Genomic DNA, 144,179 nt, shown 5'->3' on the forward strand with positions numbered 1-144,179 from the left:
GAGTGCTTTGTGGAATCAATGATTTGTCCCATGGTCACACGAAGTTGTGTGCTTTCAGATGCTTGATTTCGAGACCTCAACTTCTAAATCTGAGCTCGAAATCAAATTCGTGGAAAATTACTTCTTTCTTCAGAGGGAGCCGTTTCTCTCAATGTTTTACACTGTCAACAGCTCCCCATTACTCGTTACCATAAGGTTTTATGCTAATCATTATTTTGAGTAAATTCCAATAGTGTCCACTACCTTTAAGCTATTTCTCACTGTATCACTAGTCCTATTAACAGTGTCCAATATGGAATTTAAGAAATAAGTAAACATGGGAAAGTCCATGGTACTATAGAGGGCAAGGACTTACTTCAATTTGTTCAACGGTATCATGGAAGCAAAAGATGAAGAATGTGGAAGGAACGAGCAAAGGAAAGGGAACAGGTGTGAAAGAACTGAAAGTAGTAGAACTCCAACTAGAAGATACTAAGAAACAAGCTAATTAGGCTATAAAACATGAGACAATTAAACCGAAAATGAAGCAGCCCAAGTTACCTAACTTCAATGATGGTAGAGATTACATGTACATGTACATGGATTCATTCCTGCGTCGTTAACCAATTCTCGATATCGAGAATTACGGATTTATTTTAAATACAGTCATGTCATGACACGGCGAAACGTGCGGAAACAAGGGTGGGTTTTCCCGTTATTTTCTCAAACTCCGATGACCGATTGAGCCTAAATTTTCACAGGTTTGTTATTTTATATATAAGTTGTGATACATGAAGTATGGGCATTTGGACAATACTGTTTACTGAAAGTGTCCAATGGCTTTAATTTCGGGACCGGCCCATCACTTTTGGTAATAAACAATTATTGGCATAAACTTCATTGGTAACGAGTAATGGGGAGCTGTTGGTGGTATAAAACATTGTGAGAACCGGCTCGCTTTGAAGTGGTGTAGTTTTTGAGAAAGAAGTAATTTTCCACGAGTTTGATTTCGAGACCTCAGATTTAGAATTTGGGGTCTCGAAATCAAGCATATTATGAAAGCACATAACTTCGTGTGACAAGGGTGTTTTTTTCTTTGATTATTACCTCGCAACTTCGACGACCGATTGAGCTCAAATTTTCACAGCCTTTATAGTGTTGTTGGCCATAAACGAGGTAGTCACCAAGTTCGAAAATCAAAAGCTCCTGGTTCGGATAGCCTTGAATAAACTTCAACGGATTTTTTATCTCGTATTCAATATCGCTACCCGAGGCAAGCAAACGGTTTGTACGGATCGCAAAATAGCTCAAAGCATTAACCCGCGCAATACTTTCACACAACCTGCAGGGACGAAGATGAAATCCTTGCCACTTTAATGGGTCGCTTTATGCATGGAACCTTCATCTCTTATCTAACTTGTCAAGTCAACATCTATCTTGATAGACTAAAGATAGGTATCTTCTTCATGAATTTTCTTGTGCAAGATGCTCTGATTTCATGAATAATGTTTGTATGCGAGGGGGAACGGAATTACGAAAGGAATTTTTGTAGATTTCTCTTGAACTCATTCAGGTTTGGACTCACATGGAGGCCATGTAATCTGCTGCCCTGGACCCAACGCCATACAGCTGCTGAGCATACAAATGTGTTTAAGCATGTAAATTTCATCCTTGATAAAAACAGGATTATGAACCAAATTTCCATTTATGCATATAGTTGCTTGTAACTGGTATTCAGCTACGTGCTGTTTGCTTATCCGGAAAATCACGTGGAAATTTGGTTGGTAATCCTGTTTTTATCACGAAGGCAAACATTTCATGCTTAGCACAATTTTTTGCTGAGCAACTCTAGGAAATTGGCCCCTGGTCTTGGCCTCGTTTTCCCCTGGTTTGCTTGGAATGTTGAGGAAACAGTATTTTATGTTTGTTTTAAAGTGTCCGTGTTGATTTTTTTTGTCAGGAAAACCACTGATCCCCCTTTCAACCAACATGGGGTACAATATATTATACCTTTATCGCGTTGTCACCATCTTGGTCGTGTTCCCCCGTTTCCATAACAGTAATGAATGCTAACATTCATTGCGCAAACATGGCACCACACCATTATTTCGTCCAGCCTTAGTTTGGTTACAATGAGTTGGAATGGTGTAAAATCAAGATGGCCACACCGTGAAAAGGGCATATTAAACACGAACCTCTCTTTTCTTATCTTCAAGTTTATAGTCTCCTCATGTCAGGAATCGCTTGATCGTTTTACCCGAATGCCAAGTCACGTTTGGGGACTAATCGGACGACTGTGTTTCCTGACAATATACGAGTGTACGTTTCAACTTGTACTTGAGAGTGTCAGCTATGTGATTTATTTCATGGATGGCTAACTGTATATATAATATAAGTCAAAGTGCAGTGCAGTAGTTTTACCAACAACTAATACCATGGAGTAGATTCAGCACAAGATGCACTTACAAGATACCTACGGGGAAACGTGTGATCGTGATACTACTTAAAATTGTTGGCCCTGTTTAACGAAATCATTTTTTTTTTTTTCAGAATTATTATAAACCACAGATCCTTGTCATTGATTGTTTGAAGACGTATCACGAGCCGTACTATTTAGCCCTTTGCCAATGTATTCGTGGATTGGGAGAGCCGCGATCCCGAGCGACTGGATGGGGAGACCATTATTATAACGAATGTGTTCTATAGTCGCTTGGGATCGCGGCTCTCAAAGCCACTAGGCCTTGACAAAACGGTATACAATTATAGGAGCCCTTTAATTACTAAATATAGGACGCTTGGGACGCTTCGTATAGTCGTCCTTTTCGCGTACTAATAGATTAATCACCGAGTAACGTATAAAAAAGACTGCAATGCGCGCCAACATGTCTCAGGGTTTTCTAACTGTCCATGTTTTTTTGTTTTTTTTTATTAAAGGCAGTGTACTCTTATGGTAATTTCTCAAAATAATTGTTAGCATAAAAAACTGGGGGCTGTTGGGAGAGGTTGATAGTATAAAACAATGTGAGAAACGTCTCCCTCTGAAGTAATGTATTTTTCGAGAAAGAAGTAATTTTCCACGAATTTGATTTCGAGACCTCAAGTTTAGAATTTGAGGTCTCGAAATCAAGCATCTGAAAGCACACAACTTCGTGTGACAAGGGTGTTGTTTTCTTTCATTATTATCTCGCAACTTTGACGATCGATTGAGCTCAAATTTTTACAGGTTTGTTATTTTATGCATACGTTGAGATACACCAAGTGAGAAGACTGGTCTTTGACAATTATCAATAGTGTCCACTGCCTTTAAAGAAATGATATTCTAATGTGGTATGGATGTTATATGAAGGATCAGTTCGATTTTCTTGTGAATAATATTACTCAATAGGAAACTTTTGAACGCTAGGTGGCAGCAGACTTACATGTCCATTGTTTGTTGGTCATCAATGTCACAAGAGAATACTGAATCCCACACACCATTGTTGCACAAATTTGTTTGCTTTCAGTTGTCTTAAAATGGGTTTGAGGCCTGAAGTATTTTAATATTTGAATAAAGCTAACAAACTTCTTTACTTCAGAGGGAGCCGTTTCTGACGTGTGTTATACTATCAACAGCTCTCCATTAATCGTTATCAAATAATCAGTTACGTTGAAATTTATTACCTCCATAAAGGAACGTATAATATGCGATATTTGTTTACAAGTTGTTTATATGAAACAGTATGTTATGATCCATCAAATGAAACACAAACAGTCCCAGAAAAAAATCACAGATTTACAAATAACTTACAGGGTTTACAGAAGGTAATGGTGAAAGACTTCCCGTGAAATATTATGAGGAAACATTATAACAATAACCAATTCTCGATATCGAGAAATACGGATTGATTTTAAACAGAGTCATGACACGGCGAAACGTGCGAAACTAGGGTGGGTTTTCCCGTTATTTTCTCCCAACTCCGATGACCGATTGAGCCTATTTTTCACAGGTTTGTTATTTTATATATAAGTTGTGATACACGAAGTGTGGGCATTTGGACAATACTGTTTACTGAAAGTGTCCAATGGTTTGAATTGTAATAAGACCCATGACGCACACAGTCGCCGGAACTACATTCTTGTGGCGCTGTAATACACGAAAAGGTAACGTCAAAAAAAAAGTCCTATTTAAACCCGAGCACTGCCGCCAGTCCAGTTCAATGTTAAATAAAATCGTGTTTATAGAGACCCGGATACACGGTGAAAAGCTTGTATCGCAATAAACAAATGAAGCCGAATTGTTTCGGTTAGTGTGTTGTGGACGATTGAAGATGCCTTTTGGATGCAGCAAGGATGTTGCATCTTCTGGAAGCATTATTTTCCTGATTTTATATGCCTTTACAATACTGATGTTACAGTGCGCCGAAGCGGGTGAGTTGGTTTGTTGGGTTGTCAGCGTAATCTCGTTACACATGTCAAATTATTGTCCGTTACTTGTTATCACTGTGATATGTTTTTAGTACCTTAGAGTTATAAGTTTACAGTTCGTTATTCCTTGGGTCAAATCAAAGTCTTTAGGATGCGTATAGGCTATCCATAATCATGCAATCTAATTTGCTTAATTTTTGAAATTGACAACTCATCTCAAGATGATTTTAGTATTAGTTTTTATTAAAACTGAGCCCTTATAAACTAAACTAAATTCTCTAAAACTAACACAAAGTCCGATTTTAACCTTAAAGGCAGTGGACACTATTGTTAATTGTCAAAGACTAGCCTTCACAGCTGGTGTATCTAAACATATGCATAAAATAACAAACATGTGAAAATTTGAGCTCAATCGGTCATCGAAGTTGCGAGATAATAATGACAGAAAAATAACCATTGTCACACAAGGTTGTGTGTGTTTAGATGGTTGATTTCGAGACCTCAAGTTCTAAACTTGAGGTCTCGAAATCAAATTCGTGGAAAATTACTTCTTTCTCGAAAACTATGGCACTTCAGAGGGAGCCGTTTCTCACAATGTTTTATACCATCAACCTCTCCCCATTACTCGTCAATAAGAAAGGTTTTATGCCTATAATTATTTTGAGTAATTACCAATAGCGTCCACTGCCTTTAATAATGTTTGATTAGAATTTTGTATAGATTCGAGAACTAAACTTACAAATTAAAGGTATACGTTTGGTAGTCACTCTTAAAATTTATGACAAAAAACTATTGGTTAGAAGGCCACAGCAGCTTTTGTTAGTTCGACGTGTGTTTCATTTCGAAAAACATTTCATATCGAAGTAATGTTGTTTTGTAAAAAAAAAAAAACCCAGTTTTTATGATCTAATGTTTGATTATTAGAAGTAACGCTTCTCAGATGGTGTATGTCACACAAAAAAACAGAATTTTTATTTGGTATGAATATTCATGTTCTTATTTAACTGGGGCCCAGTTTCATAGAGCTGCTAAGCACAAAAATTTGCTTAGCATGAAATTTCTTCCTTAGTAAAGACAGGTTTACCAACCAAATTTCCATGTTTCATATTGCTTGTTACTGGTATTCAGCTATTGATTGCTTATCCCGAACATCACATGGACATTTGCTTGGTAATCCTATGTTAACCAAGGAAGAAATGTCATGCTAAACAATTTTTTGTGCTTAGCAGCTCTATGAAATTGGGCCCAGAACCCCGCAGTGGCCATGATTGTACATCAACCCATGGTTTCTTTTCCAGGACGAACGTGGGTAATTATCTGCACACGTTCGTCCTAGAGGAAAACAAAACGCCACACACCGGGGTCGACCTAGGGAAGCTAAACGAACGCACCCATCGTGTAGTCGCGCCCAGATTTGTATGGTCTCAGGTGTAGGGTCCAGTAACTTCATTGTACAATCATGTATCACAAGGACTGTGTTCACATCCCATCGAACTCAATTACTCTACCCCCCATTGCACCAAGATTTGTATGGTCTCAGGTTTAGGGTCCAGTAACTTCATTGCATATTCAAAGGTGAGTTTGAATAACAAAGAGATTTGCGCTGGTGTGATGTGTGGTAGGGGAATACAGTATAATGCTTATGAGATGGCAATAGGGGGTAGGGCAATTGAGTTTGATGGGATGTGAACGCAGTCCTTCTGAGAGCTTGTGCTGGATGCACACATCCTGTGTTTTTGCTGTGCAGTTGTATGGTCTTTTGAGACCACAGTTTTTCAAATATACATCTATTGGAAAACTAACCAGAAATTTTGCTGTGTTAGCTGTTGTAAGCTTCATAATTTTATCAGCTGTTGTAGGCTGTTAGCCTACTAGTTTTGCCAGCTTTGGAAAGAAAGACTGGTTGGAGGATTGATCTATAATCGTGAGTAATTTCTTCAAAAACTCTGTGCGATTTAACTCAACTGGTCGTCGAAGTTGCGAGATAATAACGAAATAAAAAACACCCTTGTCACACGAAATTGTGTGCTTTTAGATGGTTGACTTTCGAGACCTCAAATTCTAAATCTGAGGTCTCGAAATCAAACTCGTGGAAAATTACTTCATTCTCGAAAAGTATAGTCACTTCAGAGGGAGCCGTCTCTCACAATGTTTTATACCATCAACCTCTCCCCCTAACTCGTTACCCAGTAAGGTTTTATGCTAATAATTATTTTGAGTAACTACCAATAGTGTCAACTGCCTTCACATCAATTTATTTATTTAAATACATGTACATCTATTGTAAAACCAACCTGAAGTTTTGCTGCGGTAGCATTTGCAAGCTTAATAATTGTATCAGCTGTGATAGGCTTTAGTTTTAGCCTAATACATTTGACAGCTTTGGAAAGGGAGACAGGTTGGAGGATAGACATCTACAATCGTGAGTAATTTCTTTAAATCAATTCATTTATTCAGGAATTCTTTCATTATAAAACTCCCCGAGTTTACACTACAAATCTTGGAAACTTGTACAAATTTAGAAAGTCATTTTGCAATTTGTTATTTTGGAAGTTGGTGGATTTTTTTTTTTTTTTTTTTGGGGGGGGGGGGTGGAAAAATATCTCCCTTGTGAAGTGAAGTATAATTTCAAAGGTATGCGATTATTGTGTATTGAAGTGTATATTGTGTTTTGTAGCCTAAATTATGGCATTGTTTGGCTATTCAATATTTCAGATGGCCCGTATTTGAAGTGTGGAGTTGGCGCTAAAAAGTCGTCCAGGAGGAACCACTGGTTCAGAGTACTAATGACGAGTGTGAGGAGATCCACGCTGGAACTCGTTTTACCAAGTGTGTTGGATTGGCCATTGAACTTTAACTGAACTGCAAGGCAATCACTAAGAGCCAAGTGTTGTGTAAAACATCGGAAACTGGTTTGAGTGAATCCTCGAGAGTGGAAAGTTTCTAAAGTTGGTGGTGGAGTATATATCATTGTAATATACCCTGGTGTCATGTGTTTTCAGTAGGATAACAGGAAAATTGTTCACAATAAAAAACTAAACGATTAAAAAAAAATCATCTATCCAACTTGTTTACAATGACACTAACACTTCATAGTGTGTTGAAATCTTAAAAGTTTGTTTTTCTGTTGCGAGGTATAATCCACTCGTTACAGTGCCAATCCATGTACGACATTGGAGCAACGTCATATGTTTTCAAACCTTTCATTTGGTTGGTATCTTATTGAATATTCAGAAGCTAGTATGGCGTGCAGAATAAATAAAAAGCTCATTTCATTACTATTAAACAAATTTAATTATATTTGTGTCCCAAGAAATATGGCTGTTGGTTAGAATCCGGAGATATCGCAAGGCATGACAGTAAAACACCCCAACACCCTTGAAGCACAAACACTTCAAATTAAACAATCTGTCTTCCCCCATTTCAGACCAGCAAAATTTGGTTTCAGGAAGTAAGAAAACAATCTGTTATATTTTCTCTCTAATGTAGACATATTATTTATTCGGGAAGTGGTTAGGTCTTTTTCCACAATAACTGAGTCACTAATTCTGCAAGGAGAAGGAAATCTCAGTCATTTCGACCAGTTGAAAGTGATAATTTAAATTGCAATTATTTGTATACTATAGTCATACTGACCCCAAACTTGAGACTTAATTTAAATTGGAAGTTTTGTATGTAAAACCAATAGTGTAAATCGAGAAATTCTCTCTGAAGTTTATTCATTTTATTATAGACCACGATTGTTCTGGTAGTGTATTCCCATCAGGAATTATTATTACCCTGGGTTTAAGGAGATATATTTAAAAAAAAAAATATTTAAAAAGACCACCATATCTTACTACGAAATATTGATAAACGTTTAGAGGGAATGGTGGCTCTAAAGATTTTCAGTTCGAAATAAGAATTATTTAGAAATTTGAAAACTTGTCTAAATGTCCGTTTCTTGATTTAGTGCAGAGTTAATTGCTCCATCTGAATGACTTCCTGGCATGTGTGAAAAACAGTGACCATCAAACGCTTGGTTTGGGTATTCGTTGTATGACACAAAACACAAACGTCCACAGATTTACATTAAATTTACATGGTTTAAAGATAATGATGATAGAAAGCTTCCGTAAAAATATTACTTTTACTGAGGTACTGTAGTTTTTGATAAATGAGTAAAACAATTTCACCCAAATTATTGTCGTCTGATTGAGACAATATTTTAGCGTACGGATTTACGCAACTCTCCTGAAAACATTGCTCTGTGGTTTCACTTAAAAAAAAAAAAAAAAGTCTTCATATTGAGTATAGGGGTCAAGTCATGGCCAAAAATGGATCGACAAAATGTATCTAAACCCTTTTTAGGATGGTATTATTTACACTTTTTGGGGGGACAGCTGGAAAATGAAGTGTTTTATTGGTACATGTCAACTTGCATAAAATATAGCGGTAGTTATTTTCTGAAACAATATGTTGCTCAGCAACGAACAACACACGCCGAGTTGGAAACAGCACGTCCTCTTCAAGTTTTCTCATGTTGAACGGCATGTGGGTTTGGCTCTGCGTTTTTATCATTTTGAAATAATTATGCGGCCTTAGTTGACTGGCCAACCCTTTCATTAAAAAAAATAATAATATTAATAATAACTGGTATTTGCAGTAACAGTAAAAGAAAAATATCACGTAATAAATAGCACTGTACTACAATAATACACAAGACAGCGAGTAAACGCATCTGCCGAAGCGTGATGGGCATTATATTTCAACTAAAAGAAAACGTACAGGGACATTTAAATGACAAAACTAATTACACTAACTTATAAAGCACGCATTCTTACTTAATTAATTGAGGCGCCGTACAAAACATCTTCTACAAAGTACCAAAACTCGATAAAAGGCATTGCATGACGAGGTTTAAGAGATTCAGTTTTCTTTAAATTTTGTTCTTGAGAACTTGTCTTTTCTACCACCATGAAAAAGATTTCGAATTTCGGGGATTACTTACGAAGATCTTGCCTTAGGAACTACATGAGAAGGTAGGACACCAGACGAATGTTAAATTAACTTTAAGTGAACAAAATGCTAGACCAGTATTTCCACTAGATGTATCCCAACATCAATGCATAAAATAACAAATCGGTGAAAATGTTCACTCATTTGGTCATCGAAGTTGCTAGAGAATAATGCAAAGAAAAACACACTTGTTGCCCATTCGGATGCCTGTTAAAGACATTGGACACCAATGGTAATTGTCAAAGACCAGTCTTCTCACTTGCTGTATCTCACCATATGCATAAAATAACAAGCCTGTGAAAATTTGAGCTCAGTCGTTTCTCTCAAAGTTGGGAGATAATAATGAGGTCTCGAAATCAAATTCGAATAAAATTACGTCTTTCTAGAAAACTATGTTACTTCAGAAGGAGCCGTTTCTCACAATGTTTAATACTACCAACCTCTCCCATTACTCATACCAAGTGAGGTTTTATGCTAATAATATATTTTGAGTAATTACCAATAGTGTCCACTGCCTTTAAAAGAATTCATCAGTCTTTTGTGCTACCATTATCAACAGCTCTCCAAGTAAGTTCTTACGCAAAAAAATATTTTGAGTAGTTACCAATAGTGTCCATCAGTGCCCTTTAATTCAGTGTTGTGGTGCACTCATTTTCCAATAAATATAAAAAAGTCCTATTATATGAAAGTTGGAATAGTCTGACCCTGAAACTTATCCAACCAATAGTGTCCAGTTCCTTTAAAGCCATTATACACTTTCGGAACAGAAACAACAACAAAAGTTCACAGATTTACAAATAACTTACAGGTTTACAGAACGAAATATTATTCCATGAAATGCTTTACTTTTTTGAGAAAACATAAAGACAATTATCAATTCTCGATATCGAGAATTACGGATATATTTTAAACACATGGAACGGCGAAACGTGCGGAAACAAGGGTGGGTTTTCCCGTTATTTTCTCCCGACTCCGTGACTGATTGAGCCTAAATTTTCACAGGTTTGTTATTTTAAGTTGTGATACACGAAGTGTGGGCATTTGGACAATACTGTTTACCGAAAGTGTCCAATGGCTTCAAATAATAGTATGTTAAGAGAGTGAGTGTGTCTGATGTCGCTGGGCGAGCGGATTGCTCGTAGACAGTACTTCAATTTCATCCGGATTCCTGGCTCTTAAATCTGACTTGGCCTATTAGTATATTAACGCTGTAACCGCATAGCTTCCTTCCTCCAACACAAGGCCTATAGTGAAACGGGAGAGAACATCTGCCCTTTTGAAGCTACTACGGTCAGCACCATTTGTGCTGAAGAGGTTGTCAATTATAAGCCAGGGTTTTTCTTTAATCACAAGATTGGCCAACAGGTTGTTTTGCAAGTGTTCGTGCCACCTGCTCCTAATTCCAAGGAGCCCACAACAATTGTAAATGTTGAAGGTTTCTTTGCAAAGGAAAATAAACCAAAGACGTTCATCTATTTACAAATATGAAGACAAACATGTATATTCTTATAAAACGTGAGAAGTACACTCTTTTGAGCTATTAGTGTAATTGCACTATATGGTACTGGTATTTAAATACTAGTATACTAGTCAATACATACTAAAATAATGTCCATCGCCCGTTACGAAAATGATTTTCGTGACATATAATTTTCGTGACATTGTTTTACTAATTTCTTAAAAAGTACCGCACCTCAGCAAGTAACATTTTCAGTGAAGCTTTCTACTATCATCATTTCACCAAACCGAGTCAGTTTAGTTTAACTAGACAACAGTGTGTTTTGTGTAACAAAAAGGACCCACACCCTCTAAAGTAAAATAGTTCAGTTACAAACATAATGTGTTCACGGTATTATTATACGAACTTTTTATTGAGTATACTTTTGGAAACTACATTTTGTTTTAAATACTCAATTGGTCGTCGAAGTTTCAAAATAATAATGGAAGATGAAAAAACACCTTTGTCACAACAAGTTGTGTGCTTTCAGATGCTTGATTTCGATACCTCAAAATCTAACTCTGAGGTCTCGAAATGGAATTCATGGAAAATTACTTCTTTATCAAAAACTACGTTACTTCAGAGGGAGCTGTTTCTCACAATGTTTTATACTCTCAACGGCTCTCCATTGCTTGTTACCAAATAAGTTTTTATGCTAGAATTACTTTGTCTTATATAGTTTCTAGTGTCTTTAAAGCCATTGGACACTTTCGGTAAACAGTATTGTCCAAGGCCCAAACAGTATTGTCCAAGGCCCAAACAGTATTGTCCAAGGCCCAAACAGTATTGTCCAAGGCCCAAACAGTATTGTCCAAGGCCCAAACAGTATTGTCCAAGGCCCAAACAGTATTGTCCAAGGCCCAAACAGTATTGTCCAAGGCCCAAACAGTATTGTCCAAGGCCCAAACAGTATTGTCCAAGGCCCATATATAAAGTATAAACCTGTGAAAATTTAGGCTCAATTGGTCATCGGAGTCGAGAGAAAATAACGGGAAAACCAACCCTTGTTTTTGCACGATTCGCCGTGTCATGACATCAATTCAATTCAATTCAATTCAATTCACTTTATTATCCACGATGGGAAATTCATTTCGGCCTTTTAAACAACAATTTATACAAAATTTACGTAAGATTATTTTAAATATTTAAAATATTATATAAAACAGAACAAAAAACACTACAGGCCACAAAAATCTATAGAAATATATGTATTTGACATGTGTTTAAAATAAATCCGTAGTTCTCGATATCGAGTATTGATATTGTTTTAATGTTTTCTCAAAAAGTAAAGCATTTCATGGAATAATATTTCAAGAGAAGTCTTTCACCATTACCTTCAGTAAACCCTGTAAGTTATTTGTAAATCTGTGAACTTTAAAAAAAAAATTGTTCCGAAAGTGTCCAAGCTTTAAGTATAGAAACCGGGCTATTCACAGTTGTAATTTTTCTAGCTATAGTCTCTCGCTACGGAGCAGAAAGGTCGATGTAGCGTAGTAGGTTCAAGTGGATTTGTACCGGTAAATCTATGCAGTCTAAGCCGTTTTCAAGCTTTTGATACCTTTCAGAGGATTCTTGTTAGGGTTAAAGGTAATTGGATGTGTGACTTAATGGCCGTTCCGGATCATATTTCACGGAAAAGCAAAAGTCATTATGGATTTTCTTTATTTCGATTTTGAGATGCTTGTTTTGTTTGATATTGTATCATCTAAGATCTAGTCTTTGGTTCAACTAGGGGTATACATTTCCAGCAAGGCTTTATTAGTTAACATTGCTCGGCCAGGTTTTCAGCGAAATGTTTGCTTTGTTTCGTGGTTTTTTTTTTAAACCTATAAACATTACATGTTTTCCGACCGGTGTCAGATGCAATTGTGTCCGCCATGCAATACTGTCTGCTCCGGACACTTTTGCATATGCAATCGTGTCCGGGGCTATGCAAAAACCCGTCCGGTGGACATGTACATGACTGTACATGTGCGCGCGTAAGCGAGCGTGCATGCACTGAACCTACGTCTTATTTTATGCAGCAGTATTCACTTATTTTATGATTGCAGCGAACACCCAACGGCCGAGCATTTCCCATGTCATTATGACATGCACTTGTAAAAAAACGTCGGACCTGTTCCGTAGACCAACTTACTGCAAGGACGGTTTTGCACATGGGGCGGACACAATTGCATATGCAAAATGTATCCGGGCGGACACAATTGCAATATGCAGCAGTGTCCGGGCGGACACAATTGCATTATGCAGCAGTGTCCGGGCGGACACGATTGCATATGCAAAACCGTCCGGCGAACATTATCGCATATGCAATACTATCCTCCGGAAAGTATTGCATAGAGAACATAATTGCATGCGACACCGGCTCAACTTTGACATTACGGAGCTCTAGAAATGTCATCTGACTTGACGAGATCATTAAATAATTCATTTATCTCAGGATAACGAAACCTGACGACAGGCTATGCGCAAGCCATTCTCATATACAGAAACCTCAAGACACGCACATAGCACGCACGGCTTACCGTACTCCTTTTCTAGCGATCCGAACAATCAGCTGTATAAACAAAGAGCATTCAAAATTACATAAAGACAAATTAGACCAAGAAGAACTGGACATTTAGCAACTCGATGCCAATAACAGCACGGCCCAGTTTCGTGGCTCTGCTTACCGTCGAATGCTGCGCTTACGATCACCATTCCCCGCTTACGTGCAAGTGCCGAATTTCTGCGCTAGAAGCCATGTTAGCGTAGAATGCATAGAAATGTGAAGTAAACGCACGCACAAAAGCCAAAATTCGCCGCTAACCTGTGAAATACGCTTGCCGTAAGCACAGAATTCACTGCTTCCGTAAGCGCTGATTCTGTGCTTACGGTAAGCAGAGCCATGAAATTGGGCCCAGATAGATCCATCATAATAAACAGCCTTTTTTATTATTATTACTCAGGGGCCTTCAGTCTATATCCAAGGCCAAAAATTGACAACAGTGGCAACATTTCAAACCAGCTTAAAGGCATTGGCCACTATGGTAATTACTCATCAGAATAAGGTAACGAGCAATGTAGAGCTGTTGATTGTATAATACATTTTGAGAAACGGCTCCCTCTGAAGCAACGTTGTGTTTGAGAAAGATGTAATTTCTCACTCATACAATTATTAAAATACTTAAGGGCTGTATCTTGTAATATAATATGCATCTGAAAGCATACAAATAAGATGAGCAACAAGGGTGATTTTTTCTTTCATTTCTCCCTTGCAAATTCGATGTCCTATTGATTGAGTCCAAATTTTCCCAGATTTGTTATGTTATACGTTTGTTGGGGTACATCAAGTGAGAACACTGGTCTTTGACAATTCCAAAAGAGCTTTCTGCATGCAGAACCCCCACCCCATCTATTACTTCAAAGGGGGAAATCACAAGTGGAAAACAAATATACGGGAGCTAATAGAATTAAACATTGTTGGCATTGTAGAAAGCCTGTAATCCACGCACTTCACTATGGACATAATTAATAACTCGACAGAGTGTCAACCACGCAGCACCGACAGGACATGGTTGACAACTTCCAGAAGTCACAAGCCGTGTTCAAATTAATGATTAATTACGAATTTTCCCTGTCAATTTACGTTTTAAAGAAGTATCGCCCTCCAAAAACTTTAGGGGACAAAATACAAAACAATCGAGGGACACAAATACACGTCACATGGTTGACAATTTGCTTTAAAAAAAAATATAAAAAAACGCACCACGTTCAAAATAATGATGGATTACATGATTTGTTTTTCATTTACGTTTTGAAGAAGTACCGCTCTTCAAAAACTTTGGGGACAAAACACAAACAATCTGTACCTGTTTGATGGACACACAGATTGTACATTCTTGCGTCGCTAGGTTACACGCCAGAAAAAAAACCGAAACAAAAGTTGTTCAATGGAGACTCAATTGAAATGTCACCTGTGTGCATTAATTCTACAAGTGTCTGGCGCAAAGAAGGGGGAAGCTGTTGTTTAAGCAGAAAAATACAGCCCTGGAAATTAATCTTAAGATCAGACTGCTTTTATCGTATGACACGCTTGGTGCGACACTTGAAGGTGCCGCGGGCCAGAAGCCGCGGTCTTAGCGTACATATGTGGAAATTAACTGTTGCGAGCTCAATCTGGGATTTTATTTTTACTCTGTTTGACAGTGCTTTTTAAAATGTTTATTGCCAAAAAGCAATGCACTTGACCAGAAAGCTTTCACTGAGAAGGCATTTATCATTCAGTCTCTATTTGTGTTTTTTAAGTCAAGCAACGCTTGAGGTTAGATACAAGGCCATGACGAACAAACTGTGATGTACAAACCTTTTATCTCGATAAGTCTTTTGGGCATATTGTTAAAAACGTTTAGAGATATCTAAGACGATGTGACCTATGTTTACATTCAAACCGCCCTCTGTTGACAAAACACTATATACGTCATGTTTCGCCGGGCACCGAGTTGCGGAGTCATAGTAAGATTGCGTACACTTTCTTCTAGCTGGCTGCCAAAACACAAAGGTTTTGCCCGGCGGTATGCGCGCGAATCATGTTATGGTTTTCGTGTGACGTCAGAGGTCACATCGTCTTACCCATCTTCCAATAGGAACCTCCATTCAGTGGAGTATTGTTATACTTTGTCGACGAGTATTGTCGTAGTGCAAAAACTGCTTGGTCACGGGAACAAATATCAATCAAAACGGCTGCAAACTGAAATCAAATCCAATCCAATGCACCGATTTTTATTTTAAAACACGCATGTTTGTTTTCCTGTCACCCTTATCTTCTTCATTTTATTTAATTACAAATCTCGTAACCATTATTTATACTACATCAGGATCTTTAAAATTAAACGAGATTGCCAGCTGTGTTGTGATGGTGTATGCTTGATTACTTATAGGTGAAGGCAATCTGCTGAAAATAAGAATTAAATTTGCGTCTCATAAACTGCACAATATGTAACAATCAGTATGTCACCGTCTGACATAGAACGCAAGACGCAAGGGATTGCCTTTGTGTAGAATATAATACTTCAATGAAATCCCTCCATTTATGGCAGAATATTCTAAGTGATAGCTTCATTGTGTCGTCTTTGAACGAAGTACTTTATAAGGTTAATTTGACTAATAATCCGTGTTTCTATACGAAGGTATTATTACATTTAAAGTAATAACGTCAGTGATGGCATTATGGGGATTTATAATTTTGTTAAGAAATTCGAACGTAGGTCGACTATTCTTTTGCAAAATCTGTTCCCGTTTTGACAGCGTTGAAGAATATGCACAGAACAAAGGGCTGTCCGCATAGTGACTGCAACAGAGAGCATACTCGTGTATGCAAGTGTCTCGGGAGTCACCCGTAATTAAGTTTCGCGTCGGGAACAATTATTTTGCAAGTTCAAGTCACGTAATACAAAAAAACCACACGAACTCCCGTGTCTGAAGGGAATTTGAAATAAACCTCGCACAAAGAACTGCTTGAAATCTTTAATTTATCGTCCAACTGAACTGATGACAGTAAAGAGCAAGTTCGAGTGTGCACAATGGTTAACTAAAGGTTGACCATTTTGACTCGAACCCAGGCTGGTCGACCATTGGTTGACTACTGTGGTCGACCATTTGGAACCAGCCTCGAGCCCATGGTTTCTTCACTGGTCCCAACAGCATGTTACATTCTAACATGTGTTAAGCGCAGAGGGGAACTAGTGACACTTTAGAGAAAAGGTGGAAGGTTGACTAGACTTGCTCCGAGTCGTTCGGGTGAGTACGTCATTGCGCATGTGCGTTGCTAGTCTGTGCGTTGCTAGTCTGTTGCTCAAAGTTGTAGTTTTATACTAGACATTGAACATTCACGGGTTTGTTCAGCGAATATTGATGTTCCCATAAAGCACTAATTGGGGCTCAACATTCATCACTGCAATAACCTATCTTTCTGAAGGTTTGTATATACTCAGCGCCTTTAGTATACCTTGTTTGGTAGATACGTGCGCTACATATACATAAATCAGGCTTCGATATTATGTGAGTATAGGTAAAAATACACATTCATACCGGGACATTTAAGAGGGTCCACGGTTCGGGATGGTTGCACAGTTAAAACAGCAAAACGTGTACAAACCCAATGGGTGCTGTTGCAAAAATAAGTATAAACAAAAGGGGGATAAATATAGGATTTGAAGCTTTGCATGGTGGAAGTACGACATGGAAAGGTTTGCGGTAACACCATGTTATGCCTATCTCTATATGAGTTGAGAGGGTTGTGAAAAGAACCGTTGGTTTCAACTTGACGTTTCGATCAGTATGCTCTGATCGGAGAAAGCTGGGATAAGAGGTCCACGATTGCAGCCGCATACAAGCTTGGGTGAGTGTCAAATTTACTGAACTGAATGATTTTGTTCTGCTGTGCATTCTCTCAAACAGGCTGTGAAGAGAAAACCTACTGTTACCACGATGGTGTTTGCGGGTATGGTCCAGGTGACAACGAGACGTCAATATGCCTCTGCACGCCCCAATATTGCGGTCCCCGATGCCAGTTTGTTTCCCCGTGCCTGAACGGCGGATCATGTGCCATTCACGCGGACAGCACTGGGGTGACTCTGAGCTGCGATTGCCCCGTCAACTTCACCGGGCGGTTGTGCGAGCACTATCACGCCTGCTCGTCGGATCCGTGCCCGGGCAATCGCCGATGTGAAATCGATGACCTGAATCATTATAGATGTCTGTGCTTGGATGAAGGGTATCACGGTTCGAAGTGTGACGTTTACAACGTATGCCACGAGTCACCTTGTCTAAACGGTGGTGACTGCATCTTTGCAGGCCACAACAGGTAAAGATAAAATAAATGAAGCAAATTAGAACCTAACGTGCTTTTCAATGGCCACTATTGGTAGTTACTCTTCCCTTTGGGGCAATGGCCACTATTGGTAGTTACTCTTCCCTTTGGGGCAATGGGCACTATTGGTAGTTACTCTTCCCATTGGGGCAATGGGCACTATTGGTAGTTACTCTTCCCTTTGGGGCAATGGGCACTATTGGTAGTTACTCTTCCCTTTGGGGCAATGGGCACTATTGGTAGTTACTCTTCCCTTTGGGGCAATGGGCACTATTGGTAGTTACTCTTCCCTTTGGGGCAATGGGCACTATTGGTAGTTACTCTTCCCTTTGGGGCAATGGGCACTATTGGTAGTTACTCTTCCCTTTGGGGCAATGGGCACTATTGGTAGTTACTCTTTGGGGGCAATGGCCACTATTGGTAGTTACTCTTCCCTTTGGGGGCAATGGCCACTATTGGTAGTTACTCTTCCCTTTGGGGCAATGGCCACTATTGGTAGTTACTCTTCCCTTTGGGGCAATGGGCACTATTGGTAGTTACTCTTCCCTTTGGGGCAATGGGCACTATTGGTAGTTACTCTTTGGGGGCAATGGCCACTATTGGTAGTTACTCTTCCCTTTGGGGGCAATGGCCACTATTGGTAGTCATACTCTTCCCTTTGGGGCAATGGCCACTATTGGTAGTTACTCTTCCCGGCCCTTTGGGGCAATGGCACTATTGGTAGTTACTCTTCCCTTTGGGGCAATGACCACATAGTTACTCTTCCCTCTGAAGCAACGTAGTTTTTCACAGATACAATTATTTAAAAAAATTATTACAAGAATTCAGTTATTGGCATATAAGATTTGTGCACCAATGGCGTTTCTTTTCTTTCAATGTTCTCTTGCAACTTCGATGACCGTTTGAGTCATAATGTTCACTGGCTTGTCTTTTTTATGTTGGGATACACCGAGTGAGAATGCTGGTCTTTGACAATAATTACAAAAGGTGCTCAGTGTCTTTAGGGCCTGTCTTTTCTTCCTATTTAATTGTACAGGTCTGTTTGCGAGTGCAGTCCCAACAGCACTGGTTATTACGGAGTACGTTGTGAGCAGTTTGACTTCTGCCTCACGTCACCATGCAATGCAGGGACGTGCCTTCAAGACCACAACGGTGGCTCGAACGTAACCTGCGTGTGTGACGGGTTACACTATGGTAATTTCTGCCAGTATGAGGACCAATGTGTGAGTTCACCGTGCTACAACGAAGGGCAGTGTTCAACACTGGAGACGGGGGGTTACAGCTGCGACTGTCCGCCAGGATACCACGGGAATAGATGTTTTCTGTCAGGTATAACCGTCGAATGCCCCTTATTTTTGACCGCGCGGGGGCGCTATAAATAGTATTTTGATCACTTCCGGGGGTACACGCGATTCGCCCTGCACAAATTAAAAGGCGTTCTGTCACTTTTGTTGCGCCGTAGTTTCAATTTGCTTTAGAGGTGGATTATAACGGCTCCTTTTGAAGTCTTATTGTCTGTGATGGATTAGATGTCTGTGGTTATAATGTGTTCCAATCTTTAAAAACTGTTTTGCGTATGAATGAATATACCCCCGGAAGTGATTGAGAGCGCCCTCACGCGGTCAAAAATATGGCCCATTGGATAAATGGTTGCATACCTTTAATACTTTAATTAATGGTTCCACCCCCGGTACAAAAACCACTGAACTCTCACACCTGACAGAAATGAACAGTTTTTTTGTTTAAAACTACAGATGTTTACCTTAATGTAACCATGGAGGAAGGATTAGCTTCACGAGTACCTTGTTTGGTAGATACGTGCGCTATTAAGACTAGAACCATGGAGCTCCATTATAAAACTAATAATAAGTTTTGTAGCTTAACCATTTATGTCTAGTATAGCCATCCATCCATTTAATGGTATCTCATTTTTTGCCAAACAGTGTGTTACTTCACATTCTGTCGCAATGACGGTACCTGCTTCGTGAACAAAGATGGCGACCCACTCTGCTGGTGCACAGATGAATACTACGGTGCCGTCTGTGAGAGTCTAAACCCGTGCCTCAAGAGCGACCTCTGCCAGAACGGTGGAAACTGCACCGATGTTTCAGGGGCCTCGTTCGGCTGCGACTGTGCCGTGGGTTGGAACGGGTTCCTCTGCCGGCAAGTTGACCGGTGTGTCTCGAGTCCGTGTCATGAGAACCAGACGTGTGTTTCTACCATGGGGAGCTATACATGTAACTGCAGGACGGTTGGATACTACGGAACCCACTGCACGGAGTATGATGCTTGCACCGATACACCGTGCCTGAATGGAGGGCGATGTGTTTCAGGGAGAGATACTGAGTAAGGGCACTCTTTTTTTTCTTTTTCTTTTTTACAATTCAGCAATTATGCGTTCATTTGTTTCTGTTGGACTAGACTGTGTATAGTGTGGTATTTTATGTGCGTTGATAGTTTTATAACAACACACGGGACCGTCTACAGCTTTACGTCCCATCCGAAGGACGAGGCGTCTTGGGTATGTATCCTGTTTAAGGACACAAGTGTCAAGACTGAGACCCTAAAACACACTCCGCCGAACAGAAACATCACGCCACGGTTGCATGCATAACACACTGTTTTGTGAATGCAAACCAAACTTCTCATTTTCAAATAGTAAACTATGTTCATTTCCCAACTTAGATACACGTGTGACTGCACCCCACACGATTACCCAACTGGCTACTACGGGACGAACTGCGAGTTGTTCGAGCCGTGCTCCGAGCATCTTCACGGGGTGTGTTCGTACCACGGCGACTGTGAGTTCAAAGACTCGGAACCAGGCTACGAGTGCACACAGTGTGACGAGGGTTTCTACGGGACGCGGTGTGAACGCTACGATAGCTGTCACAGCAAGCCGTGTCTGAACGGCGGCCAGTGTATTCCGATCTACCTATTCCAGGACCACTGGTGTAATTGCTCGTTGCAGTATACAGGGAAGAATTGCGAAAAACCAGGTAAATATTATGTAACCCATGCTCAATCGACCCAAGCGCTATAGTTTATACTAGGCCTAACCCCGGCTTTCCTTGAGCATCTATATTCCAAGACCACTAGTGGAATGGTTCGCTGCAAACAGGGGAAACACCCGGTAAATATTTATTTACATGCCATGCTCAATCAATAGCTTATACTAGACCTCACCCAGCTTTCCTGGCATCATAACGAGAAATCTTATGAGCAACTCAGGCAACTGAAAGCACTCAATAGGCAACAGGTTGTTTTCTGGCAACTTTGATGACCAGTTGACCTCAAATTTTCACAGGTGCATGATGATACCCCAAGGATACTTGTCTTCGAAATACACTGCCCTTAACATCATTTGACTGAGTGACTCAAAGCGTGGACAGAGTAAAGTTTTGTTTCTGAAATCCAACCATAAGCTGTGTCTTTTACGTACAGTTTTGTTTTAATTACGTACAGTTTTGTATTGTTTTACATATCATTTTTGTTCTGCATGTGTTTTATAATTGCACTTTCTGTATTATGTTTTGCTTATTTCGTATTAGGCGCTTTGAGGCCTATATGCAGGCGCTATAGATCTTTACCATGGTGCAGCCATCTTAAATTTCCCCCATTGAAATCAATGTAACCAAACCGAGGCTGGAAGAACAAACTGGTTGCTAATTGCAAAATTATTATTGGCATACATTATTGTCATTTAATATGAGAAATACGACCAAGATGGAGGCATCATGACAAAGGTCTCTTATGATTGTATTATTACAGTAACATGCAACAACGGACATCCCAGCGTGACTGTTAGTACAAAAGGGGCGTACGTATGGCCTGATGTTTTGATCAAAGAGACCGGGTCGCTCCCGTGTGAAGTCGGTGATGGCTTTGCTACGAGGCAGTGTGAAGCCGTGATATCGTCCGGCAGCGTGCTCGGTACATACTGGCTGTCCCCCGATACATCAGCATGCCATATGGTAGGAGTTCAATTCATAAAGAAAGTCAGTATAGTTGAAATTGTCATTTAAAATGAAGGTATCACTCCAACAATGATTGCCAAAACAAATGTTGAAGTACAGCAGCTATGGATAGTATAAAGCAATTTTGAGAATTGTTTAACTTTGAAGTAATGTGCGGTATGGGAAAAATATATTATTTATAAAGAAAAACCTTAGAAACTGCAATCGAGTTGTAAAAGGTCCTCGTGCTGCGCCACTCGGATAGCGATATGAAGCTGGCCATCAGGCCACGGACGCCTCGACAAAAGGCTACAGTGTAGTCAAACTCTCATAAAGTAACACAAGGCCACTGTTGTCCATGTGTAATGGTGGCCAACTTGGTACATGCAATTCAAATCTCTCTTGACATAATAATGGTTAAAGACCAGTCTTCTCACTTGCTGTATCTCAACATATGTATAAAATAACTAACCTGTGATAATTTTAATAGCTAAATCGATCATCGAAGGTGCGAGATAATAATGAAAGAAAAAACACCCTCGTCACACGAAGTTGTGTGCTTTCAGATGCTTGATTTCGAGACCTCACAATTCTAAATCTGAGGTCTCAAAATCAAATTCGTGGAAAACTACTTCTTTCTCGAAAACTTAAAGTTACTTCAGAGGGGGCCGTTTCTCACAGTGTTTTATACTATCAACAGCTCCCCAATACTCGTTACCATGTAAGGTTTTATGCTAATAATTATTTTGAGTAATTACCAATAGTGTCCACTGCCTTTAAATTTACGATTTTTAAAGACCGTATTTTGTTTTATACATATACTATAACGATAAGACATGCGTGTCTCATTCGAGTTGTTGTTATTCAATCTCAACACCTGCTGTATAAATAATGACGGTCCTGTCTTTGAAATAGCAAACCAGGTGGTTTCTATAGACCTATTTTTATCTCCATATCAATGAATAAATATATATTGCCGGTATATTTTGTTCCTGTCCTATGCCGAGATAAGCAAACAGAAGTGCTTATTATTTTGCTTCATGTAATATTTTTGATATCTATATCTTGAGAAGAGTAGTATGAACTAAATGTTAAATTGAACTAACAAATTTAATTGAATATGTGTATCCAATGAAACCTACAAATAATCATATTTTCTCAGGTCAACCTAACCACAGAGGTAGCCAAGAACTTCACGTACTATTTACTGCATACTACGAGCAACGCTGAGGATATGTACCAGGAGGAGCTGACGTCATCGACTGACCTGCTGCTCGCTATCATAATCTACGCCTACGTTGACCTTCACGTAAATCCCAACAAATCTAATCCATTATAGCTTTAGGGTATGATGGTAATCTGTTCTCTATAACTGTTTTGTGAATTTCAAATCTGCAGTGATTGTACTGCTTCTCAGACGACAAGGGGAATAAATCTCTAAAAGATCAACATGTCGAAGATTAATAAAAATAAAAAAAATAAAAAAATAAAAAATCTACTTCGCTGTTGTAGAATAAACAAGACAAGTTCTCAAGAGAACATAATCTACCCAGCAAGAATACACAAATGGTGTTACTGCAAACTATATAGTTTATTGATACTTTAAAGGCAGTGGACACTATTGGTAATTACTCGAAATAATTGTTAGCATAACACCTCACTTGGTGACGAGTAATGGGGAGAGGTTGGTAGTATAAAACATTGTGAGAAACAGCTCCCTCTGAAGTGGCGTAGTTTTCGAGAAAGAAGTAACTTTCCACGAATTTGATTTCGAGACCTCAAGATTTAGAATTTGAGGTTTTTTCTTTCATAGTTATCTCGCAACTCCGACGACCAATCGAGTTAAAATTTGCACAGGTTTGTTATTTTATGCATAAAAAATGTTGAGATACACCAAGTGAGAAGACTGATCTTTGACAATTACCAAATAGTGTCCAGTGTCTTTAAATCAAATATGTCTGTCTAAATAGTATTACAGATTACAATAGTATTATCATTCATGTCAGCTGTTTAGCTTGATCAATTTTCTGCTCACAAGAGACCTGGGCCCAATTTCATAGAGCTGCTAAGCACAAACATTTGCTTAGCATGAAATTTCTGCCTCGATAGAAACAGGATTACCAACACAATTTCCACATGATTTTCAGGATTCAGAAAACATCAGCTGAATACCAGTAACAAGCAATATGCAACAACAGGAAATGTTGTTGGTAATCCTGTTTTTATCAAGGAAGAAATTTCATGCTTAGCAAATTTGTGTGCTTAGCAGCTCTATGAAATTGGGACCAGGTTTTAACAATGCAACCACCATCTTCTTCTGTTTGTGTTTGAGTTGCACATGACATAGTTTATCGCAAGATAATTATGCATAGAATAAATCTTTAAAAATTCGGATTCAACTGGTCATCAAAGTTGCAAGAGAATAATGAAAAAAAAAACCACACACACACACACAAATCTGTGTGCTTTATGCCTTAAAACAATAATATGCCTTAAATGACCTCTCTCGCAAAAACTACAATACTTCAGAGGGAGGCGTTTCTCACTGTGTTTTATACTATCAACAGCTCTCCATATGCTCGTTACCAATTAAGTTGTTATGCTAACAATTATTTTGAGTAATTACCAACAGTGTCCGGTGCCTTATTTAGGGTCTTAATCGAAGAGAGATCACTGAAATATGTATACGTATGCAGGGCCTACTTGAGGCCCTGATATATCACGAACAGTGAATATTTTGATTTGATTGCCAGGTGAGATGCAAAACACTTGTTTTGGACTCAAGATAACATCGCCTTGTCAATCTTAAAGGAACACGTTGCCTTGGTTCGGGCGAGTTGGTCCTTGAAAAGCGTTTGGAATCGTTGGTTATAAAATGCATACGATTAGAAAGATATTTTAAAAGTCGAATACACTGATCCACACAAGTATCACTCGAAATTGCGTGGTTTTCCTTTCACCTCGTTGACAAACACGGCCGACCGTGTTACTAGTTCGTAAAGTAAAAGGAAAACCACTCAATTTTGAGGCAAATGTGTGTGGATCATTGTATTCCACTTTTAAAGGCAGTGGACACTATTGGTAATTGTCAAATGCTAGCCTTCACAGTCGTTGTATCTCAACATATGCATAAAATAACAAACCTGTGTAAATTTGAGCTCAATCGGTCATCGAACTTGCGAGATAATAATGAAAGAAAGAAAAAACACCCTTGTCAAACGAAGTTGTGTGCGTTTAGATCGTTGATTTCGAGACCTCAAGTTCTAAATCTGAGGTCTCGAAATCAAATTCGTGGAAAAATACTCTGCCTTTAAAACATCTTTCTACTATATGCATTTCATAACAAACGGTTTTCAAGCGCTTTTTATAGACCAACTCGTCCAATCCAAGGCAACGTGTTCCTTTAAGATGGAGACCAAAATACAAAACATAATTGTTATTCACTGCATATAACGTGATCAGTAACAAGATTCAACGTTCGAAAGATAACCATCTTTGACACGTTCATGTACGTGCTCGTCATGCTTTCTGCATTTCTCTTTGACTCTTATAGTTTGCCAATGACGTCATGGTGTGCATGAGTAATATATTGGAAGTCAACGAAACGATTATTCGAGACAGCTCTGTTGAGTCAGAGACCAACACAAAGTGAGTACTGTTGCACTATACCGATTCACACTTCACTTTTTGTACGACACACAACACAATTTCCACAGATTTACATTGCACTAACACGGTTTAAAGATAGTGATATTAGAAAACTTCTTTTAAGATATTGCTTGCTGACGTGCTGTGTTTTTGAGAAGTAATCAAAACATTGCACGACAACAACTTTCGTCTCGGGAGACGAAAATTAGTTTTGCAGAAATCGTTTTTACGCGGGTCTCCTGAAAACATTTCTCTGTGATTCTCACCTTAAAAAACTGATTGACTGATTGAGTTAAAATTGTATTTCATACATCTTCATTCACTGAGTAGGGATTCATGCCATGGCCAAAAACTTGATCTACACAATGTACATAACCATTTAAAAGGGGTATTTTTATGGTCGTATTTGAATTAACCGAACCCTAGTTGACACAAGTGTTGTTTTTTAAGCTGAAAAAGTCAATGCAAACTCATGTGAGCATTGCTCTAAAGCTTGTTTCAACCCCAATTAATTGTTTTGTGAACTACAAAGTACCACTGATTTCTCCAGTGGTCTAATGCTGCATTTAGATTAAAGAGGCCTTATATTGTATCTGACTCATTCACTTTAAAGGCACTGGACATTGGTAAGTTGTCAAAGACCAGTATTCTCACTTTATGTGTCCCTACATTTATGCATAGAATAACAAATCACCCTTGTGGCCAAAATGTGTGTGCTTCCAGATGCCTAAAAAAGGCTTCACGCCCGAAGTCTTTTTAATATTTGCGTGAGAAACTACCTCGTTCTGAAAGACTACGTTACTTCAGAAAGAGCCGTTTCTCACAATTTTGTTTATACTATCAACAGCTCTCCACTGCTTGTTAACATGTAGAGTTTTTATGCTCTTAATGGGAGATTTTCAGGACGCTTGGTGCCAGCAGACCTACCAGGTAAATTCCATTGTTCTCGATAATGTGCACACGCTCAGAACTTCGTAAACAATGGAAATTTACCTGGTAAGTCTGCTGCCACCTAGCGCCTTAAAGTCCATTATTTTGAGTAATTACCAAATGTCTCCAGTGCCTTTAATAATACTATGTTACTTCTCTATGATCTGGAACCCAGACTCCTGTCCGTGATAGACTCATTTGCAGAGAACACAGTCCTGAGTACGAATGACTCGAAAGCTGAACTCATAACGGACAATATTGAGATTACGATCAATGACGTACCCATGGGTCAGGCCTTGACAACGGGCTCTGATTTCCAGTCGTCACTGCCCAACTCTAGCGGGGTAAGTCATTCAACTCAGATTACCTTTAGTTCTATACTTCTATGAAAATAGCACCAACCAGTCTTCTCACTTGGTGTATCTCAACATATGCATAAAATAACAAACCTCTGAGAAAATTGAGCTCAATAGATCGTCGAAGATGTGATATAATAATGAAAGAAAAAACACCCTTGTCACACGAAGTTGTGTTCTTACTCGAAAACTACGTCACTTCAGAGGGAGCCGTTTCTCACAATGTTTTATACCATCAACCTCTCCCCATTATAAATCGTTACCAAGTAAGGTTTTATGCTAGTTACTATGTTGAGTAATTACCAAATTTAGTGTCCACTGCCTTTAAAGTATAATATCAATTCTTTCTAGGTTTATATGAAGGTTCCAGCTGAAGCTTTCCTAGAGTCCCGAACCACAGGAGACGAAATCGACTCTGTTCGAGTGAATTATGTGATCTTGTCAAATACAAAGCTCTTCATACCCACTGATGGTGAGTCGTCTGAAGTGAGTTATGGCTATGCCGTATCGGCTAACATCATCGGTAAGACAGTGACAGGTCTGAAGGAGCCAGTTACCATCAGCCTACCGATGGACAACGTAAGTATTACATGTCTTTATCAACTTATAAAGTATTATGAGTTGAATTGATATCAACAATCTAAAAGTAATCTTAAAGGCAGTGGACATAATCATTATTATCATGAAACCCCAATTGGTAACGAGGAATGGGGAGAGGTTGATAGTATAAAACATTGTCAGAACGGCTCGCTCTGAAGTGACGTAGTTTTAGAGTAGGAAGTAATTCTCCACGAATTTGATTTCGAGACATCAAGTTTAGAATTTGAGGTCTCGAAATCAAGCGTCTGAAAGCACACAACTTTTTGTGACAAGGGTGTTTTTTCGTTCATAGTTATCTCGCAACTCCGATGACCAATTGAGCTCAAATTTCCACAGGTTTGTTATTTTGTGCATATGTTGAGATACACCAAGTGAGAAGACTGGCATTTGACAACTACCAATAGTGTCCACTGTCTTTAACAAAAAACTGATATCAGAGACCAATCCAGCTCTTTTCAGAGCCAACACTCACTCAAAAGAGATGTACACATGGTTATACTCGCAAGTTTACTATTTGTTTATAGGTTCTTCCGAAAACTAAGAAAGAAACCTGCCCCTAAGGATGTACATTTATGTCACGGCACCATTTGAAAAAAAAAATGGGATTAAAATGTAATATACCCGTTTCAAAGCTACTACTGTTCTTTAAGCCTATTCTATGTAAAAGTGGAAACAATGTTCTTTTACACTTTTTACGTTTTTGCAGGATGCATTTGGAAGACATCCAAAATGTGCGTTTTGGAATGAGGAAGGTATGTAGTCTCATTTTTTTAGTATTTTACTATTATTTCATTGTGCTGATTTATGTATCCTGTATAAAGATCTTTAGATAAATAAATAAATAAATAGGTAAATAATAAATAACGTCACTATCTCATACTCGTAACGTAATGTAACGTAACGTAAAACGATAACCCGACAGCGGGCGATGCGGTTCGGTGGTTAGGAAATAATCCGTCTTGAAACCAAGATAGGTCAAATCTGAACCGGGAGTTTTTAAAGTGTACACGGTATGTAAGTTGTGCCAAGAGGTCATGAGACGAGAGTTTGCTAAGCTACTTTTATTAAAATTGGTTTTTGAGGGAGTCAGATGACCACCCTTGTATAAATTTATCTCACTTTGTTTTGTGAAAGTGTTTTTGAGAACATGTTTATACGGTTTTACCCCCTTCACTTCAGATCGGAGATGGGACACGACAGGAATGCAGCTCATCTCGACAGAAAACAACTCCGTCGTTTGTCAGTCTCGTCACCTGACGTACTTTGCAATCATCATGGTAGGGATGAGTCTCTTCCAACTCATAACAATTTCATTTACACAGTATTTTAAAAGACACCAAGAGAATACTATACTTCAAATTAATGAAATAAATACAAAGTGTCGTGCGAGGTTGACCCTCCCCCCCCCCCTGCCTCGGCCTGGTGAAAACAAAAAACTAAACGCAACTGCTACTGCTGATTTCGGTTGTTACAAACAAAAGGAAAATGTGTTTACATTCTGAAAATTGATTGTGGTTGTTCACCATAATTATCCCCGACTCACACAAGGATTAAGCCAAAATGTTCTCAAGCTTGTTATTGTGCTATGTGTTTGGTTGGTCACACAAAAAATTACACTGTCGTGCCTCTTATCTACCAACCCTTATAATACTTTCAAGGAAAATACATGTTGAGTTACCTTTTACGTCGAGGCCCCTTTTCTAGATTTGTTTTTATTATCAACTTATACGGGCACTTTAACCGAAACGTTTTAACACCTATTATTAATAATTACTATCTAAAAGGACCCTGGACTGTCGGTCAAAATGTCGCCATTTCACAGGAGAAATATGACCATCATCAGCAAGGTTGGAGTTAGCATTACTCTTATAGGACTTCTACTGACGTTCATCACTTATGTCCTCTTCAAGTAAGTTGAGTTCAATGGATACATTTCGTTAACAAGTGTTTAAGGGAACCTACAGTGTAATATCAACAATTTTGATATCGTATCTTACAGACAGATTTTTAGTTTGACAGATGTTCTAAACCGGTTTATTTTACAGGTGCATGACTGTTTTTCTTGTTGTCTATTGCGGGGAACTGTTTTGAAAGTTTTAATGTTTCAATATTTTAGTGTATGCGAGCATTTGAATTAGGCCTACCCTTTTGGGGATCTAAAAAAAGATTAATTGAATGGAATCGGATGTTAAAGTGTTCCCGCTCCATTTCTACTTCAATCTGTGTTTAACAGGCAACTGAGAGTCACGCGCTCGGGCAAGATACTGATCCACCTCTGCGCATCCCTATTCTGCCTCAACTTGGTATTCTTCATTGACAGCATACCCTCCATGACGTCATCGTATATAGTCTGCATGGGCTGCGCCATCTTGCTGCACTACTTTGTGCTGACGTCATTTGCGTGGATGGGGATGGAGGCGGTGAATATGTACAGGGCACTGGTTCAGGTATTCGTCCGAGGGAGCACCGGGTGCTTCATGACAAAATGCATCCTGCTGTCATGGGGTAAGGTCAACTTCTTGGCCCGTCGTTATAAAATAACAGTGTACTTCGGAAATGTGAATCATCCACTTATTTCATGGTGTCAGCGGTGGGGTTTCTACATTTTGAACTAAATCCATGTAGGTAAAACGACCGCAGTGTTTTAGCCAAACAATCAGAACGAAGGAACGCATTAGCTCAGAAGGATAAAAAAACACTTTCAGTAAAACCCTATCTAGACCATCACTGAAGTCTTGGCTCTGGTCTGGTACCATGTATACACAAAATCAGGACTTTACTATAATATATGTACTCAATACGAAATTTGCTATAATATTTGTAAGTACATCTAGTAAGTTTAAATATAAAAAGGTGTAAAAGGGAAGAGTTTAATTTAAAGGCAGTGGACCACTATTGGTAATTACTCAAAATAATGATTAGCATAAACCTTGCTTGAGTACGAGTAGCCTATATGGGGAGAGGTTGATAGTATAAAACATTGTGAGAAACAATTTCCTCTGAAGAGACATAGTTTTCGAGAAAGAAGTAATTGTACACGAGTTTGATTTCGAGACCTCAAGTTTAGAATTTGAGGTCTCGAAATCAAGCATCTAAAAGCCCAGAACTTCGTGTGACAAGGGTTGTTTTCTTTCATAGTGTTATATCGCAACTCCGACGGCCAATATTGAGCTCAAATGTTTACATGTTTGTTATTTTATGCATATATTGATATACACCAAGTGAGAATACTTGTCTTTGACAATATGCCTGTGTTTTGATTCCAATTACTTTTGTCCTCTTTGTATTCTACAGGCGCACCGATATGTATAGTGACTATAACAGCAGCTGCGGACATCACACATTACGGACGAGAGAGAGACTTGTAAGCGTTAAAAAACAAAATCATGACAAAATAAATATATGTGCGCAAATAAAAAATTTAAATGAATAACAACTGTAAAAATTACGTTCTTTAAAATGTATATTGGTTAAAAATTAGACCAACTAATTGAAATCAGGGGAGAAATACAATTATACTTGTATATTCATATTGGCAGTCAACTTATTTGTTATCTCTTTATTTGTCAATTGATCTATTGTGCAAGCATGTTATTGCTTTTTCCGTTTTCATTTTTTCAAATCAATAAACAGAGGCCCGATCACTACCAATATAAATAAATAATTTTATTATGTTTGCAACCTGCAGCTGTTTGGTGCTGAAGACCAATCCGTACGTGTACTACATCACGTATCTTGGGCCTTGTTGCTTGATCTTGGCGGCCAACATTGTGGTATTCGCTATGGTGATCCACGCAGTCAGTTCATGCAAAAGCAAGAGACTACGATCCGGCAGTGCTACGACTATGCCAAAAGGGGTGCGAAAGACACAGGTAAGTCTCATTGAGTTTTAGTACTCGGTGATTGGTTTAAGTGTTTTAGACAATTAAAATCTTCTAAATGGATCAGACCACGAAATCCGGGCCCAATTTCATGGCTCTCCTTACCGCCGAATTCTGTGCTTACGATCACGATTCCCCGCTTACGTGCAAGCGCTAGCCTTGTAAGCGTAGAATGCCTATGTAACGTGGAGTACGCACGCGCAGAAGCCAAAATTCGCCGCTAACCGTTTAAAGGGAAGGTATGCGTTTAGCTACTCTTTAAAATACTGGCAATACAATATTACTTGGTACAGCAGCCTTCTATAGTAGAAAAGCATTTGAGAATCAACTCACTTTGAAGTGATGAGGTTATGGAAACAGATATCAGTTTTTACAGACCACACATTTTAATCTGAGAAGCGTTACTATCAGATACGTTTCTCAGATTACATATTCCAACAACGAGATTATTCATCCTGCATTATTCATGGACAACATGAAATGAAATGTTGGCTTAAATTTATTGAAAAAGAAAGCTGTATATAAGCAGAGTGTCTCCTTTGTTTGTGTTTTTGTTGTTGAATGAAATAACACTGACTTTGTTTAAGCAATATTCTACCTCTGTGTTTGTGTTTGAGCACAGATTGGTTGCGCTCTGTCTGTGACTTTCCTTCTCGGTTTGACCTGGGTGTTTGGTTTGTTCGCTGTGGGAGAAGCTACCCTAGCATTCCAGTATATCTTCACCATACTCAACACCATGCAAGGTAACCTAATGCACTTATACAGTTGTCTCCTAATATATATATTTTTTCCCCACGCAATTAGCTTAAAACATGAGCATATTTGTGATTTAATAATTACCCGGCATTTCAGTATATCTTCACCATACTTAAGATCATGCAAGGTAACCTATGCACGTAATACAGTTTTATTCAAGCGTCTGTTGGGTACTTTTTGTACGACACCAAACGCAATGTCCACAGATTTACAATTACACTTACAAGGTTTGAAGATCTATGGTAGAAAGATTCCATCAAAACATTACTAGCTGGGGTACTTTAGTTTTTGAGAATGGGTAAACAGACTCACGAAAACAATAATCCTTTTAACACAGTGACACGAAAACTATTTTAGTGTACAACGGAGTTACGCGACTCGCATGAACACATTACTCTGTAATTTGTCAGTGTTTTTTCTCTCAAAACCTTCGACTACAGGTATATTATTTTACATACATCTTCGTTGACAGTGAGTACAGGTTCATGCCATGGCCAAAAAATTGATCTACAGAAGAAAAAAAAGTTCACAGATTTACAAATAACTTACAGGGTTTACAGATATTGGTGAAAGACTTCTCTTGAAATATTAGTCCATGAAATGCTTTACTTTTTGAAAAAAACATGAAAACAATTATCAACTCTCGATAGCGAGAATGACGGATTTATTTTAAACACATGTCATGACACGGCGAAACGTGCGGAAACCAAGGGTGGGTTTACGTTATTTTCTCCCGACTCCGATGACCGATTGAACCTAAATTTTCACAGGTTTGTTATTTTATAGTGTGGGCCTTTGGACAATACTATTTACCGAAAGTGTCCAATGGCTTTAAAACATACAAATAAGGAGTTTATATCAAAGATCAATAACTAGTTTGTAATATCATTCATTTTCACATCTCTCATGAACTGCAGGTTTCTTCATTTTCTTGTTCCGGTGCGCGCTCTACCCGGAAGCCCTGCGCTGCTGGCGCTCCCTGATCGTACACCACACACTCAACCCACGCCGTACACCAGGCAACACCGCTATGAAGAACAACACCAACTCACACAGCCAAAAGGGTACCAGTAAGTGTGCCCTATCATCCCACCCTCAGCCAATGGTACCTATCATGAATGTTGCGTATGTTCCAGACGATGTAGGTCGAAAGGGAACGCAACTCCCGACCAGTAAATCCAATAAGTATGCGATGAATTCTTATGAGAAAGAGATTACTTTATGGGGGAAAGCGATGAACGTGAGGAATGTGACCCTTAACAATATCAAGCCGAGAAATTGTAATGAAGGCTTGTAAAATAAACATTTGTAACAATACAACTTATTTGATATAGATGTACAAATAAACTAAAAACAGTCACCTATATTTAATCATATGACATTGAAGAAGTACACAATAAATTTACCTTGGCGGTAATTCAATGCTTAAAATTGGGAGGGGGGGGGGTGTAACATAACTTGTGACTATGGTTTACTTTTTTATTGGTGGAGCACTGGTATTGTAACCAGTACTCTACTTGAACGGCTGCTTTCAAAAATATTCGGTACCTTAAAGAAACCGAGGACAAGACAGACAGGGGGGGGGGGGAGGGTCCCCACAGGGAAATTCTTAAGACTGGATATGCTCCAAAAGGAAATAAGTGTGTACAGAGCATATGGGATGTCAAGTACAGTGATTTAAAGGCAGTGGGCACTATTGGTAATTACTTAAAATAATTATCAGCATAAAACCTCACTTGCTAACGATTAATGGGGAGAGGTTGATAGTATAAATCATTGTGGGAAACGGCTCCCTCTGAAGTGACGTAGTTTTCGAGAAAGAAGTAATTTTCCACGAATTTGATTTCGAGACCTCATCAAGTTTAGAATTTGAGGTCTCGAAATCAAGCATCAGAAAGCACACAACTTCGTGTGACAAGGGCGTTTTTTTCGTCATAGTTATCTCGCAACTCCGACGACCAATCAAGCTCAAATTTTCACAGGTTTGTTATTTTCTGCATATGTTGAGATACACAAAGTGAGAAGACTGGTCTTTGACAATTACCATTAGTGCCCAGTGTCTTTAATTAAAGGATATCTTCAGGGGAATGTAGAATCAAGCATGACCTCTAATGCAGACATGAAATAATGTAAAGCGGATTTTAGGTTCCTTAAAACGTGTAAATACATTGTAACAATAATGTCTTTAATTTGTAAACAAAAAATTTGCAATGCTGTAAATATAATTGATTGGCTTGAAGCAATATGCACCCGTTTCCAATGTCAGCCTTTTGCTTAATTAAAGCAAACTGTTATAAATGTGCGGTGATTTGTCGCATGTAGATGCATGCTTTATTTGTCAGTATTTCTTTGGTGCAAATAATATGTAAACAAAAAAACAATAAAAAAAAAAACCCATAATGGCATTTTTCATGTCAGTATATGTGCCTTGGTACTCAAAGCACTCTCGTATATTAATTAATATATTTAGTTACGTAGTGATATATGGTTTCAAGATGAAGTTAAAGTTTATTTATTTGACCACAGTATCAATATCAGTCAATGATATATTACTATAATCAATAGCAGGCATGTGAGTAACTATCCATGAAAAAAGGAGGAAAAGAGAAAACCGGGCAAGAAAAAAGAGGCAGAGTTAATAATCCTATACCTTTGTACACAAAAAGTGAAGTAAAAACGTGGAAAACCAAAACCCCAGAGGAGGAAATCAGCTGAAAAGAGGAAGTCTCACATGCCTGAAATAGAATAGTAGAAAGTAGATATTCATGCTAAATTTACAATGATACTACTGGAGAGCCCATTGAAAAGCAGAGCTTTTGAGCATGGGCCCCGGCAGGCCTGCTCACGGAACACAGACTACTGTGTAGTCTTTGGCAATTTTAATCTTATAGTTTACGGACTACAAAGAAAAGGAAACACGCAAAAGGAAGTCAAAAACAAAACAACAAAATAACTTCGGTCTTTATTTCTAAAGTGTAATGGCTATTTAACCGGTTTCTTAAAACACTGCACAATAAATTTGAACTGACTGCAATGCAAACAAAACATTTCTAAAACAAATCGTCGGACAAGAACGGCACACATCGTTTCGCTTAAAGCGAAGAAAAAAAGGGAGGTGTTACAAAAAAAAAAAAAAAAAAAATGAAAGAACCTGCTAAAATGAACACACGGCGACGAAAGGTTATTGCACTAAATTTCAGTAAAATCTTGCACTTCAAATTTTGTATAAACCTTTCAAGTAATACGCTGTTTTTTAGATCTTTTTTTAAAAGAAATTCAACTTGAGATGTTTATTCAGATTTGTTTAAAATAAAAAAAATAGCAAACTATAGCTTAATTATGTACAAAGACAAAAATACAAAAGCACCGTAAGAAATATGGAATGTATGGAATCATAAATAACCGAATATCAGTATTTACATGAATAAGTATTTCAAATTTGACAACAAAGCAATTGATAGAAATCAATAGACCCTTTCATTGCATGTCTGCCCAACTCACAACTCTTCATGATCACTAATTGGTCTCAGTGAGGGCACTGTTTGAGCTTGTGACGTCATATGGAAGGGGTCCATTTGGTGAAACCAGTCTTGTTACAACCAAAAATTCATTTTAATTTTAAATTAAGACCTGTTATTTTTTTCATTATACAATGAATGTTTTAAAGGGTTAACATTTCCATTCCACATTTCCACAAGCCGACTAAAAGGGCAAATAAGCAGACTTGTGATGGAAACATCAGCGAACTAGTTGCAAAAATAAATAACTTTAACTTTAACATTAAAACAAAAATAATCAAAAACTCCTCGAGTTTAATAAACTGCCGCCGAGTCGAGTAACGGAAAAAAAAACTGCGTGTAATCTGGGCAAACTTTAGTCTGCATGTCTCGCATGTGACACAAATTGGGTAGAAAACAAAACAAAGCCAGAAAAGATGCGTAGGCCTGAACAACTAAAAATGTAGCCATATTTTTTAAGTGCTGTATCAGTGTGATCAGCACACAACACAGCTGTTAAGCGCGATAACCTGAACAGCACTGCAATATCTTGTTTGAAGAAAAAATAAACTGTTTAACCTCAACTTCCATGCTTTGGCCCGAAACGCCCTGCCGGGCACTCGCGCCTCTCAGGCCCACCAGGTCCCTCGGTCAGTCTGCCTGCTTCGGCGCGAAAAAAAAGAGCCTTCTGGTGCTGCCAGTTCAGCGGGGCTGGAGCTCTGCCGAGCCCCACGAGAGTCCCTCTAATTACGTTTTTAGCCCGAGGACCCTTTGGTACTTTCGGTGTATCTTTGAGAAACACATTGTGTTTTTTTAACTTTGATAGTTACATGCTTTGTCAGTGATTTGCTCAGCAAACTATGTAATTTGCTTCTCAACACCTTCTTTTTTTTTTGCTTGCTGACGTGATGAATTTGGACCCAGATGGCCGTTTGAGCTTTTGGCGGTTTGAGCTATGGCATTGACATCGATAGTCCAAGATCTTTCATTCTGCCTCCTTGCTTTGCACTTATTGGAGCTGAGGTTTTCTTACCTATGCTGGGTAATCTGAAGAAAAAAGAAGAATTACCATTGGTTACTTTTATCTTGACTGATTTGGGGGTTTTGAACAAAGAATTATTTTATTTTATCTGTATTTTATCTGGCATAGCATTTTATAGCTTTTTATTATTTTTATATAGCTTAAGCTCAGACTTGTTACTATCCACAAAATGCTAAAGCACTAGCAAGATGTTTATGCACAAAATACACCAGACACTCTGGCTTATTTTGTTTCCGAGAGGCAAGTCAAAATACCGTAGTTTAAACTCTTACAAATAAACAGTGTCATAAGTGATACATCCCAACACAATCTGTGACAGTATTGATAATAAATATAGCTTAAATTAATAGCTAGAAAAATCAAATTTGACAGGTTACCGACGAGGAACGGATTTCTTTTTATTCGGCAAGTAATACAATGCCGACCAAGAACAATAAGTGTATTATCTGTACATAATTGTTTTCATTGTAATGTGTAATAAACAAGTGCTATTACAAAACAGTGTGGTCAATAGTCAGTTAGTTTGTGTTTTGTTTTCCTTTTCTTTGGTAACATGGACGTGACACCAACCCAAAGTCCAACCTACCGTCCGCTCTTTCCTCCGACCACCATGTCTTCCAGTAAATCCCCCCGTTCGATGAACTCCCTCGTCGCCCCGTCCTCGGGACTCCGCGGCGGTATCCCCGACGGGAAGATCTCTTTCGGGACGCCCAGATACCCTCTCTGCAGTGGGAGGCCCATCGGGTTCATATCCCGTTGCACCTCGCCGTAATCTAACCTCGTGGTGAACTTCTCGTGTCGATCGAGAGGATTGTCGATGATGTTCTCGTGCATGGAGAGGAAGAGTGGGATGTAGGCCATGTAGTCGAAGAAGGAGATCTAGAAATAAAGATTGAAATTTGCATCGGGGTTAAATAATACTAATTTTGGTTTCACTCCGAGGTGTGTTAGCACTGTATACTCGGTACTTTCGTGAGTTCTATGGAAACAATCACATACATATTACTCGGGTAGGATTCGAACCCATGACCTTTGCTATTTGTCTAACCAAATAGATACAATGGATCTAGAGATACAGAAATAGCTACAACTACATAAATCAATCAAATTAAACGGTGGTAAACATTAAAGGGTCTATGAAACTTTTGTAGGACGAAAAACACAATGTCCACAGACTTACACTAAACTTACACAGTTTGAAGATAATGATAGTAGAAAGCTTCCCTGAAAATATTACGTGATGAGGTGCTGTAGTTTTTGGGAAATGAGTAAAACAATGTCATGGAAATAATTTTCGTCTCATGAGAGGAAAATTATTTTAATTATTTACAAACGTATTTTCATGACATTGTTTTCCTCATTTCTCAAAAACTACAGCGCCTCAGTAAGTAAGATTTGAAAGGAAGCTTTCCACTATCATTATCTTCAAACCCTGTAAGTTTAATGTAAATCTATGGACATTTTGAAAAAGTACCCAAATCCTTTAAGTTTTCGCCATGTTCAAAAACGGCTGTCTCCAAGGCCTTCAGGATAAAATTTACTTTTAGGGCAAAGACCGACTGTCAATGAATTGCTTGTGGCTTCAGCCTTCATAAACTAGTTTCTCTAACTAAAATAATGTAACAAGTAACCCTTATTTATATCTCTGGTGTCTCAGCCTCCTTGAAAGACAAGAAACTATACCCAAAGTTATTTTTGACTGCAATACCCATCCTCACCTCTCCATATTCGTCTGGATTCATCTTTGACATGATATACCGTTCCTGGTCTGGACTCAGTCCCCCGGCTATGAGTTCAATCTGTAGAGATTCTGACGTAATATGATTGACACTCCGTTCAGAATTCACATTGCAGTAGAAAATATTCTGCAAGAAAATAGTATGAATAAAGTTACTTGGTTTTGACTTAAAGAACAGTCGTTTCCATGTCGTGCATTTGAATCCCATGAACATTTACAAAATATCCTGGGATAAAACAAGTGAAAATACTGGTCTTTACCAATAATCAAAGGTGTCCAGTGTCTTTAAAATACATGTTACATGGTGGGGCATGCAAATCAAGATAATGATAGTATAACCCTGTCTAGTCGCAGCTTTGAAAATATATCTGATCCTGATAGTCACATTCACCAAATGATAGATTTAAAGGCAGTGGACACTATTGGTAATTACTCAAAATAATTATCAGCATAAAACCTTACTTGGTAACCAGTAATGGGGAGAGGTTGATAGTATAAAACATGGTGAGAAAAACTCCCTCTGAAGTGACGTAGTGTTCGAGAAAGAAGTATTTTTCCACGAATGTGATTCCGAGACCTCAAGTTTAGAATTTGAGGTCTCGAAATCAAGCATCTGAAAGCATGCAACTTCTTGCGACAAGGGTATGATTTTCTTATATAGTTATCTCGCAACGTGGACGACCAATTGAGCTTGAATTTTCACCGGTGTGTTATTTTATGCATATGTTGAGATACATCAAGTGAGAAGACTGGTCTTTGACAATAACCAATAGTGTCCAGTACCTTTGAGCTCCTAGAAATTAGACCTCCTGACTCACAGTGGTCATATTAGTTTGATTGTTCCTACCTTATACAGTGCCATCTTGCGTGCAATATCAAGCAAATTGGTCTTGTCAAGAATATACTTGCCAAAGGAGCTGCAAAAGAAAGCAAAATTAAAAACTTGATAAACAATGTTGAGCAAAAACATTTAATGCAAACACATTTGAACAATCAAGTTAGTTTTGTTTGTGTTAAATATTAATAGAACATTAATAAGAGCCAGTTACTGTCGCAGTTGTAGTGAAGTCTACTTACTCCATGTTACACATTCGTTCACATACTCCTGATATGACAGCAAACATTTTGAATGTTATGTCCGTGTGTTCGTCTATATTCAGAACCTATATAAAATAGAATAACGCATTAAGAACAAAACTCAAGTCAAAATTACATTTTCAAAAAGACATATTATGGGCATTCATCAGATTCAGATTTTAGGCAATGAATAATCTTTGGTCCATTTTAGTATGTTTGTTTATTTTCTAATCGATTAAATGCAAAGCATACTTTTGTGTTTCGGAACTGTTCTTTTGTTTTAATCCTATATAAACATAGATGATAACATACAATAAAACTATAACATGTGAACATTTCATTTCAAGAGGCGGTCGCATTTTTGAGATATTGCCAAAATCCGAAGAGATTGCCATGCAGGAAAAAATAAATCAATCCCTACCAGGGATACACAATCTGAGAAATATTACTGCAGCACAATTTCTCAGATTCATTTATGTGGGCATAACATGATTGTATTTTGTATATTACCTCATCACTTCGAAAAGCTGATGTAGGGTTCCAAACAAAAGTTTTTATCTTGATTATCAAGCCTTTACCTTCCCAAGAGTAACTATAAATATAAATATGAATAGTAAACATGCGGGTACAACCATGGGTAAAATCTCTTTTGAAGGAGTGGTGGCTCTGAAAAGAGCCGGTTTGGTCTCGACGTTGCGAACAGTATAGACGATGTGACCCATGTTTACATTCAAACCGCCCTCTGGTGGGAAAAACACTGTATACGTCGTGTTTCGCCGGGCAAAAAGACACGTAGTCATGGTAAGATTGCATACACTTTCTAGCTGGCTGCCAAAACACAAAGGTTTTGCCCGTCGGTATGCGCGTAAATCATGTTATGGTTTGCGTGTGAGGTCAGAGGTCACATCGTCTATACTCTGCTTGTCTTCAGGAGAAGAGTATTCTGTTCGAAACGTCGAGACCAAACAGCTCTTTTCAGAGCCACCACTACTTCAAAAGAGATTTTACTCATGGTTGTACCGGCAAGTTTACTATTCATATTTATATAGTTGCTCTTATTCTCCACACCATGCAAAGCTTCAATCACCGTTTACCTTCCTATTAAAAACATTGGACACAATGGACACTATTGGCACTTGCCAAAGACCAGTCTTCTCACTTGGTGTATCTCAACATATGCATAAAATAACAAACCTGTGAAAATTTGAGCTCAATCGGTCGTCGGAGTTGCGAGATAATAATGGGAACAAAACACCCTTGTCACACGAAGTTGTGTGCTTTCAGATGTTTGACTTTGAGACCTCAAATTCTAAATCTGAGGTCTTGAAATCGAATCCGTGGAAAATTACTTCTTTCTCGAAAACTATGTTACTTCAGAGGAGGGAGCCGTTTCTCATGCTTTATATTATCAACAGCTCCCCACTATCCATTACCAAGTAAGTTTTTATGCTAATAATTATTTTGAGTAATTACTTATAGTGTCCACAGCCTTTAAAGCCATCGGACACTTACGGTACAGAAACAAAATTAAAAGTTCACAGATTTACAAATAACTTACAGGGTTTACAGAAGGTAATGGTGAAAGATTTCTCTTGAAATATTATTCCATGAAATGCTTTACTTTTTGACAAAACATTAAAACAATATCAATTCTCAATATCGGGAATTGATGATTTATTTTAACATGTCATGACACCTAGCGAAACGTGCGGAAACAGGGTGGGTTTTCCTGTTATTTTCTCTTGACTCCAATGAACGATTGAGCCTAAATTTTCACAGGTTTGTTATGTTATATAAAATTATAAGTTGTGATACACGAAGTGTGGGCCTTGGACATTACTGTTTACCGAAAGTGCCCAATGGCTTTAATTGGCATAATTATTTTGATTCTATTTACAATGATGTATAATGTGTTGTCATTACGCTTACTCTTAGGACATATTCTAGCTGCTTAGGCTTAATGGATGAAAGACTCGGCACGCCCTCTATTGCTGACCGCATCTCCTATCAAATACAAATACCCAAAATAGAATTGAATTAGTTCATGAAACGAATTTAATCACTTAATGAAATGGAAAACAACTGTTTACAGTGGATCTAGGCATGATGTTATTGAAAAGTAGGCCTATTAATAAACATAACTGACTACAACTATTGAAAATAAAATTAATTTGATATTTATCAACCTCAGAAATTAGTACGTCGAAAAGACTGTATTGCATTTGAATATTCTATAGCTATGCCTATCATAATCGTTTGTATTTTGTAATTATCTAACTAAAACAAACCACAAATCAGTCGGAAGTTGATTTTACAATAACATATACATTAAAAGGGTTAACGAATATTATCAAAGATAAGAGGCATGTTCCTTAAAAGACAAAAGCATCAATAAACATTGTTACAACAATAAAACAATAATGGCAGTTCTGAAAAAAGGGCAAAAATAATCAAAACAATTATAAAGCACAGATAAATCAAGATGGGTTGGAATTTACTCCGACCCAAAAATAAAAGAGCAAGCACATCTTAAAACATACAATAAAGATAATTAGCATCAAACCAACACGTTTGTTACATTCTTAAACAATAAAAGGCAGTTCTGAAAAGGGCAAAGAATAATCAAGACATTTGCAATGCACAGATAAATCGAGATGGGGAGGAAACGACTTTTCCGGCCCCAAATAGAAGAGCAAGAAAAATGTTATCTCAAAACATATAATAACAATACACAACCATCAAATAAATACAATTGGTGTTTTCATAAGACAATAGAAAGGTAGACAGAAAAATCATCAAGTTATAAATGCACAAATATCAAACCCCATAAGTCAAGAACATACAAAAGTTATTTCAAAACATATCATTTTAACAATAATGCACATATGGTGAGCAAAATATATGCAGCACAAAACAAGTAAAAGGATTTGTTTGTCTCAATTATGGACGTTATTATTTTTTCATGGGGCAATGGATACAAGAAATAAACATACAGGGAGTCAAAATGAAGGCAGTCAGTTCAGATATGGTTCGCAGCGATCCCCTAAAAATGGTAATGTCACAAGGGGGCAAGTTCGAGTAGTTGTCAACCACTAATACATTCAACGATTACCTATATGGCATATATTTGCAGGCATGTGAGTAAGAGGAAAGAGAAAACCGGGCAAGAAAAAAAGAGGAAAAGATTATATTCCTATACTTTTGTACACAGAAAGTAAAGTAAAAAAGAGGAAAATCAAAACCCAAAAAGAGGAAATCAGCTGAAAAGAGGAAGTCTCACATGCCTGGATTTGTGATACCCTCGCTCGAACTTGACCTTATAGACGACCAACTTCAGTGCATGCTACCGAGCCATGTCAGTAGCACATGGGTCAATCTTCCAACAATGTCTTTGGAACTGGTTGCCCCGAGTGACATGACCCTAAGATCTTGGGTTGATACCCCAAGATCTTGGGTTGATACCCTAAGATCTTGGGTTGATACCCTAAGATCTTGGGTTGATACCCTAAGATCTTGGGTTGATACCCCTGATGTACTTACCTCAGCAGTCAAAGTACAATCATAATCCACATCCTCCACTACGAATGCTCTCCCGAGTGGATCCAACTTATACCCTTCCACTAGTCGGTAGTGGTTCAGGAAATCAATCGATTCCCACGAATCTGCAGAAGGAAAAAAACATTCCAAACAGAATTACAATCTGTGCTAAGTTTCATAAAGCCTGTAAGCAGAATATTGTTGCTAAGCAATTTTCTTTGCTGAAGCGAAAAATTTGTGGAGCACCAGTTGCATGAGAGACTACAAATAAAGAGTAAATTTGTGGGTATCTCTGTGGGGAGCATCAGGTGTAACAATGCAAATTAAATGGAATTACATCACATTGGACCAATTATAACACAGACATGAAAAGCTTAATTATGTCACAGCACGTTCATCCAATGGTATTAGTGTATGCAATGACATTGTACCCAATACGTATCGATCACCATCCATAGAGTTATATAAGAACTAGAGGGCGCACTGGTGATGCTTCTTGCACACACGCGGCGGGACTGCAAGGAGACATGCGCGTGCCTATCTGTATGCATGTTGAATATGAAACACACGCTGGAGTTTGTGTCTATTGAACGCTGCGCGATGCTGTTTTTTTTAGAAAATGGCCGCCTGCGCGCATGCCAGGTTGCGTATGAAGGCCAGTGCGCCCTCTAGTTCTTATATATAATAATAATATATACAACTCTATGTCACCATCTTTCTTTGATGGTATCCTTAGTACAATTATCCAATGAAATCATAGTGTCTGTAAGACCAGTGCCTGCATGACAGGGGACCAGTCTACTGCACAGAAAGAGACATACTGGACACCATCTTACTTTGGTGGTATCCCCTCCTAGCTTCTTCACGATCTCCTGGCCTTGGATAACTGAGCTCAGACGCCGTGTCTAAGACTCTCTTCAGATGCTCGGTGAGTACGCCTCGGTCCTTGCGGAAAGCATGTTGCACCTTGCGGACTCCTTGAACTGCCATAAAAACAATTGTGTTTCAAACAATTATCAAGGTTTCAAGGTTTATTTTGTTTCCACAGTATCATGGTTCTTAAGAAGATATTGAAGCCAAAAAGAGGGCACAAATTCATTAAGCTGCCTAAGCACGAAAATGAGCTAAGCACAAAAATTTGTGCTTACCAGGAAACGACTATCAGCAAAAATACTGCTTAAGAAACATCGCCCTGGTCACGTGAAATATCAGTTAATAAATTTTGCACTGCCACAAGCTGTCGTGAGACCGTTTTTGTAGCAGGCAAAGCCCTATACCAATTAACTTATTATAACCAACTATAATTCACAAACAAAACCAGTGCTATCATTATGACTGTCAACCTCTAGCCTAATTCTTTTGGCAATCTGAACATATTATTGACTGATAAACTATTCATTGTCTTAAAGGCAGTGGACACGATTGGTAATTGTCAAAGACTAGCCTTCACAGTTGGTGTATCTCAACATATACTTAAAATAACAAACCTGTGAAATCGAACATCGAACTTGCGAGATAATAATGAAAGAAAAAAAACCCTTGTCACATGAAGTTGTGTGCGTTTAGATGGTTGATTTCGAGACCTCAAGTTCTAAATCTGAGGTCTCAAAATCAAATTCATGGAAAATCACTTCTTTCTCGGAAACTATGGTACTTCAGAAGGAGCCGTTTCTCACGATGTTTTATACCATCAACCTCTCCCCATTACTTGTCACCAAGTAAGGTTATATGCCGATAATTATTTTGAGTAATTACCAATAGTGTCCACTGCCTTTAATGAAAAACAATGGATAGCGCTAGTCTTTCTTTATATCGTATGGAAGTCAAATAGTTGCATAATTAATGGTCTGAATATCAGCATCAGCTCACATTTGATTTTGCCTCCCTGTGTCGGACTAAGAGGCGGTTCCGGCGTCGTAGCGAACCCTGTCCACTTGCCCGCCGAGGTATCGGCAAAGGTGACCGTCTTGGGTTGGGTCACCATGTTACCGTCCGAGTCAATCTCAATGGACTCGGCATCCGAGTCGCTGTCTCGTGCCACGGTGCCGTCTTTCTTAAGTCGTATCTTCTTCTTCATATTCCACACGTCGAAGAGACTGGTCTTCGGGACTCGTATCTTGCGGCCGTCTGGGGCAGTCAGCTCAATGAAATCACCTGTTTTGGTGCAATTACAAAAGGTGCAGGTGTTCAGCATTGTTTTTCTGTATTTTTCCACTTTAATCTCAATGAATCCACATTGAGTGATGATTCTAAGGCCCTTGTCGAAACGACGGCTTCGGCTTTGGATTTGGCTCAGGCTAGCTTGGCCCCGCCGGTTGTTTTGACAATTGCGCCTGCTTTGCGTATACGCGCCAAGGGTTTCAGACGAGAGAACGGAGCCTCAAGCCGAATCCAAAGCCGTGGTTTCGAAAAGGGTCTAAATCTTATATAAGCAGGGTGCATGGAGGAGGCAGCACTGCCGTCTGGAGCGTCTCGAGGCCCCCTGGCATGCTCATAATATAAAGCCAGCTGGGCTCAAAGTCACAAAGAGCTTAAGGTTGATCTTAACTGTGTATCAACTTCTTATTTGCTAAGCAAAATGTGCCGATACAAATCACTATGGCAACGTCTTCAGATAAATCTTTCTGAAATCGAGCCCAAGGGGTCGATTTCACAAAGCAACTTTTAAGATGAGTTTTCAGTATTACCAGAGTGATTTGTACATGTAATGTGGAATCACACTTTGTTTAGCAATATCGTACTTTGCTTATTAACATTTAGGCTATAATTAAGATCAATCTCAAATGCTAAGAAAAGTGTGATGTCAAAATAAAAATCAGTTTGGTTATACAGAAAACTCATCTAAAGATGAATCTTAGTGCTAAGTGAATTTGTGTAATGAGTCTTAAAGGCAGTGGACACTATTGGTAATTACTCAAAATAATGATTAGCATAAAACCTTACTTGGTAACAAGTGATGGGGAGAGGTTGATAGCATAAAACATCGTGAGAAACGGCTCCCTTTGAGGTAATGTAGTTTTCGAGAAACAAGTAATTTTCCACGAATTTGATTTTGAGAACTTTGATTTAGAATTTGAGGTCTCGAAATCAAGCATTTGAAAGCACACAACTTTGTGTGTCAAGGGTGTTTTTTCTTCCATTATTATCTCGCAACTTCGACGACCAATTGAGGTCAAATTTTCACAGGTTTGTTATTTTATGCATATATTGAGATACACCAAGTGGGAAGACTGGTCGTTGACAATTACCAATAGTGTCTAGTGTCTTTAAGCTAAAGGGGGTATCAATGGCGAAATGAGTATGCACCAATGGTAAGGTGAACATGGGTCTAAGGGTCTATACATGGGTCTACAGACGATGTGACCTATGTTTACATTCAAACCGCCCTCTGTTGACAAAACACTAAATACGTCATGTTTCCCCGGGCACTGAGTTGCGTAGTCATAGTAAGATTGCGTACACTTTCTAGCTGGCTGCCAAAACACAAAGGTTTTGCCCGGCGGTATGCGCGCCAACCATGTTATGGTTTCCGTGTGACGTCAGAGGTCACATCGTCTATAGGAAGAAAACAAGTATTCAATTTAATTAAACGACCATGCCCCGTCAAAAATGGCTAGTGAAACTTACAATGTGACCTTCATGCTAACAATTTCTGCAAATAGTTTGCTACAATGCTTACCATCTTCTTGACCTGCCTTTCCTTTCTTCCCTTTCTTCTTTTTCCCGTCTTTGGTCTTCTGATTTTTCCAGTCACTGACAGATACAAAAAACAATACAATAATAATAACAACCAATTCTCATATTGACTCCTTGCACGCGCATCACACGCGTCCACCAATGCCACGCTCACCATGTTGGTGGGCAGTTAGGTTTACGTGTATTAACGCCGCGTCGCCTAAAATGCACACTTTACTGCATACACGCAGTATAGAGTTATGTATAAAAACGCAGTGAAATTACCCACCAGTATGGCACATTCAAGATTTTTCTGATGATGACGTCGGGTGAAATGGGTCAATAGCGCATTTCACAATAACCCTCTCAATGCGCTTTACATAAGTGCCTTAGGGCCAATAACATCTCTTTACTATTCCTCAGCTCCCTTGGGAGTATACAACCTGGGCAACCATTTATATATCGCTCCAAAGGCTTTTTCATTCACAATATCAACCTCTACCCTCGCAGGTACCCATTTATACCCCTGGGTAAAGAGAAGCAATTATAGTGAAGTATCTTGCTCAAGGACACAAGTGTCATGACCAGGATTCGAACCCACACTCTGGTAACTTAGCACCAGAACTTGAATTCGATGCTCTTAACCACTCGGCCATGACACTCTAATGTTTACATATAGTTTGCGAAATGTAAATGCTCTTACATGCAACTATCAATTTGATACAACTAATCAAAAACGAAACCAGTGTTAAAATTGTAAATATTTTTATTTTATAAATTTATATAAATGTTGTTTTTTACCCATATACGGATATATATTTAATGTTGGGAACAAGAAATTATTGCAACCTATAACTCATGTACATGTATATAACTTATTTTGAAGATAAAGTAAATGATTGGTGTAGTTATATGAAATAACAATGTTTAGTTTCACCCTGAGAGCTCTGTGAGTATAAAGTTGACACCATTGTTAATCCTACAGAGATTAGTCTGCAATATTGTCTCAAAAGTCTAACAAAAATTCAGGACTTTAACCCCTTAACGCCGGTACTATCAGGCCTCAATGCCCGGCTTACACGCATGACTGCATAGCAGCCTTTGTTTCCCCACAGCTGTACCGGCCACAGACTGCATTCCAGGGCTTACCACATACTCAAGTCCACAGCATTTCGGAAAAGATTACCGGCCATAGCCACCTTCCGCCTTCAAGGGGTTAACCGGACCGTAAAGCCTGGTTCATACTTCCTGCGAATGCGAATGCGATACGAATGTTGAGGTCACAAGTTCGAAACAAAAAATTCACAGCAGTTCAACTCTGCTCAACTCACTTGTGAATATCGCTGCAAAAGGAGGGTTGTGACGTCAAATTCACTTTGCATTCGCAGGAAGTAAGAACCGGGCTTAAGGCGTTTGTGCTTTGCGTTCGCATTAACTCCCGAATGATATCTGCTTCCCAGCTCAGACGAGTCTGGCCAATGTACCAGAGCTTCTTATAAAGGTCTAATAATTATGCAAAGGGACATTGGACGCCAGGTGTACCCCCCCCCCCTCAATACAAATTTAAAGGAGAAACTCACATTATGTATACACTTCTTACTATAGCCATGATAACAATAGCATATCAATTTACACGTCAAAATAGATAATCATAATACAGGCATGCAACTGCCCATTGGAAAAAAAAAAGAGGAATATCTTCGAAGGCACACTGCAAGTGCGGAGCGAGGCCGCCGAAACGCGGCGGGACACGAGACCCACAATGGTACTTAGAAAATGTTGAGGTTTATTATGCTCTAAGGTGCATTGTTAGCATATACTTGGCTTATTTTACATGATTTTAGTTGTACACTGTTGTTGCCAGGCATATATAAGGCTTTAAAAAATAATAAAAAATAAAGAAGGTGGGTTTTTTTTTCCAATTTTTTTTATTTTTTATTTTTTTAGCACTCATCATTTTTTTTAAACGCGTAATTCTGCGGAAACGCGGAAGAGTTGCATGCCCAATAATAGCGGAATTATAGGAACTTACTCCAACCATTCGGATCCTTCTTCGTCGACCAGGCCGCGTTTACCACCCTTGGAGTACTTCACCATTGACTTGACTACTTGTGAAGTAAGGTCGTAGAAATCCTGCTTTCCTCTGGCATAAGAATCGTCGGAAGACCCGGAATGACCTCTGCCTTTCTTCTTTCTGTGAGATGCAATGATGTAGATTTAAAAAAAAATCTTTGGTCTTTAAAAGCACTGGACATGTTTGGTGATGGTAAAAAACCAGTATTCTCACTTGGTCTTTCCAAAAAAAAATGCATAAACCTATGAAAATGTATGCTCAATTGTTCACGGAAATTTTGTCCTTTAAGACGCATAATAAAAGGCTTCAGCTGAAGTCTTTTGTTATTTGAGTGAGGAATTATCTCTTTCACAATGTGTTATACATCAACATTGCTCATTACCTTTTTTCCATGACCTTATTGACAGCTTTCATCAACTTCTTCTCCTTCATCTTCTCTTCCTTCTTCTTCTTCTTCCTCTCTTCCTTCCTGGCTTGTTTCTCCTCCGCTGTCAACCCTTCTTCGTCACTTACACTTGACAAGTCACTGCTGTGTACACTGCTGACGTCACTGGGTGTGCTCATGCGGTCCATTTCCCGCTCTATCTCACGTTTGATTCTAGTGGAAAGGGTTTTAAATGAAATAATTTTAGCGGATTTTATTTTCAGACGTAATTTGTGTCGTCTAGAAACAAATTATGTTAAGATAACGAAGATTATAATGTTGAGGTTTATTATGCTCTAAGGTGCGTTGTTAGCATGTACTAGGCTTATTTTACATTATTGTAGTTGTACATTGTTGTTGTCGGGCATATATAAGGCTTTAAAAAAAAAACCTTTATTTTTTACGCGGAATTCTGCGGAAACGCGGAAGAGTTGCATGCCTGCTTTAAATAACAAAACCGGTTTATTGTACCTTTGACGTTCTTTCTCCTTTCGTTTCTCTCTGTGCTGCTCTTGTACATTCTTCACTTTCTCCTTCTGCTTCATTTCCTTCTTCTGTGCTTTTTTCTTGGCCTTTTTAGCTTCCTTGGCAAGTCGTCTTTCTTCGCCGACGAGGGCGCTATCCACATCAGAGATGTCGTCGCTGTTGACACTGGAGACGCTGCTGCATGCGCTGATGTCACGACTGGTTGGTGTGCGTTGTCGCCTACCAAGGAAAAATAAAACACGTTTCTTATTAGTAAGCCGGCATAACTCAATACCTGATCATCAAACTCTTGAAGTTGTATTTGACAATTTTCATCATTGACCAAACACGGTGAGAGGTTAGCTAATGGGATGAGATTGTATGAAGTAATTGGAGTCTCCATTAATTAAAGGGAATGGGTATTTTTTGTATGACACAAAACAAAATGAATGTCCACAGATTTACATTAAAGACAGTGGACACTATTGGTAACTGTCAAACACTAGCCTTCACAGTTGGTGTATCTCAACATATGCAAAAAATTACAAACCTGTGAAAATTTGAGCTCAATCGGTCATCGAAGTTGCGAGATAATAATGAAAGAAAAAAAACCTTGTCACACGAAGTTGTGTGCGTTTAGACGGTTGATTTCCAGAACTCAAGTTCTAAATCTGGGGTCTCGAAATCAAATTCATGGCAAAGTACTTCTTTCTCGAAAACTATGGCACTTCAGAGGGAGCCGTTTCTCACAATGTTTTATACCACCAACCTCTCCCCATTACTCGTCACCAAGAAAGGTTTTATGCCAATAATTACTTTGAGTAATTACCGATAGTGTCCACTGCATTTAAACTTAAACGGTTTGGCAGCAGAAAGCTTCCCTTCAAATGTTACTTGCTGAGGTGCTGTAGTTTTTGAGAAATAAGTAAAACAAGGTCACATAAGACGAAAGTTATTTTACCATGTACAAGGTATTTTTGTGACATTGTTTTACTAATTTCTCAACAACTACAGCACTTCAGCAAGTAATATTTTAAGGGAAGCTTTCTACTATCATTTATCATCAATCTGTGTTCAAAGTTTAATGTTTATTTGTGTTACAAAAAAATCCTTTAAGACAAGGTGTAAAAAGTTCAAGGGTGAAAATTATTGCCGACATAAGTTTGAAATCTTCATTTTGGGAGGTATGTTGAAATAATGGCATTGGTCACCCCTAGAGTTATAGATTTCAATCAGCATGTCAACAGTTGACCCGGCACTTAACGGCAATGAACACTATTGGTAATTACTCAAAGTATAAAAACTTACTTGGTAACGAATAATTGAGAGCTGTTGATAGTATACAACATTGTTTGGGGAGAAATGGCTCCCTATGAAGTAGCGTAGTTTTCGAGCAAGAATTTTGAAACCTATAAGGCCCACATTAAATAAAAAAATTGTTTGTCCTTTTTTTTTGCAGATGGGGGGAGGGAGGTTTTTTTATTTATTTTTAAAGTTTTGTTGACATGCCAAATATGAAATCAAGAATAGAGAAAGCATCACAATCACTATAAAACAGAGGGTTTGTGTGTTTTTGATGTTTTCAATAGTTTTGTCAAACAAATTTAACTCCTAGATGACATTTTCTGTAAACTGTTTAAAACAACTAAGCACAGTGTAGCCCAAGTAAATGTTTGAAGAATTGTTCTTGCTTTGCCAACATGAATAAAAACGGTCTTTAAACATCTTTTCAAACCTGTACATTTTGAAAAAAATATCAGCTGAAAAATCTGGGCAGTAAAAGTATAAAGAGATATCCAGACATGGGAAGGAAAGGAGAAAAAAAAGAAAAAAAAAAAGAAAAAAAATGGGGTCGGGGGGTTTTGGCCAGTCGGCCGGGCGGGGACGATCAACAATTTTGTTTTCATGTGGCCTAAAGAATTCGATTTTGAAGTCCCGAAATCAATCATCTGAAAGCACACAACTTCGTGTGACAAGGGTGTTTTTCTTCCATTATTATCTCGCGACTTTGACGACCAATTGAGTTCAAATTTTCACAGATTTTTTTTATTTTAGGCATATGTTGAGATGAGAAGACTGGTCTTTGACAACAACCAAATGTGTCCAGTGTCTTCAAGAGAAGGTGCAAAGTTCAAGGGTGAAAGTTATTGCTGACGAAAGTTTGAAATCTATGTTTTTGAAGGTATGTTGAAATGATGGCATTTCCACATGGAGTTATAGATTTCAATGAGCTTATGTGAACAGTTAATCGGCACTTATAACAGAGACCAAAAAAAAAATGATTAATAATAACTAAGAAAATAACACCAAAGTGTTTACATTCTAGACATATGTACATAACCATGAAGTATCTCAACCCTGAAAGTTCCACAGAGTCGATCCCAGCTTTTTATTCAAAATGGGAAAAACAAATTAAATTACCCCCAAAAAACATCCTTGAGCTGAGCCTCTGTAACGCTAAGATAAAACTGGATACGTTTTTTTACTATTATTTAAAATAAAAAAAGAGTTAATGGCCTGATGTTTTCGACCCTCGAAGGCTAAGCCACAACACAACAAAAATGAACAGGTAACTAAGTGAAACATAAGCAGTGAAGTGGAAATACATTAATGGGGTTAGAAAGCATATAGAAAAAGCAAGGGGTAAACAATGAATATTGGGACAAAAGGGGGGGGTAACAAATCACCTCCTCTTCTCTTTTCTTCGCCGTTCTCGTCTTTCTTCCCGTCTTTGTTCCTTCACCTCTGCCCTGATCTTATCCCTCTTAACCTCCCTCGCCTCTTTCCTCGTCTCCTCCTTAAGTTGCTGTTTAGCTGCCCTCTTCTCCAGCATCTTCTTCGCCTTCTTCTCGGCTTTGATGCGGATTCTCTCATCCTCGTCTAAGTTGCTGTCAATGTCGGAGATATCGCTGGAGTTGACACTGCTTGGCGTGCTGGCGTCACTCACTACAGAGCTGTCACTTAAGGACACCGATGAATCGTCATAACTGAAAAAGAAACATTTAGACTATTAAACAAAAAAGACACTCAATTGTTGTAGCCACTGTTTGAAGCATTCTTTATTATTGGTAATGTAATAATATATTCATTTTAGTTGATAGTTAAGCGTTGTTGTTGTTTGCAAGTGAGGAGTTGTTTTGTTGCTATTTGTACGTCCTCTGTTTGTCCGTTAAAACCTTGACTCTGTCTGTCCACAGTCTGATTACCACGCCTGGACTTATCAAACATACATACAACAAGGTATTTATATACCGCCATTCCATCTAGATCACGGCGGTTGTGATGAAGCAAAGTAAAAATAAAATAAAAATAAAACATCACTGTGTATAAAGATGCGTTTTGAGTCCTTTCTTGAAAGTGTGAATTGAAGCAGCAGAACGTAGAGAAGCAGACAAAGTGTTCCAAAGTTGGGGGGCAACAAATGAAAATGACCGGTCAGCAGCTGATTTGAGAGTGCGAGGGTGAATTGTGTGTACCGCTAGTCTAGTTGTGTCAGTTGAAGAGCGCAATCCAGTGCGTTCAGGAGCATAGAGTGACAAGAATGAAGTGAGGTATGATGGGCAGAGACCATTTAGGCATTTGTAAACAATGACCAGTATTTTAAATTTTATTCTGTTGTTGATGTTAAGCCAGTGAAGCTGATGTATGAAAGGTGTGGCATGATCACTCTTGTTGGCACAAAAAATAAGTTTAGCCGCCCAATTTTGCAGTTTTTGAAGTTTGGAGATGTCAGATGCTTTGGAGCCAAGTAGAATTGCAAAACGGCCTTCATCGGCTGTTCATTTCCTTTGACCGTTTAATCTTTATATTACATTGTATATAATGCATTCAAATGGTGCTGTGTTCATGACAGTATGAAAATAAATCAGAATAGATGTATGAAATAATACCCATATAGAACATCGTCATTTGATTGGTGTCACTTGGGTCAAATCTCATACTTTATTTTGCCATGTATAGGGATCAAGTTGAATATCATTTTTTAGTATTAAACAAATATTTTCCGTTATTACTAACCTGTCGTAAGAACTTCCGTCTGAGTAGGAACCTGAAAATAGAATATTAGGGGTGTAAGTTGTGCAACTGAATTTCAGCAGTTGGAGTGAAATTATAACTGTAAGAAAAATATAAGTAGTTTCTTTATATCACGACATTATCACGGCGGCACTCATGAAAAAAAATTTCAAAGTGCACTTGCTGGATGTTTTAAGTTAGATGTTAGTTGAAGTCTCATCACTTTTATTGGTGCAAGATGATGATTGCATATTGGGTGAGTGTTTGTGTGTTAAAGTGTTTGTGCAAATTATCACGTTCGTGTGGTGGTAGGCCTAGGTCTGATATGTGACTTTTTTGCAAGAACAGCTGAACGTGCATAACGGGTGGGCTGAATGCGCGGTACGAGAATCCCGGAACGAACAAACGGACGGACAATAACTTAAAGGAACCATTGGACTCGTGTTGTGAAAAGGTGAGAATGGTTGAATCATTCTTTTCAATGTGATAGTGTCGCCATCACGATGGGCAGGCGAGGCAAAACACACGGTGCAGCATGCCAGTGCGACATTGCCTACCACTGCGACCCGTCTTGCCAATGAACTGGCTTCTGGATTGCCGGTTAAACCATAAGGAGTTGGTACCGACCGACGAGACAGACTGCTGGGAATCACGCCGTGCACCCCGTCTACGTCCGCCGCGTTCCCGGTCCCTGTCTCCACGCTGTTGTTTCCCGCGAGTGCGACGTCGCCGATGCCGGGCAAATGAATCTGAATCACTGTCGTAGAAGGTACCTTCACTGCCGGAACCACCCTGCGATTGACGGCGCCCTTTACGTCCATGCCTCCCTCCTCCTCCATGGCGTTTCCTTCCGCCCTTCCTCCTCCTGCCACCTCTCCGGTCATCGTCGCTGTCATAACTCATGTCGTCGTCACTGTAGTCATCATCGGACGAATGGCGTCGTCGATGTCGTCTTCGCCTACGTCCTTTCCCATGACCCGCTGAGCCACCATCCCCCTGGGCGGATATAACAAGAAGTGCAGTTAAGAAGTAGGGTTTGCTGAAAGGGGTTGACGGTGTGGCAGGAGATTCTGTCTCCCCGGATATTCTGTCCCCCTATAATGGCAAACTGGGTACAAACTTCTTCTGAAAGCGCCCTCTTTTGAATTCTCCTCCTTCAGCCGGGTTAATTTCCCAAGGAAGACAGAATCTCCAATGGACAGACTTCCCTGGAACACCAGCAAATTGGTAATATTGAGCACAGCTGTTATGAGTGTAAACAATTGAAGCAATAGTCCATGAAACTAAAATCTACTGACTGAATAGTCGTCTGAGTTCCTGTTGGATTCCAGCAAGTCTACAGCCTACTGGCTCTCTGGCAAACTATTAAGCTTCAAGTGACAACTTGATTTTCATAAGGCAAAGGTTTGATCTCATGAGGCAAAGGTAAAAAACTTACATCCGAATATGAATAACTGTCTGAATAACTGCCCGATCTTCTTTGCCTCCTCCTCCTCCTCCTCCGACCACCTTTACCGTCATCTTCACTCTCATAATCATCACTCCTTGACCCGTCACTATCACCACTATGGCGTCTTCGGTGACGACGCCGTCGACGGTGACCGTCACCACTCCTCCCCGACCCACTTCCACTCTCGTCACTGTAGCGTCTGCGATGCCTACGACCTCTTCGGTGACCGTCTTCATCCGACCCACTGTAGTCGTCACCACTGTGACGTCGTCGGTGACGGCGCCCTCTGCGGTGGTGCCTCCTATCGCCGTCTTCACCAGAGTAGGACAGACTGCCGTCCGTATAACTACCGCCGCCGCTCCCGTCACGATGATGACGTCGGTGGCGCCTGCGTCTTCCTCCCCCTTTGAAAGATTTCAAATTGGTGGGAAAAATCACGTAGTTCCCCGAGCTACTTTACCTTTCACTATTTTTTGATAATTTTCGACTTCAACCGATTATTGGATCGCATCTCAGACAATGGTATTTTTTGTGTATGGCAGGTAAAAGGGTATTGTGGACCGTCTTTTGTTTTCTTAGTACAACAAATTTTGGGGAGAGGTGGTGCACTACATCAAATATCAACCCAACCTCCAACTGCTGTATATAATTACAGACAACTTATAGCAAGTTCGATCAGGGAACAATTGTCGACTAGTGGTTAGTCCGTGACGTACAAAGCGCATGCGCGCTGAAATAAAAGTGCGAACAACTCTAGTATGTATGCGACTGTATGTGAAAAAGATGACCGTGAACCATAGCTCAATGTCGTGAACACATAAAAAGTCCGTACTCACTTCTTTTCAATTATTTGAAGTCCTCTCTGCCTGCAGCACACTGTGATATGACAAATTGCTATTGGTAACCAACGAAGCGACCAACCTCGAGTGGATGGTCGCGAATAGTCGACTAGACTGGTCCAACTATAGTTGACTAGCGCGGGTTCGATCAGAGTTAGTTGAACTATGGTTAACTATGGTCGCTGATCGAACTTGCTCTTAGCGAACGTCAGCATTATTTGAATCAATACATTGATTTAAAATCAAGGTGTTGTCATCAGTAATACCGATTTACGTAACTGCTTCTACAACACTTACGATGATGATTATGTTAACGTATTAAGCCCAGTTCATACTCCCTGCGAACTTTGACATCACAACCTTGTTTTCGCAGAGACTGTTTGGCAGAAGTTATGAGCACAATTCAACTGTTGCGAACTTGTATGAACCGGGCTTAACGATGGTGATGGCAATGTTATTCTGAATTATTTTTTTAATATGAGTATGGTGAGATGAATGGAATAATTTGTTATGTTAATGGAATGATGTTCTGATGTATTAACTAATGGATTTTATCTGAAGGATCAGTTTGGTTTTATTAAAAAAAAAAACCCTTGAAGGGTTTTTACACTTTTGATTTTGGGAATACTTTTTCATAGAACGTATCACAAGTCATCGGAGTGACTGTTTGACGCTTGGTTTTTGACAAAAATTTGTTAAAACTCGTCAAGAATTAGAACTGCAATATGGTATCTATTTGTTCTGTTTTGTCTTTCATCGGTGCTAACTGTAAACCTACAATGTTTGCATAGACGAATAACTCATTAGGTAGAAGAATACCCTACGCTTGAGTTTGGATTTTTTTTAAATAAAGATGTTTATCAATTTTGCATATGAATATATATCAACTTGTTTTACTCATTTTGTTTTGTTAAAACAAACTAAGTGTGTCCGAACTGCTCCTTCAAGTTTCATGAAATGATGAGATACTATTGTATTATCTTATAACTTACAAATTCATCTAACATGTTAGTACAGGGGTGGATTCCGCAAAGAGTTAAGACCAGTTTTATCTCAAGTTAGGATGGGTTACTCATCCTAACTTAGAACTAGTCCTAACGCTTTGTGAAATCGACCCCAGGGTTGCGATTTGGTAAAGTTAATACTGTACCTTTAAAGACACTGGACACTATTGGTAAATGTCAAAGACCAATCTTCTCACTTGGTGTATTTCAACATATTATGCATAAAATAACAAATCTGTAAAATTTGAGCTAGATTGGTAATCGGACTTGCGAGATAACTATGAAAGAAAAATACACCCTTGTCACACGAAGTTGTGTGCTTTTAGATGCTTAACTTCGAGACCTCAAATTCTAAACTTGAGGTCTCGAAATCGTGGAAAATTACTTTTTTCTCAAACTACGTCACTTCAGAGGGAGCTGTTTCTCACAATGTTTTATACTACCAACCTCTCCCCATTACTTAATACGAAGTGAGGTTTTATGATAACAATTATCTTGAGTAATTACCAATAGTGTCCACTGCCTTTAACAAGCTTTCTTTTCCAATAAATATTTTTTAATGGGGGGGGGGAATAGTTCAGACAGCATAAACAAAATTGTCTTACTTGAATCCTCACTGTCCGAATAGTCAGATGAGCCAGAGGAATGTCCACGGCGATGCCGTCGGTGGCGCCCTCCTTTCCTCCGACGTCCCTTCCCTCCTTCTGCACCACTTTCGTCAGAGTAGGATGAGCTGTTGAGATGAAAGATTGGTGAAGATAGTATTGATATTTAACATAAACCTTTCGAGGCTTCCGCCAAACGAGCTTGATTTAAGGAGACTACCACCACTTAAATCAATGGATACTATTGGTAATTGCTCAAAATAATTGTGAGCATAAAAACTTACTGGTAACAAGCAATGGAGAGCTGTTGATGGTATAATACGTTATGAGAAACGACTCCCGCTGAAGTAACCTACATGAAGTTTTCGAGAAAGAAGTCATTTTCCACTAAAATATTTAAATTTAATTTTGAGACTTCAGAATTAGATTATGAGGTCCCGAAATTAAGCGTCTTAGAGCACAACAGGTGTTTTTCCTCCATTATTTTAGCAATTTAAGCAATTGTTTATTTTTTTTTTAAACACAGGTAGAGTGAATACAGAACCATCAAAATTATTCCAGTATGTAACACCACGCTGAACATGGCTGTTTTTAGACATTGGGGTTCAGTTGCGAGAAATTAGGCCCCGAACTGGACCCAATTTCATAGAGCTGCGAAGCAAAACAATTTGCTTAGCATGAAATTTTTGTCTTGATAAGCAAGCAAACAGCTGAATACCAGTAACAAGCAATATGCAACAAATGGAAATTTGGTTAGCCACCCTGTTTTGATCAAGTAAGAAATTTCATGTTAAGCAAATGTTCATGCTTAGCAGCTCTATGAAATTGGGCACTGAACTGAAAATTCAAATACCTGTATCGTCTACGATGCCTTCTTCCTTTTCTTCTAGACCTTGAGTCATCACTTCCAGACGAGTAGCTTCCCCTCCTGCCACCCCTCCTTCTCCTCCTACGACCCCCACCATCCCTGCTATCGTAACTATCATAACTGCCGTCGCTGTCGCCATCATGGTGTCGTCCCCGGTGACGTCCCTTACGATGTCTACGGCGTCGTGACCGGCTGTCATTGCTGTCCAACTCGGTACCAGAGTCACTGCCACTGCCACGGCGACGACGACGTCTGTGTCGCCTACGCCGGTTCCCGTTCTCGTCTATGGTATGGAGAAACAGAATAATCTCTAATATGAAACTAAGCAATTTGTGAAATTGATTTCAAAATAAATATAGTGATTGTTTTTGGTATGGGCACTTGTTATTTGAAAAGTGTTTTGTGCTAGTACAATTACAAATATGGTAAATGGGCTGGACTTTTTCCACTTTTGTTATCTCAACATGGGAAGTGGTGAGGGAAAAGTTCGACCGAAATAATGTGTAATTTTTTTTACCTGGATCGGGATAAGTAAAACAACGCTCTAATTGGAGCCAAACGAGAAGAGAAGAAGATGAAGAAACTTAACTTTATTCAATTATCCCAGGGAAAACCCGTGCAGTCAAGAAGGGACTGAAAACCCAATCCCCAGTGGGAATCGGACTGGGATCCTAAAGGTGAGGCACGTCTAACCACTACACCAACCTGACCGTGTTGTTCAGGCTTTGTTTTATTTTTGTCGAGATAAAGGATTCAACTCGATTAAATTCAAGAATACAACGACAGTCACATGTATTACGGAGTAAAGCAAAACATATCATTAAAGACAGTGGACACTATTGGTAAATGTCATACACCAGTCTTCTCACTTGGTGTATCTCAACATATGCATGAAATAACAAACCTGTGAAAATTTGAGATCAATCGGTTGTAGAAGTTGCAAAACACCCTTGTCACACGAAGTTGTGTGCGTTTAGATGGTTGATTTCGAGACCTCAGAACTTGAGGTCACGAAATCAAATTCGTGGAAAATTACTTCTTTCTCGAAAACTACGTCACTTCAGAGGGAGCTGTTTCTCACAATGTTTTATACTATCAACCTCTCCCCATTACTCGTAATCAAGAAAGGTTTTGTGATGATAACTATTTTGAGTAATTACCAATAGTGTCCACTGCCTTTAAGTAACAGTCAAATAAATAAATAAATAAATAAATAAAGAGAGTACAGGGCCGTTTTGGTAAGCATGAGCTTGTAAAAAACAGTCAGACAGACAAGAAAACAAGACAACCAGACAGAAAGACAAACAGACAAAAAGGACAGATGAACATAAGACATGACACAACGAGTTCATAATAAATGCGACAAGATGGCAGAACTTAGTTTAAGCTGAAAATGAATAAGAATAAATTACTGAAGAGGTAGGTGTGGTATATTGACCTTCATATGAACTTCCCGAGGAGTCCCTTCGTCTTCGCCGTCTGCGCACTGTACGCTCTTGTCTGGTTCCGCCCTCGCTGACGTAAGACTCTATGGACTCCACTGAGGAATAGCGGCGGCGACCATGCCTCCGTCTGCGCCTGCGATCTGCCTCGTCCCCTTCAAGGATGCTGTGGCCCATGCCACTTTCAAAGCTATCACTGTCACTGTAGGCACCATGGTGGCGCCCTTTGTTCCTATACAGGGGATGGAAGATAATACCACTTGATCAATTTACTCCATCGGTATTGGCTTGTTTACATTACATTTTTTATTTTGTGGCCACTAGCCACACCAACTCTCCACAACACACTGGACTCATTTAAAACCGCTCTCAAAACACACTTATTTAAATCCATGCTGTTCAGTTTCTGCTATTTCATCCCTCCTTTAATTATAACCGTTTTTAAAATTTTTATTGTACAAAAACACTTCTTGTTTCAGCGCATAGAAACGGGCCCTGGTATTAAAGGAACACGTTGCCTTGGATCGGACGAGTTGGTCTATAAAAAGCGTTTGAAACCGTTTGTTATGAAATGCATATGGTTAGAAAGATATTTTAAAAGTAGAATATAATGATCCACACAAGTATCACTCAAAATTGCACGGTTTTCTTTTTACGTCGCGAACTATCACGGTCGGCCATTTATGGGAGTCAAAATTTTGACTCCCATAAATGGCCGACCGTGTTAGTCGACGAGGTAAAAAGAAAACCATGCAATTTCGAGGCATACTTGTGTGGATCATTGTATTGTATTCTACTTTTACAACATCTTTCTAACCATATGCTTTTTATAACAAACAGTTACAAAACGCTTTTCAAAGACCAACTCGACCGATCCAAGGTAACGTGTTCCTTTAATCGCAATATTAATTATACAAAAATAAAATAGGGAGAGCAGGTCCTCTCCCCTCTAATAACTTATTTATAAATAATGGACGGAGCATTCGCCAAAATACAATCAACGATAACAAATGTCAATCAATGACATGACAGCTAAAATATATCAAATAAACTTCTCCTGTTTAGGTTTAATACATAGTAACCCAAAGCAAGCATACAAAAAGTTACAACATTACACAGTGCACAGTAAAGTCCACAAAAAGGTCAAACATGTTGCTTCCATGTTCCATGCTACACACACGGACGCACTGCACACGATAAATAATCCTTTCAAAGTAGAATTTTACAACCCTAAAAATCACAGTTATTCAGGTATAAATAAGAGTCAAAACACAAAATAATACTCACAGTTAGCTTAATAAACTTAGCCCTCCCAGATAAATGGGTTTTTGGAGCATGGCCAGAGCCATGCTCCCTATAAAAATAGAGAGAATTACATTACAGACTCAAAATAGTATGTGCTCTTTCAAGACGGAGCTATATTATGTCATGTACGCACACGTGTTAAAAAGAAAACATGATTGTCACGTGACAATCCTAAAAGTAAACTTAAAACAAGTCCAACACTGAGGGCGCACTTGGTGTGCAACAAAGGAACCCGATGTACTTGCACAATTTTCCGAATGCAAACCAATTACTAAACAGAGAAAAATAAAAAGATTGTGTTCCAGCCACAACAGATCACCACAGAAATAAGGGACCGGGGGGACAGAATGACACCAAGAAGTTGTACACAAAATATATTGTGTTTTATACAAATCCTATAAAGGGTCTATGTAACTTTTGTAGGACAAAAAACACAATGTCCACAGATTTACACTAAACTTACACAGTTTAAATATAATGATAATAGAAAGCTTCCCTGAAAATATTACGTGCTGAGGTGCTTTAGTTTTGGGGAAATGAGTAAAACAATGTCATGAAAATAATTTTCGTCTCATGACTAACGTATTTTCATGACATTGTTTTACTCATTTTTCAAAAACTACAGCACCTCAGTAAGTAATATTTGAAGGGAAGCTTTCCACTATCATTATCTTCAAACCCTGTAAGTTTAATGTAAATGTGGACATTTTGAAAAAGTACCCGAATCCTAAAACATTGGTCAAATAATGATGTTTTTCAAATCACTGGTTTATCATTACGAAGGTTGGATCATGAAATATAGTTGCAATGTGAAGTGAAAAAACAACACCTGTGTCGCTTTCACAAAGAGTGAACTATTCCTAACATAGGACTAGTCCTTTGGAGATACTTAAGACGAATGGCTGGTCCTAAACTAAGTTAGTAACTCGCCCTAGCTCGAGATAAGACTTCTCTTAACTCTTTAGGAAATCCACCCTGTAGGCCTACTCCTCCTAAATACTTTGCAATCTCATTTTCATCACCCCGGCAAACTTCGTGACAGTAGCTGTAACCGTAGCTATTAGAACTTTATCACGCAGTCACCACCTTGGTCATGTTCTTTGTTTCCAATACCAGACTATTATTTCGTCCAGCCTCAGTTTGGTACAAAACACCATGGAGGTAGAAATAGACAATGAGTTGGATCTTGGAATGGAGTAAAATCAAGATGACCACACCGCGCGTGATAAAGCAGATTAACACATAAAGCATAAGACTACCTAGCCGTGGACGCCAAATCAGAAAACAACCTTCATCTTATTATGAAGAGTAAAGACTATCTTGACATACTAATGGTTGACTTACCTTCTTGACCGGCCACCTATGCCACTCTCCATGCTCTCCTCATAAGCACTGTCGCCATATTTCTTCTTTGATACTGGGGGAATATTGGAACACAGAAACCAAATCCAAGTATTCAATCAGGATAATATTGTAGGATGTAGTTTTGCCAAGCTGTTCATTGAAACCATGGCTATCCTCATCAAAATGCACTTGGGAAACAACTTTTATTCAGAATACGACGAGCTCGGTCGTGTAGGAAAGACTTGAAGCTTTCCATGATAAAGCAGAAGACATTACACGTTATAACGTGACTCCTCCAATGTTCCCACGTGTTTTAGAGACTTAGGTCTTGTACTAGACTTGTGGACAAGTCGTTAAATGTCTGTCGCGGTGATAGCGTTCCGATGTTCCGATATCCGCGGTAACCTCGCGAGACTGCTGGCCCCCACCAGACTACTGCTATCACGACTACGGTCCAATGAGTAGATGTCGGCAAGCAGCAGTTGGTGAGAGAGCAGTGATCTCGCGAGAGCAACGCCACAACTTCGACTGTCACCGCGGCAGACCATTAACGACTTGTCCACAAGTCTAGTCTTGTACAAAGACATCAAATAGCGATCGAGATCTTAAACGAATTCCTGGTATTAAGTCGAATCACATGGGATCCTTTTGGAAATGTAATCGGTTTCAATTCAATGGGAAGGTATACCCTCACAGAACATTGACAAATGATTACATAATATATATACAAGAACATAGGATGCTTAACATAGCTATGACTTATAAATTATAAGAAGAACAAGCTCGCGATAACGTTGAAGTAAATGAAGGGGCTTGACGCCCACCAACAATTGGTGCCCTGTAATGGGGGCATGCTTTACCCTCATTGTTTCTGCACTTTGCGCTTCAGGAATCTCAGGAATCCTTTGCATGATTTGTGTTGGGGGGTGGGGGGAGGAGGAGGCGGACCTCAAGAAGGAGATATAGTGTGGGGAACATTTATAACAACCTAAGAAGACCACACTATATACCTGGGCCCAATTTCGTAAAGCATGTATTAAAGTACAACAACTTGCTAAGCAGCGAAATGTTTTTTTAGAATAAACAGGTAACCAGCCAACTTTACATTTTTGCGACCGGTGACCGGTCCCACTGGTGTTTTTGCTAAGCAAATAAATTATCTGTAACCAGTACTTTCTACTTAACAGATTTATGAAATAAAGCCCTGTACTCCATTCAGAATACGTGCAATATTTATTTATTTATGTATGTATTAATTTATTTTTGTATTGTTTTATTTATTTATTTATTTATTTATTTATTTATTTATTTATTTATTTATTTATTTATTTATTTCGGAACACAGCAGAGAAGATGGATTGATGTAAACATTTGCATTGGCAGAGAGCATTTTCCTGCTCCGGACCGCAAGCCTTTATGAGGTATGACGGAGGCAATAGGAGTGTACTGTTTGGTCTGGGTATTATACAGACAAGTTAACCCAAACCTTGTGTTGTGCCAATGTGTTCCCCATATCTCAAAAAGGCTTATGGAACACTCCTCAAAATCACATCAAGAATGCTCAGACTATTCTTATTTTCAAGAAACTTCTCATCAAATTAAACCTTTTTCAACAAGTGTTTTGTAATTCATTTCATGTAACTGTCTTGAGCGCATTTGAACAATATTTGTTGATTTAATCGCTATACACAAATCTTCTGATTGATTGATTGATTGATTGATTGATTGATTGAATGAGATGGGGGGGTGGGCACTTTATAAAGAAACCATCTCTTCCAATAGACATACCTTTAACTAGTTGTCCCTTCTCATCCATGACATACTTCTGTTTGGAGCTGACCCAATCATCCAGCTCTTCATCGTCAGCTAGACCCAGAATCTTCTTCGCAAGTTTGTTGTCTTTCTTCATTTCTTCATATTCGTCTTCGGTCACGAAGAGGTACCTACTCACTATCTTCCCATCGGCACCTTTCACGTACATCTTTATTTTCCGTCTCGTTTGAGCTAAATTGTGTTGCAATGGTAGATAGTTCCAATTATTATTTAGAAAACCAAATGCCACATCAACAATTAATATTAATTCCAAGGGGAATAAGAGATTGAGCTTCATTTTTTTCTCCGGAGTTGAAAAAAAGATACAACCAAACAGAACAAACAAACAAACGAGCACATACAATATTCAAAGGTCTGATACAAGGGAGTGCTATAACAAAAACATGGCACGCACACGTAAACAAAGTTCTGCTTGAATATATTATCCTTAATAAGATAACTGATTATAACACTAAAACCACATCATCGTCAGGGAATAAGTATTGATGACAGTGGGAATATTTTGTTTTGTCAGTAAGATTTAAGCAGTAAATAATAAATAAAATTAGGGCCTAAATAAAAAAGAATCAGCAATCTTTGCTTGAATAATGTTGGATAACTAGGATAACAGAACATTATTAAGGCCAGTAAAAAAAATTGTATTGATGGAAGTTGGCACATATCTTGTTGTTGTTAATTATTGTCAGCCGATAGTAAGAAATCAATAATAAATAGTTTTAAAGAATAGAAGTGCCCTGGCATCTTTGTTTTAAAGCCATTGGACACTTTCTGAACAGAACAAAAATTAAAAGTTCACAGATTTACAAATACAGGGTTTTACAAAAACAATTATCAATTCTCGATATCGGGAATAACGGCTTTATTTTAAACACTTGTCATGACATAGCGAAACATGCGGGAAAAAGGTTGGGTTTAGCCGTTATTTTCTCCCGACTCCGATGACCGATTGAGCCTAAATTTTCACAGGTTTGTTATTTTATATATAATGGGTGATACACGAAGTGTGGGCCTTTTGACAATACTGTTTACAAATGTTGTGCGATTGCTTTCATTTAATAATTAATAGTAAAAGCAAATTGTGGTAAATAAAAATAGTACCGATGAAAGTTGGCACACTTTGGTTGTGTTTTTAAAAGATAGTTGTTAAATTCTGTTTTGTACCTTTTGCTTTCATAGCCAACTGTTCTTCTTCGTATCTCTTTCTCACCTCCTCAGCAACCTTACGATGTTCCTGAAAGTTACAATCAAATAAAAACAGGAAATGAGAGAACGAAAAAAGAGGGAACAAATCTCTTTCATCACAGTTGTGAGAAGCTAGCAAAACTGCTACCCTTCCTTAACTTTACACCCTATGAACAACACTCTCGGGTCAGAAGAACTCCAGGTCCCGCGGGTGCCTGGGTCATTGTGACTTGGAGTCACAGACAAAATGACTCAGAAATTGGTGTAACTAACGCAGAATCAGCATAAGTTCCCATTAAGTACCTGGGTCAGGGTGACCCAGAAAATGGTCAGGTGCCTGGAAATCCGGGTCAATACAAATGTGTCTATTAGACTTGCTTGAACACATCACGATGAACTTCACTGATGTTTTCTGTGATTTGGTTCACGAGTTGAATTTAACAACACCTTGATTAACCCGGCAAGATGAAACTATACAAATAAAGCCGTCCCTGTTTTTTTTTATCAAAAAACAGATAAAGCCTCCTCTATTCTTGTCAAACTGTCGTTGAGAGCTTACCGCTTCCATAATGTCCAGGGTCTGCTTGATGTACGAATAGCTGTGCCTAAAACCACCTCCAACGCGAAGATACTTGTGCTAAAATAACATACAAACAACAAATATAAACGTAACTCAACATGAACTTATTCCAAAGATATATGTTTCCCTTTTTGTCACTGTTACAACGCGAAGATACTTGGGCTAAAATAACATAAAAACAATTAACATAAACGTAACGAGCAACATGTATTCCAAAGATATATGTTTCCCTTTTTTCAGTGTTATTGTTTATTACGACAAGATATGAATAATATTCAACTTTTAAAAACGCAACCGTAACTATATAACGGTAAAGCTGTCGGGAATTAGCCCTTGAAAGCGCCCACGACAGTCAAAAATACGAGCAACTTCAATCAAACGTAATAAATACAAACGACAAGATATGAATTATATTAAACTTTTAAAAACGCAACCGTAATCATACAACGATAAAGCTGTCCGGAATTAGCCCTTGAAAGCGCACCAATGACAGTCAAAAATACGATCAACTTCAATAAAACGTAATAAATACAAACGACAAGATATGAATAATATTCAAATTTATAAAAACGCATCCGAACGCCACAAGTAGGTTTATTACGAGTTCCCCAAACCCAATTTACAAGACAAGGTCATTTGTGAATGGCTTGCAGATTATTATTATGACCACTTTACCACGGGCCTTCAGACGAGATAAGTCGTTTTTCTTTTATTTATTATTCAAATGAAATAAAGTCGATAAATCGGCACGGATGCGTGATCACATTGAAAGCCCCAAAGTGCTGAGTCCATAATCTAATCCGGTTACGACGTAACTGGACGGCGATCTCTTTAAAGGCAGTGGACACTATTGGTAAAAAGTAATAGGGAGAGGTTGATAGTATAACACATTGTGAGAAACGGCTCCCTCTGAAGTAATGTAGTTTTCGAGAAAGAAGTAATTTTCCACGAATTTGATTTCGAGACCTCATAATTTAGAATTTGAGGTCTCGAAAGCACGCAACTTCGTGTGACAAGGGTGTTTTTTTTTTCATTATTGTCTCGCAACTTCGACGACCGATTGAGCTCAAATTTTCACAGATTTGTTATTTTATGCATATGTTGAGATACACCAACTATGAAGATTAGACTTTGACAATTACCGATAGTGTCCAGTGTCTTTAAGGCACTGGACACGTTTGGTAACTACTTATACAAACTTACTTGGAAACCAGCAAGTGAAAACTGTTGATATAATAACTTGCGAGAAACGGCTCTCCGAAGTTACGTTATATAGTTTTCGAGAAAGAAGTAATTTTCCACGAATCTGATTTCGCGACCTCAGATTTAAATTTAAAAAAATAATCTGAGACATACTTCAATCCTGTGATCTTTCTCGATCATCTAAAAGCACACGAATTTGAGCACACGAATTATTTTGCAACTTCGATTACCAAGTTAGTCTAAAATTTTAACGGTTTGTTATTTCATGCACATGTTGGGAATAATGAAAAAAAAACTTGATGCACAACTACGTGTGTTTTTAGAAACATAGTATAATACTTCCACTGAAGTGTTTTATTATTAATTGAGTGAGAAACTACCTCTTTCACAAAAACGAAGAAAACTACCTCTTCGCAGAGGGAGCCGTTTCTCACAATGTTTTATACCATCAACAACTCTCCATTGCTCGTTACCAAGTAAGTTTCTATGATAACAATTACGTTGAGTAATTTCAATAGTGTCCGGTGCCTTTAAGCCAATGGTTATAGTGTATTGTCCATTCTTGTGCCCCATTGGTATTGAATTGAGTCTTTTTAAACACCTTTCAGTTAAAGGCAGTGGACACTATTGGTAATCACTCAAAATAATATTAAGCATAAAACCTTTCTTGGTGACAAGTAATGGGGAGAGGTTGATGGTAAAAAAACATTGTGAGAAACGGCTCCCTCTGAAGTGCCGTAGTTTTCGAGAAAGAAGTGATTTTCCACGAATTTGATTTCGAGACCTCAGATTTAGAACTTATGGTCTCGAAATCAACCATCTAAACGCACACAACTTCGTGTGACAAGGGTGTTTCTTCTTTCCTTGTTATCTCGCAACTTCGATGACCGATTCAGCTCAAATTTTCACATGTTTGTTATTTTATGCATCTGTTGAGATACACCAACTGTGAAGGCTAGTCTTTGACAATTACCAATAGTGTCCACTGCCTTTAAGCCAATGGTTATAGTGTTATGTCCGTTCTTGTGCCCCATTGGTATTGTATTGAGTCTTTTTCAACACATTTCAGTTAACGGTTAGGCATTGCGTATAGGGTGAATCTGAGGATTACGTTAACGATGTTTGATTCGATTATCGGTTGTCGTATTGTACCAAGTAATGGGATCATTTTTAGAATACCAAGGACAACCTATAGTAAGGGAAAACGAAGAGTCTCCACTTGAAATGTCTAAAGACCGGATTGCCCCACAAGGAAACGTGTATGTAAAGTCTACGGGAAACATGCTGGACAAAGTTGAGAACAAAATACTGCTATTAGGGATGCATTTATTCGAGGGAGTGAGCATTTTGCATAACTTACCCTTTCACAAACTGCGTGGTTAGTTTGAAGTTGACAGTGGAAACATTCTTCTGGACCAAGTGGCTGTTGGATTCAAAGAAAAATACAATTATTAATATCATTCATTACTGTCAAATATAATGATCAGACTAAAACTGAACTTATTTGGAATTGTTGTATAGCACTTATGCTTACAAAGCGATGATACTTTGTTTCCATGTGTTTTCCTAATAGCATGTTTATTTTTAATTTTTGTATGGACACTGTATTGGTAATTGTCAAATGCCAGTCTTCTCACTTGGTGTATCTCAACATATGCATAAAATAACAAAACTGTGAAAATTTGAGCTCAATTGGTCGTCAAAGTTGCGAGATAGTAATGAAAGAAAAAACACCCTTGTCACACGAAGTTGTGTGCTTTCAGATGCTTGATTTCGAGACCTCCGATTCTAAATCTGAGGTCTCGAAATCAAATTCGCGGAAAATTACTTCTTTCTCGAAAACTACGTCACTTCAGAGGGAGCTTTTTCTCACAATGTTTTTATACTGTCAACCTCTCTCCATTACTCATTACCAAGTAAGGATTTATGCCAATAATTATTTTGAGCAATTACCAATAGTGTCCACTGCCTTTAACCAAATAAAAAACCACAAGGGAAACTGACTTCATCGTGTATTTTTTCAATGGTTTTGGGTTGAAACAGTTTTTGTTTAATGCAAACAATACAAAAGTGTAAATAAACACCATAAATTGTTATTTTGTTTCAAAGGCAGTGTGAAGACAGTGGAGGTTGATTGTATCAAATATTGTGAGAAACGGCTCCCTCTCAAGTGAAGTTTTCGAAAAAGAAGTAACTTTACATGAATTTGATTCCGAGACCTCAGATTTAGAATTTGAAGCTCAAAATCAAGCATCTCAAAAAGCACACAACTTCGTGTGACAAGGGTGTTTTTCCTTTCATAGTTATCTCGCAACTTCGACAACCGATTGAGCTCAAATTTTCACAGGTTTGTTATTTTATGCATATGTTGAAATACCTTATCCGTGAGGGCTATAATCTTTGACAATTATCAATAGTGTCCAGTGTCTTTAAGATCACATACAGCTGGTGACTTTATTGATATTGGAAACTATTGTTTTAACTATTTGTTGTATATCTGGGTATAAAAATAGGTATTGTCATCTCACACACCTGCATGTGTGTGTAGTGTTGATAATTTGTTGAACGTTTCTCTTACGTTTATCAGTTTATCCTTTTTAGTAATGTTAGAGTTGAGTGACCACAGCCAATCGCCTGCTGGCATCTTAGGAATTTTGTTTAAGGTGTGGCAAGACCATTATTTCTGTACGCAGGTACCTGGGTGCCGGTATTTCTAAGTCATTTCTGTTTCTGGTTCTGTTTGGTTAAGTTCGCCGTGTCCGTAGTCAACTCCAGCTAGTTTGTCATTGCCGATTTCGTAAGTATTATATTTCTTCATTAATGTCACTTATTTCAAATGTATTTCAAATGGTTATTGAAAAATTACCTCCTTTTTATTTCAATGATTTGGGCCATTTGGAGGTATTTTCTGGTCCGAAAGCTGTTCTGTATTTCGCTAGGGTCTAACAAAGATCCGATATTATTTTTTGGTACGCAAAGGTTTTATGGGTCCATCGGCAAAGCTGTTTTATTTTTTAAAGTCCCTTTTTTGGACCCAAAATATTTGTTTCTTAAATTACTTTGATTTTCCTGTGTGTATTTCCCCATCCCCCAGTTTTCGTTTTATACTGCAATATGCCGCCGTAAAGCCCCTAAAAACCTCCGAACATCACCGTTACGTCTCATCACGGTGTTGAAGTGATTTTCCCCGGTAACAATTTGCAAGTGTTAATTTAGTATGGTGTATATTTGTTATAATCGTACATCGTAGATTTGTTCAAGCCTTTAATAATTGCTTTCTTTAATCTTTCTGGAGACATTCATCTACTCATTTTCTTAATACCCTTCTTGTATTTTTGATTTGATTATTGGGTAATTATGTATTCACATATTATTTATCTATTTCATTATTCCAATTTTAGTTGAGTTATAAAATCAACTATACCGGGTCGATTCACACAATTTGTCTACCGACTGTTTTGTTTTTCATTGTTTGCATGAACACGTTGACAGGTATAAATAGATAAAATCATATCGAAAAAGTTGCAGTCTATATGTGATTGTATGTTTTTTATGAAGGTTTTTTTTTTGTGTGAAATGGGGGGGGGGGGGGGTGGATAATGGAGGCAAGAGGATATGTGTTTTGCCATCACTCAGTATCCAAGCATTATAATTTTTAAAATTACCCAATTTGGATTTGTGCCAATAACAGTTTAATCAACCGTTACATGTTACTACACAAAGAAAATCAAATCAAGAATAAACTGACATGGTGTTTGGAACTGTTCCAAATTTAACTCCATTCCAACTCAGATCAGCTATATTTCATTTTAACATAATGTCCGTTAAAATTGACCACGCCCTTTGACTCTTAAATTTAACTTTAGAGTCAAAGGGCGTGAAGAAGAAACAATAGAATGAAGAAGAAACAATAGAACGATGAAGGACAATAAGAAGTAGCAAGAGAGACAGGGGGAGAGTCAAAGAAAACAAAAGAAAGAAAGAAAAGTGGACCTTTTGTTATAATTCCCTGGAAGGTTCGTTCCCAGAAAGCAGCTTAACCTTGATTTGGTAATCGTTTAACGCACGGACAAAATTGAACAGCCACTAATGTAACGGTGAATGACATTTTGAACAAAGGAAACATGCGTGGGGTAAGTTGTGATCTAAGTGCCGGCACCGTGTCTTTAAAGGCACTGGGGTGGATTTCACAAAGGTAGTCCTAACTTAGGACTAGTCCTAAGCAATGCTAAGAGATAGGACTGGTCCTAAGTTAGGACCAGTAACTCATCCTAACTTAGGACTGGTCCTATCTCTAAGCATTGCCTAGGACTAGTCCTAAGTTAGGACTATACCTTTGTGAAATCCACCCCTGGACACGTTTAGTATAAATTGTGAAAGACAATGTATTCCCACTTGGTGTATCCCAACATATGCACAAAATAACAAACCTGTTAAAATTTGAACTCAATTGGTAATCGAAATTGCAAGAGAACAATGAAAGACATTACACCCTTGTTGTATTACTTAGTGAGCTTTCAGATGCGTATTAAAAGGCTTCAGCTGAGGTATTTCACTATTTGAGTGAGAAATTACTGCTTTTTTAAAAATCAAATCTTCAGAGGGAGCTGTTTCTCTCAATGTGTTATATAATCAACAGCTCTCCGTTGCTCGTTTTCAAGTATAAGTTGTTATATGCTTTAAATTTGTTTAAAGTTATTTGAGCAATTGCGTCCAGTGCCTTTAACGTTACAGAATTATTGGTAAGAAACAAAAATCATGAAGATCAGAGATTTACATAAAACTTACATGGGTCTATAATGAAGATGATAGTTCAAAACATCACTTGAAATATTTCTGTCTGAAATGTCATATTTGATGAGAAACAAATAATCTAACTTCGCGTTTGGAGTTTATCGCTCAGTGATTTTGGCATCGATGCAATGCAAAATTTGTAATCTGTTTTCTACTATTCTCTCGTGACCCAGATGGCCGATCGGTCACAAACTTCTACAGGTTTGTCTTATGTATATGGTGGATTACATAAAGTGCTTACACTGCCAGCAAATGTTTTGTTAGCAAAAACCAATTCTATAGTGTTCCTTTAAGTACTGAATTAACAGTCTTCAATTGCCTTACCTTGAAGACCCGTCGATCCCAAGACTTGGGCCTGTCCTTTGGGGCTCTTCTTTCAAAAGGTGGGGCAGACACAAATGTGATGTAGCGAACTATTCTATCTTTTCTTGCACTCTATAAAGAAACATAAACAACATAAAGTATCATTTAAAACTGATTAGAGACAGTGGACACTATTGGTAATTGTCAAAGACTAGCCTTCACAGTTGATGTATCTCAACTTATGCATGAAATAACAAACCTGTGAAAATTTGAGCTCAATCGGTCATCAAAGTTGCGAGATAATAATGAAAGAAAAAACACCCTTGTCACACAAAGTTGTGTGCTTTCAGATGCTTGATTTCGAGACCTCAAATTCTCATCTGAGGTCTCGAAATCAAATACGCGGAAAACTACTTCTTTCTCGAAAACTACGTCACTTCAGAGGGAGCCGTTTCTCACAATGTTTTATACTATCAACCTCTCCCCATCACTCGTTACCAAGTAAGATTTTATGCTAATAATTATTTTGAGTAATTACCAATAGTGTCCACTGCCTTTAAACAGTAATTTTCTTCTGAAATTCTGCAATTAAATTCAAATCATGAACCGAAATACAGAAATACACAAGTGTCAAATCTCACGATAATGTTTCTATATATGAGAAAGGTTTCTAATGGGAATTATTACACATTCCCTGTGACTATATTCTTTTCCGCACAGAGCTAACTAAACGTCCCTGAGCGCTGTAGCTTCAGGTATCGGAACAATTCTCTTCAAGGCTTCAGGCATATAGAAAGACAATTGTTTTTACGTTGTGAACATGCCGAATACTGTAGTTTTTAAACTGTATCTAACATGAACCGAAATACAGAAATACACAAGTGTCAAATCTCACGATAATGTTTCTATATATGAGAAAGGTTTCTAATGGGAATTATTACACATTCCCTGTGACTATATTCTTTTCCGCACAGAGCTAACTAAACGTCCCTGAGCTAACTAAACGTCCTATAGAAAGACAATCGTTTTTACGTTGTGAACATGCCGAATACTGTAGTTTTTAAACTGTATCTAACATATTAATTTCGATTTTTACTGAGTATACAGTGCTAACACACATCGTTGTATGGGTAAAAACCAAAATATTAATATTCAAATTAATATTCTTTATTCCCGATGCAAATTTAACATCTATTATGTTTCTAACCTACTGAAAACAGCTGTGAGATACATTACAGTCTGCAAGCTTTCATTTGAGCCATTGCTCGAAAAAGTCCGCCAATTATTAGTAGCAGTGAAATAAAGTGCTCAAAATTAGTTTTTGTCGGGATCCCGACAATAAATCACGTGACCAACTCTTATGTGTTTATAAGATACGTTTTAAAATTTTGTCATGGTTCCTGACCATTACATAAAAAAGTTCAACTTTTTTTTGTCAGAGCGGGTGATACTCTTTGAAATACCATTCACTCAAAAAAATCATTTTTTAATGTTTGGGGCCAAAAATCTGACAATCTTTAAAGGACATTGTGTTTTTTTGTCCTACAAAAAGTACATACACCCTTTAAGACTACACGCTCTGTAAACATATTTCTTTTATACAGTATTAAGAATAGATACTGTTTCAATGCCCCCCCCCCCCTTTTATCAAAAGGGTCATCACGGTCAAGAATTGATATTGAATATCTACAGTGAGTTTTTTGTCGAGTAAATGTGTCTATATACGCCAGAACAAACAACCGGGTGACACTCCATGCTGTTTTGTAACTACGTGACTTTTCCGAATGTATGCTTCGAGGGAACAGGTTCATGAACTTGTTCAAAGTATGATTGTAGGCCAGTTTTGTTGTTGTATCCAGGGTCATGGCTGCAGGGTATAGTAGTCACTGTTTGAATTGTTATCCACACACTAACACTAGCACACAAAGACAACTTGACCTACATACATAAACGCAATTCAATTTAAAAGATAAGCATATTTATGCTTTGTAAACCAATGGGATGAGTCTGGCTAGTTTTGACTGTTGTTCAGTTTTTGAACGATATATCTGTTACAAAGGTCTGCAAATATTAAATGTCGTTAATGTCGCTGCAGCCAGCAATTTTTTTCTGTAATACAACAGAATTCCAGACTTTATTTTCTTAAGGATTTCCCTTTTTGAATCGATTTAGAAGAAAACAAATTCCCAATTGAAACGCACCATACGATAGTGGCACTTTTGATGTTCAGTAAAACAAAATTGCTTGCAGGCACCGGATGTTTTTGTTGTTGATGAAAAACAATATCAAGAGATTCAACAATTAATCTTCTGGTCTTTGCTTTAGACTTCATGTTTATTTGTTAATGAGTCATACCGTTTAAAGTGACACGTTGCCTTGGATCGGACGAGTTGGTCTATAACAAGTATCACTCAAAATTGCACGGTTTTCCTTTTACGTCACGAACTAATACGATCGGCCATTTATGGGAGTCAAAAATTTGACTCCCATAAATGGCCGACCGTGTTAGTCGACGAGGTAAAAAGAAAAACACGCAATTGCGAGAGCATATTTGTGTGGATCATTGTATTCTTCTTTTACCACATCTTTCTACCCATATGCATTTTATAACAAACGGTTACAGAACGATTTTCAAAGACCAACTCGACCGATCCAAGGCAACGTGTTCCTTTAAGGCACACTGTCAAGGGAGCAGCATAAGAATAAACCACTGCAGAGGCATAACAAGTTTACACTGTTTGAATGCAGGCTCGTTTAATATTAGTTCACCCAGAGTTCTTGGGCTCTTGGTCCCAAGTAAAACATTGCTCAGCAAAGATGTAATCCAAATTGTTTTAACTAGCTTCAGGGTCAGGTCCCCTGATCCAACGAGTTCGAGTCAATTCGAGTGCACACATTTTAAGTTCTAGTTTTATGATTTTTGTTTTGGCTTACCATAATCGACGGGTGAATGGCTGGGAACCTCTGCACATCATTGAACGATGTCCGGCATATTCCTTGCGCTATCATCTGAACAATTGTAGCTCGACTTGCTGCACCTTGTCGCAGTAGCACTGGAATAAAAAGAACCGAAAACAATGGTCAGAAATATTTCATTATTACCACATTTCAGAAAAGGAGACAAGGCGTTAGGCCTAGAGGTGAACAGTCTTTATCTGTACAGCAGGGAGCCCTGCAGCCGATTTCACGAAACGCTAGGATTAATTCTCGAGTTAGGATGAGCAAAAACTCGCCCACACATAAAGACACTGGACACTACAAATTGGTAATTGTCAAAGACCAGTCTTCTCACTTGCTGTTTCTCAATATATATATAATAACAAACCTGTGAAAATTTGAGCTCAATTGGTTGTCGAAGGTGCGAGATAATAATGAAAGAAAAAACATCCTTGTCTTGTGTGCTTTCAGATGCTTGTTTTCGAGACCTCAAATTCTAAACTTGAAGTCTCGAAATAAAATTCGTGGAAAATAACTTGTTTCTCGATAACTACGTTACTTCAGCGGGAGCCGTTTCTCACAATGTTTTATACCATCAATCTCTCCCCATTACTTGTTACCAAGTAAGGTTTTATGCTAATAATTATTTTGAGTCATTGCATATAGTGTACACTGCCTTTAAGATGGCTTCAATGGCGTCCTAACGTCTATGGATAAAAACCTAATTCGTCCTAAGACCCAAGATTAATCCAAGTTTGGAAGAGTTTTGTGAAATCGACAAAGCAGGTTCTCGCCGTTGCCTAAAATCGGCGAGATTGTTTACAAAACTTCCAACATGAAAAACAAAATTTAAACTGAACTCCAACGGTAAACAAAAACCCCGCAAAATCATGAGCAACACTTGCCGAGTAAAATGCCTATTTTTTTTTTCCCAATAAAAATTTAAAACGTGTTGATTTTTAATTTGTGGTGATTATTACCTTCTATTTCGGGTAGTTCTGGAGCATCGTAAAGTCCCACGATGTGGTCCGTCATCGAGCACGGTGCCTTGGGCGAGTCCGTCTTATTCCTGGCATGATGACGACCCCGGTGCGGCTGTTTGTGAAGATGGAGGTGTACTTGGTTCCTTCGTTTGATGTGATGAGGTGGAAGTAGAGGGTGAGTCGAGACACGGGCATTCCCGGCAATCGGGAGGGATGATGTGGTATGGGCCGTCTTGGCTCGCTGCTGGGGGCTTTGACCTAAAGGAGGGAACAAGGCACCCGTGTTGTGTTCCATGTCTGGGTGGTGGTGGTTAGCGTCCATGCGGGTTCGTTAAACCATTTCTCCCTCCATGGTTCAGTTCAGTTTTATCAGTTCAGTTTTAATTTCATGGTTAAACCGCCTGACGCCATTAGCAAACGGCTCTTGAAGGTTCGCCCACTAAATCATAATGGGCCACGGATACAGCAACCAAACTTGAGTTTGATGGCAACCTTGATGGAGAAAATAATGCTGTGACCCCTCACCAATAATCGTCAATTCTTAATTTTCCAACAGATCTTCCATAACAGTGTCTATTTCCTTACATGCCGATTTCTCAAATCGTCACTTCACTGCCTTCATATTGTCGAGTACTCTGCAACGATTTTTGTCAGTTGCGATGAAAAAATCCGAGAGAAAAAAAAAACAGGAGCTAGGTTTCCAAGCCTTGTACCCCAGTACTCACTAACAGATTAGTGCATTCATTCCACGTTACTTCTTATATATATCCAAGGCAAATCCATTGATAAATCGGTGAAATATTTCTGCAATTCGAGTCAATCTTCATCGTTGCTGCTGGCTAGTCAAGTATTTAGATCCATTCATGCACAGTTTGCCGGTAAATTTAACCCCAAAATGAACTTGCTTCCTTGGGGGATGCGCAGCTGAAGTCCCCACCATAAGACGTTGTGTGTGTGTGTGTGCAAACACCTTGCCCGTATAAATAAGTTGATATACATTTCAGTCAATTGATACATTCAGTTATTTACCGTTTCATTAATCCGTCTGTTTACCAAATAACCAACCAGCGTTAAGACCTGTATACGATGGCCATCAACATTCGATCCGTTGGTGCATTGTGTGTGACTTATGGGTTTTGTTGTGATGATACCAGCTCTTAGTCGTTGCGTGGATTATGTTTGGGGTTCGATCGGTGTTGTCTGGCTGGCCATGTGACTTCAAAAGGCAAAATGCACGGCCTCCTGGGGGGGTTACTGTCGGTGGTTGAATCAAGAAGCTTTGTCTGCAAAGAAAAACAAACAGATACTAAGTTTTAAAGTATTGTTAAGAGACAAGAGAACGTTCACTATAATTTTATAAAAGTATCATCCGGAAAAAGTATTGCGTGTGAGTTAATTTATTGACAATCGTAAATAGCAGATTTGAGAGATGCATTATTTATTGGTTGTATAGCCGCAGTAAGGATACTGTTTAAATTTTCATTAACATCGATTTACTCTCTTAAGTACTGGCCAAGATTTGTTTAACTTCCTCTTGCCAATAGTAGTTTATAATCATTCACAGGACAAAACCTGTCACAAAAAGTTGTATCCGTCAAGCATTATAAATTTCCTCTAACATAATAATATTCACAAATCCAAGCAAACAAGCAACATCGATTAACTATCTATAAAGTACTTGCAAAGATTTGTTTAACTTCCTCTTGCCAACAGTAGTTTATAATCATTCACAGGACAAAACCTGTCACAAAAAGTTGTATCCGTCAGGCATTATAAATTTCCTTCTCACATAATAATATTCACAAATCCAAGCAAACAAACAACATCGATTAAAGGCAGTGGGCACTATTGGTAATTACTGAAAATAATTATTAGTATAAAACCTTACTTGGTAACGAGTAATGGGGAGAGGTTGATAGTATAAAACATTGTGAGAAAGGGCTCTCTCTGAAGTAACGTATTTTTCGAGAAAGATGTAATTTTCCATGAGTTTAATTTCGCGACCTCAGATTTAGAATTTGAGGTCACAAAATCAAGCATCTGAGAGCACACAGCTTCATGTGACAATGATGTTTTTTCTTTCACTGTTATCTCGCAACCTCGACGACCAATTGAGCTCAAGTTTTCACAGGTTTGTTATTGTATGCACATGTTGAGATACACTAAGTGAGAAGACTGGTCTTTGATAATTACCAAAAGTGTCGAGTGTCTTTAACGTAGGTTTACGTTTAATAACACTTAGTATGCACACCTGCCGATCTAAGTGGAATTAGGCTAAACAAACGTATAAAAAATATAAATTTTACAACTGTTTATTGCAACGGTTAGTTTACTCAAAACCTAGACAATTTACAAAAACGAAGAAACAATGTTTGTGTTGAAATTTTGTTCTGTAAATTTTAACCCAATCAAAATCTGTACGGGAATATTTTCACGATGAACGGATCTAAGTTCGTACATTATTAGTTATGCTTAAATAAATCTCTTTCAATATTTAGCCAACATTGGCCATAGTGTTGTTTGTTTCTTAGATTTGTGAATATTATTACTGTTCGAGGAAATGGCTACAAAAATGGAGCAATTATTTAAGTATCACCAACAAAGTGCAATCCCACACATTGCAAATTTCATACTCTTTAAAGACAGTGGACACTTTTGGTAATATTGTCAAAGACCAGTCTTCTCACATAGTGTATCTCAACATATGCATAAAATAACAAACCTGTGAAAATTTGAGCTCAATCGGTCGTCGAAGTTGCGAGATAATAATACAAGAAAAAAACACCCGTGTCACACGAAGTTGTGTGCTTTCAGATGCTTGATTTCGAGACCTCAAATTCTAAATCTGAGGTCTTGAAATCAATTCGCGGAAAACTACTTCTTTTTTGAAAACTATGTCGCTTCAGAGGGAGCTGTTTCAACACAATGTTGTATACTATCAACCTCAGCTCCCCAATATTACTAGTCACCAAGTAAGGTTTTATGCAAATAATTATTTTTTAGTATATAACCAATAGTGTCCCCTGCCTTTAATTTATGACGTAACTTACAGTGATTTTCCTTTTTTTTGTGAGAAATTGTTTTTTCGAAGTTTTAAATGATGTAAATAACATTGTTTCTTCTTATTTTCAGGGTGTATCTTGATTATGTTTTTTTTAAATATGTGTTTCAGTATGCCATTGAATGCTTTATGCTTAAACAATTCTCTTTCAATGTTTAGCTACATGCATTGGGCCAAAGTGTTGTTGTTTACTTGGACTTGTGGAAATTATTACTCATTGTGAGATGAACTTTATAATGTGCGACGGATACAACTATTTTGACAGGTTTTGTTCAGTATGCCATTGAATGATTATAAATAAATTGAATTGCATTTAACTGAAAAGTATGTCTTTAAACATGCTATTGTCAGATTTTTGGCCGATTTGACCAACAAAATTTGATTTAAAATTCAATAGGTATTTTGATGGGGGTCCAGAACGTTACAAGCTTTCATTTGAGCCAATTATTAGTAGCAGTGAAATAAAGTGCTTAAAATTAGTTTTTGATATCACGTGACCAATTCTTATGTGTTTTATAAGAAACGTTTTAAATTGTTGTCATGGTTCCTGACCATTTAAAGTAAAAGTAACACAAAAAAAAATCGTTAGAGCGGGTGATACTCTTTGAAATACCATTCACTCAAAAAAATCTATTTTTTAATGTTTGGGGCAAAAAATCTGACATAGCATCTTTAAAGTATTCCAACAAATTGATAAATTAATAAAGGTTTCAGGTTTATCTTGGGTGGAGATTGTATCAGTTCCCACGTAACATGATGATAAACAACATAGCACCTGAACACTTCAAGCACAAGATTAATTGCCACAACATGGCTGAACGGAGATGCGATATGATTATTTTGTTAAGTCTCTGATTGGCACGCCATTTCCACAAGCACATTAACCTCCGATTTCACCCTTTGCCTTTTTATCAATAATTCCCAACAAAGGAGACAACAAAAGAGACAAATCGAACTCATACCGATCCAAAAGTCTACCACCAGCGAGTGTTGTATGCACACGCATGCAGGAGCCCACGGCGTCCCGTTGTTAAGGGGGTTGCTAACGATAAAACGTGCCGGGTCACACGCGATGGCTTGGGGCCGGGTGGAAGTGTTTTGTGCAGGCTTTTGAAGGTAGAAGTTCATAATCGAAGTGAACCCTGATAACCTAACGTTTGGACCCAAACGTCGTTTACAGAAGGCAGAAGTTCACTTTTCTTTGTGTGTGGTAAAAATAAAAGAAATGAATGAATGAATGAACAAAGACACTGGACACCGGTTTTTGGGTGTGTGTAATTGTCAGAGACCAGTATTCTCACTAGGTGTATCCCAACATATGCATTAAATAACAAACCTGTGAGAATGATGGAAGCAAAATACAAACTTGTCGCACAAGTTATGTGCTTTCAGATGAGCTTTCTTTAATTCAATTAAAAATATTTCAGTGAGAAATGACCTCTTTCTCAAAAAATCTATACGTTATTTGAGAGGGAGCCGTTTTCTAGCAATGTTGTATATTATCAACAGCTCTCCATTGCTCGTTACCAACTAAGTTGTTCTGCTAATAATTATTTTGAGTAATAACCAAGAGTGTCCACTGCCTTTAAAGACCTGGACACTATTGGTAATTGTGGAAGAATAGTCTTCACAGTTGGTGTATCTCAACATCATGCATAAAATAACAAACCTGAGGAAATTTGAGCTCAATCGGTCGTCGAAGTTGTAAGATATTAATGGAAGAAAAAACACCCTTGTCGCACCATGGTCACATGAAGTTATGTGCTTTCAGATGCTTGATTTCGATACCTCAAATTCTAAATCTGAGGTCTCGAAATCAAATTCATGGAAAATTACTTCTTTCTCAAAAACTACTCCACTTCAGAGGGAGCCGTTTCTCACAATGTTTTATACTATCAACCTCTCCCTAAATTACAAAGTAAGGTTTTATGCTAATAATTATTTTGGGTAATTACCAATAGTGTCCACTGCCTTTAACGCTATAACTGGACTGAAAGAGGGGGTGCATCATCAAACGAAACTATATTATAACTATATATATGTGGACCCAAAGTCCTTTATAATTTAGCTTGAAAGAGGGCGGGCTGTACGCCACTGGGAACTTTATAGGGATGTGTTTACCGTTGGCTGTTGTTATACTCGATATGGTGCTGTACTTTTTTTGAGGTTTTTATGAAATAAATAAAGATTGACACAGTTATAATTGTCAATCCGTACAATTAAAAAAAAGGTATACATTTACACTGTCCCCTTTCAGACATCTATACATGTACTGGGTGCGTTCGTTTAGCTTCCATGGGTCGAGAGTGCAAAGAACAATTCACGGGCGGGATGACGGGAAGGAGGCACGGGTTAGATTTGGGACGGGGATAGGAGATAGGGGCACAAAGTGGTATGTCTGTTGGACGGGGGAACAGCAAAAATAGAAATCACGGTGAAAATTAACAGGGCTGGGGTAGGGATTGAACAAAATTAAAAGGGACTATCATGATATAGGACATGGGAAAGGAAAATGGGGACCCGCTGGAAACTGGAAAACATGGATGGGATCGACAATGCCGAAACGGCAAAAAGATGGACAAGTGTACGATTTCACAAAGCACTAAGATTCGTCTTAGCTTAGGATGGGTTGTTTGCCACAGTGATTTGTATTGTGACCCTGCCCAGCCACTTTAGCCCTCCCTGTACACAACGCTACACTTGCAGCATCCCGCTAGTCCAATGGAATACGCTTGACGTAAGCACAGAATTCCCTGCTTCCGCAAGCGCTGGTTCTTTGCTTACGGTAAGCAGAGCCATGAAATTGGGCCCGTTGTTCAGTCGTGTAAGCTGAGCGTAATACAAGTAAAACCATGGTAACACTGATGGTCGGGTCCTTGAAGCTGTGGCCTGAATACAATACAACTAACGACGAAATTTGTGCATAATTGGTTTGCGGTAACACCATTGTGTGTGTGTGTACTTGCCATGTAGAGTTTGTCCCTTTGCTAGACTTCTTCAAGAACTGTGTCATGCTTTCAAACTGTTTACCTTGGCGAAAGGTATAGAACACCGGCTTGGCATTATAGGATCGTTGTTAACTGCACTACGGAGAGAGTTCTTAAATTCATGAGGTCTCAACATTTCAAATAGCTTGCTAGACTCGGTAAACCATAGCGCAAGGCACACTGCTCTATGGGTAGACTGAGACTTGTCTTATGCTTGTCCAGTGTAAGACACCGCGTCCATCATGTATACTGATCGAGACGCAGGTTGGAGCTGGTTCATACTTCTCGGAGCACATCTTGCTTTCTTCCTGTGGGAAGGTTTGTGCAAAGGCCTTGGTGTTATGATTCCCACCCTGACGGAACAGTTTGATACCGAAACGTGGAAGGTAGGGTTGTCAGTTGGACTGATGCTGGCTGCAAGGGGACTGTCAGGTAGGCCTATTGATCCATAATCACACATTGATTGGCATAAAGGAACATTACGATTTGATATAGTAAAGGTATAAATAACGGTAACCATAATAATGATAATCTCTAGTCTAATGGTGAGTGGGGGTGGTTCTGAAAAGAACCGTTGGTTTCAACTCGACGTTTCAATCAGTATGTTCCGATCGTCTTCATCGTCTTTCACAGAACCACCCCAAATATCGTGGCATGATGTTACCGCAAACCTTTACTATATCGTTTTTCCACCATGGATTTTTTCCCCCGAGTTAGGACCGCAAGAGAAACCCACTCCTATACACAAACAGTAAAATAATGTTTAAATAAAACGTGTTTATGTTTTGTACATCTCTATTGTGCACTAGTACGGAATTGTTATTGTAATGGTTGCAGGTTTGTTGCTCGGTCCGCTCGCGCGGCGGTGGAACCACCGGCAAATTGCTACAGTGTCTGGTCTTGCGGCTTCCTTTGGTGTACTACTAGCCTGTATGACAAACAACGTTGTGCAGTTTGGAGTTTGTTTAGTGTTGCTCACAGGTAAGCCAGCAAGAATATTATTCGCTCCAGACTTGTTCTACGAGACGACCCAGACTTTAGAACACGATAACTTGGTAACGAGCCTTGTAGAGCTGTTAATAGTATAACAAATTGTGAGAAACAGCTCCCTCTGAAGTAACGTAGTTTTTGAGAAAGAGGTAATTTATAGAATGTCAGGCCTGAAGCCTTTTATCGTGCATTATGAAAGCACACAAAGTTGTGCAACAAGGGTGTTTTTTCTTTCATTTTTCCCTTGCAACTTCGACAACAAATTGAGTTCAAATTTTTACATGTTTGCTGAGATACACAAAGGGAGAAGACTGGTCTTTGACAAACTATCCAATACTACAGTGTCCAGTGTCTTAATAACAAAACAAACCGGCTAAACTGTTGGATACGTCGAGACGTTGAGATATTTGTTTTTACTAATTGTGACAGGTACTGCAACTGGTCTGCTTTTAAACACGGCAGTGGTTCTACTTGGGGTATATTTTGACCGTCTTTACGCCATGGCAAACGGCATCGCCTGTGCTGGCGCGTCGGTCGGTATCCTGGTCTCAGCTCCGGCCACCCAGTTCATTCTCGACGTCTACGGCTGGAGAGGTTGTCTACTCTTACTGGGCGGAGTTTGTCTTCATTTGGGTGTAGTCGGCGCCCTGTTTCGGCCCGGTTCATCATCAACTGCACCCACAGATCCCTGTCAGTACACACAGGTGGAGTCTGATGAAGAACGTTCCACTCAAAGTGCCCTCACATCCGGAGAATCCAAAGAAAGTTGTACTACAGTCTCCAGCCATCTTGTATCCAAAATCATCGCAGCCACGGATGCGGATTTATTTTGCAACTTCTCTTTTGTAGTATTGATCATCTGCTTCTGCAATATATGTGTTGTCATCATCGTCTGGGTGGTGTTTACCGTCCCGCACGTACTCGTGAAAGGCCTGACCCCATACCAGGCCTCCCTGGTCGCCGGTGCCGGGGCTGTTGGCATTTTAACGGGCCAGCTTGGTCACGGTCTCTTGGTGGACAAGGAAATCCTCGGAGCGAGACCCATGCTGTATATTTCTCATGTCTTGATGGCTGCGGCGTTCCTGCTGGATCCTCTCCTCCACGGACTGTGGCCTCTTGTTGCGGGGAACTTCGCTTTTGGTGTAGGGTTTGGTATAACGTTCCCGCTGAGTTTCACGATGCTTCGGGCTTTAGTGGGCCCGGCCAGGATGAGTAATGCAGTGGGATGGGCGGAAGCTGCAGGCGGTATCATGAGAATAGCTGCCACTTTTTTAACAGGTAGGTCAATTATTAAACATATTAGACTATGATGAACATGAGTGTGTAACCCAAAACAGAAATGCTGTATATTTTAAGAACATTAAATTTGTCATGAAATGTAATTTATATAGTGTGGCTTTTTATTTAGCGCACATGTCCTTCACTCAGTGACGATCGTGATGTCGATTTCACCAAACTCTTCCTAACTTAGGATTAATTTTAAAACTAAGGACGAGTTAAATTCCGTATCCAAATACGAAGGAAGCATTGAACACATCCTAACTTAGGAGGGGTTACTCGTCCTAACTCGAGTTAGGATTAATCCTAGCGTTTCGTGAAATCGCTGTGACATCATACAGTATTTCCTGGCAATGTATGTAGGAGTAGCGTTTGAATTACGGTGCTGTGGCGCAATATGCAGCCAATCAAACCATGAGCACCGGGCGGACTTTCCTTTTCGATTTGGGCTGGGTTCTTTTACGTGTACAACACACGGGACCAACGGCTTTGCGTCCTATCCGAAAGGACACTGAACTGTTTGTGGTTTACCGACCCGTTCTTGCGTACTCTCAGAAATTGTTTCGTTCAGTGAACCTTACGTCAGACACTAGTGGTCATAAGAGCAACTTTAAATATAAATATTAATAGTAAACTTGCGGGTACAACCATGGGTAAAAACTCTTTTGAGGGAGTGGTGGCTCTGAAAAAAGCCGGTTTGGTCTCGACGTTTCGAACAGTATACTCTGCTCGTCTTCATATAAAAAAAAAACTGTTCGAAACGTCGAGACCAAACCGGCTCTTTTCAGAGCCACCACTCCCTCAGAAGAGTTCTTTACTCATGGTTGTACCTGCAAGTTTACTTTTAATATTTATATTCATAGTTGCTCTTATTTTCCACACCATGCAAAGATTCAAACACCATTTTCTAGTGGTCATGGTCGCCAAAACGCAACCCTGAAAACGTTGTTCCATTGTCGATGCACAAAGACATACTACCTGGAGTTCACAGATATATTTCATACTACTCGACCCAGAACAAAACAGAACAATGAACCCCAAAAGGTCACTCGGGAAATATAAAGACTGGGTGCGGCACAAGGAATTTTGTGAAGAAAGTCTACTGGGTCAAATACCAGATAGGCCTACCATGGTAAATACGTTGAAAATGCTTAAATAATGTTCGTCTCTAAGACGAACATAAATTTCGTGGTATTGTTTTACTCATTTCTAAAAAAAAAAACCTACAGCACCTCAGCAAATAAAATTTTAACGGAAGCTTTCTACCACCATTTTCTTCTAACCGTGATAAATGTAAATCGTTGGACGCTATGTTTTGTGTTTTACAAAAAATACCCAAACCATATAGTGATAGGAAAGAACTTTGTCTATACACAGGTATCCAAAAATAGAACGTGTGTTCCTGGATAGGTCCCCCCCCCCTTTAAAACAACAATTGTTTCTGGTCATCATAATACCCGAACCTGTTATATTCACTAAAAATATTTTAAGTAGGATTTGAAACTTTGCATGGTGGAAATACGACATAGAAAGGTTTGCGGTAACAATGACACTATCTCTAATGAGTTGGGGTGGTTCTGAAAAGAACCTTTGGTTTCAACTCGACGTTTCGATCAGTATGCTCTGATCGTCTTCTGGAGAAAGCTAATAACAATATTATGTTTTCTTATATAGGATGGCTCTATGATACAACGGGAAGTTACGACACGTCGTATTTAGTGATTGGCTCGTTACCCGTAGTTGTCATTGCTGCTTTACTATTAGAAGACGCCAACAACATGATTTGTGCTCGAAAACGGATGGACGGCCCCGAATGAAACTATACTGCTGAGAATTGAGTTACCGACTTTGTAGACAAAGGATGCTGGCAGAGTTTTGTCCTGCCCCTTCTAACCAAACCACTTTCGGAATACAGACAAATTCACCCAAACCTAACTACATAAAGTGTTCTACCACCCGTGAAGAACGTTTACCTTCGTTATGACACCGAAAACAAGCAGTGTAACTTTCATCGGTATACATCCCAATTAGAAAGAAATATATGTCAAATCATAGACAAAATGACCCATTGTTGTCCTTTCTCTAGGTCCAATCTACAACTTTCAATGCTTATGACGATTATCAACAAAATGTTGCTGAAGTTAGTACAAAACAAAAGCAAAAGCATGGCGTCTAATTTTGCCCTTTATAGGCCAATTTAAATTGTATTTCCCAGATAGACACAGTGTAGGCCTACTACATTTATGTTTCACAATTTCGGCCATTTGAAATCATTCCAATCGAAGTCAGGGTTTTTCGACCGCGGGGAGACCGGGCGGCGGCAGGCCAGCGCTTTCGCTTTGTATGTTGCCGACATTCATAACGGGAACATTGCCGTGCTTTTGTGACTTGTTTTCTCTCTTTTTGAAGCCATTTTAACGTAATTTTTTCTCTTTGTAAAATTTCAGTTGCACCGATTTCGTTCATATACATAACGACAGATATGCTCCTCGTTTCAATTCACTGGGGGCAGTACATTATTTTGGTTGAGACTTTTCAGAAAAGGCCGAAAGTGGCCGAAATCCAGAAGCCCTTTTGACTAATTAAATATTCACAAAGAGTTCACGCACGAAAAACGATGAATAATTTGCAGATAAAAGGAAAGGAATTCGAATGGGTGGCAATCATATGCCCTTTTGTAAGCCATTGTGCTGTCTCCGTGTTACTGCTCAAGCTTCATTGTATTTTGAATACAAAGAGACCCAAACTGCACTTTTCCGACTATATGGCTACACCTTTAAGCGAACCATTTTCTCTAAATTGGAGGAGCAAAATAATCGTTTCTGTTTGCCCACCACTAAAGATATAAATCTCCAGCCTCATTTCAAACGGTGGCAAACGTCATTGTGTTTGACACCCCTCCAGCAGTACGAATTCAAAGACGTCCAACTACATTACATTTCAATATGGGTATTTGTGTAACGTGTGTCTCAGAAAAAGCAATACACTTTTGAAATGGCTACCGAATAAAAAAGTATATGGTTCTGGAGAAAAAGGTTTGGGTGTATGGATAGCTAATGGTCTCAACTTTCACATGACACAAACAAGTCCGAAAGTAATTGATGATCGGGTGAACACCGCTCACTTTTGTGAAGGGTTGAAAATAAGGTTACGCAGGAATTAGCCTTCCCTTTGTGAGAAAAGTCCTTTGTAGCTTACACAATTCAATCCAAGATTTCGGCTACTTCAGGTCAATGGGTAACCTGAAGAATAAGTAGCCAACATCTGTGACATTCCTGTTTTCAACAAGCCGTATTTGAGACACCCGGTATTGACCCATTTCACCTGACGTCATCATCAGACTAATCTTGGATGCGCCATTTTGGTGGTCAAGGTCAACGTGTGTTATTCAGTGAAGTGCGCATTTTTAGGTGACGCGGCGTTTACACGTAAGCCTATTGCCCAACAACATGGTGAGCGTGGCATCAGTCGCCGCGTGTTAAAAAGTGACAATACTATACTATTGGGCAAAGATTTCAATCATTCCGTCTGAAGCTCCCTGATTATACAGTTTCTATCATCATCACCAACCACTGATCCACGGGGAAAATGTTGCGTCATAACTACTGACCAATGTAACAAGAACTCAGTCAAGAAATAATACCAGCTTATTCAACTTGTAAAAAATGCACTGTAATAGTTTAATGCAGTAACGAACCAAAAAATATATTATATATAGCATGCCGTAGCAAAATCAAGTTATTGCTGTACACGTCTACATGTAAAACTATGTGCAAAAATGACCAACTATTTACAATTGTACTCTCATTCTAGCTCATTATAGACAATGTAACCTTAGCCCTGGCGGCCTTACACTTTCGTTTCGTACTACAAAGAAAAGGTCCTATATAGGGCTAATGTAACCTGTGACATCACATGTTTACAAAAGAGCCACAGAGCCTGGACTTCCTGCAGGCACAAATTGTACACAGCTCAATGGAAGAAAACATAAAATCTTGTATTTTGTGGAGATTGCACTGTCTAACTCCTATCAACTTTTGATATGATAAGAGGGGGCACATCTCAAAACTTGTCCAGCTTTTACTTTCATAATTCTCGGATTTATGTGGAAATTATGACACAAAATGTAAATTTTCCCATAGGACCTGTGCTTTTGTTAAACACGTGATGTCACAGCTCACATGGTCTATTGACAAAATATTACACCACTGAGGTCATCGTTATCTCAAGAAGGCACTTACTTTTATTCGTTTGTTTATTTGGTTATTTTTGTTTATTTATATCATGCCAATCCAACAGCGCCATTACCGCCAATAACGAGATTGGGACATCATATGTATGTGTGGAAATTTCAATGGGGAATACCCCGCACCATCAGCTAGCGACCTACGACTCAATCCACATGCAAGGCTTTGTGTCTAAGGAGGGATCTGAACCGAGGTCCGCTGAGGTGAAAGACAGGGAAAGAACCCAACTACAATCGCAACAGAGCTCTCTATACAGGTATATAGTAACGACCATAAAGCAAAAATTATTAAACCCCAAAATCCTAATTCTTGGTGAACAAACACGAAAAGGGAGACACATAGTTACTCTTAAACAAAGGGTAACACCACTTCTCTGGAAATACAGCATAGTATTTCCCCCAAGTTAAAGTTCTCACATATCAAGGTAGCTCACAAAGTAGCGCAGCAGAACAAGACTGATTATTTTGGCAGCTAGTTCTAGCCTTGAAATGTCCCCCCCCCCCCTTAAAACACCAAACAAACAAACAAACGATTAAATACCCAAAGAGAAAGGAACAAAAAGACAGCCAAAAGCAAATACTGAGCACCTGCAAGACCCTATACAAAAAAAGTACTTGGTAAATAAATACCAAGATATCCACAACAATTTGGCCAGCTTCAGAGTGTCCAGTGTCTCCACAGTATTGTTGACATCATTCTTGTCATTTACTTAACATTATCATTTGTACACGGTTTTAAAGGCAGTGGACACTATTGGTAACTCAAAATAATTATTTTCATAAAACCTTACCAAGTGACGAGTAACGGGGAGAGGTTGACAGTATAAACGCTGTGAGAAATAACTCCCTCTAAAGTGACATAGTTGTCGAGTAAGGTAATTTTCCACGAGATTTAGAATTTGAGGTCTCGAAATCAACCATCTAAAAGAACACAACTTTGTGTGACAAGGGTGTTTTTTTCTTTCGTTATTATCTCGCAACTTCGACAACCAATTGAGTTCAAATTTTCACAGGTTTGTTATTTTATGCATATGTTGAGATACACCAAGTGAGAAGACTGGTCTTTGACAATTACCAATAGTGTCCAGTGTCTTTAACATTCACTGTAAGATATTTCATTCTTTTGCATAGGTAGTCAAGTCAAATTTAGCGGACTGTACAGTATAAAAATACAGTTTAACATTATCAAAGTCTGAACATTATGCAATAATGTTCTGCCTGAAACTCGGTAACATTTAGAATATTGAATTACATTTCCCAAGTTGCGTGTAAACATTCTATTACTACGGAGGCCCTAATATAGGGACATGCGGTAAAAACAAATTCCAAGTATCCAAGAAACAATCAAAGTTCTTTATTTCGTGCGCTCGAAATAACGTTGTTCACTAAATTATGTGGCGCACTCGAATAAATTATTTGCGCTTGAAATCATTTGTTATACCACCGTAACGGGTTGTCAATTTTATTGGTCAAGAACCAAATCATTTGTTGTGCTCCATAAAAGATGATTGTATTAAAAGTAAATGTTTGAAATGTTCAAATAGAAATGTACACCTTAGTCATGGTCAGAGGCGCCAGAATTGTGCCTGTATTCGAGCCTCACACTGTACTGAGACAACGGAGTCCATTCTCCGTTGTCCGTTGCCCCATGCCACTGCCTTTGTGCCCCTTGAAATGTTCAAATAGAAATGTACACCTTAGTCATGGTCAGAGGCGCCAGAATTGTGCCTGTATTCGAGCCTCACACTGTATTGAGACAACGGAGTCCATTCTCCGTTGCCCCATGCCACTGCCTTTGTGCCTCTTGAAATGTTCAAATAGAAATGTACACCTTAGTCATGGTCAGAGGCGCCAGAAGTGTGTATTCGAGAGCCTGACGCTGCATGGAGGCAACGGAGGCAATTAGCTCAGTTGCCCCCGTTGCCTTTGTGCCCCTTGTAATATTCCAAATCAGAGGCGCCAAAAAGATAACTCCATGGTGCCCTTGACCTTTTGAAAACAAAGTATTGGGCATGTATAGCGGTTCAAGGTAGCATTTTTACCAGCCATACCAACGCTGTCCTTAAGTTCAAACATAAATAAAGGTATATACAAGTGTGACCAATACGAAACAGTGGGATCTAAGTCAGTAAAGATTTAAGTTGCACAGACTTTTATATTCCAGACATAAATAAAAACTTGAATTCTGATGAATGCTACATGTATATACATGTAATGTTGACTTAAAAACATGCCAAACTAAAACGAAAGTTCCCAAAAAGAAGGGACCACACATGGAATTTCAAGGCCAGGTAAATCGAGAAAAATGTTCTCCCCTGCCCTGGTATTGGCATCTCTCCTCACACCAATGGTTATAAGGTGGCTGTCTGGTTCTGGTTTTCACTAAGTTGCTCCATAGCAAAGCCTCATTGGTTGAACATTTCTCAAGTGTGGCTTGCATTTCTCCTCACCAATGGTGAGTAGTTGGCTGTCTGGTTCTTGTTTTCACTTAGTTTCTCCACACCAAAGCCTCATTGGTTGAACATTTCTCAAGTGTGGCTTGCATTTCTCCTCACCAATGGTTAGTAGTTGGCTGTCTGGTTCTTGTTTTCACTAAGTTTCTCCACAGCAAAGCCTCATTGGTTGAACATTTCTCAAGTGTGGCTTGCATTTCTCCTCACCAATGGTTAGTAGTTGGCTGTCTGGTTCTTGTTTTCACTTAGTTTCTCCACACCAAAGCCTCATTGGTTGAACATTTCTCAAGTGTGGCTTGCATTTCTCCTCACCAATGGTTAGTAGTTGGCTGTCTGGTTCTTGTTTTCACTTAGTTTCTCCACACCAAAGCCTCATTGGTTGAACATTTCTCAAGTGTGGCTTGCATTTCTCCTCACCAATGGTTAGTAGTTGGCTGTCTGGTTCTTGTTTTCACTTAGTTTCTCCACACCAAAGCCTCACTGGTTGAACATTTCTCAAGTTTGGCTTGCATATCTCCTCACCAATGGTTAGTAGTTGGCTGTATGGTTCTTGTTTTCACTTAGTTTCTCCAAAGCAAAGCCTCACTGGTTGAACATTTCTCAAGTTTGGCTTGCATTTCTCCTCACCAATGGTTAGTAGTTGGCTGTCTGGTTCTTGTTTTCACTTAGTTTCTCCAAAGCAAAGCCTCACTGGTTGAACATTTCTCAAGTGTGGCTTGCATTTCTCCTCACCAATGGTTAGTAGTTGGCTGTCTGGTTCTTGTTTTCACTTAGTTTCTCCAAAGCAAAGCCTCACTGGTTGAACATTTCTCAAGTTTGGCTTGCATTTCTCCTCACCAATTGTTTTAGTTTAAGTAGTTGGCTGTCTGGTTCTTGCTCTCTACATTTAGTCTTTCAAAAGCAAAGGGGCAAGGATGGACCATTTCTCAGATATTGATTGCATTTGTCTCCTCCACCATGGCGCCAATATTTCACTCTAGGGTTCCCGTTCTCTTCACTTAGTCTCTCCAGAGCCCAACCTTACTGATGCAACAATTCCCAAGTATGGCTTGCATTGTCTCTCTCCCATTGTATTTTGCTCTAATAAGATTCTTGTTCTCTTCACTTAGTCTCTCCACAGCAAATCCTAGTTGATTGAACATTTCTGATTTCGGAAGCTGGCTGTCTGTGTTCTTCTTCTTCTGTTTTCTTGGTCTTTCCAAAGCAAAACCTCTTTGTTGAAACATTCTTCAAGGTATGCCTTGCGTTTTATTTCTCAAGTATGGCGTGCGTTTTCCCTCTCCCATGGTGTCAATATTTCGCTCTAACAAGGTGCTTCCTCGTTCTCTTCGCTTCGTCTCCCAGAGCAAATTCTTTCTGGTTTTTGGTAGTTGGCTATCTGGTTCCCATTCTCTTGGTCTCTTTAAAGTAAAATCCACGATGTGGCTTGCATTATATTTTCTGAAGTATAGCTTGCACTTGCCATGGTGTCAGTATTTGGCTTTTAGGCTTTTGTTCTCTTCTCGCAGTCTCTCCAGTTCAGCCAGCAAACCCTCATTGACGGAATACTTCTCAAGAGTGGCTTGCATCTCAATCTGTGAAAAAAATATCCACAAAATAATTAATGAAATACGTCCAAACTGGAAAGAAAATGAAGGTATCAAAATGTCCTTCTAATTAGAAAACTTAGCAGAGTGGCTTTTGTATTATGTGAAGTTAATTGTTTTCCATACTCCCTTAATTACAATTGTTACAATTAAAAAGACTGCACACAAAAAGTTCATGGCCTAATGTTCCGATCACCAGCAGAGACTTCTTGGAAACTTTGAAAAAGACCCTACTAGCGTCAAAACGTTAGGCTATTGACTATTTTTTCGCATTTATACCACAGGTCCTTATGGATTGAAAGCAGTTAGAAACTAATTCTATCTTATCAATAAAAAAACTACTATTAAAATATTCAGATACACTAAAGTAATCGATCTAGGACAAAACAATATCATTGAATGCACATATATATAAAAGTAAAATAACCATTGATTTAGATAAAGATTAAAAAAAAGTTACGATTAAAATATTCAGATGACACTAAGACACTAAAGTAATCGATCTAGGACAATTTTCTTTTTTAATTGAATGCACAATACATAAAAGTAAAGACCCCATTGATTTAGATAAATAAAAAAAAACATAGACATAAGATGAACTCCAATAATAGAAAACAATAGGAAGATGGAGACACTTTTTAGAAATGTAAACAAGCCAAAGCCCCCCCCCATAAAAAAAAAAAAATAAAAAAAAAATAAAAAATAAAAAATAAAAACAAAAAATAAAAAAATAAAAAAACTGTAGTACATTATTCAATCAAATCAAAATCAAATCAAATCAGTACACTATCATTTCAACACACACAGCTGAGTGAAAGACGGCTGACCTAAAACAAGAAACAACAATATTTGCATGTAAAGAATGTCAACAAATTGCTAGGCATTTGACAATAAATCATGTTTGTCGACATGTACAAGATGAATACGAACAGATTATTGGACATTCAGCAATTATATTTGCATATACATGTATGTGAAGGATGTCAACAAATTGCCAAGCATTCAACAAGAAATCATGTTTGCATACAAAAATTATCAACAAATTATTGGACACTCAAAAAGAAAGCATATTCATTAATCATTGCACATGTAGAGAAAGTCAGCAAACTGCTGGACATTCGACAAGAAATAAAGTTTGCATTCAAGAATATTAAAAACATTTTGGACAGTCAACAAACAAACAAATTCAGTGTAAAGGAAGTCAACAAACTGCTGAGCATTGGAGAAGAAATAAAGTTTGCATTCAAGAATATTCAAAACAATTGGGACAGTCAAGAAACAAAAAATTGCATATGGGAAGAATGTCAACAAACTGCAGAGCATTTGAAAAGAAATAAAGTTTGCATTCAAGAGGAATATCAACAAATTATTGTATGTTCAATATGAAATCATGTATAAAAGAATAGGAAACAAGTTGCTAAGAAATCATCAATAAATCAAGTTTGCATACATAAAGAATTTCAACAGATTGTTGTATGAAAGAAATCACATTTGTATATTAAAAATAAAGAATGTCAGCAAATTTTTGAGCAATCATCAAGAAATCATATTTGTTTACAGACAAGAAGAAAGATGAATTATCAACAAATAAGTGGACATTCAAAAATAAGCTATATGTGCATATATGTAAAGAGTGTCAACAAATTGCTAAGCAATAATCAAGAATAAAGAATATCAACAAATTATTGGACACTCAACAATCAGATTTGCATAGCTAACTTGCACACCATCAAGAAATCAAGTTTGATACATAATGAATATTATAAATTAAAATTATTTTAAATTCAACAAGAAATCATACATCAGACTCGTAATGAATTGAATTTCAAAGAGAATGTTTCAGGCAAGAAACTTTCCGAATCATGATTTATTTACCTGTTGTATTTGAAACTGCCGGACCATTTCTCGCTGCAAATGTAGAATTTCTCGGTGGAAGGATTCCCTGTAAACAAAGGGGGAAAAAAACATATTTAGAAAAGTTGTTACAGGGAAAATATTTTCAGGTGCCCAGCATTTACAAACATTCATTATAATAGAAAAATTGAAAATTCTATGAGACAATACATAGATATTAATAACAAAGAATTTGCAAAATTAAAGGCACTGTACACGTTTGGTAATTGTCAAGGACCAGTGTTCCCACTTGGTTTAACCCATCATAAGCATAAAATAACAAACCTGTGAAAATTTGGGCTCAATTGGTCATCGAAGTTGCGAGAAAATGATGAAAGAAAAAACACCCTTGTTGGACGAATTTGTGCGCCTTCAGATAGGAATAAAGACTTCTAGCTAGAAGTCTTTTAATATTTTAGTGAGAAATTATCTCTTTCTCAAATACTTCAGAGGGTTCGTTTCCCACAATGTTTTATACTATCAACAGCTCTCCAATGCTCGTTGCCAAGTCAGTTTTTAAGTAAATATTTGATTTTAGTAATTACCAAGCGTGTACTTTCCCTGTAATACACAGTGAAGGGTGATAATAATTCAAATCAATACCTAGCAGTCAAAACCAAAAAGGACAATCAAAAAGAAAAAATCTGTGCCAATCAACAGAAAAAAGGAGAATTTAAGATTGCATTTTGACGACAATCATACTTAGAATTAGGATCAAACAAGAATCCAATATATGGAATCAAGGATATAAATTTCAGTTTTACCATGTACCAAATGTACTACATGGGTGGTACATGTAAATTGACAAATATGAAGAAAAACATCCTCTCCAAGAGATGCTCTTAATAGTGGACACTATTGGTAATTACTCGAAATAATTATCAGCATAAAACCTTACTTGGTAACAACAATGGAGAGCTGTTGATGGTATAAAACATGTGAGAAACGGCTCCCTCTGAAGTAACATAGTTTTCGAGAAAGAAGTAATTTTCCAAGAATTTTATTTCGAGACTTCAGATTTAGAATTTGAGGTCTCGAAATCAAGCATCTGAACGCACACAACTCCGTATGACAAGGGTGTTTTTTCTTTCATTATTATCTCACAACTTCGACAAATTGAGCTCAAATTTTCACAGCGTTGTTATTTTATGCTTATGTTGAGATACACCAACTGTGAAGGCTAGTCTTTGACAATTACCAATAGTGTCCACTGCCTTTAAAGGAGTAGATCTCATAATTCAAACAGAGTCCCACATAATACTTGTAGGGAAATACTGAATGCTGAAGCACTTTGAGCATCACTGAGTGATGGATATGAACTCTATATGTAAGAAGCTATTATTAATATTTTGTTATAGACTTTATGCATTGATGACATCCAGCCACCCTTAGAGGTAAAATGATGATGAAACAATAAAAACGCGGCGCACAGGTTTGGCCAATGAATGGCTTTTTGTTTTACCTCAAGTGAGGTGCCCTCTGTTTTGACATCATGTGCACATTAGGTCTATTAATTATTTGTTTAATTAATTGTTTCTTACTTGAAATCCTCAAGCGATTCATCAATCATGTTCTTAATGAACTGAACCTGGAAGGGTTGTAAATCAGCACCCGCTACAGCACCGTTATTTGCATCTCTGTAGTCAACCTGAATAATAATAATAACAATACAAATAATATTTAACTTTTACATAGCGCATTACATCAACAAATAATCTCAATGCACTTTAAATAATTATTACAAATACCGGTAATCAATAAAAAAATGATAGATTAAAATACATTTAAAGCACAGTAAATACAATGTTACAACAATCATATACAATGATAAAATACACAAAAAGATGCATCAAGACTCAGTCAAAATTAGAGAATTCGCGAAGCACAAAACAAAACAATATTGCCTAAAAACTTGACTAAAATTATGTGTTCTAAGAGAGGACTTAAAGGACAAAAAGAGGGTGCAACCTGAAGGTTCCTCGGACTCCCTGATGCACTGACGAGACCCCTTGATATCGCATCCCCACTCTTGGCTCTAGAAGCGCTTTCTGAAGACCCTCCAAGGAGACCCCTGCCTGGAGAAGTTGTTCTTCGACTCTGTGGAGTGCCTATAAAAATATATAAACAATATTTTATTTTGGCAAAAAATTCACAAGTACATAATATAGTAAGGCTTGTGGTAACACCATGTAATGATATTCTCTAATTAAGTTGGGGTGGTTCTGAAAAGAAGTGTATTATTTAATTTGACGTTTCGATAAGTATGCTCTCATCATCTTCTGGAGAAAAAAAGAAAAGAAAAAGAGCATACTGATCAAAACATCCAGTTAAAAAACAATCAGAACCTGGGTGGAGAGAAGCTTATGGTTAAAGGGAAGGTACACTATTGGTAATTGTCAAAGACCAGTGTTCTCACTTGGTGTATCTCAACATATGCACAAAATAACAAACCTGTGAAAATTTTAGCTCAATTGGTCATCGGAATTGGTAGAAAATGATGAAAGAAAAAACACCCTTGTTGGACGAATTTGTGTGCTTTCAGATAGGAATAAAAGACTTCTAGCTAGAAGTCTTTTATTATTTTAGTGAGAAATTACCTCTACTTCAAAATCTATGCTTCTTCAGAGGGAGCCGTTTCTCAGAATGTTTTATACTATCAACAGCTCTCCAATGCTCGTTACCAAGTCAGTTTTTAAGTTAAATTCGTTTTGATTAATTACCAAACGTGTACCTTCCCTTTAAGTGCATGCTGAAGGACACAATAGTCCTGATCGGGATTTGACCCCCCACATCCCGATGCCTTAACCACCAGAACTTGAAGCTCCTAACCACTCGGCCTCGACACCCTACACACTTGACACAGCGGAATAGTGGCTTACCGAATGGCTTAGCATCGCTCTCAGTCACTCCAGTCGTCCTGGCTGTCCTTGGAGATGTGAGAGCCACAGTCGCTGGCTGAGCTGTAACCGCCAACCTCACTGGCTCCTTGGGGCTCAAGGAAAGCTCTGGTCCACTTACAGGCGACACCAACCCCGGTAATAAAGCGGCCTGGCTCGTAAGGGACTTACTACGTCCCCGCTCGGGACTGCTCTTCCTGTCAAGATTTAGTACTGGTTTGGTAATAGCTGGCTGACTGCTGGACGAGTTTGATCTGACGCTCTATTAAAGACAATCATGAAAGAATCAAGTGGAAGTTAATACAATATGTATAAAGTAAGAGCACCTGCAGCAGATTTCATGAAACGCTAGGATTAATCTTATCTCGAGTAAGAACGAGTAACTCATACTACCTTAGGATCAATCTTAAGATCGGCATGCTACAGTGCAGGGTTTGGGACTCGTCTTAAGTCCTAAGATTAATCCCAAGTTAGGAAGACTTTGGTGAAATTGACGGCTAGACCCTGAAACTCTACTCGCATTGACGAGTCAGGCCAATACCTGGTTATTGCATTCATATCACAGGTCCTTATGGATGGAAATCAGTTTTAAACAACTAATTCTATTTTCTCAATTATTGCGATGACATCATGGCCCAATTTCATAGAGCTGCTTAAGCATAACATTCTGCCTAAGCAAAATAGTCCATGCTTAGTAAAATCCGAATATAGGCCAAGACTCCACTCAACTGTAATGCTAAGTAAACAATAGCTCAATACCAGTCACAAGCAATGTATATGGCATGAAATTTTGGCCGGTAACATGTGCAAAATAAGAATTTAAAAAATTTAGATTTTCGCCAAGGGCAAACAAATCGGATATCCTACATAAAGACCCTGGATACTATTGGTTATTGTCAAAGACCAGTCTTCTCACTTGGTGTATCTCAACATACGCATAAAATAACAAACCTGTGAAAATTTAAGCTCAATCGGTCGTCGAAGTTGCGAGATAATTATGAAAGTTGTGTGCGTTTAGATGGTTGATTTTGAGACCTCAAATTCTAATTATGAGGTCTCGAAATCAAATTCGTCAAAAATTACTTCTTTCTCGACAACTATGTCACTTCAGAGGGAGCCGTTTCTCACAATGTTTTATACCATCAACCTCTCTACATTACTCATCACCAAGTAAAGTTTTATGCTAATAATTATTTTGAGTAATTACCAATAGTGTCCACGGCCTTTAAACAGAAAAAATATAATGCCCGGTATTTTGTGATTGTTAATTTAGAGAGCTCGAGGTACACTACAATTTCCGATGTTTTAGGTTTTTAACTTTTCAACGTTGGCTGAATCAGTAATTCTAATCTAATCTAATCTAATAATGTAATTTTGTTGCTTACCTTGATTGCATTTGAGGATGACGTGACAGAAGTGCCATTGTAGAGGTCTACATCAAGAGGGAAACTCTTGGTGGCTGATTCGGGTAGTACACCTGGGGAAGACTGCGGCTCTAAATCTACTGAGCCTATCGGAGTTCTCCGAGAGGAAATATTGGAGGTGTTCTCCGACAGCGGTGAGAAAAAATCTGCAAGAGATTTCCAAGGTTTACAAGCTTCAAATAATTCAGAAGGCTTGAAACAAATGTACCATGATAGCCAATGTTGGCTGCATGTCAAGGTTGCTTAACAATAAAGTCATTATCACACACAGTGCTGGTGGAATACACAAAAGAACTTGGCCTCATTGGATGCTGAAGTGCTCCGCTAGGCTACAGTAAATTTGTTCAGTATACTCCACTCTAGCCTGTGTGATGACTAACATTAGTAGCCCAGTTTTTTTCTACACCATCCACCCTGGTAATAGTTAAAAAGCAGGACAGTTCTTTTCAGGACAGTTCTTTTCAGGACAGTTCTTTTCAGAACTGAGAAGTCTCCCGAACCTCTGATTATCTACTCCGCGGCAGTAGAATAAAGCAAGACAATTCTCTAAGAACAAACTCTACCTGGCAAGAAGATACACACATGGTGTTACCGCAAACCAAATATACATCGATACCTCACCATGCAATGCCTCAAATCCTATATTACATTATTATCATTACAATCTGCCAACTGTCAAGTCACACAGCGGTGAAACATCTACGACAGGTTCAATGGCTCACATAATCAGCATTCTATATATATACCACTACATGTATGTGTAGAATTTAAAAGGCTATTCATAAATACCTTGAATTCGTCTCGACTTCGTCTCGGTAAAATTATCATGAACCAGGCCTCGTTGGGTTTAAACCACTAGTTGAAAACCTGTTCACCACACATTGATTCCCTTATTAACCTTCTGGAGCTAGTAAATCCACAAAAATATGAGAAAGCCTTACCTGGTAGACTGTCTTTCTTTTGGGTTGCAGGGGTGCCGTCTGCTTTACCCATTGTGTTTGGTCGGCCAACGTGGTTGACATTATCTGTAATCCTAGCACCTGCAATAAAGCACATTGAAATTATCATGAGTGTTGGTGTGGGTCACCAAACTCAAACTCAATTTGTCCTTAGTAGAAGTGGAATGCATGCACTCTTTTAAAGTCACCTGGAAGTGGTATTTTTTCAAAATAAAGCTTTTGTCACTAATATATGTGTTTTGATGAGTGGAATGTGAATAAACAGTTTAAAAAATAAGTTCTTATGTTATTTACAAATTTAAGAGTAGACCCCGACCCGAGAGGGCGCTGTTCGTGACGTCAATCGAGGCAGACTTTGCCTGTAATGCGTAGAGTAAACACAATTGCAAAGTACATGTACGGACCAAGTCGTGAGTTTTTACGTTTCAAAAAATTTTTTTGTTTTGTTTTCCGGCAATGCCGACCAGGGGTATTGCTGCTGAATGCAGACAAACACTTTTTGAAATGTACCAACTCACGACTTGGACGTACATGTACTTTGCACGTGTGTTTACTATACACATTGCAGGCAAAGTCTGCCTCGATTGACGTCACAAAAGGGGTAGGCGGAGTCAGCCCCCCAAACAACTTTATATATTTTTTAAACATATAAATCAGTACAAACAATTACTAAAAAAAATGTTTTATTGTTTGTAAGCATATACTCTTATGTTTGAAAGAAAACAATTCTATTTCCAGGTGACTTTAAATGCCAACGATGTATACTTATATTATATTTATTGGTTTATTTCATACAAAAACATTCAAAAGGAATAAACAGTAAGACAATCAATGGGTTGAATTGCACTAAATCATGAACAGTAAGACAAATTTCTTAAAAAGTAGTCAAAAGGTTAAAGGGAAGGTACACTGTTGGTAATTGTCAAAGACCATTGTTCTCACTGGGTGTATCTCAACATGTGCATTAAATAACAAACCTATGAAAATTTGATGTCAATTGGTCATAGGAGTTGGGAGAAAATGATGAATGAAAAAAACACCCTTGTTGGACGAATTTGTATGCATTCAGATAGGAATAAAAGACTTCTAGCTAGAAGTCTTTTATTATTTTAGTGAGAAATTACCTCTATTTAAAAATCTATGTTACTTCAGACTTCAGAGGGAGCCGTTTCTCACAATGTTTTATACTATCAACAGCTCTCCAATGCTCGTTACCAAGTCAGTTTTTCAGTTAATATTTGTTTTGAGTATTTACCAAACGTGTACCTATGTATCTCAACATATGCATAAAATAACAAACCTGTGAAAATTTGAGCTCAATCGGTTGTCGAAGTTGCGAGATAATAATGAAAGAAAAAACACACTTGTCACAAAAAGTTGTGTGCTTTCAGATGCCTGATTTCGAGACCTCAAATTCTAAACTTGAGGTCTCGAAACCAAATTCATGGAAATTTACATCTTTCGCGAAAACTATGTCACTTCAGAGAGAGCTGTTTCTCACAATGTTTTATACTATCAACCTCTCCCCATTACTCGTAATCAAGAAAGGTTTTTATGATGATAATTATTTTTAGTAATTACCAATAGTGTCCACTGCCTTTAAAAGAGATGAGTTTCTGTTCGCTACGTCCGGAAAGGGTAGCGCATTCCAAAGCTTAGTATTATTATTATGAGAGTGCTGTAGTCATTGACATGATTGTTGATTGTTGTTGGTGTACCACAGTCTGTTTTAAAAGGCACTGGACACTATTGGTAATTACTCAAAATAATTGTTAGCATGACAAATTACTTGGTAACAAGTAATATGGAGAGCTGTTGATAGTATAAAACATTGGGAGAAACAGATCCCTCTGAAGTAACGTAGCTTTTGAGAATATAATTTTCCCGAATTTTGAGGTCCCGAAATCAAGCATCTGAACGCACACAACTTCGTGCGACAAGGAGTTTATTTCTTCAATTATTATCGCACAACTTCGACGACCAATTGAGTTCAAATTTTCACAGGTTTGTGTATAGTTGAGAAGACTGGTCTTTGACAATTACCAAATGTGTCCAGTGACCTTAAGTGGGTTTCAGTTTACTTGTTTTTATTTATAACTAATGTTTTGATAAACTATTGTGTAATTGTAATTATAAACTATTAAATAAGCATACATAGTTTTATCTCCTTTTAAAAAAAAACGATACCTGTAAATACCATTGTAGTAACGTCCGTCGATATATCGAAAATACTCAAAAACTCGATATTTTTTTGACATCGAAATCGCCGATGTCACTTATATAATCATATCGTAATATCGGATTTTCGATATATATCGAAAATTTTGATGTTTTGAAAATTTCGATGTTCCTAAATGATATCGAAAATACCAAAAGAGTGTCCGATTATTTAAAAGAAATCTGTGTTTGAGTATTAGAAAAGCCGTCGTCGTTATGTAGTTTCATCATTTTGAGTTGCCCTATTAAATAAAATACGTTTTACAACCAAGTATGTCTGCATGTTCTTTGTGTTTTCGCCATCAGCCGCCGGCCCGCCGCAGAAGTTCACGACCCCGCGGCGAGCGCACGGTAAAACCTCAAAAGAAACCTGTCGGCTGTTTAAAATGCAACTTCCCATTGTGCATGTGATCAAAATCAATGCGTCTTCATCACAGCATTATTGACTTTGCAAAAATACCCCGCAAAAACTTCCCCGAATCAACAAGACAAAACAAAACAAGGAAGAAAACAATCTTACATTATACAGTAAAATAATCTTTCTATCAATCCAAGGTATCGTAATGGCGTCATTTTGGTCAAATAAAGCCTACACGGACGTTGTGTTGTTTTCGGTAAACAAGCTAACATTTCCGAAGAACTATATGCTTCGCAGACCACGCTGTCGGCAGCTAGTGCATGCGTACCAGCGAAGACTATGCTGTTGTACGGTTTAAGTGTGCACACCAGCATGTATGGTTATTGCAATTCGGGGGGAAGACCCGTTTGCCCAAGCATGCGCAGACACATGTAGTCTTTGGTCAAGGCGGTATCGCGTGATGCACTGCGTTATTTCGACAATAGAGGGCGTTCTAGCATTCAATGTTTCTTGCCTTTGTTATAGAATGCAAAGTAAAAAGACTACAAGCCTTTATTAAAGACTATGTGACTGCATGCTGCGTGCGTTGTATATTGTGATCGCCGAGTGCTGACTGAGTGGTAGGTCTGTGTTTTGCGGGACTTTCTAGTGATTTTTTTTCGATGATTATCTCAACCATTTTCAACCGTAAAGGTAGTCCACGCGCCCGTCGGACAACTTGATTGACACTTCTACGTCAATGCATCGGCAACTGACACCTTAATGTCGGCAAGTCACGCAACTCACAAAGGCTCTGTGTCATTTTGAGACCAATTGGCCAAGCCAGCGGTAGCGGCGATCATACTTTGTTGTAAAACCAGAAATAATCGGGGCGGGACTACGCAATCTGAAATTGTTTGGACTGCAAACAAGTTCGGGGGATCAGACAAAAACAGGTTGAAATGTAACCCTATTAAACTGTCAGTCTATGGTATATATTTCTACCTCCATGAGTATACCAAGTGCTGTTTTTAGGCTTCCATCTTGCGCGCGGAAAATACTCGATATATCGAGTATACTCGATATTAAATTTTCGATATATCGGTTATGGGAAAAAACCGACATCGACGGACGCTACATTGTAGAATATTAATAATAATAATAATGGTGGCTTCTTATATAGCGCTCAGGTCCGTCACGCAGCGACGCTCATGGCGCTTCAACATTATTATCCCTGGTCACTGGGCCTTAAATCATTCCTTAAACCATCTCAGCACCCGTGGGAGTATACAGCCTGTGCCACCAAATATGTAGCGCAATCAAGGCTAATCAATCACAAGAACCAACTCTGCCCTCACAGGTACTCATTTACCCCTGGGTGGAGAGAAGCAATTATAGTGAAGTGTCTTGCTCAGGGACACAAGTGTCACAACCGGGATTCGAACCCAAACTCCGCTGTACAGAATCACCAGAGCTTGAATTCGGCGCTCTTATCCGCTCGGCCATGACACCCCAAAATAAACACACAAAAAATAAACAAAATAAAAAACAATACTGAGATTCCATACCTTCTCTAATCGGTGAGATGATATCCTGATTCTCGATGTTATCTCTTGGTGTTCCGAGCCTGTTGGAATCATTACCGGCTTCCTCTAGCGATTTACCGGCACCACTAGACGGATTCGTGGAAGACTTGCTTATCTTCTGAATGGAAGGGGCAACCTGAGCCACTCCGGGGCTAACTTGGGGGAGTTTACGCCCTGCTGACACCGACTGTACCGGCTTAGCACCTTTGCTACCTACACCGTTACTCTGTTGATGGTAGAAGAGAAAAATTTAAAAAACTTGTTATCTTCATCTGAAATAAAAAGTTGCATCCCCTCAAGGTGATCCCCTGGCTGCATATGTCAAGGGTGAGAGTCATTACTAACGAAAAAGTCTGAAACTTGGATAAATATTCAAAGGTATGTTGAAATGATGCCGTTTCTACTGTTTGGTAACCCCTGGGGTTATAGATTCCAAGGAGCTTTTGAAAACAGTATCCAAAGCACTAGAGAAGTAGACAAATGAGCAGGATTTCTTTATTTGTAAAAAGAAATATTGCCTGATTTTCTTCACCAGTCCGAAATAAAAAGTCTGAATTCAACCATAAGTGTGAACAATCTCATCCCTGATATATGCAACACCTTGTTTGCGACAATAGTCTGCTTCAAACTACAGTACCTCTGCCCTCACAGGTACCCATTTACCCCTGGATGTAGAGAAGCAATTCTAGTTACAATTTTTCCTCCAGGATGTTGCTGTTTTGATCATGCGACACCAATCCTGAAGAGTATTTGGGTCAAGATCTCAATCTTAAGATCCTTCTATAAGAGATGTTAAATTTGAATCGGGGATAAAGAATATTAATTTTGTTTTTTTACCCATTCACCGATGTGTGTTAGCACTGTATACTCAGTACTTTCCCGAGTCCTGTGAACAAGCATCACAGGCATGTTACTCGGGTGGGATTTGAACCAAAGACCATTGCAATTCTAGAGCAGTGTCATACCAACTAGACCACCAAGATTGCCCGGTGGCTAGAGGCTACTTATGTTCTGCTACCTCAATGCCTCAGCCCCTTTATTTCTCACTGACCATCAAAGAACCTGTCCGAAAATCTGTGTTCCTGTTTCCAAACTTCATTTTATTTTGCATTCAAAGAATTAAACACAGTTGGGGGGGGGGATCGTGCCTTTTCTATCAGAGCACCAAAGGATATGGAATCATCTCCCTAAGAACATCAGGCAATCTACTTCATAAGCCAATTTCAAAACCTTTGCTTAAAGGCAGTGGACACTATTGGTAATTACTCAAAATAATTATTAGCATAAAACCTTACTTGGTAACGAGTTATGGGGAGAGGTTGATCGTATAAAACATTGTGAGAAACGGCTCCCTCTGGAGTAACGTAGTTTTCGAGAAAAAAAGTATTTTTACACAAAATTGATTTCAAGACCGCACATTTTGAATTTGAGCTCTCGAAATCAATCATCTCAAAGCACACAACTTCGTGTGACAAGGGTGTTTTTTTATTTCATTGATATCTCACAACTTCGGTGACCGTTTTAGCTCAAGTTTTCACAAGATTCTTATTTTATGCATAATGTTGAGATACACCAAATGAGAAGATTGGTCTTTGACAATTACCAATAGTGTCCAGTGTCTTTAATCTCACCATTTTTTCCAAAGCCTACCATACTGTGCTATGAGCATTGACTGTTGGATTGGCGCCTTATAAATATAACGATTTATTGCTTGATTGATTTTGAGAGAGACAACTCCAATCTTACCCTTGCAGTCGGCGCATGCTGGAATCGCACAGACTGCACAGATGACTTGTGAGCACTGAAGACATTCAATGGGGTAGAGCCCATCCTCAAGTCAAAGATATACACCTTGCCTCGCGTTGAGCCTACAGCCAGCGTGGCACCATCATGCATGCAAGCAATGGACGTCAGAGGTGACTCAACTGTCATACTTCGGATGATTCTTCAGGTCAGATGAAAAAACAGAAAAAAACACATATTTGCGAACTGTACATGGTAAGCTTAAAAAACCTGGAAAGTATTGCTTAATAATTTCCTGTTCAGCAAGAATGAGCAGATACCATTCAAAAGTGGTACATGTTAAATGGTACTTTGGCTGTTACTTTATTCTGCTAAGCATATTTCTGTTGTGCTTATGCAGGTCTATGAAAATGGGCGTAGGACTTGTAATCCCACGGTTTTGGGTTTGAATCCTACTTCGCCAACCACTGATTTCACAATGGCTAGATTAAGTCAGTAGTCACTGAATCAACTAGTTACTGAATCCTAATTTCTTGATTTGTGCAATTCATCATCATAGACATTCAACCATAGAACCTGGTTAAACCCATGTTTGTATGAGAGAGATTGGCTGTTGCCAGCTTGGCGTTTATATTCCCCTGTGGGAGTTTGCCGACTTCCCTGGACAGGAAGATCATTCAAGGGTTTGGGTACTTTTTGTAGGACACAAAACACAATCAATGTCCACAGATTTACAATAAATTTACACAGTTTGAAGATAATGGTGGTAGAAAGCTTCCCTCAAAATACTACTTGACGAGGTGATGAAATACAAACACTGGTAAACACTTTGTACATGCTCAAATAATTTTTGTGACATTGTTCTACTAATCTCTCGAAAACTACAGCACGTAATTTTGGTTTTGGCCTTGGTGCCCCTCCAAAAGTGTCCCACAGACTTTAAGATTTTCCAATGCAACAAAAATGGCCTTGCCCGCTCAAATATGAAACTCCACACCTAAAGCCTGTTTCATACTTCATGCGAAGCGAATTTGACGTGAATTTGACATCACAACCCTCCTTTCGCAGTGATATTCGCACGTGAGTTGAGCAGAGTTCAACTGGTGCGAATTATTCGTTGCGAATTTGTGACGTCAACATTCGCTTCGCATTCGCATTCGCAGGAAGTATGAACCGGGCTTAATGATACTAACCCCTTGCCAAGTACGTCGTAGCAGACGATTCTCTTATCCAGACCGGTACTCATCAGCAGCATGTCATTGACTGGTGAGAACGCCAGCCCTGTAGCCGGTGCCCTGTGTGCATCTCGGAATGTCGTAATGGGCTTACGGGAGTTGGTGTCCCACATGGTCAGGCCACCATCATCAGACACGGAGGCCAGCATGGATTTCTTGAGGAGCGAGTACTCCAGAGAACGGACACTCTGTGAAGGAAAATGAGTTAACGGGAGAGGTTGATAGTATAAAACATTATGAGAAACGGCTCCCTCTGAAGTGGCTTAGTTTTTCGAGAAAGAAGTATTGTTCAACGAATTTGATTTTGAGGTCCCAAAATCAAGCATCTGAAAGCACACAACTTCGTATGACGAGGGTGTTTTTTCTTACATTATTATCTCCCAACTCTCGACGACCAATTGAGGACAAATTTTTCACAGGCTTGTTATTTTACGCATATGTTGAGATACACCAAGTGAGAAGACTAGTCTTTGACAATTACCAGTGTCCAGTGTCTTGAACTCTTTCAGTGCCAGTTATTTTTTTTTACAATTTAAACCTGAAAATAATGCCCAGAATATTAATGATTTTTTGAAAGGCCTATATCTTCTGTGTACACGTGCAGCCATTACGTATGTCATGCACTTTGTGCATAGTGCAATTATTATAAACGCAATAGTATGTTATGAGCTACGGATATAACCAGGAAAATGAGCCAGTCCGGAGGACCTCGTATTTACGAGAGTCTGCTGTACTGTGGAAGTGTCGTGGCCGAGCGGTTCAGAGCACCGATTTCAAACTCTGGTGTTTCTGATCAGCAGAGTGTGGGTTCGAATCCCCAGCCGTGACACTTGTGTCCTTAAGCAAGACACTTAACCATTGCTTCGTCCTTCGGATGGGACGTAAAGCCGTTGGTCCCATGTGCTGTGTAACGCATCTTAACGAATCCAGTGCACTTTTCGAAAAGAGAAGGGGTTCGCCCGGTGTTCCTGGCTGTGGCTGCTGTATGCGCCGTAGCACCTTGTAAACTATTATAAGGTGCTAAATAATTGGGTCTCAAAATTCATCACTGCAATAACCTATCTTTCTGAAAGTTTGTATTATACTCAGCGCCTTGAGTACCTTGTTTAGTAGATACGTGCGCTATATAAGACTTTGATATATTATTATTATTATTATTAAGTTCCAAGTAGAGGCTTCTTTACCTGGGTTTTGGGGGCGATGAGAGGGCTGCTAGCCTGACCAGAGACAACATTATGAAGTAAGATTTCTCCACTGGCTGAGCCCGACGCAATATAGGTGTCATTCCAGTTGAATATCGCGCAGGTCACTGAATCTTGGTGACCCTTAAATTACAAGACAACAAATTAATCATTTCCTGATTGATTGAAAAATTGGTGATTAAAAGTTAGTTAAAGTAAGTAGAAACTATAAATAAATAGTAAACTTGCGGGTACAACCATGTGTAAATAACTTAGGGTGAGTGTTGGCTCTGAAAAGAAGGGGTTGGGTCTTCGTTTCGAACAGTATACTCTGCTCGTCTTCAAGATCCATCACTAACCCTAAGAAATTTACACATGGTTGTACCTGCAAGTTTACTATTTGTTTATAGTTTCTTCTTATTTCTCCACACCATGCAAAGCTTCAAACAATACTTAGTTAGTCAACGTGTTAATCAATCTCAACGTGTCTACCTTCATCAACATATTCATGAGGAGTGTAAATAAATTACTGGAAACAGCATAACAACAGCTAACAGCCGTGTCAAACGTATCTTGAGAACAGTCACAGGGGTCACATGTACATGTACATAGAACAAATTTTGGCAGAGTGTAGTGAATCGATGTTCTAATATACAAATATAACATGGTTTGAGGGCTACGCCTCGGGAACTAGTTTGTCAACTTCCAATACCTTGGGGAGCTAATCTCGACTAGTCACCCAAAATAAACCATACTTGTTTTACTATACTTCATACATATTTCAGTTAATTGGAGGAAATTAAAAGGAGAAATTACGACTGTGAAATAAAATGAACCATGATTAGTTTGTTCATGCGATGGATGTCGCTGAGCGATGTTCATGCATTCGTACAATAGTACTACGATCGTAAAGCGATGTTCATGCATTCGTACAATAGTACTACGATCGTAAAGCGCATGGACAAGTAGAATAGCGCCCGAGGATGAGGTCGCACAATGGTAGTGCGCATGGACAAGTAGAATAGCGCCCGGGGATGAGGTCGCGCAATGGTAGTGCGCATGACAAGTAGAATAGCGCCCGGGGATGAGGTCGCGCAATGGTAGTGCGCATGACAAGTAGAATAGCGCCCGGGGATGAGGTCGCGCGATGGTAGTGCGCATGACAAGTAGAATAGCGCCCGGGGATGAGGACGCGCAATGGTAGTGCCCATGGACAAGTAGAATAGCGCCCGGGGATGAGGTCGCGCAATGGTAGTGCGCATGGACAAGTAGAATAGCGCCCGGGGATGAGGTCACGCAATGGTAGTGCGCATGACAAGTAGAATAGCGCCCGGGGATGAGGTCGCGCAATGGTAGTGCGCATGACAAGTAGAATAGCGCCCGAGGATGAGGTCGCGCAATGGTAGTGCGCATGACAAGTAGAATAGCGCCCAGGGAGCTTTTACTTGTCATGCGCTGTTACCACTTGCGTGAATACTCTTGTGCGCGCTTGGTTCTTAGAAAAATTAACACCTGGCACGTGGTGATGACTGGACCAATAAGAACTCGACTCTCGGTCATGAAGTCACAAAATGGTTACTTTCCACTGAATAAGTAATTTGCCTGAATTGGTCACATTTGCTAGAATGAGTAACTCCCCTAACTTTTAAGTTTATACATTACAAACAAAAAATGTGGTCTACCAACTTGAAGGTTTATTGGTCATTATTTCCTTTTGGACTGCTGACTATGTCACATCCTTCTTATATTCCTAGTTAACTTTGCTCGACACATTGTTTAGTTTAAGTACTTGCCAGTTAATTATGAAAAAAAGGAGATGTTTTGAGTTATAAATTAAAATCCTGAAGGTCTGTGATAACGGAAATAAATGTTGCATGTTGTATGGTGTTTGAGTGAAATTTGGGAGGCAATGTCCCTGTGTGTTATACAGTGTACTGTAGTGGGCATTTTAGGCACCTCGGTGTAAATCCTTTTTTTTATAAATTCCATTTCTCACCGTGTACGTTTTCTTCAGCTTCCTAGACTTGAGATCCCAAATGCTGACGATGCGGTTCTTGCCACCAGACAAAAGGTAGCGGGATGTGGAGTTGAAGGAGACACTAGTCTGTTTTTCCTGCGATTGAATGATTTTTATTAGAAAGCGTGTTATTTTGTTGTGCTATCCAAATATGGTGAACAGCAACATAAAATCATGGAAGTGTCGTGGCAGAGTGGTTAAGAACACCAAATTCAAACTCTGGTGTTGCTGATTAAAAGAGTGTGGGTTCAAATCCCCAGCCGTGACACTTGTGTCCTTAAGCAAGACACTTAACCATTGCTTCGTCCTTCAGATGGGACGTAAAGCCATTGGTCCCATATGTTGTGTAACGCATGTAAAAGAACCCAGTGCACTTATCGAAAAACCTCGTGCGAGACCTCAAACAAAATCAAATTACTTCTTTCTCAAAACTACAGTACTTCAGAGGGAGCTGTTTCTCACAATGTTTTATACCATCAACCTCTCCCCATTACTCGTTACCAAGAAAGGTGTTATGCTAATAATTATTTTGAGTAATTACCAATAGTGTGCACTGTCTTTAATAATGCGTATGGACAAGAGAAAAGGCTGACGGACTAGTGAACTGACAAGCATACTGGTCCTACTGGCTAGTCACAAAAAAAGTAATTGGCAAACTCTAAAAGGACCACTGAATAAGTACAACGTTTCTTTTTGTGGAAAAAGGAGTGACAATCTCTCAGATTTCAGATGCCAAAAATAACTAGTTCTACTTGCTTGTTTGTTTTATATCAATTTGTACAACAACAAAATTACAGGAATATTGGTTACAAGAAAATAAATAAAGTTATAAACTGCTGTAAAATGCTGTAAGAAAACATGTATTATTATAAACGATAAACTAATAATTATAAACGATAAAAAAATTAAAATTATTAAACTTACCCCCTCTGCTAACTCAATAATATTTGACGCTGCGCTTCTGACAAACGTAAGAACCACTTTATCACCAGAACTGCCGGCACTTGCTAAAATCTGATGTGAATTTACTGGTCAAGGAAACAAGGTGATGTATCTCACTATTTGCTGCATTTGAATAATATGCAAACAACCAATAGATTCTTGTATTTAAAGTCAAGTACATGAATGTATCCTTGTCCGCACTAAACACAATGTCCAAGGATAATAATAATAACAACCACCATTAAAGCGCATAGGCCTAAGCATCGGCATCAAGGCGCAGATAACAAACATTAACAATCTTATAAAGCTACAAAAATCTAAAAATACCTCAGTTGATATTCCAGGTGAAATTTGGTTGAGCTTTTCAAACTTGATTTGCTAACCATGGCAAACTCTTGGGAAATATATTAATTTCCCTAGAAACAGCTACCCAGCATTTAAACTTTCATCCTGGTTGCCAAAGGCAAATACATTGAATTTACGGGTTGTTCTAAAAAAACCTCACCCTCGCCGTCTGCCCCAAGATCAAATCGTGTCCTGATTCCGAGGGGGTCGTGTGTGTCAAGTTTTTTTAAGAAGAATCCTGAATTAAAAAATGCATTAAAATCTAAGATAGGATTAAGAAAAGGTGGAACATCAAACAGTATCAATACATTATACAACAAAAGTACACACTATAAGTTCAGCGGATAAAGAAAAGGATGTGAAAATAATTATGGTTACCCCTTCAAAAATCAACAATATGCTTCTGTACTCCATCTAGTAATAGGCCCTAAGGATAAATGACAGGTCGCAGCTCCAACCCAAATGTGATCACCAGGCCTTGAACTTCAATCTTGAAGGGGCACGGCAATTTTCTTCTGGTAAGGGGTTCCCTATGAGGAAAATGCAAAATTGACTTGAAACTTTGCAAAGGGCACCACAGCAAAAGCACAGGGCACCACAGCAATGGGAGACTTTTGATTGAGACGAAATAACACAGGCCTGTATGCTTCGTTTTTGAAAGGGCAAGGGCACCAAGGCATTTTCTCCTTGTTTTAAAAGAGCACCCTATGCGGAAATTGGAAGTTTCTACTGTAGCATTTCAAGGGCACCAAGGCAATGACCAGGGGGCATGGAGGCAATCGCCTTCATTAGCTCCGTGAAGTATCAGGCCTGCGTTGGGTTATTTTGAGGCCTGGGCTGGGTTACTATAGCAAAGGATATTGTTATGACTCCAGCATAGTGAGGAGATGCCGCTGGTGTGTGGAGAGAACTGATGACTGGGTGTCGAGCTGCTTGCCACATCCCAAAGTTTGATGTCTTCTCCTCCGGAGGCAAGCTTCAACCCATCCTCCATGGTGACTCCCCTAGCTCTATAGATGCATGTACCTCACATTAGCGGAGTTCTGTTGGAGAGTCAGCCTTGCTAAGAATAAAAACCAACCAATGGGAGAGATATTTATGCCAATTACTTGGCGGTGCCATGATGATGATGTTAACTGAACTGAAGCGCATGATCGATCATGAGTGCTGATTCGAAAACATGTCTGCCACCACTTTTTCATTCTTAATGAAATACGGTACATAAGTATCTAACTTGAATAAATATCGGAAATTTTTCCACAATCATTTTGTTATTGGCTCAAGGTGCATGCATGCTTAAAGCCATTATACACTTTCGGTAAACAGTATTTCCAAGTCCCACACTTCGTGTATCACAACTTAAAATAACAAACCGTTGAAAATTTAGGCTCAATCGGTTATCGGTGTGAAATAAGCTTGTGTACTTTTTACACGCACGTGCTACGTAGTTCACGAAAAAATACACGAGCTTAATTTACATAAAACAGCCGTTGATTTGTATTCGCGCCCTCACGGGCCCACAGCTCGGCAGGCCGATGACGTCATGCTGATTCGCATATTCCAAGATGGCTGCGTTGTGCATGATTCGATGAAATTAGAGTCGGCAAAAGGTAGCAAAGTTATCGTTAAAAATTTCTTTTTAAAATTCTATTTGTTTCACTTTTCAATACACACAAAGCAAGCTAAGAGTTATGTGAACACATTCAGCCGGTCTATACTGCCGGGTGGCTCGTAGATAAGGCGCCAGAATTTTTTTAATTCCTTAGCTGCATGAGGAAATGGGGTGGACGTGTGGCTAAGGATTCAGCTATCCTTGGACCTTGGCCACACAAGTGGGGCTATGGTGCTAGTTGATGAATGACAACAAAACAACAAACATAGGGTCTACAGGGTAAAGGCTACATACAAAAATGTTAACACAATTTTGTAAATATTCCGTATGGCGCCACCACTTTTTCATTCGATTTCGATATGAAAATAGTATCTAATTTACCTAACCCCCGAAAAATGAGATCCCTTGCCTTGTTGTAAAAAGAGTGAAAAGTGGTGACGCCATACACAGTTATCCCACAATTTTACCAGAGACATGGGAGAAATTTTTTCGTCCTGTCGGAAATGAATGCCGTTTGGCATCAGTCGTGCACACAAATTAATGCACATAACAATAACATTAATCACACATGACACACTCAGCTGTAGTGTAGTGTACATACAATCCATGATGATGGTGTAGCACAGAACTGTCTTCAGTTTGCCTGCCATGAGTAATTGGCAATTTTATACCTATTTTGTCACAATTATTACAAAATTACACTTTGAAGATACTCACCAACATTCAGATATGAACAACCATCTGTAGCAGTTGCAAGTCAAGAATGTTAAACTCAAGAAATTCTACATTTATCGCTTGGTTGTTTGTTTTTTTCAGGTTTGAACGATCCCATACCGCCAGTTTCTAGTTCGTCTGAATTGAACACAACAGCGCCCTCTCTTGATCAAATATTTCATTAAGTTCTGAAAAGACATTCGAGGCTGCGGGGGGGGGGGGGGGGCTCACTATTATAGCTCTATGGCCAAAGCCCAAGTTATGAGCCGGTTTCCCTGGGCAAATCTGCCCCTCCGGAGAACCTGTCCCCCATAATGGGAAACTAACATGGGCTGAAGAAGGAGGGGGATTCAAAAGAGGGCGCTATCAGTGTACATAGTTCGTCAATTGTGGGGGGGGGGGGGGGGGGGGGGTCTGAATCTCCGGGGGAAAGGTAGGAGATTCTATCCCCGAGGAAACAAACATGGGCTGAATGAGGATGTTTCAAAGTTTGTACACAGTTCGCCGTGTGGGGGACAGAGTGTCCGGGGGGTGCAGAATCTCTTGCCACAGTTTTTCCCCAACAATTTTATCGGCTAAAGTTCCAGACGGAATCAAAAACTGATGCGATTATCTGATGGACACGCGTATGGTGTGGTGGTCTTAGTGGGAAACTCTCATCACCCGCACGGGGGTTGAACGTCTACTACAAGGGCAAACGGAGTTCACTTGCGGGCGGCACATAGTACAATCCCTGGAGACACACTTTCCTAGACATTACTGGTCTGTGATGACAGAATCTCAAGGGGAATACTTTTCCAGGAGTTACACCACTAATGACCTGTGTATAATATAGCTTCATGGTTATTCAGCTGGCTCCATACATGTTTCATGGCGATAAGTGGTTCTTGTTGTCGAGACTATGGAGGATGGAGATTATTGACGCATGAGGGCGTAAGCTGCTCTGGTCCAGCCCTTAAGTGACAGCATTCCTCCGTGCTAAACATGAAAATAATTGCATAAAGTATTTTATAAGAAGTGAAACGACCTTTAAGGGCAGCTCTGATCCACTGGTATGAAGGTGGTGGTGGGGGTGGGGGGGGGGGGGGGGGGGGGGGGTGGTGCCGTTCTTAACCATCAGTTCACAACTGGATTCCACATTGTTGATTACAAAGTTGAAATACGAGTGCGATGTGAAACAAAACATAATACATTTACATGTTTAATGGCTAGCCGTGAAAGCGAAGTGACAACAATTAAGAATTTTGAACGAAGGCCTACACTATTTAACTAAAAATAATGTGTTGTACAATAATGTAACCGATTTTTACAAGTCAGAGTAGCCCTACCATATGACTTATGAGCCCAGCACACATATCCATCCACGCAATTTCAATGAACACGCAGCATCCTCACATTGCTTTCTCCAGAAGACGACCAGAGCATACTGATCGAAACGTCGAGTTGAAACCAACGGTTCTTTTCAGAACCACCCCAACTCATTTACAGATAGTCATGACATGGTGTTACCGCAAACCTGTCCATGCCGTATTTCCACCATGCAAAGTTTCAAATCCTACCTAAGTTTGATGATGTGCAACATTAACGACAACCAAACCCAAAACAAAACAAAATCCAGCTATATTGGTCAATCTATGAAGGGTGTGGTGTAAGGCAACGACGATAACTCCCTCCCATTTCTTTTACAAGTTATTACATTTTTATATCAAACAGCAGCCCGAATTTTCCATTCTCAAAAAAGTATTTTGTGTTTCGGACGAAGGCCACAATCGTGCCAATAAACAAGTGGCGTGATGCCCTAAAGTGGTGTTTGGGGGTAATCATGGAGCACTACCTCCATAGAGTAAGGGGCGATGGGGGCGGATCATCCCGTCAGACTAGGAACTACTCGAATCTTCTTCAGTAACCCTCATCCGCTAACCATGCAGAGAAAAGATCCATAGGATCGTATTAGCGCGTAAAGGATGATCGGAGCCTAAACTGTCCGCTTAGTACCCTCAAAGGAAAGTAAGATTCCACCCTGCGGGCCTTTTTGTGAGGAATAAAAAAAGATACACCACGACAATGTGTACCAGCCTAATTCTAAAAGACTTAAACCAAAATTAAAATTTGATCAATGAGTTCGATTTTACAGCCTCCAATGTTTATGCTCGTCCTCCACTCACTCAACTATAGAGGGTGGAGAAATGGTCCAAAATGTGGTGGTACTCGACAACAGACAAGCTGGCGCTGGTCAACCACTTGAAGAATAAAGCTGTCTTTCATCTTGACTTGTTCTAGCTTTCCCCCTAAACAAGTAGCAGCTACTCTGGAGCCCATCCTGCACTGGGGGAGAGAGTGAGGTACGAGGCCACTCAAGTGCTGGCTACTCAACGAGGGGTTGAACAATGCCGAGTGGCTATGTAACATTGAGGGCGGAAAAGGAGTTCGTGCGACGAGACGGGGCTCTTTTGTCGACGGGATCGAAGTGTGCCGTGTGGCGGCGCGGACGACCCGCGTGGCCCTGGTCGTTTCAAGGGGTAGAGGAGGCCGGGTATAGATACCCCCTTCCCGCCAGGCCCGCAACAACCAGCTGCCGCCTGCCAACTTCGTACAAAACATGTCCTTAAACAGGATGAAATAACATATGGAAAAGAAAACACATACTTCATTTTTTTTTAACAAAGCGCCACAGTGACTCTCCATAAACGTTTTACTCGAGCCAGTCTATACTGGCGTTTCCTAGGTTGCTTTTTTTCAAGAGGCGTATTGTTGTACAGTGTGAAACATTTAAATTGCCGCAGAATTTCCTTCTGGCATGTTCACTATCTGAAAGCCCTGGAGCTGTAATTTTATTCTTGAGTATATAATTTGTTTATTAAATGCAGTGGACACTATTGGGAATTACTCAAAATAGTAATCAGCATAAAACCTCACTTGGTAACGAGTAATGGGGAGAGGTTGACAGAATAAACATTGTGAGAAACGGCTCCCTCTGAAGTGACATAGTTTCCGAGAAAGAAGTAATTTTCCACGAACTTGATTTCGAGGCCTCAACTTTAGAATTTGAGGTCTTGAAATCAAGCATCTGAAAGCACACAACTACGTGTGACAAGGTTTTTTTTCTTCTCTTTCTAGTTATCTCGCAACTCCGAAGACCAATCGAGCTCAAATTTTCACAGGTTTGTTATTTTATGCATAATTATGTTGAGATACACCAAGTGAGAAGACTGGTCTTTGACAATTACCAATAGTGTCCACAGCCTTCAATTTGCAGATAGCCTTATCAATATTACAACTGCTATATAATTCATATTGGCCCTGCATACAGTAGTAACAAGTAATAGTAAAATACAGAGTATTCCGAAAATCCTTGAATAAGAAACAAACACGAAGAGTAAAAGCTTATAAAGTTAGACAAGATGGTTTAAAAAAAAGTTACAAATGTCAAACACATCACTAAACAATAGGTCCATCGTACACCAAATGATTTTCACGCACTGCAAGTTCGAAACAAAGTTAACTATAGACAAAATATGTTAGAGATTTTAAGGCAGAGTATACCTTTGTTTTTTTTTTGGAACCGTTCAAATATATAAAAAAAAAATGAATCTGTGAAAATTTAAGTTCTAAAGGCGGTAAAGCACTTTTGAGATATTGCGGAAAGGGCGGGAGCAGGTATGTCCACGCAGGGAAAATAATCCGCAAGTGGAATATACAATCGGGGAACGATCTGTCAGTAACGTTTTACAGATTCAAGCTTTGGGAACAAAAGGTAATTTTGTTTTTAAAGGCATGTGGACACTATTGGTAATTACTCAACATGATTATTAGCATAAAACCTTACTTTGTAACGAGTCAGGGGGAGAGGTTGATAGTATAAAACGGCTCCCCCGGAAGTAACGTAGTTTTCGAGAAAGAAGTAATTTTCCACGAATTTGATTTCGACGACCAAATTAATGAGCTCAAGTTTTCATAGCTTTGTTATTTGATGTAAATGTTGAGATACACCAAGTGAGAAGACTGGTATTTGACAATAATATTACCAATAGTGTTCAGTGTTGTTAAACTTTATGTATTCATAAAGGCAAAATGATGAACTTATGTAACATCAAATTTCCTAAAACTGAGGATTTGGTCTAAACATCCATTCCATTCACTTCCAATTGGTTTAAGTGACAGAGTGAAATAACATTCAATTCAATAATGACATTTATTACTCTTTTTGGAAAACAATTCATCATGCGAGTTTATCAGTAGGCCTATACATATAAAGGTTTAAAAAAATCAAAAGCGCAATTAGTGTACACAGTTAAGTATTCATTAATTGTTGAAGCAAATAATAAATAAATAACTAGGAATTAACTATGAACAAGAGAGGAGCGAGATTATGACGCTGTTAGAGCAAGCCGAAAAGAAGAAGGAAAAGGGAATTTTTTTTTTTTTAAAGTGGATAACAACGGATGTTTAAAGACACTGGACACTGTTTGTACTTGTCAAAGACCAGTCTTTTCACTTGGTGTATCTCAACATATGCATAAAATAACAAACCTTGTGAAAATTTGAGCTCAATCGGTCAGCGAAGTTGCGAGATAATAATGAAAGAAAAACCACCCTTGTCGCACGAAGTTGTGTGCTTTCAAATGCTTGATTTCGAGACCTCAAATTCTAAATCTGAGGTCTCGAAATAAAATTCGTGGAAAATTACTTCTTTTTTTCTTGAAAAATACGTCACTTCAGAGAGAACCGTTTCTCACATTATTTGGTGTTATTACCAATGAATAGTGTCCACTGCCTTTAAACCAAACCCTCAGTTATGGAAAATTTGAGTTCACACGAGTTCACTTTTGCGATTTTTTTCCTGAAACTGAGGACTTGTACCAAACATCAATTCCTTTAACTTTCATAGGTTGATAATTACATAGTGAAATAACAAAGCTTCTTTCCAAGTGGAATTGAGGACCAAATCCACAGTTTCATAACAAAATTGAGTTCACATGAGTTCATTTATTAATATTTGCTATTTCATGTATCATTTTCAATGTGTTTTGAAGGGGGTCAGTAGGCGAAAGTATATTGCGCTCGTTCCCAAATTGGCTTGGGGTGTCCGGCCAACGCGGCCATTCCTCCCTCTGGCTCAAGCCAGGATCGGTAGAGTGCTCTGTCGGGTCAGACAGTGAATTGAAGAAACCCCAATCTCATTTTGTGTTGCTGTCCTCATCAGTCACGTACAGCATGCACTGACCTCCCGTGTAATATTTCTTTCAGTTCTTCGTAATCATCCTGGTCATCGGCACTGTCTTGTTTTCCCCATTTTTTTTCTCCTCAATGTTTTTTTTCTTGTTCAATATTCGTCATCCTTCGGGTTTTACTCTTTTCTCTCTATACGCCATTTGTGATTTGTTTTGTTGTTGAGCTTTCAGGGACGCTACATGTCCATTTTAATTAATCAGTCTCTCTATTATGTATGTTGCGGCCTAATTAAAACTTCCAAGGTGTCGTTGGGACTGTGGACATTGCCATTTGGACATCCTTGGTGAATCGTCTGGTACTGCATTAGTTCTTTCACTGCCGTGCCCACCCGTTGTTTCCCATTGTTACCATCATTCGATTACCACTGCTCGAGGTGTGAATGGAAGAGGAGAAAAAGTCCCGCCCAATGCCATCGCATCATTCTGTTGCCACCAAACGCTCGACCAAAAATCACATTTCCCACGGATTTGTCGGCCATAGTTCTTTCACGCGAAATGGGTCATAATCCTATGGAACTGCAACAGCAGGAGTCTGGTACCCTATTTATTATTACACCAAGGCTATATAGGGCGTGTCTCCCTGAAAATAAATTTCTCGATTAAAAATGCTATTAACATGCTCTGTTTCCGGCCACAGGGTACCAGCGCTGCGACTGCAAGCGTGGTGACGTCATACACGGAAAGCGCCATAAGCTCTACCAAACAAAAAAGTTAACTTTGTAAAGCAGCTGGTTCGCGCCAAATTCATGCATTAACCCATCATGTTAACCAGCCCTAAGGTCAGAGTGGAACATCACCAAACAACAAATCAACCGAGGGGCTGTAGCAAGAGTCGAGTCACCAGACGATGACGTCATATACGGAGCAGGAGAGGACAGACTAGAGATCGAGAGAGAGAGAGAGAGACAGACGAACTTGATGTGGCATGAGCGAGTTCATTCACCTGGAGTTGAAGAAGCGCCCTCACGACCGGCCTTCACTCCCTTTTGGCTAACAACCCATCCTTCCCCATCTGTTGGATGCTGGCATCTAAAGGTAGTTATCTCCCGTCACACGGAGACCCGAAGGGCGACTAAATGATTTCGTCCTTGCCAGCATTGGCTCGGTATTGTGGCAGCCGTAGTTAGTGGTCATTTTCTCTCTTCTCATATAAAACGTTGATAAAGCAACGACCTGGCTGAATTGACACATCATACAAACAAGTACTGATGATGAGAGACCAAAAAAAAAATGATAATAATAACATGAAAGGAAGTGTAAAAGCTTTTAATGTTTTTTTTCCCCCGCTCTTTTTGGACTGGTTGAGGGGTGGCGGATGTACGTAATGGCATGGGTTTTAGTGTCGTTCAAAAGGTTGTTGCACCGTGTGGGTTTCTAGAATTCAATTACATATTTCGGTTATTATAAAAAAAGAAATATGACAAAAGCAATTCCAATAAAAGCAGTTCAAATAAACATATATTTTAGAGGATGAAACGCATTGTTTTATGAATCTGTAAAATGTTTAAATGTATGCCGCTGAGCAAACTATTTCTGCAGTTTTCGTGGTGAAAACCTTTCATAAACCCATTTGACATAGTAACAAGAGACAAATTATCAACTTATCATAAACGTGTATTTCGAGGAAAGCACAAACGAGTGACGAACATCATTTAATAACATCACTTTTAATTATAGTTATCAACTGTTTATTATAACACTTATAAATTCGAAACAAAAATTCCCTATCAATTTCTCAGACATGACCACACTATCAAAATATAGACACAATTTATGTCGGGAACTTGCGTTTAAAAAGCTTGCCAAATAAGGAGTCCCTATGCCAACAATGTGTCATTCCCTTTTCCTGTAAATTCACCAATCCTTTTTTATGAACAATTATTTTTAAACAGTTAAAATTTAAAAAGGAGAGGATTTATCTCCTAGTCCCCATGGGCTTAGAAGCTCTTTAAACATTTGTAAAGGATTTATAAGCATACATGACTGGTTATTTTGTGCTGTTTTTCATTTGAGCTACCTGTGTGCTGCATAATGTAAACATTTAGATTCGGTTTGATTTAAAATCGACGGGGGCTTAGACCTTGTTTTTCAGCCTTTTTAAAGATTATAGTCAGTATACATTGTATTAAAAAAAAGACTCAGACAATGCAGGTTTGCCGACATGGGATTATAAAGCCTTGTTCATATATGCAAGTCAATGGCACACACAAAAACCCATTCATTTAAAAAGCAAATGATATTTATCAGATTTTCAAAGTTTACTCCCAGTGTGCTTTTTTTCTCTCTTTCTTTGTCTATAAAAGGAAGAGTGAATTTTTGCTTTGCCTGAAACTACTTATACACTGTAATTATTGAAGTTGATCAACAAAGAATTAAAATTTATCTTCGAATTGTATATAAATATTTGTATGCTTTTATTATTGAACATCAGTTTACGGATTCAACATTTTAAAGCCACAGTGGAGCCATGTTCAAATTCATATTATCTTTGTGTTAAAAGGGTCTGGGTATTTTTTTTGTAAACTAAATTTAAATTAAACTTACAAAGGTTTGAAGATAATGATTTCGTTTGCGTCTTTCCACTTTTGAAGTGCAAAATGAATCCTAAATCAGTTTACAAGTTCACACGAAATAAAATAGATCGTAAAGGCACTGGGCACTATTGGTAATTGTCAAAGACCAGTCTTCTCACTTGGTGTATCTCAACATAATTTATGCATAAAAAACAAAACTGTGAAAATTTTAGCTCAATTGGTCGTCGAAGTTGCAAGACGACAGACACCCTTGTCACACGAAGTTGTGTGCTTTTAGATGGTGATAGTGTTCCATGAAACTTATGCTTGTATAAGTTTATCTCTTTGGTTTAATTGTTTTATAGTTTACATGCATTTTGAATCAGGGTAAATTTAGACCAAATTCAATCTAACATTTCTGATGTCTTTTTTAAGTTTGAAAATAAATCAGCCGTGAATCATCGTGTCATTCTGTCTACGTCTACCGCCACGAATAGCAACGGCCACTCCGGATATAAATAGTTAAAGTTTTCTGGCAGAGTAGTCCTTTTTGTGCGGATTGCTGGTCAATTCAGTTAGGCAGGAAATCATCAGTGCGAGAGAGCGAGTATTCATCGGGGTGTTGACGGGAGATTATCCCATCATTGTCCCCATCAATCGTCTGCTCTTTATCCCGCTTACAGATCACAGACCGTTGAACCCCAAGCTAAAGTGACGTAATCTTGGACCGATCGAAGCGTTTTGTTGTCTATTGTGCACCTTAATTTAGGGCAAACCGTTTGCGTGTGTGGGATGGCTAAGCACTGGAGGGACATTGCTAAAACCAACACCTGTTTATTTTAAAATATCTATAATTGATCGACAAATCACTAAATAATGAAATCACTTAAAAACTCAAATTGATATAATCGAATGCGTGACTTTTAAGTTTACTACCACTAAAGAGACATTGCTAAAACCAACTAACTGTTTATTTTTTAAACATCTATAATAATTAACCGACAACCACTAAACAATGTTAATACTTATTCAAATTGATCATAACTTGTATAATCGACGTTTCATTTTAGCCTTCGAGAAAGACTGAGCTAAGGTCGCAACGTCAGACTATTTTTTTGCATTTATAGGTCCTCGTTTTCTCGTTTAATTTGAAGGCAGTGGACACTATTGGTAACGAGTAAGGGGGAGTTGTTGATGGTATAAAACATTGTGAAAAACGGCTCCCTCTGAAGTAACGTAGTTTTCGAGAAAGAAGTAATTTCACACGAACTTGATTTCGAGACCTCGGATTTAGAATTTGAGGTCTTAAAATCAAGCATCTGAAAGCACACAACTTCGTGTGTCAAGAATGTTATTTCCATTATTATATCGCAACTTCACCGACCAACGGAGTTCAAATATTCACAGGTTTGTCATTTTGTGCATATGCTGAGATACACTAAGTGAGAAGACTGGTCTTTGACAATTACCAATAGTGTCCAGTGTCTTTAAAGATACGACTTCGCAGAACATAAAACAAAATTTGCGATTTATTGACAAAATTTGAAGTTGCGACTTAAGAGATGAATTATTGTAAAGACAGCATTTGAAGAAATTATGCAAAGATTTGAAAGAAACAGTATTCCACAATCAGAGAAGACGTGGATGGGTTTTACAATGGGGTCGCTGAATAGCATGCAAAACTCACCGCGTTTCCGGTTCACAAAAGCTATGTATAATTAAAGAAGAAAAACATAGATTTCGTCATAGGGGGGGGGGGGTCCTTATTTCCTATGAATGAAAATAAATAAAAAGCAACAAATGAAACAATATGTTCGTAAATTAAACTTATTAAAACAAAATGTTCGTGTTTTTTCTCAATACAAATTCTTAGGCCTATATATTTTAGCTGAGCAAAGATTGGTTCGTTTATTTTATTTTTCTCTCTTTTTTTATTAGCAGCTCCCTAATCGTAAGAGGCCTGAATTCAAAGAATTCCAACCACCGATTAAGCTGCAATCTTGTTCTTATTTACATGAAACTAACTTGGGCGACTGATAGTCAAAAGGAGAACTTTTAAATACCAGTACAATCGCGAAAAGGTGAACCGCAAGTACAAGTCACGGATCGCTACTTCATTCAAGTGGCAAGCTAAGACCATTCCAGTAGATTTGTCATCACCTTTTTCCAGGAAAATGGCCAACGAAGAGCTGGGTTTTAAAAAGGTCAATTTTGTTTGTAATAACATTTCACTGCCAAGAATTATAGTACAAAGAAGGCAACCTTGATAGCAGATTGAACTTGGAAGTGAAGTATGCGAGAGAAGTTGAAAAATTCGATTGTGTTGGTTTGAAAGTAGACGGATTGCTATATTTGAATGATGGATTATTGAACTTGAGACGTGACCACCACAATGGTATATGAAAAGTCGAAATACACCACAAAGAAAACACAAAGACGCTCTAATACTTCAAACGAATCGGTCCAACTATGGCAAACAGATTGAACACAATCAAAGTCAGATGATATCTGAATGAAACAAACGACGAAAACTTTGGAGAAGACAAACCAAGAACAAAAACAACAAAAACAAGGTCAAAAAAAAAAAAAAAAAAAAACCCAAATACAACAACAATTCAATACAGGAACACGAAGCACAACAGTAAAAAACAAAAACAACAAACAACAACAACAACAATAACGAACAACAACAACACTAACGAAAACAACAACAACAACAACAACAACGACAGTATTTCCAGAGAAAGAATAATACAACATCAATAAGAAGAACAAAAACAACAACAAACATTATTTTTCAGATAGAAAATGGTGTTGTCGAAAGATATATTCCGTAACAGAGTGAAGTTGACAATCAAATTACACCAATGCTTTAGCAAAGAGCAAACTTTCTTACGTTTTCTATAGCTTACCATACACATCTAAATAACAACAGCACGTGAAAACTCCATCAAACTCCATTGCCAAAAAACAACGAAAATACTGTTATGTCAATAATAATTATGACATCTCTGGCTTGTTTAATTCACGGCAACAAAGCAACAGTGACATCGTGGTCAACTTTAACACTATTAAAAAATACATAATTTTATTGAGTGGACTTTATATAATCAGTGAGTTTTTTTTTTTTTTTTTTAAGCTAAATCATGATGCATTTTCAAATACTGATATTTGTTTATAGTATTAAATACATTAATTATCACTTATGCACTCTGTCTTTACTCGTTATAATAATATAACTTCATTTTAATACAGAAATCTATGTAATCAAATTCTAGTTATTTCATATTCACCTGATATGTGTATGTTTTTTTAAATCAATGTTTGCTCAGTCGATGAAAGCTTGATCCCCGGGGACAAGCGTGTAAACATTCAGATTATTTTAATCACCGATGAAAAACGATTCATTAGGTCTTTCCATACATCTTTGTTCGTGATATTTAGACCATACCTCATTTGTTTGTTGTATATTTATAAAAGAAATTAGCCAATTTCACGGCCCCATATACACAGTATTTTCAGACCAATATTGGTGATGTAAAACCTGAACAACTCTTACATTTATTTACAAGGAAGAGTCAACTGACCAAAGAAAACGACCGGCCATGTTAAATGCAACAATACGCAAATGCGTCATCACCGATTCGATCAGAAATGAAGATAAAACAAAAACAGAGAAGACAGCGAGAATCCCCGGGTTCACTGGCAGTCAGTCACGCCGTGCTAGAAACGAAATCGACCCGTCACTTTACTGTCAAGTACACGCAATATCTCATCAGCGTGTTTGTACATCACTGTACTAAAGACCACTCCAATGACCGTTTCACATGTTTCTATAACAAACTCGATAGTCATTCAGCCGCGCAGGTATTGATTTTTCTTTTACCTCTTCCAATAAGAGTTTTTTTCTTCTTGAAGAAGTAGAAGTATAAGAAGAGGAGACTCCACTCTGAAATTCCAGAGCGGATTTTGAGGGAGGGCCGGGGGTCAGCTTTGCACTTTTTTTTATTATTTAAAAATAGAGTGGGATGAGGTTTTCTTCAAGTAGTGTTCTCGACTGGAGGGTGATCCCTCTAGGACTTCTAAACCCTAACCTTTGAAGGGTTTGAGCAAATAGATTTTAACTGTCAAGTCTATTGGAATACAAATGTTTGGTTTCTTTGAGCAATCTAGTGGAGCTGTCCGTGTGTATTGTGTGCAACACTTTTATGACTGTTAACTTAGATGTAACACTTTATTTAGAGTACGGCTAGTCGTCGTAATACAAATATCATCTCGCCTCTGACAATTTGTTTGGAAATCATGCGTGTCAAGATGTAAAGATATACCTTTAAACCATTTCCCCTCAAATTATTTTCCCTGTTGTTGCCTGTTTGTTTGTATTTATTTATTTGTTTGTTTGTGTACATTTGCTTGTTTGTTTGTTTGTTTGTTTGTATATATTTGTTTGTTTGTTTGTTTGTTTGTTTTTGTATGTTTTTAATGTTAATTTGTTGGGGTGTTTGGTTGTTTATTTGTTTGTTGTTTTAGTTTGTCTATTATTATTATTTGTCTGTTATATTATTATTTGTGGGAGATGTTGGGCTGTTTGTATGTTGTTGTGCTTTTCTTGTTTGTTTGTTTGTTTGTTTGTTTGTTTGATTGTTTGTTTGTTTTTGTTTTTGTTTTTGTTTGTTTGTTTGTTTGTTTGTTTGTTTGTTTGTTTGTTTGTTTGTTTGTTTGCTTGTTTTTTAATGCTGAGGAGAACACACTGACCAGAAAATGACTTATTTAAACATGCATTGTGTGAGAAGTATAAAAGTGAATGAGATTACAGATGACAAACCGTATGAATGTATACATCTCTTTTTGAGAGTAAGGGCCTTGTCACACGAGACAATTTTTACAGGCAAATTGGATGCAACTAACTGCAGTGCATGCTGCAGGTTATACAAAAGGTACCCTCTACTAATAGTATCAAGCTAGTATTCGTTCGGGAAAAGACTGTATTCTCAATAATTTAGACAATTGAGTTTACGTATAAATATGCGCTTTATAAAAATTGTTGACATGAAAATAATGACCCACCGAACCCCCAAAATAGACTGGGCCACCCGGTGAAGGTCTCAGTGAACGTGATGACATTTCTTAATTGTACTTCTCAAAATGGTTTTCCTTGAAAAAGCATTGATTGTAATAACAATGTATCCATCAAATAATCGACCAGTTTCATTTAAATTTAAAATGTGATTGCTGTATTCAGGATTTCAATACCTTCCCTTTAAATATGGGCATTAAAAGCCTAAAAGTCACAACTAATGAGTTGCATAGGATCAAAACAATCAAATGGTTAAAAAAAACACCAAATGTATACAAACCAATAAATTTCCTTTAAAATAGGCCATTGAAAGCTTAAACCCCACCCCAATGAGTTTGTACCCTTTTCATACCACAATACCTTTATGGCAAATCCAACCTTCATGTATGTAGCCAAATTTTATGTTGGTGTCTTTTATCGATTGGTCAAGTTGGATGATCAGTCAGGCTAATTCAAACTGGCATGGCATAGCTCATTAACACCCCAATGGACTTACCCCAGTGTTTGGTTTACTGACGAACTGACAACTCAGATCAATGTATTAAAGGGACCGGACACTATTGGTAATTACTTGTAAGCATAAAAACCTCAATCTTGGTAATGAGCAATGGAGAGCTGTTGATGGTAAAAACATTGTGAGAACCGAGTCTCTCTGAAGTAACGCAGCTTTTGAGAAAGAGGTAATTTCTTACTCCAACATTAAAATAGTCTGCTGAAGCCTTCTTTATTCTGAAAGCACACAAAGTAATGCTCAAAAGTGTGTATTTGCTTTAAGTATACTCTTGCAAATTCGATGACAAATTGAGCTTAATTTTCACAGGTTTGTTTTGTTATGCATATGTTGGGATACACCCAGTAAAAATACTGGTCTTTGACAATTACCAAACGTGTCAAGTGCATTTACAGACACTGGACACTATCGGTAATTGTCAGAGACTATATAGTCTTCTCACTTGGTTTATCTCAGCATATTCATAAAATAACCATCCTGTGAAAGTTTGATCTCAATTGGTCGTTGAAGTTATGAATGAAATATGAGATATGAATGAAAGAAAAAGCAACCTTGTTGCACGAAGTTGTGTGCTTTCAGATGCTTGATTTCGAGACCTCAAAATCTAATTCTGAGGTCTCGAAATCAAATTCGTGGACAACTTACTTCTGTCTGGAAAACTATACGTTACTTCAGAGGGAGCCGTTTCTCACAATGTGTTATACTATCAACAGCTCCCCATTACTCTTTACCAAATAGTGTTTTATGCTAATAATCATTTTAAGTAATTACCAAACGTGCCAAGTGCCTATTCAAGGCATACCTCGTGGCTATGAAATGAAGGGATTTATGCGGCTAATTAACAACTATGAGAGACAACTTTGGTGTGGCGATTATCAGTGTGCCGTTTGGAGCAAATTAAAGGGCATTTTGGCAAGAGTTATTTACTATCACCACTATTAAAAATGCAATAAGCCGGATTATCGGCATTTATTGTTCTGAATTGAGCAAACGTTAGTCGGCCTGGGGCACTGTTTTGAATCTGACAAAAACGGCAACAAAAAGAACCGATCTGCCCTCCGGGAAGTTCCAAATTCCTTGAGGATGCCGAATTAACACAATCCATGTTAGCAATGCTAATATTTAATTTATTTATTGAATTTATTCACTTCAGATTTGCACATAAATTAGAATAAAACAAAAAACACCACTGCAATGTAAAATTTAAGAATCCGGACAAGAGATCAGGTTGGGAAAAATCTCCGTCTGTGACTTCGCAAGACAGACAAAAACAAAAACGGAAAAGACACCTTAACAAAATTTCGGAAATAAGCTTTTAAGAAAAAGGTATATAGGGTACTGAAATAGGTATATGAAACGTTAAAGGCCTTGGGTGCAACAAGCGCCTTTTGAATTACTAAAGCTTGTCAAAAAAAAAGAAAATCCCCGATGGGTGAATAACGAAAACTTTAAAAAAGGTAGGCGTAGTTAAGAAGACATCGTGTAGCTTTGTGACAAAACCGTCTCTCTTTTGTCGTCGTAATACCAGTTATATTACCCTTACATTACAGCCCCCCCCCCCCCCCCCCCACCCATCAACCAACCCACCCCTGCAGGGAAAAGAAGAACAGTCAAACAAATGATAATTGAATGCCATCTTGTGTTTTACTTTTCACTCCAATTTTAGATTTCTGTGTTATGTAGGGTATATACAAGTTGTTGACTTTTTCTTTTTAATGAGCAAAGTTTGAGAGGGCACCTCATTTTTTATGACAGTTTTTGAGAGGTTTTTTGCCTCTCCCTGATGGACGGCATGTGCTTGATATAACTACTGCCCGAAGAAATAAAATAAAATAAAATAAAGACAAATCACAGCCAAAACATTAGGCCTATATACGCATCATCACCGCTATATTCAACTCGTGTCGCATGATTTCATACTCGTTACAAAAAAAGCAATCACTGGAGTGAAACAACAGCTTATCAACCGGGGAAAGAGCATTAGGTCCTGCTAGTTAGTGCCAATAATAAAGTAGCGTACCAGCCAATAAAAATACGGTGGGAAAACATAGTGGAGCACGAGTAATATGGAGGCTGTTCCGATTAGCTGATGTTTGGAGTGACTAACACCTCTGGACAATTAGATGTACATGCAAAAACAATTACACAAGACAACACAACAAATCATCGGGCGGGTGTGTACAGTAAAAAACGAATTGTCATGATAACTGTTTCTTATAATGAACGCAACATTGGACGCATTATTGCGTGCATTGTCGCAAAATGTATCCACCGTGTATATAGGACCACATTTAGAATGTAAGCACAACAACGTGCTAAGCACAGAAAGAATGTAAGCACAGCAACGTGCTAAGCACAGAAATAATGTAAGCACAACAACGTGCTAGGCACAGAAAGAATGTAAGCACAACAACGTGCTAGGCACAGAAAGAATGTAAGCACAGCAACGTGCTAAGCACAGAAATAATGTAAGCACAACAACGTGCTAGGCACAGAAAGAATGTAAGCACAGCAACGTGCTAAGCACAGAAATAATGTAAGCACAACAACGTGCTAAGCACAGAAAGAATGTAAGCACAACAACGTGCTAAGCACAGAAAGAATGTAAGCACAGCAACGTGCTAAGCACAGAAAGGTATTGCTATAGACAGAAACAGGTTATCAGCCAAAATTACTTTAAGTTTACTTTTATGTTACGACTTGTGTCCCACTTATTTTTGCAAAGCAAATAAATGTGCAAGCCGATATCACCGAGTGCGTATATTCTTTGACCATAGACAAACGAAATGCATCCAGTATTTGTTTTAGATTGCATTTTGAACAATGACAACAAAATATACAAGAAAAATCATCCACCCCATACTCTTTCATTTGTTTTATTCTATACACCGTGGGTGACTCCATTACATCAACCTCGTCAACCATGACACGACTTTGCCTCGTTTTAAAAATTGGGCAGGGAACAATTATTTTGGGAACAACACTGCGAAGCGTCCAATAATTATCCATATTGGACTCAAAATACGGATATGGCAAACAAAATAATGGATGACGCACGGCGCATGCTTCATGCCAATCAACTGATAAGGATTTCTGTGGGTGGTGTATAATCACAATTATCATTGTCGTAGTTAATATCACCTCCGTATCCACCATTTCCATTCACCATCCAACAATCCATATTGGACCCAAAATTTGAAATTGGCAAAGATATAGGATGACACATGACGCGTGGTCCAACAATAAAATGACAAGGATCTCTTATAATAACACAATCATTGCCGTTTGATAGCGCAAAAATATCAATCATTTTCATTCCCCTTCCTTATCGTCACCCCCCCCCCTCCCCATCACAATCACAACACGCTGTTTCTCTAACAGCAGAATAGGTAAACAAATCAATCAACAAAAACAATTATTTTCGTTTTCCAATCGTGAATGTCACTTTTTAATACACACTCCGATTACAGAAACTACAAAAATGACGCAAAATGAAATAGTCCACATTACAAAACGACCACATACACACTTTTATACTTTTTTTTTTTTAATTTCAGATAAATTGGGAACAAGAGTGCGTAGCTGTATACATTAATTAATGTTATTAATAGTCTACAACAATTATCATTATCATAGTTATACGGTGACTCCACTTTAAATTTGGAAAAACTACAAGGGTTCTTGGTATTTCGCTTATACAGAGACTTGATATTTTGTCATTTAAAATAGCCAGAGACGCTACTACTAATTTGCCTTTTTTCTAACAGCCATTTCCAGAGAGTCTGTGCAAAAAGACCGTAAAAGCATGCAGAGTACACAAGTTTTATCGTTTTTATAAAGTATTGTTTTTAATTGTCTTTTGGAATTTGGAGCTGAGACAAATACAAGAAATGAATGAAAAAAAAGGAATGAAGTGAAAACAGTTTTAAAGTAAAATGCCACGCTTTTCGCTGTTTTTTTTTTGGTCTCCTCTCTATAGAAATGGATAAAAAATAGCAGCAATTTAGACAATGGCAAAAATAATCTCCTCAAATATTATATGAGTGTTTATGGATCTATTGAAATCTCTTCTGACATAATTGTGACATAAATTCGACCGTAAAAACACACATGTAGAATACATGAACAACCTCACAAACGGTGCAATTTTAAACTGCTATGTTTTTATCTCTGTTTTTGTTCTCTTTGACATTTATAGCAGTCAAGATGTCATGATGACAAATGAATCTCCTCAAATGTTGTCCGAGTATTTGTGGATGATATGAAATCTATTTAAGACGTAGGCTTCATGCCGAAATGATGACATAAATTCCATGAAATAGTGAAGTGTGTCGCTCCAGGCAAGTAACCGACAACTTACCAAAACCTGACACGAACCTCGCCAATGAAACGTAAATAATTGAAGTTACTGCTCATTCAAGTGGAATAGGATAGCGAAAGGAAAATGGGTGGCAAATAGTGGGAAAACCACGCACACTTTTTTTAGTATGTAAACACGTTTTCTTAGTCTTCGTTATCAACCGAAATCAGATGTTGCTGGTTTGTTTGTAGGTTTTCATGTTCAGTTTTAGAGGGAAATATTATGCAGAAAACATGGCTCAAAAACGTAAATAAGTAAAGTTGTTGCTCAAGTGGAATAGGATATAGCACAAGGAAAGGGTGGTTTATTTTTGTTGTCTAACTCAAACTTCTCAAATAATGCTCGGCTCGGTTTTATTGCGGCATGCCTTGTATTCATAATTCTGCAAAAGAAATCCAGTTAATAGACCAGTAGACTATCGTATACACTCTATGTAATGGTATATTTTGATTGAATAAGAGTACAAATGCCTACGGATAATTCGTCAACCAGCAATTGTGTCATTGTGTGTAAAAAGTACCTTCTGAACATTGATGTTGCTTTTTGTGAGTTTTTGTTTTATTTGATTGGTGTCGTTTCATTCCTTGGATCTGCCTTCCACTGAAAACCAACTTTGTACTAAGGTTGTTTAAGGATACATCAGTGCGATACACTTAATCCAATTTGAACTGCGATCTTCACAATGATAACAAATATTGTAAAAACAATAAATCAACTCCCAAGAATGGAATTCTGCGGTAGTTTGACAAACAAAATAATATAAGCTGTCCCATAATATTTTCCTGATAAACATTTAATACAGGAGGATTCATGCTAACGTAGCACTCTTCAGTAGCTCGGGGGGGGGGGGGGGGCTACCCAAACAAGTATTAACACTAAGCCTACATGAGATAGATTCGTAATAATGTTTACGTACAGACTTCTGTTGCAACTCATTGTATGCCCCAAACGACATCCATAGAGCTCATTTAAAGGTACAATACAGGATCGGTGGAGCTGACAAAATGATCGCATAAAGTGTCAGTGTTTTATGTGATCAAACAATACACATGAATAACAACAAACCTGTGAAAATGTATAGGCTTAATCCAGTGTGTGTGTCACGAGAAAGTTGTGAAAGCCGTGCTCAACTTCAGCATGTAAAACACATTGTCCTTTGGTTAACAGACGAAAAAACTGATGCTGTTTTTAGGTTTTTCAAATTGTACAGTTTTATCGATTCTGACTAAATTTTAGAGGGAAATATTTCACAGAAAACCATGGTTTTAGTACTGCTTCATCACCACTTAGCTTTCAGACTATTAAAAGTGCGTAATGTTTTTTTTTATCTGCACCAGCTCTGTATAATACATTTGACTATACCCCATGTCCTTAATACGTTGCAGTACCATTGTCACAGTAGTGTCTCGCCACACATGCTAAAAGCGTATTGACCTCTAAGATTCTATTTAGTTTCGGACCAACAACTATAAAGATAAAACATGACAACAGTTTTTAAATCACCAATCGCATGTTGACACAGTCTCATAATAACATGATTAACACAGTGATGAACCATAGTGGATATTAAGTATTCAAACTGGTTGTTATAAAACGTTGATTTGATTACAACCCCCCTTTAATGTGAAAGTATTGAGTTATTTATATATACATTACGCACCATGAAACATTATAGTCTAAAGATAGGCCTACTTCAAATAACAATAATCAACTTGTCATTATGATCGTTTAATTTAGAAGTTCACCCCATGACTGGGGATCGTTTGTCGAGCCGGCTATGACTATATAGCTTTAATATTTGGTATCAAAGTATCCAACTTTTTAATGTGTTCATAACAAGCTTGTTGTTGTGGTGTAAAACAACACAAATTACGTGTGTACAAACTCAGGCAGAAACAGATTTCAACCTGTCAAATACTTGTCGTTTTTAGCCTGAGAACCATAGCAAGATACCATACATTAAAACTCTACAAGAAGACCAAGTTTCTTTTCATTATCAAGTTTGATTTGAAAGTGTCATTCCAGTCCAGAGTTGTTGGGTTTCCTCAAACACCCACCCCCCCCCCCCCTCTTTATCTCCTTTCGGTTACATCAAGAGTAAATATCATTTGATATGAATAAACCGACATAGTCAATCGATGTCCATACATAGCATGCTTGCCACATCTGTCTAATGAAGGGCGCCATACACGGGTAGTGTTACATCCCTGCAATCGAAGTGTCTGACATAAATCGGGATTCAATTTCAACGAAACTTGTTCCTTACAGCTCGAACAAGATCCTTTTTATCATTTCTGAAGAGTGATAAGACAACGAACGTTTCGAATAGAGTGAAATATGTTGTCAACACAGCACCCGAATGGGTGAATTCAACTTGCGTAATAAGACTATGAAATAAGATGCCCGAATGAATGCATGGGGCTGTCTAAACTATACAGTGATGATGCTTAACACTAACTCGATGCATTCACGACCGTTAAAATTAATACAAAAATAACGAATAGTTATGTTGGACATACAATTCATTACAACAATTGTGACTTTTGAAGAAATTCATTTCATAAATATACAATAGACATTCTCAGAGTTATTATTAACATGTCGTGATAATGTACACTTTTTTGTACGTGTTCGTACGTAATCTTGTTTTCAACGAAAAAGCAAGTGTGCGGCTAAATTTTGGCAGAGTTTGCGAACAGTTCAGTGCAATTGGTTTGTGACATTTGCTAATTCAAATGACACAGCGTTCTCCGCCAATTAAATCTGCACGGAGCACAGACGTACCTTTAGCGTAGTGAACGGGGCTCGGTGACCCGCGTGACGACGCGGAGGACGGCGAGGGGAGAGACACTGAAGTGCTGGCCTCGTGAAGTTTCCGGACATGCTTTTTGAGATCAAAGTTTCTGCAGAATCCTTTACCACAGACGGTGCAAGTGAACGGTTTCTTTTCCTGATGGGTGTGCATGTGGAATGTCAGATTGTATACCTGGTGGAAAGCCTTGTGGCATATGTGACATTTATACGCTTTCTCTCCGCTATGGGTCAGACGGTGGTTCTTGTAGTTGCCCTTCTGGTGGAACCCTTTCCCGCAGAACTCACACACGAACGGCTTGAAGTTAGCGTGGATCCTCATGTGGGTGTTTAGCGTCGAACTACGGTTGAACGCTTTGCCACACTCCCGGCACTTGTGTGGCTTTTCGTTGGTGTGGATGATCTTATGTCGGCACAGGGTGCTAGCCTGCCTGAACCCCTTGCCGCAAATCTTGCAGACGAACGGCCGGGCCCCGGTGTGCACGGGCATGTGTCTCGTCAAGTTGTAGTGAGCGTTGAACACTTTCCCGCAGTCCAGACAAGTAAAAGTTTTCTGCTGTCCGTTTTGGGTACGTTTGGCCCTCTGCTGTGCACTTGACGGTGATGTTTTCTCGGTTTTAATTTCCGCTTGGTGAGGGGAGGGAGTGCTGCCGGGGCTGAACTTTGGGGCGTAACTATCAGCCCGAGTCCGCGAGACGGGCTCGGTCCACAGTTGGTCGGTTAAAGTTGAGATTGGACCCTCGAAGTCCGCCGTCGTCTTGAAGGCTGATGGCGAGAACAGCCCAGCAAAGGGAAGGGTCGGATGGGCCGTCAAACTTAGTCTCGAATCGGGGAGGGATTTGAACGGGAAACAATCCATCTTGGGTCCGTTGACATTTGATGCCAGCCACTTAGTAAGATAATGTCCCGTGGTAGTGGCCGAGTAGAAAGGGTGCGGCCGTGTCAGTGAACCGGTTCTACTGTTCATATACAGGGGCAAGCAAGCCATGTTAAGATAATGTTGATATTTAGCCGCTTGTATGTCCATCTCTGACATGTCAACCATGCCGAACATACGCGATCTTGATACCTGGGCCTGATCTCGGGGCAAAACGGCCATAGTTGGCCGGACTGTAGTCGCTCTCTTTGCGGATTCGATAACCCCGACGGACGGGGTCGACTGGGGTGACACTCTCGCCATGGCACTGGGTGGGGGTGATGAAGTCATCGGGGTAGGGGGCGAGTCCAACTTGTCGGTGCCCATGATTCTATCGATGGAGAAACTCAGTCCACGTCGGGGCAACATCCCGGACGACGGTGCAGCACCAGCGCGTCCAGTCGATATCTTTGGCGGTTTGTGCGCGGCCTTCGCCCCCACGGCCTGCTGCTGCTGTCGCACGATGTCAACTCCACAGTCCATGTTTCACAGTGTGAGAGAGGGAGGATGACTGTACGTGTAGTTAGCGTCTTACTTGAAGAACCCTTGCACTCAAGCCAGCGATGATGAAGATGATTGCGGGAGCACCTGACGAGTTCAACGCTCGCTTGAGATGATATCTCTACGGTGATCTGTAACAGAGAACATGGGCAGGGAATTTAATGGGACGAGCCAAATGAGCTGGACGCTGGGCAAGGCAATGTTCCAATCGCCGTGCGTCGGTGCAGGGGGCCTTGCCAGTAACACACCAAAACGTCAATGTAAATAAGTTCCTTATTCGGTACAATTATCACACTATGGACTCTATACTGTTATGTTTACGAAACTGTCGTTTGAAGAAAGGCCTCGTTGACTGCAAAATGATCGCAGTTCATTGACACACAATGGAGATTGCTTATTTGAATAACAGAGCATGTTCCCATTGAACATGTATGTAATAGTTATGTACATACAAATTGACTATCACCAGACTGTAGAAGAGCATGATTTCTTGATGGATTGTATCTTGATCAAAGGCGTTCTTGGTAACAAGAGGTCAACCACGGATGAGCATACCGAGTTTTTTTCAAATCAGAACCTTACTACTAAACAAAACTTGTGATGATACAAAAAAAAAACATTTCCGAGATCCTATGATAAAATCTTATTACAGAGACAGGAAAATAACCCTAAATTGTTCATTTAATTTTGTCAAATGAAGTTGCTTTAAAAATAAAAAGACAAAACAAGTGATTACTTTTTACGATCAAAAACCAAGCACTACCTCGTCGTTCTTTCTGTAAGCCCAATTAGCCGCCAATAAGCCTATAATTAATTTATCATATTATTTCTACGAATGGGCCAGCATTGATTCTTCCAAGTTGACTCATAATTATTAAATCAGGCTGAAGAATAGAATCTTAAATAAATGAATATCTCAATAAAATTATAAAACATATTTTTTAACATGACGGTGAAAAGATTCCGAGATTTCGATATTTTTTGTTAAAAGCAACATTTGATTGATACGCGAATAATTATGGTTTTTCAAACTCTACGAAAAAAAGCAATTTGTAATACTGTATACCAGCAAAATATTCAGCTTTTATATTCATTAACCCCCCCCCCCCCCCCCCCCCTTCATCATTCCCACCCACCGGTATTCTCTAAACAAAAAAGTAATTAACATGAAGGGGGGAAATATACAAACTGGTGTCGATGAAATCATGTCACGTAAAAAAAAATTAAAAAATGAAATCATGTCGTAAGCTCGCGCAAGCATGTTTAACAACTTTGGGCGTTTTCGTTTAGATTACTCGGATGGCGGGCAAATATCTATACCGCTATCCCTTACATTCCCAATCATAACCAGATTCATCTGAAATATATACTTGACAAACAGTCTTAAGTTCATTTAACTAATCAAGTAACAAGAACAGTATTTGTTGCGAATCTTGCACCGGACATAACAGCATATTGAAAACATTCTTTTAACTGGATCATTTCTTGTCCACATGATAGGAAAAGCTTCCTTTTTCCAATAGTGTTGCCAAAGAAAAACATTTAACTATTAAGCAGTTATGAAGATCATTGTCAATAATTTTGAACCGGAATGGCTAATTAGACAGTAGTTATTGCATGCTAAGAGTGAGTAGACAATGTTAAGTCAAAGAGTAATCGTTGGTGAATTAAACTCGACCATCTGCAACGCATTCTACATGCAATAATCAGGTCTAGTGCAAAACAGTTATCAAAAGCAAAAGTTATCAAACGTGAAAAGCATGGTCTTTTGAGGCTCAAAATATAAGATATTTAAGTCCTGTATGTTACCCACGCGTCATTCCCCCCCCCCCTCACAAATCAATGTCACAAAATAGACTGACTTGGTTGTGTAAATCCATGGGACTTGGTGTCTTTTGAGTAGCATTTAGTTTACATATTCATTTTATTTAATTGTTGATTTATGCTGTTTTACTAAACGCACTGAAAAGCGTGGTTGAAACGCGATGAGAGTGTGTATGGTTAACATCTGTGTTTGAGTCCGCGTTGTATTTTTTACAATACATGCTTCGAAAAGCAACACGCAGATCAAATAAGTTGAGATAATATTAGGGATTTTTTTTCTATTTCTGCTGATATGTAATCATGGACGAGAACACTAATACCATCAAATTTTCCTTTTAGAAATAACAATAATGATAATACCAACAGTAACACAAATGCAAATTGCTTGCAGTGTTTGCTTTTCTCCGAATTCAAGTACGATCGATTCATCAACTCCTGAGTAAAGATACTAGCCCATATTACGTTAATTATTATGACAATGAAAAGAAAACCCGTAAAATTAAAGTGACTGTCTTTTGAAACTAACAAGAAATGAAATTCAATATTGCAACAAAGTTATTTCTTCAGTTGTTTATACAAAATAAACACTGATAAAAAAGGCTTACAAAACGCTACGGCTCAAACACTCACCGTCAAAAGAGCAGAATCTTGCCAAAGAAAACCCCCAAAAAGCCAAGCTTCTTCAGATCGACTTAATCCGGTGGAAAAAAAAAACAAGAAAGCTTCACTCTCGGGAAATCCTCCCAGCTCCAGAAATCCTCCCCCAACACACGCAGAGGCTGAGATACTGATGAGAGAGTCAGAGCGAGTGCGAGAGAGCTACTTTTGTTCGCCTCCCGTGGTGATATTACTGATTGCTAGAGTAACATGTCCCACGAAGACGAGTTCGTATGACATACGGAAGACAGATGATCTACCTTTAGTAGGTGTGATGGGAGAGAGTTTGAACTAGGCAAAGCAGACCCGAGCTGTCAATCACTGGCCGACGATGACCAACTGACAAAACGCACTATGGTAAATATTATTCTCCCGTATGCTTGCTTGTACGCCCATGCAACATCAGAGACCCGCTAATCCTCGATTAACCAATCACAGAGCGAGTCGGAGCCGTGGTCATTTTATTTTTTTGTTCATCTCTACTTTTTTTTCTGCTTGTTCATTTTCTCAGTGCGTTCGCTCCCCAGCTCAAATCGCGCGTTAACAGCTTGCTGCTAAACCTCCGTATTATTACGGAAAATTTGGTGTGTGAATTATTTGTATGCTAATTCCGTTAAAAAAAAACATTTACGGAATCTTAAACAAGATTCGGTTATTTGGGTGCGGAACTTTTTCTTTTCCGTAAAATAACGGAATTAATTTCGTTTTACAGTGCATCTAAGATCACAAACATGGCTGCGAAGTCCTATTGTAAATCTGTACAAAAACCATAATTTGAATATTTCGTTTTAACGAAAAAGCACGCCGCGCAATCGATGTTAAGGTATTGTACAGGATTGGTGAGAATAAAAAAAAACACTTATTGTTTAATTTTCGTCCGCCAAGCTTACAAACTAAACAGTACGATACTGGATATAATTTTTTTGCCGAAACTTTCCCCTTGAAACGAAGTCAAATTGTTTCTGGAAACCTAACAAAAAGCTAAACCACAACCACACAATTCGGTTGATACATCCAACATTACGGAGAATGATATACAAGCTGAATTTATTGCGCATGGTTTTTCATTATTATCTCCCGACTCGTGCAACGGATTAAGTAAACATTTTCACAGGTTTGATATTTCATGTACGACTATATAATGGTTGATAACACAAAACATGAACATCGTATACAACTGTTAAAGGCAGTGGACACTATTGGTAATTATTTAAAATAACTATTGCCGTAAAACCTTACTTGGTAATGAGTAATAGGAAGAGATAGTATAAAAAATTGTGAGAAACGGCTCCATCTGAAGTAACGTAGTTTTCGAGAAAGAAGTAATTTTCCACGAATTTGATTTCGAGACCTCAGATTTAGAATTTGAGGTCTCGAAATCAAGCATCTGAAAGCACACAACTTCGTGTGACAAGGGTGCGACAAGGGTGTTTTTTTTTCTTCTTTCATTATTATCTTGCAACTTCGTCGACCAATTGAGCTCAAATTTTCACAGGTTTGTTATTTTATGCGTATGTTGAGATACACCAACTGTGAAGATTAGTCTTTGACAATTACCAATAGTGTCCAGTTTCTTCAAGTCTCTCATACCAATCTCGTTTCTAGTATGTTGCTGTTTAATAGTGAACGATTAATGTTTTGTTGAAGATATATTTGTTCATCCCTGCAGCGAGAAAAAAATAAATTCGATTTTACCCATGGTGTAGGCCTAACCATGTATTTGCTGCCCAATCACGTCTCTTAACTTGGTATTACAGAACACGTGTAAATCATGTGAATACTACATATAAACCAGCAATTATTATTTGTTTGTATCTACTCTGCGGCAGTACACTAATTAAGTTCTCAAAGAACAATTAATTTACACGGCAAATAGATAATTATACACAAGGGGTTACGGCAAACTCAGTATACAAATGGTACCTCAGCATGCAATTCCTCAAATCCACAATCTACATTTTCACTGTTGTATAATGTAAAATGTTGTATAGTTAATAGAGTATATTAATACACAGAGTCTGTGTTTGCTTTAAGTATTGCTGAAGGGGAAACATGCGGATGTTAAATTAGATTCATATTCTTTTCTTGTGAAATGTGCTGTGATATTGTTTGCCCGGGGACGGGGATGAGGCAATACATAGAATAATTAAACAATCCAACTGTTTCAGATTCTGGTAAACAAAAATGTCATCAACACAAGCTAATTTCCACTCGTAATTCAGTTGCGATCTCACTCCCTAGATTCTTTCCAATAAGTGAGAGAAAAAAACTGAAAAGCATCTTGCTTTAGAAATGAGAAGAACGTGTATGATCGAAGTAGAGAAAAAAAAAAGACCTTTTTATAATTCACTCACCTTTGACTAAAAAGTAAAGTAGTAGACAGGCAGGAAGTGAACTGCTACGTACCGAAGAAAAGAGATGATTTTCCAGTTTAAGTCATCACTGTTCTGACAACTGAACAGCCTCTGACAAGCGGTCTATAGCACCCAGATACCACCCAAGTCCTCAAGCTCTCATTGCCCCTCTTTTCGTGAGCATGCACCCAGGGCATAAAGAACGCAACTTGGTGCTATGAAAAGACCAACAAGGCCCCCCAATTAAGGGCGCTAGGGAGCGGGCATGCATACAACGGCCGGCTTACAAACGCAACAATCGGTCCACAATGGACCACAATTTAGACCCGTTTGTTGTAAATTAGTTGGGAGGGGCTGGGATTCCTGATCGTGTTTGCATAGACGCTTTTCCTTTCAACCAAGCTCTAAGACAACAAGACACTAGAAGGGCTGAGGTAGTGAATGGAGACTTGGCCACGCAATCTGAAACAATTCACCAACCATAAGATGGCCAATAACCCCCTTCCCAGAAAGCCAAAGACAAAATGGCGTGAAGAAAAAAAAAAACTGGGAAAAGGGTGTTAACAACCCCCTCTTGCCAAAAGTCTTATTATAAAGCAATTTCCACTGACTGACAGCTGTCCATCTGCTTGTTGACTTCCCTCTTAGTGGTTAAGGATGGGTGCACTTTAAGTTCTTCGTCAGAATGTTCTTCCTCAGGAATGCATCCCAAAAGGAATTTATGGTTCTTTTTTTTTACCCAGTATTTATCTTAAACAACCCAACCTGCTCAGGGCCTGACCAATAGCCCCCCCCCCCCCCCTCCCTGTGGCAAAAAAAAGCACAAGAAGTAAAGAAACCTGTTGTATGCAGTCTCAATTATGTCGTTTAGAGCAACACCTCGTTAACGGGTGATGTTACTTTAGGACAATACCCACAACTTGGTGAGGGGGGCATTATGTCTATTATTCAACAATTCCATGAAAGAAAATGTTGGATCCGAACTCCCTGAGGGACGGGCTGGATAAAGTAGGGGGGAGCTTGGTTGAGTCTAGAAATAAAAGGTACGTCAGTTGTTCACCTGGATGCGATTTCCTCGACAATGATCGGGTATTTAGACCCGCGTGGGTTATAGTTTTGTAAGGTTAGGGACCCGTGGGGTTTTCATGCTTAACTTCGCATCCCTAAATGGAAGCAAGGGGCACGCGGGTGGATCGGGTGCAGAATGGGGGCACTAATTTCATGCGGGTTAGCGTACCAGTAATGTGGGTCTCAACCAAACTGATTCGTGTTTTGGGTTTCTGTGCTCCTACAACACTAAATTGGCAGTTTTCTCTTCGTCACCTTTAACTCGTTACTTTCGTAGAAAGTATCAGAGTAAAGGCTCATTTGGCTACGAATATAGTATCAAAAGAAAGTGCTCAATCCTCAAGCTTTGCTGTAGGCCCATGCATAGTTTTGAATATCTTGCTCCAAAATCCTCAAATTAATTTAAGTCGGAATGGGTTACAGGGTTACAGGGGTTTACAAAAGGTAATGGTGAAAGAACTCCCTCGTGATATTATTCCATGAAATGCTTTACTTTTTGAGAAAACATTAAAACAATTGAAGTGTGTGCCTTTAGACAATACTGTTTACCGATGTTGTGCGATTGCTTTAAAATAACCACAACCTCTCTCTCATATTTGAAATTGAGCAAGGCATTTTAAAAACCCTCGTGAAGTCTTTTTATGTATACACTGGCAATTCAAAAAGGCACACACACCAGGTGCTCCGGTCGTCTCAACTCCACATATCAAACTCCCCCAACCATACTGTGTTTCAATATCAGCATATCGCATTGTATCCACAGTCCAGCCAAGCAAGCTCACATTCAATAGAAAGGTGAATGATTAAGGACAGAAGAGGAAGGGGGTATAGAAGAAGAAAAAAATGAATACATTTAAAAAAAAAATCTGCCGGTGCAATCATCCAACAGTGAGGACAATCACTGAGGGTAGGGAGCAAGGGGGGAAGCTTTTATCACTCACTGTGGGCAAGCTCATCCTAACTACAACGCCCGGAACACGGGAAGCTTAACCAGTCTCGGTCTAATCCTCCGCGAGTTCCCTCCGGCCCCGGCTCCCTCAGTCGCCCCGGTCACAAGCTCCCCGCTCCGATTCCCTAGCGGTGCGGGATTTTGGCGAACACACTAATCCTCAGCGAAAAAGAACTCGTCGCCGACTACATCTTATAAAACCTTAATTTGTCTCCACCTCTATCTAAACATCGTTAGGAGACAAAGACTGGGGTTGATTTAAAAGTAAAATCAAATTATGCTGATACGGAGACGGGGGATGCATAATAACCAAACTATACAACAGCATCAGCAACAGCCGCGCTCAGGGTTTCCGCAAAATCCATTTCTTTATATTTTAGCAGTGGGGTGAGAATAAAAAGCTATCTACTTGATTGTGCGGACTTATGTCCCACCGTGTTATGTGCCGTGTCACTGCCGGGCGTATCTTTTTTTTTCTTCTAACCAGAAACGAATGAAGTGGGAATTACAATGAAAAGCCCCCCGTTCTGGGTAAGATTGCAGTTTGGAATGAAACATAGGCTTATTGCTGTACCGTAAACAGTCAGAAATAATCACTTTTTGATGGTGAAGTTTGAAGCCTTTAGTCTAGGCGAGCTTTAGAATTTGGATTTAATTTGGCGAAGGATCATCTCGGTACATTAAGGTGCATAAAGACAGAAATAATGACTTCAATAAATATGCATTTGTAAAGAACGTGTCATCTCATAGTGGAATATAATTTATAAAAAAAAATGGGGAAAAACACAAAATATCTGCAACTAAACATGTAAATGTAAAATGGAAACAATTGCGTCAGAGTTCATTTATCCCGTATCGCCTCTTCAAGTTCAATGCTTTTCAATGTGATCAGGAATTTGCACATTATGTAACTGCAAATCAGACTTCAAAAATGGCTTTTGCATTGCAACTAACAAAAGGGGATTTAAAGGGACATTTTGTCACATTATAAAAGGAGAATCGCTCTGGAAATGATTCAACTTCACGATGAAGGTGAGATGGTTTGCAGGTTGGAATTAAGCAACGAACAAGAAGAAGTTAACATGACAGTTTGCATTTTGTCCTAACAAAATATTGTAAAAGTAATTAACTCGTTTTTTTTTTTATATATATACAAGTATAAACTTTACAAACTAATGACAAAGGAGTCACTGTTTGCTTTTGCCCCCATCTTTGATGTTTGTTGTAAAATTAAATGCATTCTGGTCATTGTTTTAAGAATGACGATGGTCGTTGGGTTCGAATCCCACCCGACATGTGTATTTTTGTCACATGACTCAAAGTACTGTGTACAGAGTGGTTCAAGGGAGGAAACCTTTGGCAAGTGTCAAAGACCAGTCTTCTCTGAAAATTTGGGCCCAATTGGTCATCGAAGTTGCGAGAAAACAATGAAAGAAAAACACCATTGTTGCATTCTTGACGTTTATGTTTCAAGTTCTGGTTATAGTGTTTTCTTAATTTTTAAAAACACGGGATGTTGAAGTTCATGTGTTTGTATCATAATGAATAATCAGAAATGAAATGAAATGAATGGAATGAAAAATACTTATTTGAGAGAGTGTTTTATTGTCCTCAAAGTATTCTGACTTTTGTA

The 144,179-nt window shown here is 38.7% G+C and overlaps 5 protein-coding genes across 10 annotated transcripts; 2 read left to right on the forward strand and 3 right to left on the reverse strand.

Moving 5' to 3' along the window:
• The first annotated feature begins 4,209 nt into the window (after window positions 1–4,209).
• On the forward strand, window positions 4,210–33,338 carry LOC117303651 (adhesion G protein-coupled receptor L4-like). Its single transcript, XM_033787891.1, has 18 exons — window positions 4,210–4,386; window positions 17,318–17,723; window positions 18,766–19,058; window positions 19,673–20,075; window positions 20,415–20,728; window positions 21,501–21,703; window positions 22,848–22,994; window positions 25,239–25,333; window positions 26,439–26,607; window positions 26,971–27,198; window positions 27,926–27,971; window positions 28,399–28,496; window positions 29,004–29,128; window positions 29,453–29,724; window positions 30,514–30,583; window positions 30,908–31,091; window positions 31,723–31,843; window positions 32,774–33,338. The coding sequence occupies exons 1-18, from the start codon at window positions 4,287–4,289 to the stop codon at window positions 33,151–33,153; spliced, it is 3,654 nt and encodes a 1,217-aa protein (XP_033643782.1). The 5' UTR covers window positions 4,210–4,286; the 3' UTR covers window positions 33,154–33,338.
• A 1,448-nt stretch (window positions 33,339–34,786) lies between these two features.
• LOC117307368 lies at window positions 34,787–76,393 on the reverse strand. Its single transcript, XM_033792107.1, has 26 exons — window positions 76,069–76,393; window positions 75,086–75,204; window positions 72,173–72,283; window positions 68,415–68,477; window positions 65,831–65,908; window positions 65,251–65,320; window positions 64,045–64,260; window positions 62,257–62,329; window positions 59,604–59,839; window positions 58,151–58,448; window positions 57,298–57,425; window positions 53,403–53,433; window positions 52,073–52,372; window positions 49,392–49,625; window positions 48,879–49,094; window positions 48,455–48,616; window positions 46,427–46,500; window positions 44,617–44,901; window positions 43,584–43,730; window positions 42,751–42,872; window positions 41,140–41,214; window positions 39,211–39,296; window positions 38,981–39,050; window positions 38,114–38,260; window positions 36,982–37,274; window positions 34,787–36,400 (listed from the first exon to the last, which is right to left on the reverse strand). The coding sequence occupies exons 1-26, from the start codon at window positions 76,391–76,393 to the stop codon at window positions 36,307–36,309; spliced, it is 4,053 nt and encodes a 1,350-aa protein (XP_033647998.1). The 3' UTR covers window positions 34,787–36,306.
• LOC117306751 (monocarboxylate transporter 2-like) lies at window positions 69,793–86,204 on the forward strand. 3 transcript variants are annotated; one of them, XM_033791235.1, is made up of 4 exons: window positions 69,793–69,851; window positions 82,957–83,100; window positions 83,539–84,387; window positions 86,062–86,204. In XM_033791235.1, exons 2-4 carry the CDS (start codon window positions 83,052–83,054, stop codon window positions 86,202–86,204), a joined length of 1,041 nt encoding a protein of 346 aa, XP_033647126.1. In that variant the 5' UTR covers window positions 69,793–69,851; window positions 82,957–83,051. The 3 variants fall into 3 exon arrangements, with proteins under 3 accessions (XP_033647126.1, XP_033647125.1, XP_033647127.1); XM_033791234.1 differs by lacking the exon at window positions 69,793–69,851 and adding an exon at window positions 76,165–76,246; XM_033791236.1 differs by lacking the exons at window positions 69,793–69,851; window positions 82,957–83,100 and adding an exon at window positions 76,170–76,246.
• A 3,459-nt stretch (window positions 86,205–89,663) lies between these two features.
• LOC117306915 (protein NEDD1-like) lies at window positions 89,664–113,891 on the reverse strand. Of its 3 annotated transcripts, none has more exons than XM_033791493.1 (15): window positions 113,778–113,891; window positions 112,310–112,491; window positions 111,086–111,180; window positions 110,141–110,257; window positions 108,148–108,288; window positions 106,922–107,151; window positions 105,732–105,930; window positions 103,968–104,211; window positions 99,828–99,926; window positions 98,848–99,032; window positions 97,445–97,724; window positions 96,534–96,673; window positions 96,107–96,213; window positions 94,548–94,614; window positions 89,664–92,660 (listed from the first exon to the last, which is right to left on the reverse strand). In XM_033791493.1, exons 2-15 carry the CDS (start codon window positions 112,440–112,442, stop codon window positions 92,556–92,558), a joined length of 2,142 nt encoding a protein of 713 aa, XP_033647384.1. In that variant the 5' UTR covers window positions 112,443–112,491; window positions 113,778–113,891; the 3' UTR covers window positions 89,664–92,555. The 3 variants fall into 3 exon arrangements, with proteins under 3 accessions (XP_033647384.1, XP_033647383.1, XP_033647382.1); XM_033791492.1 differs by having other exon boundaries at window positions 112,310–112,507; XM_033791491.1 differs by having other exon boundaries at window positions 112,310–112,511.
• Window positions 113,892–133,548: 19,657 nt separating this feature from the next.
• Window positions 133,549–140,786, reverse strand: LOC117307224 (PR domain zinc finger protein 1-like). Of its 2 annotated transcripts, none has more exons than XM_033791910.1 (2): window positions 140,530–140,786; window positions 133,549–135,825 (listed from the first exon to the last, which is right to left on the reverse strand). In XM_033791910.1, the coding sequence occupies exon 2, from the start codon at window positions 135,674–135,676 to the stop codon at window positions 134,198–134,200; it is 1,479 nt and encodes a 492-aa protein (XP_033647801.1). In that variant the 5' UTR covers window positions 135,677–135,825; window positions 140,530–140,786; the 3' UTR covers window positions 133,549–134,197. The 2 variants fall into 2 exon arrangements, with proteins under 2 accessions (XP_033647801.1, XP_033647802.1); XM_033791911.1 differs by lacking the exon at window positions 140,530–140,786 and adding an exon at window positions 138,149–138,401.
• Between the last annotated feature and the right edge of the window lie 3,393 nt (window positions 140,787–144,179).

This window comes from Asterias rubens, chromosome 2, assembly GCF_902459465.1.
Source record: "Asterias rubens chromosome 2, eAstRub1.3, whole genome shotgun sequence".
Lineage (NCBI taxonomy): Eukaryota > Metazoa > Echinodermata > Asteroidea > Forcipulatida > Asteriidae > Asterias > Asterias rubens.

What these genes read in the sequence shown, in the direction of transcription:
- LOC117303651 (XM_033787891.1), top strand. Translation starts at nt 4,287, where the DNA reads ATGCCTTTTGGATGCAGCAAGGATGTTGCATCTTCTGGAAGCATTATT. An exon ending in ACGCCTACGTTGACCTTCAC is followed by an intron (nt 22,995 to 25,238) that starts GTAAATCCCAAC and finishes TGACTCTTATAG; the next exon opens with TTTGCCAATGACGTCATGGT. An exon ending in ATGCATCCTGCTGTCATGGG is followed by an intron (nt 29,725 to 30,513) that starts GTAAGGTCAACT and finishes TGTATTCTACAG; the next exon opens with GCGCACCGATATGTATAGTG.
- LOC117307368 (XM_033792107.1), bottom strand. Translation starts at nt 76,393, where the DNA reads ATGGACGCTAACCACCACCACCCAGACATGGAACACAACACGGGTGCC. An exon ending in CGAAGAAAAGAGAAGAGGAG is followed by an intron (nt 49,626 to 52,072) that starts GTGATTTGTTAC and finishes TTTCCTTGGTAG; the next exon opens with GCGACAACGCACACCAACCA. An exon ending in AAAGGCAGGTCAAGAAGATG is followed by an intron (nt 44,902 to 46,426) that starts GTAAGCATTGTA and finishes GCACCAAAACAG; the next exon opens with GTGATTTCATTGAGCTGACT.
- LOC117306751 (XM_033791235.1), top strand. Translation starts at nt 83,052, where the DNA reads ATGACAAACAACGTTGTGCAGTTTGGAGTTTGTTTAGTGTTGCTCACA. An exon ending in TTGTTTAGTGTTGCTCACAG is followed by an intron (nt 83,101 to 83,538) that starts GTAAGCCAGCAA and finishes TAATTGTGACAG; the next exon opens with GTACTGCAACTGGTCTGCTT. An exon ending in AGCTGCCACTTTTTTAACAG is followed by an intron (nt 84,388 to 86,061) that starts GTAGGTCAATTA and finishes TTTCTTATATAG; the next exon opens with GATGGCTCTATGATACAACG.
- LOC117306915 (XM_033791493.1), bottom strand. Translation starts at nt 112,442, where the DNA reads ATGGAGGATGGGTTGAAGCTTGCCTCCGGAGGAGAAGACATCAAACTT. An exon ending in TCATCGCCCCCAAAACCCAG is followed by an intron (nt 107,152 to 108,147) that starts GTAAAGAAGCCT and finishes TTTCCTTCACAG; the next exon opens with AGTGTCCGTTCTCTGGAGTA. An exon ending in CATCCTCAAATGCAATCAAG is followed by an intron (nt 97,725 to 98,847) that starts GTAAGCAACAAA and finishes TGTCTTTAATAG; the next exon opens with AGCGTCAGATCAAACTCGTC.
- LOC117307224 (XM_033791910.1), bottom strand. Translation starts at nt 135,676, where the DNA reads ATGGACTGTGGAGTTGACATCGTGCGACAGCAGCAGCAGGCCGTGGGG.